The sequence below is a fragment of the Dendrobates tinctorius genome, unplaced genomic scaffold (genome assembly GCF_039654945.1).
Source record: "Dendrobates tinctorius isolate UK_male_01 unplaced genomic scaffold, ASM3965494v1 ptg000060l, whole genome shotgun sequence".
In the NCBI taxonomy this organism is placed as follows: Eukaryota; Metazoa; Chordata; class Amphibia; order Anura; family Dendrobatidae; genus Dendrobates; species Dendrobates tinctorius.
In genome coordinates this window covers 47,724,365-47,868,543 of record NW_027361728.1, presented here as the reverse complement: position 1 = coordinate 47,868,543, position 144,179 = coordinate 47,724,365, and the positions used below count along the sequence as shown (strand labels likewise).

The 144,179-nt window shown below is 41.6% G+C and overlaps 1 protein-coding gene across 1 annotated transcript; it reads right to left on the bottom strand.

Annotated features, from left to right (window-relative positions):
* Nucleotides 1-47,706: 47,706 nt before the first annotated feature.
* BCHE (butyrylcholinesterase) lies at nt 47,707-130,524 on the bottom strand. The gene is made up of 4 exons (XM_073578944.1): nt 130,407-130,524; nt 125,428-126,959; nt 73,825-73,991; nt 47,707-51,998 (listed from the first exon to the last, which is right to left on the bottom strand). Exons 2-4 carry the CDS (start codon nt 126,948-126,950, stop codon nt 51,874-51,876), a joined length of 1,815 nt encoding a protein of 604 aa, XP_073435045.1. The 5' UTR covers nt 126,951-126,959; nt 130,407-130,524; the 3' UTR covers nt 47,707-51,873.
* Nucleotides 130,525-144,179: the final 13,655 nt, after the last annotated feature.

Here is a 144,179-nt window from a genome sequence, read left to right as displayed (position 1 = left end):
GGTCACAGCAGCTTAGAGGAGACAGCAGTTTAGAGGGGACATGGTGTAGAAGGCACAGTTTAGATGACATTTCTAATTCAATAAGACAATAGGCTGCAGGTAATATGCTCTGTAGTTACAGCAACAATTATATAGTCCTGTAACATAAACATATATATTTATCACTACATTTATGTCAGTTTTTAAATGGGTGACACTCAATTATTTCCTCTAGGATATTGAAAAAGATATTTAGGTAACACTTTATTGATCTCTCCCCATTTGTTGTCCTAGTTTGGTTATCCTTTTTTGGCATGTATGACTGTCATGTCCATTGTGAACAGTACAAAGTGGCCCCCTCGAGACTGCACCAGTGTCATTGATTACCAAGAATCAATTTTATGGCTTCCACAAACTGTCAAGGACAATATAATAAGGATGAGCTTTTGCACATTGGTGTTGTTTGTAAGGAAGAGCTAATTTCAAGGCCTTGTTATTAAAGGAAGTGACTGGACTGTTAGAAGGATACACTGCGGGTGGCAAAAATCAGCAGGCCACTTACAGTAAGTATGCTGATGGGCATCAGTCCATGTAGAGAGAAGAATGGGCGGCACTTACCAGTCTGTAAAATCCAGCTTTTATTGAAATGGTTAAAACATCTTCAACGGGAGAATGGGAAAAGGAGTGTGAGAGCGACGACGGCTGTTTTGCCCTATTGCACTTCTACGGGTCATAAGGTAAGAGGAAATAATGAAGGATCAAATACCTGTGTGAGGAAAATCTCCTCCCCCAACCATCTCAATCACCAACCTGATGAAATATCATAACTAGTGTTGAGCATTCCGTTACCGCAAGTATCGGGTATCGGCCGATACTTGCTGTATCGGAATTCCGATACCGACTTCCGATATTTTTTCAATATCGGAATTCGGCATCGGAATCGGAAGTTCAAAGTTGATTGACGGCCTGACGTCATCATGATGCGCGGTGTGTGCGCATCATGATGCGCCGTCATTTCGGGCCTTCCGGGGGTCTCTGCCGGCCTGCCGGGGGGCTGTGTGGACTGCCCGGGGTCGGTACCGGCCTGCCGGGGGGCTGTGCCGGCCTGCCGGTGGTCTGTGCACCCTGTGGGGCTCTGTACCGGCCTGCCGGGGGGCTGTGCCGGCCTGCCGGTGGTCTGTGCACCCTGTGGGGGTCTGTGCCGGCCTGCCGGGGGGCTGTGCTGATGTCCGGGGGTCTGTGCAAGCATCGTCCGATGGGACTACAAGTCCCATCTGGCGATGCCTGCTACCATGACAGTGATTGACACATTAGCCAATGATGGGACAGTAGTAGTCCCATCATCCGGCTAATGTGTTAAATGTTAAAAAAAAAAAAAAAATACTACATACATACTACATACATACTACATGCTACATACATACTACATATATACTACATGCATGCTACATACATACTACATGCTACATACATACTACATATATACTACATGCATGCTACATACATACTACATGCTACATACATACTACATATATACTACATACATACTACATACATGCTACATACATGCTACATACATACTGCATGCTACATACATACTACATACATACTACATACATACTACATACATACTACATGCATGCTACATACATACTACATACATACATACTACATGCATGCTACATACATACTACATGCATGCTACATGCATGCTACATACATACTACATGCTACATACATACCACATACATACTACATACATGCTACATGCTACATACATACTACATACATACTACATGCATGCTACATACATACTACATACATACTACATGCATGCTACATACATACTACATGCATGCTACATACATACTACATGCATGCTACATGCATGCTACATACATACTACATGCTACATACATACCACATACATACTACATGCTACATACATACTACATACATACTACATATATACTACATGCATGCTACATACATACTACATACATAATACATGCATGCTACATACATACTACATGCATGCTACATACATACTACATGCATGCTACATGCATGCTACATACATACTACATGCTACATACATACCACATACTACATACATGCTACATGCTACATACATACTACATACATACTACATACATACTACATGCATGCTACATACATACTACATACATACTACATGCATGCTACATACATACTACATGCATGCTACATACATACTACATGCATGCTACATGCATGCTACATACATACTACATGCTACATACATACCACATACATACTACATACATACTACATGCTACATACATACTACATATATACTACATGCATGCTACATACATACTACATGCTACATACATACCACATACATACTACATACATACTACATACATACTACATACATACTACATGCTACATACATACCACATATATACTACATACATACAATACATCCATACAATACATACATAGACATACAGTACATATAACATAGAGTAACATACTTACCAATACTTGTCACATTGTTCCCCGAAGCCATTGTCTTTTCCGGAATAAATATTAACTTAACAAACCACAAAAATACTCACCCACGATCCGAAGCAGTCCACGAGTGTGTCCCACGACGATCTTGGGTAGAGAACTGCAGCATCAGATGATGCTGCCGTTCTCTACGGGCTGCAGGAATCCAATGACGGAAGGTAGGTATCCTTCCGCACTGTATTCCTCCGCCACTTAAAAAAAAAAAAAGTCCCTAGTCTCACTTTATGCCATTGCTGCGTGGGAATTTCCCACACAGCAATGGCATAAAGTGAGACTAGGGACTTTTTTTTTTTAAGTGGCGGAGGAATACAGTGCGGAAGGATACCTACCTTCCGTCATTGGATTCCTGCAGCCCGTAGAGAACGGCAGCAACAGCTGATGCTGCAGTTCTCTACCCAAGATCGTCGTGGGACACACTCGTGGACTGCTTCGGATCGTGGGTGAGTATTTTTGTGGTTTGTTATGTTAATATTTATTCCGGAAAAGACAATGGCTTCGGGGAACAATGTGACAAGTATTGGTAAGTATGTTACTCTATGTTATATGTACTGTATGTCTATGTATGTATTGTATGAATGTATTGTATGTATGTAGTATATATGTGGTATGTATGTAGCATGTAGTATGTATGTAGTATGCATGTAGCATGCAGTATGTATGTAGCATGCATGTAGTATATATGTAGTATGTATGTAGCATGTAGCATGTATGTAGTATGTATGTGGTATGTATGTAGCATGTAGTATGTATGTAGCATGCATGTAGTATATATGTAGTATGTATGTAGCATGTAGTATGTATGTAGTATGTATGTGGTATGTATGTAGCATGTAGTATGTATGTAGCATGCATGTAGTATGTATGTAGTATGTATGTAGTATGTATGTAGTATGTATGTAGCATGCATGTAGTATGTATGTAGTATGTATGTAGTATGTATGTGGTATGTATGTAGCATGTAGTATGTATGTAGCATGTATGTAGCATGCATGTAGCATGCATGTAGTATGTATATAGTATGTATGTAGCATGCAGTATGTATGTAGCATGCATGTAGCATGCATGTAGTATGTATGTAGCATGTAGTATGTATGTAGCATGTAGTATGTATGTAGCATGTAGTATGTATGTAGCATGCATGTCGTATGTATGTAGTATTTATTTATTTTTTTTTTAACATTTAACACATTAGCCGGATGATGGGACTACTACTGTCCCATCATTTGTCTAATGTGTCAATCACTGTCATGGTAGCAGGCATCGCCCGATGGGACTTGTAGTCCCATCGGACGATGCCTGCACAGACCCCCGAAGCCTGCACAGACCACCGGCAGGCCGGCACAGCCCCCCGGAGCCTGCACAGACCACCGGCAGGCCGGCACAGCCCCCCGGCAGGCCGGCACAGCCCACCGGAGCCTGCACAGACCACCGGCAGGCCGGCACAGCCCCCCGGCAGGCCGGCACAGACCACCGGAGCCTGCACAGACCCCCTGGCAGGCCGGCACAGCCCACCGGAGCCTGCACAGACCACCGGCAGGCCGGCACAGCCCCCCGGCAGGCCGGCACAGACCACCGGAGCCTGCACAGACCCCCTGGCAGGCCAGCACAGCCCCCCGAAAGGCCCGTACAGACCCCAGAGAGGCTGTACAAGGCAAAAACAGGGTTTTTCTTATTCCGATACCGGAAGTCCCATAGACTTGAATGGGACTTCCGGTATCGGAATCGGCGATACCGATACTTTTTTTAAAGATCGGCCGATCCATTCCGATCCGATACTTTGAAGTATCGGACGGTATCGCTCAACTCTAATCATAACTTAAAATATAACAAACAAAATAGCATGTACACTTATATTAACACTTATGTGACTAAAAATAAACAAGAGCAGACGTTTAGAATTACAAAAAAATGGACATGTCAATCCTTTCATTAAAACCAGTGGATTCTAATGCTCGAGTGCGCATGATCCAACTGGCTTCTCTTCTGAGAAGGAGTCTATGTAAATCACCTCCCTGTGGAGGTAAGGCAACTTTCTCTAATCCAGTAAAGATAAGGCATTGGGGTCACCATCGTGGAATTCCCTGATATGGTTATTCAAGCGAGGTACACCTTTACCAGTGTTGATTGAATTAAAATGTTCCCTGAATTTGATATATAAGGGGCATATAGTTTTACCCATGGGCATAAGATCACATATAGGATATAATTGGTTTTACATGAGGTAAAATCAAACACAGAGTGTAAAACTGCCCCAATTTGTAAAAAGCAGTCTGCAATATGATATCTGCAAAAAGGACAGTGTCCACTTGTGTGATTCCCTTTTGGCACCCTCAATCCCAACCAATCATTACGTTGTTTATCCATCCGATTATGTACCAAAACATCTCTCAGACTATTACTGTGCCTGCATGAGATTAAAGGACCCCTTGAAACTACATCTGAAATTTCCTTGTCACGTTCTAAAATGTGCCAATACTTTCTAATAGTGGAGCGGATAAAATTGTCCATGAGACCATACTGGAAACAGAAGACGAATCCTTTTTCTTTCTTGTTCCTGCCCCCTTGGTGACTTTTAATAGGCAATTCTAGGTTTGTTCTGTAAAACGCTGCATTTAATAATGAGGTAGGGTACCCTCTATCTTTAAATCTCCTATGCAATTCAGCGGATTGTTTTGAAAAACCTTCAGTCGTACTGTTAATTCTTTTTAATCTGAGGAATTGACTATATGGCAGTGTTTGTTTAATATAGGATGGATTGAAACTGTCAAAATGCATTATAGAATTAGTGGATGTCAGGAGAAACTGCCAGGTGGGCACTCACCAGCGGTTTCAGTAGTCCTGACAGTGACAGCAAGGAGACTCTGACGGCCTGTGATATCAGTACTCACAGCGTCCGGGAGCTGGGCGAGGTGTCAGTAATACAGCAAGGCTTGGGTAAGCAGAGCACTTGGTAGTGAGTGCAATGACAGGACCTGCGATATGTGACTGCAGGTCAGAGGGGAAGGGGTGGGGCCTAGTGTGCTGCTGCTGGAGATGAGTGTGGGATGCTACACAGACCCCGGGGCAGAGGAGAGGGGAAAGGGAACCACTGGACACCAGGGAAATGACAGAGCACAAGGGGAAAGCGTGATCCAAGACAAGCTGAGGTCAGTAGAAAGAGTGAGGCAAATGGAGTACATAATTAGCAGGCCAATCAGGAATAGTCCAGGATGTAGCAGGAGTCCGAAAAATGAAGAAGCAGATACACAGTACAGAATCAGAAGGCAAAATCACAACGGGGGACAAAACCAGGTCAAAACCATGCAAGCAAGCTAGAACACAGGCACAAGGCACAGGCACACAGGGGTCGACACAATAAGCCACGGGCAAAAGTATAACCAACAAAGCATGGCCCCACAAAGAGGCTATAAAGAGCCTTAGAGAAGCCAAAAGGAGGCCATCTGGATTTAACCCTAAACATTCCAAACCGAATATAGCCAGCAGACCATGACAGTGGAAGTTGGTTTTTGGTATACTGTGGCACAAAGTACTTTATCTTTGATTTCAACAAGAACATCTAAAAATTCCAACCACATAACACCAAACAAAGAGGTGAAAGACATGTTCATGGATTGGAAAGGTTAAGATGTTCAACGAAATTATGAAATAACTCATGGGAACCATCCCACACTATGAATATGTCATCCACATACCTGATATACCATTTAATGTACTTCAGGAAATCATTATCAGTGGAGTATACATATTTCTCCTCAAAAACTACCAAAAATAAATTAGCAAAAGTTCAAGCTACCAGAGACCCTATTGCAGTCCCAACATTTTGTAAGTACCAGGTATCCATGAATTAAAAAGCATTATGCTTCAGGACAAAATGAATCCCTTCACAAACAAAATCAACAAAGGTGGAATTTTTTTCAGTGGTAACTAGGAGTTCTCTGATCACCTCTATCTACCCCCATGTCTTGTGGGATACTGGAGTACAGGCTCTCCACATCGATCGAAACTAGGGATAACCCTGTCTGCCATGAAAATTATTTTACTGCTTTGAAAAACTCATTAGTGTCCTTGATATGAGAAGAGATATCATGAAGAAGTGAAGAAGCTAGTCTATGTACTGGGACATGGGCTCAGTGAGAGACCCTATCCCATATACAATAGGACGGCAGGGAGGAGATGACGATTTGTGTACTTTTGAGATCTAATACCAATGCGTTTTCTTAGGGATCTCCGGTAGCAATTTCTCCACTTTCTTTTTTGAAATAGTTCCCAACTCCACATATTTTCTTCTCCGGTAGGCACTCGAATGTCCAGGTTTTTTGTGTCAGCAGCTTTTTTGCACATTAGTGCATTATTGTGCCCCAGGGGTGTTAGCGATGCCGATTGCTTTTTTCCTTGTTTGGACGATACTGATGGGTATGAAAAGGACAACCAACATAAGAAAAGATATGCTTCCGGCACTGAAAAAAAAGACATTATTTAAATACAACAATACAAACATCCTTTCCCTACGTTTGCTGAATGCACCAACAGGATCGGCACCCACAAGAAACATGCTAGCAAACTCGCTTGGATTACAGCTGGATACTATTCAAGTGGAGACTCCCTGTCCCTTTTCTCCGAAAACCAACATAGCATTTATGACGTCCGTCCACGGATCTGGACTACAGTAGGGACAGCACCCCGAGAAACCCCGAGACCCTTAATCCCTATACAGGGATCTGGAATTGTAGCAAGGCCCAGGGGGTGGCTGTCTAGAAACAGTGCGCCAGAGCAGGATGGTTGCCAATAGGGAAGAAGGCAGGGAGACAAAAACGTAGTCAGAAACCGGGCGAGCAGCGGAGGTACAGAAACGGCAGGCAGTGGCAGAGTCGAGAGTCCAGGCCAAGGTCATAAAACGGGAGGGCGGTAAAGGTGCAAAAACGGCAGGCAGTAGCAGAGTCGAATATCCAGGCCAAGGTCACAAACCGGGAGAATAGCAGAGGTACAAAATCGTCAGGCAGTAGAGGGGTCAGAAATCCAGGCTGAGGTCAGAGTCAAACAATAGTAAATCACACAGTAGCACATAGGGGAACCAAGAATATATCCGGCGGCTTGCAAGACCAGTCCCAAAGTATTTGAGGGATCAGGTCATCCCTCACAGGCTCCCGGACTGATGATGTCATCAGGACCGCCCCCAGGACCAGACCAGATGGCGATGCACAAACCCCTCCATGACCGAGCAAGGAGCGGAGCCTGCGTCCATCAGATGCCTGCGCAGGAGCCCCTTCTCTGTCGCCGCCATCACTCGGGGGTGAACCACGGCGCCTCCCAGTGGCCGAGGCAGGAACAGCAGGCCCCGAGTTTAATGGCGATGTGACAGTCTGGCGCCTCCTAGTGGCCGAGGCCAGGACAGCAGGCCCCGAGTCTGACGGCGATGTGACAGTATTAATGCTTCTGTTGAGATCCAGGTTTTAAAGTTAGCCAGCTTTCTAAAAAAATGCTAAACATCCTGTGCTGAAAGTTTTTGTTTTGCTGTTGAATTAGTTTATAATGAGCAGACTTTTAAATGGCATTATTGCACAAATGTGAACTAAAACTGAGTATGACTCTATATGGTTTGTAAGCCATAATTTTGTACTTCTTAGAGTTCCATGTGATATACTGTGCGTTGCAACTTTGCAGTTGAGTGTAGTCAGATTCTGTAAAGTTGAGTGACAATATAAACTCGAGGGTCTGCAGATTCACGCAGCAATTACAATACTAAATGACTGATGTAACTCTGTGATTTGTGCATAGACTGGGCAAGCTGCGGTAACAGTTCTATAGGTTGAAATGTGTAATGTAATGTAGGTGTAACCCATCTGGTTGAGACCTGTAATGAAAGTTGGGGTTCTTGACCCTGGTTTTATGACATAACTGCACTTACAGTACATTGTTTTGAGAATTCGCTTGTGCAAGCTTTCAAATATAATTGCGCTTTGAAGATATGATCTTAGACTAATGGCCAAAGACAATATTGAATTTACTAAAAATGTATTTTTTTTACAAAGAAATGGAATGGGCAGTGTAGCTGCATTTTTTTGTGACATGAAAAAAGGCTTACCCTGCACTAAAATTCCATGCTGGTAATATTGGTAGATTAATAAATATGTCATAATGTGCATTTAGCTTACTAAGACTGCTTTCCACTTCAACATAGAAAAAAATCTAACAGAATTAATACGTAATGAGATAATTTCCATATAAATTGCAATAAGGCCAATAAATATATATACTGTATATCAAATATAATAAACAATTCTATTATTGGTTTTCTTATAGCACAGATTGGAAATTTCGAAATTATAGCAAATATAATTCTGAGGATTATTTATAAGTAGAGTTGAGTGAAACGGGTCGGTCAAATTCATAAGTCGCCAATTTTCACTGAAGTCCGGTTCCATGAAACGAAACCCGAACATAGCGTGAGGTCGGCCACGAGGTCGGCGACAAGAGCGCCAAAGTCGCGTTTCAAATTATGCTTCCAGCGCCCTTTTTCAGCCAATGATGGAGGACGCACACTGTGGGCAACGCGATGACATGGGCATCGGTCACCCACCACCATCTTTGAGAAGGGCATGCAAGTGATTGGCTTGCTTTGTGTGGCGTCACAGGGACTATAAAAGGGCGTGCACGCCGACTGCCATCTTACTTCTGCCGATCTTAGCATTAGGGAGAGGTTGCAGCTGCTGATTCTGAATAAGGGAGAGCGTCAGGCAGGGAAGAAGAACAAAAAAACTGCTTCTGCTGTTAGCGATTTTCACTGTACAACACAACAGTTTGAGTGCAGTGACAGGAGAGGCTCTATTTTTGTGCATCATCTCAGTTGGTTATTAGGCTGCCTTATAAGGCTCCCTGATAGCTGCATTGCTATTTGCACACTGCTGTGCAAACTGCTTTTTTAAAAGCAAAAATACTTTTCTTCCTCTTTTCTGCACAGTTACCAAACGTTCATTTTTCCACACTTTTGTGTGCAGCAGTCCTGCTTATTATGCTGCCTGCTGCCATACTTGGACTGAGAGCATCATTATCAGCCTCCTAAAATCTCTAGGGAGCTTCCAATTCTCCCCAATACTATATACACACCTTGTGCCTGGTCATACACCTGCCTATTTCAGCCAGTTAAATTGAAGTGTAATCTATAGTGGGCCTGCGATAATAGTTCAGCCTTCTAAAATCTCTAGGGAGCTTCCAATTCTCCCCAATACTATATACAGACCTTGTGCCTGGTCATACACCTGCCTATTTCAGCCTGTTAAATTGAGGTGTAATCTACAGTACGCCTGCGATAATAGTTCAGCCTCCTAAAATCTCTAGGGAGCTTCCAATTCTCCCCAATACTATATACACACCTTGTGCCTGGTCATACACCTGCCTATTTCAGCCTGTTAAATTGAGGCGTAATCTATAGTGGGCCTGCGATAATAGTTCAGCCTCCTAAAATCTCTAAGGAGCTCCCAATTCTCCCCAATACTATATACACACCTTGTGCCTGGTCATACACTTGCCTATTTCAGCCAGTTAAATTGAAGTGTAATCTATAGTGGGCCTGCGATAATAGTTCAGCGTCCTAAAATCTCTAGGGAGCTTCCAATTCTCCCCAATACTATATAGACACCCTGTGCCTGGTCATACACCTGCCTATTTCAGCCAGTTAAATTGAGGTGTAATCTATAGTGGGCCTGATATAATAGTTCAACCTCCTAAATTCTCTAGGGAGCTTCCAATTCTCCCCAATACTATATACACCTTGTACCTTGTTTTACAGTACCATATAGCTGGTGGTATTTTGGGTACATTTTTCCAAAAATGAGGAAGTATGGTTTAAGAGGCCATGGAAGTGGACGGGGGTTGCCAGCTGGTACTGATGGTGGTAGTGATGCATCTGCTGGTAGTGGCAAAAGCACAATAGCACCTAAGGCAGGAGGTGTTGAGCCTGCATCATCGTCTGGGTCCACAAGGCCTCGAAAGCTCCCTTTTCTGGGAGTAGGTAAACCGCTTTTAAAGCCAGAGCATCAGGAACAAGTTTTGGCTTACATTGCTGACACAGCCTCCAGCTCTCTCGCCTCCTCTTCTGAAGTTTCAAAAAATAAAAGCACTGAGTCGTCAGTGGAGGCTCCTGGTCAGGAACAACACCTTTCCTTGGGTACTTCACCCCTACCAAAATGGAAGGATGCGGTGGGCCACACTACAGATTACTCCATGGAGCTCTTTTCACATACCATGCCTGGGTTATCAAGTCAAATCATGAATTATCCAGTCCAAGATGAATCTGACATGGAGTTCACTAATGCACAGTCACTGCTAGATTTTTCTTCTGGTACATTCACTCAGAGCACTACATTGTCCTCGCAGTGTACTGAGCCAGAATCTGACCCTGATGAAACTCAGGTGCCCCTTCCCGCATACTATACCACTTTACACGGTGACACAGAGGAAGGTGCACATGAAATTGAAGAGGAGGTGATGAATGATCCAGTTGTTGACCCAGATTGGCATCCATTGGGGAAAGAGGGTGCCACTGCCAATAGCTCAGAAGAGAAGGAGGAGGATCTGCAGCAGGCAACGACATCGCAACAGCTGTTATCTGGCAGGCCCGTAGCAGTCCAAAAAAGGTTTACAAAAGCCAGAAGAGTTGCAGGACAGCTTGGCCAGATGGTCAAATTAGCACAGCGTGCAAGGCCTCATAATGTCTTCCATTGTAGGAAGAGTGCAGTTTGGCACTTTTTTGAACAAAATCCTAACGATCAAGCAAAGGTTATCTATAAGAAGTGCACAATGACCTTTAGCCAAGGGAAAAATCTGATAAATTTGAATACCAGTTGCATGTTTAGACATTTAACCACCATGCACTTGCAAGCGTGGACGGACTACCAAAACTCACGTACCACATGTGCACCTGCTCCGAATGAAGGTAGTCAGCAACGCTCCATCGCTTCCCCCACTGTAAGCCCACCAGTTAGCACACCACCAGCAGCAAATTTTGAGGTGTCGTCGCAAGTAGAGCGGGTCGGTCATATTCAAAAGTCGGCGACTTTCGCTGAAGTCGGGTTTCATGAAACAAAATCTGACCATAGCGTGAGGTCGGCCACGAGGTCGGCGACCAGAGTGCCAAAGTCGCGTTTCAAAAGATACTTCCAGCGCCCTTTTTCAGCCAATGATGGAGGACGCACACTGTGGGCAACGCGATGACATAGGCATCGGTCACCACCTTCTTTGAGAAGGGCATGCAAGTGATTGGCTGGCTATGTGTGGCGTCACATGGGCTATAAAAGGGCGTGCACGCCGACTGCCATCTTACTTCAGCCAATCTTAGCATTAGGGAGAGGTTGCTGCTGCTGATTCAGAATAAGGGAAAGTGTTAGGCAGGGAAGAACCAAAAAACTGCTTCTGCTGTTAGCGATTTCCACTTACAACACAACACTTTGTGTGCAGTGACAGGGGAGGCCCTATTTTTGTGCATCAGCTCTGTTGTTATTAGGCTGCCTTTTAAGGTTCCATGATAGCCGCTTTGCTGTTTGCACAATGCTGTGCAAACTGCTTTTTTAAAAGCAAAAATACTATTCTTCCTCTTTTCTGCACAGTTAGCAAACGTTCATTTTTCCACACTTTTGTGTCTGCAACAGTCCTGCTTATCAGGCTGCCAGCGTCCATACTTGGACTGAGAGCATCATTGTCAGTGTCCTCAAATCTCTAGTGAGATAAAAATTCTCACCAATCCTATAGACACCCTCCACCTTGTCAAACACCATCCAATTTCATCATGTTACATTGAGGTGTAATCTCTACTGGGCCTGAGACAATAGTTCAGCGTCCTCAAATCTCTAGTGAGATCCAAATTCTCACCAATCCTATAGACACCCTCCATCTTGTCACACACCATCCAATTTCAGCCTGTTACATTGAGGTGTAATCTCTCCTGGGCCTGAGACAATAGTTCTGCGTCCTCAAATCTATAGTGAGATTCAAATTCTCACCAATCCTATGGACACCCTCCACCTTGTCATACACCATCCAAATTCAGCCTGTTACATTGAGGTGTAATCTCTCCTGGGCCTGAGACAATAGTTAAGCTTCCTCAAATCTATAGTGAGATTCAAATTCTCACCAATACTAGATAGACCTTCCACCTTTTCATACACCATCCAATTTCAGCCTGTTACATTGAGGTGTAATCTCTCCTGGGCCTGAGACAATAGTTCTGCGTCCTCAAATCTATAGTGAGATTCAAATTCTCACCAATCCTATAGACACCCTCCACCTTGTCATACACGATCCAATTTCAGCCTGTTCCATTGAGGTGTAATCTCTCCTGGGCCTGAGACAATAGTTCTGCGTCCTCAAATCTATAGTGAAATTCAAATTCTCACCAATCCTATGGACACCCTCCACCTTGTCATACACCATCCAAATTCAGCCTATTACATTGAGGTGTAATCTCTCCTGGGCCTGAGACAAAAGTTCTGCGTCCTCAAATCTATAGTGAGATTCAAATTCTCACCAATCCTATAGACACCCTCCACCTTGTCATGCACCATCCAATTTCAGCCTGTTACATTGAGGTGTAATCTACACTGGGCCTGAGACAATAGTTCAGCGTCCTCAAATCTATAGAGAGATTCAAATTCTCACCAATACTAGATACACCCTCCACCTTGTCATACACCATCCAATTTCAGCCTGTTACATTGAGGTGTAATCTCTCCTGGGCCTAAGACAATAGTTCTGCGTCCCCAAGTCTATAGTGAGATTCAAATTCTCACCAATACTATAGACACCCTCCACCTTGTCATACACCATCCAATTTCAGCCTGTTACATTGAGGTGTAATCTCTCCTGGGCCTAAGACAATAGTTCTGCGTCCTCAAGTCTATAGTGAGATTCAAATTCTCACCACTACTGTAGACACCCTCCCCCTTGTCATACACCATCCAATTTCAGCCTGTTACACTGAGGTGCTATCTCTCCTGGGCCTGAGACAATAGTTCAGCGTCCTGAAAACTGTAGTGAGATTCAAATTCTCACCAATAGTAGATACAACTTCTACCTCATTTTACAGTACCATATAGCTGGGGGTATTTTGGGTACATTTTCACAAAAATGAGCAAGTATGGTGGAAGACGCCATGGAAGTGGGCGGGGGTTGCCAGCTTGTCCGGATGGTGGTGGTGGTGGTGTTGCATCTGGTGGTAGTGGCAAAAGCACAATAGCACCTAAAGCAGGAGGTGTTGAGCCTGCGTCATCGTCTGGCTCCACAAGGCCTCGAAGGCTCTCTTTTCTGGGAGTAGGTAAGCCACTTTTAAAGCCGGAGCTTCAGGATCAAGTTTTGGCTTACATTGCTGACATAGCCTCCAGCTCTCTCGCCTCCTCTTCTGAAGTTTCAAAAAATAAAAGCACTGAGTAGTCTGTGGAGGCTCCTGGTCACGAACAACACCTTTCCTTGGGTCCTTCACCCCTACCAAAAGTGAAGAATGTGGCAGGCCACACTACCGATTACTCCATGGAGCTCTTTTCACATACCATGCCTGGGTTAGCTAGTCAAATCGTGAATTCCCCAGTCCAAGATGAATCTGACATGGAGTGCACTGATGCACAGCCACTGCTAGATTTTTCTTCTGGTACATTCACTCAGAGCACTACATTGTCCTCGCAGTGTACTGAGGCAGAATCAGACCCTGATGAAACTCAGGTGCCCCTTCCCGCATACTATGCCATCTTACACGGTGACACAGAGGAAGGTGCACATGAAATTGAAGAGGAGGTGATGGATGACCCAGTTGTTGACCCAGATTGGCATCCATTGGGGGAAGAGGGTGCCGCTGCCAATAGCTCAGAAGAGGAGGAGGTGTATCCGCAGCAGGCAATGACATCGCAACAGCTGTTATCTGGCAGGACCATACCAGTCCAAAAACATGTTACAAAAGCCAAAAGAGTTGCAGGACAGCTTGGCCAGACGGTCAAATTAGCACAGCTTGCAAGGTCTCAAAATGTCTTCCTTACTAGGAAGAGTGCAGTGTGGCACTTTTTTGAACAGAATCCTAATGATCAGGCAAAAGTTATCTGTAAGAAGTGTGCAAAGACCTTTAGCCGAGGGAAAAATCTGAGAAATTTGAATACCAGTTGCATGCTTAGACATTTAGCCACCATGCACTTGCAAGTGTGGACGGACTACCAAACCTCACATACCACATGTGCTACTGCTCCGAATGAAGGTAGTCAGCAACACTACATCGCTTCCCCCACTGTAAGCCCACCGGTTAGCATACCACCAGCAGCAAATGTCGAGGTGTCGTAGCAAGGGCAAAGCAGTCATGGAATCACAATGTTATTGCTACAAAAGACTGAATCTAGGCCATCAGCAACACCACCAACACCATCACCAACCCTCTCTCAGTCCGCCATGTCCACCGCTAGTTCCACCATATGCAGCTCTCAAGTCCAGCTCACCCTACCAGAGACTATGAGTAGTACAAGAAAGTACTCATCCTCTCTTCCGCGTACACTGGCTTTGAACGCCCACATTGCCAAACTAATCTCGTTAGAGATGATGCCCTACCGGTTGGTTGAAAGCAAAGCTTTCCACGAGCTCATGGCCTACGCAGTACCACGCTATGACCTACCCAGTCGGCACTTCTTTTCGCGAAAAGCCATCCCAGCCCTCCACATGCATGTGAAAGACCGCATTTTCCATGCACTCAAGCAATCAGTGAGTGGAAAGGTGCACCTCACGACAGATGCATGGTCCAGTAGGCATGGCCAGGGCCGTCACGTGTCCATCACTGCGCACTGGGTTAATGTGGTGGATGCAGGGACCACAGGGGACAGCGGCGGTGGGACAGTGCTGCCTAGCCCACGGTATAGGAAACAGTTGGCTGTAGGCTCTCGACCCTCCTCCTCCTCCAGAAGCGAAAGCTCATCCACAGAGCGCAGTTGCATGATCACTCCATCCACAGCTGCCAGTGTTGCACACGAGGTGTCCCACTATCGAACAGCTAGTGGTAAGCGTCAGCAGTCTGTGTTGAAGATGATGTGTTTGGGCGACAACAGACACACCGCGGAGGTACTGGCCGACTACTTGCAGCAACAAACTGAGTCATGGCTGGGCAGTCTACATCTTGAGGCAGGCAAGGTAGTTAGTGATAACGACCGGAATTTTGAGGCAGCCATAGCCCTTTCAAAACTCAATCAATCAATCAATCAAATTTATTATCGCCAAGTACATATTACATATATACAAGGAATTCTTTGTGGCAAAGAGGCAACATAATATATAACAACAGATACAACAAGTAACATATAACAAGACAGATACAGTATATAGTCTACACATGACGATTTAATTGTTGAATAGAGAGTGGATAGAAGCTGTTCATATGGCGGTTGGTGCTGCATTTGGGGACTCTGAAGCGACGCCCTGAAGGGAGTAGTTGGAATGAGGAGTGTCCCGGGTGAGAGGGATCGGATGAAATTTTCAATGCGTGGGATCGAATACTCTTATCATAAAGATCCTGGATTTTAGGCAGGGGGGAACCTATAATTCTCTCTGCTGTTCTGAAAGTCCTTTGTAAGCGGAGTTTGTCATGCGCTGTGGCTCCCCCATACCAGACTATCAAAGAGGAACAAATCACAGATCTGATGACAGCATTAAAGAATAAGATCAGCAGATTCTTAGACAAACCATATCTTTTCAGCTGATGCAGGAAGAACATCCTCTGTTGTGCTTTTCTTATAACAGCATCCACGTTTTCCCCCATTTAAGATCATGAGAGATGATAACACCAAGGAATTTGGTCTCTGTGACCCTAAGAACCACTTCGTCATGGATGTAGATTGGAAGTATCTCATGTTGATCTTTCCTAAAATCCACAACCATCTCAGCAGTTTTTTAGTGTTGAGTACAAAATTATTGGCTTTACACCAGTCACATATTCTTACCACCTCACTCCGATAAAAGTCTTCAGCATTTCCCTTGATGAGACCAATCAGTGTCATATCATCAGCAAATTTCAAGATTTTTACTGAGTCTGCTGAAGAGATGCAATCATTCGTATAGAGAGAAAACAGTAACGGGTACAAAACACACCCCTGAGGTGCCCCGATGTTTGTAACCAAGGTGTCCGAAGTGAATGGTCCAACTTTTACACTCTGTATCCTGGCTGTCAGGAAGTTATAAATCCACAAGCATAAGTTGAGAGGGACTCCAAGAGCTACCATTTTCTTATGAAGTAAATTCGTATCAATGGTATTGAACGCTGAGCTAAAGTCCATGAAAAGAATCCGGACATATGAGTGCAGTTCATCTGTATGATCCAAAATGTACTTCAGTGCCAGATACTCAGACACATACCTTGCCTGGCTCACACCTTGAACCTGGTGGTGCAGTGCTTCCTCAATAATTATCCGGAGTTAACACCCCTGCTCCATAAGGTGCGAAGACTGTGCTCGCACATCCGCCGGTCGTCCGTACACTCCAGTCGTATGCAAAGCTGCAGCGATTGCTCCACCTTCCCGAGCACCGCCTAATTATCGACATTTCAACAAGGTGGAACTCCACCCTGCACATGTGTCAGAGGCTATGCAAACAGAGGCAGGCTGTAATTCATTTGTGGGAGGATACACGGGCAGGTAGTTTGCAGGCAGACAAGGAGTTGTTTGGTGTGCAGTGGTCGAAGCTGAAAGACCTCTGTAAAGTCCTTCAGTGTTTTGAGGAATGCACACGGCTGGCAAGCGTAGACTACGCCATCATAAGCATGAGCATCCTACTTATGCGTCTGCTCATGCAAACTTTGACGCACATAAAGGAGCAGGCGTCTGCAGCCGAGGAGGAAGAGGAGGTGGGAAGCCTTGATGACAGTAAGCCATTGTCTGCTCAGGGAAGTCTCATGGACGAGGTGGAGGAAGAAGAGGAAGAAAAGGAGGAGGAGGATGATGGGGATGATTATTTTGGGGAGGAGGATGCTTCTCAGGGGGCAAGAAAAAATGTTGGCATGGCAAGGTCAGGTACAGGGTTTGTGCATGACTGGAGGGATGTTGATTTCCCAGAAAGTGCTCCTCCACCCAGCACTCGCAGTGCATCATTGACACCTGGAACATTGGCCCACATGTCTGATTATGCCTTGCAGATCCTAAAAACGGACCCCGCATTGCCAAACTGATGAACAATGACGACTACTGGTTGGCCAGCATCCTGGATCCACGCTATAAAGGCAAATTCCAAAACATCATGCCACAGGAGAACCTAGAGCTAATATTGGCAAACAAACAAGCAACTCTGGTAAACCGTTTGATTGAGACATTCCCAGCACATAGCGGCGGTGATGTTTTTCCAACGAGCCGTAGGGGGCAACATGGAAGAGGTGTTCGTGGTGCACACAGCTGAAATGGCGTTGGACACAGGGGTTTCATGACCATGTTGTGGACTGATTTTTCAAGTACCACTCACACGACTGGTAATACTGCATCGATCGAAAGTGACAGGAGACAGCAGTTGTCAACTATGGTAACAAACTACTTCTCCTCCCATATCAATGTTCTCCCTCATCTGTCATTCCCCTTTGACTATTGGGCCAGTAAACTTGACACCTGGCCTGAATTGGCACAATATGCCTTACAGGAGCCCGCTTGCCCTGCTGCTAGCATGTTATCTGAACGAGTCTTCAGTGCTGCTGGATCAATCCTGGCAGAAAAAAGGACCCGTCTGTCAACCCAAAATGTTGATGATCTAACCTTCATTAAAATGAACCATGCATGGGTTTCAAAGGATTTTGTCCCACCCTCCCCTGCTGACACATAGGTTGCCAGAATAATGGCTTGCTTTTGTCCTTCTCTTCCACGGACTTCTCCAATTACTCCATTTGCAGCTGCTGAATGTCCAACATCAACATATGCCATTTTTTTCACCTCCCTAGCAGGGCTGCCTCCCCCCACAGGGCCGGGGTCATCACCTGGCGAACTCACCCATGTGAGTGCCGTTGCCCTGGACAAGTGGGTGGGCACACTGTTTGGCAACGGCACTGGCACAAGGTCACTCATAGTAGAATCAAGTGTCTCTGACGGTGGGGGTGCACACTCGCCGTCAGACACACCGGCGTACTATGAGGGGCCCTGTGCCAGTACCGCTGCCCATGAATGGGCCCCCTGTTTGCTCAGGGCACCAGCACTTGCAATACTTACCTCTCCCTGCTCCACCACTGTGTAGTCTGGCCTGTTAAATACTTCACTGGGACTGCCAATACAAATTTGGTGAAATGATAGATGGTGGTTAAGATGTAGCTATGCCCTGTCCTGCTGGGCTCTATCTTCAGATGATCATTGGCTTTCATTTGTTATGGACGTTGACTCACAATGAGATGCAGTGGTGGTTTATCATCAGCTTTCACGGTTTTCCGACTCACAGACGTGTGACATTCTTGCCCACATTTTTAAATGTGTCCTCTCATGCCAATCCAATAGAATCGCCTACGGCCTGTGGCTTGAGTCTTTTGCACTCCAAAGTTACCTGACAGATCATGATAGGCAGTAAGGACAATGTCTACATCTGTACCTGTGATCACAATTTGATGGAGATGAGTAACGGTGATGGGTTCCATGGTACTGCGATACAGCAAACCTTTCTTCACAAGAACTGTTTTCGCTGTCTCAACAGACAAAGTAATTGAGGGTCAGCATCGCCTCTGAGAATTCTCCAGGGAGTTTTTACCATGATTAGTAATTCTAAAATGTCTGCTATCAGTCGACTTTCCGTCTGTACTTGTATCCATCTCGTTTCCTCTTGCGGAGAGTCTGGACTGTGTTAGTGAGACTGAAAAATATATGAAGATTGATCAATACGCCAAGAGTGTATACTGGTGTACACTTCGAATACATAACCTTTTTCTACTTTTTATATTCTTGTCTAATCCATACTGAGGCTGTGAGTGTCTTTGTCGGACTCTGGAAATATACACGCAGAGTTTTAATGTTTAAACTATGCTATATATACCTGCCATCCAGTGATACTGTACCCTTTCCTAACTTTCTACAATCACGTCGAATCCATACTGGGCCTGAGACCGTCTGAGTCTGCCTCCTGATATATAGACATAGGTTTTTCAGGTATACACTATGCTACATATATACCTGTTATCCGGTGATACTGTACCCTTTCTCAACTTTGTACAATCACGTCAAATCCATACTGGGCCTGAGACCCTCTGAGTCTGCCTCCTGATATATAGACATAGGTTTTTCAGGTGTACACTATGCTACATATAACCTGCTATCCGGTGATACTGTACCCTTTCTCAACTTTGTACAATCACTTCAAATCCATACTGGACCTGAGACCCTCTGAGTCTGCCTCCTGATATATAGACATAGGTTTTTCAGGTGTACACTATGCTACATATAACCTGCTATCCGGTGATACTGTACCCTTTCTCAACTTTGAACAATCACGTCAAATCCATACTGGGCCTGAGACCCTCTGAGTCTGCCTCCTGATATATAGACATAGGTTTTTCAGGTGTACACTATGCTACATATATACCTGTTATCCGGTGATACTGTACCCTTTCTCAACTTTGAACAATCACGTCAAATCCATACTGGGCCTGAGACCCTCTGAGTCTGCCTCCTGATACATAGACATAGGTTTTTCAGGTGTACACTATGCTACATATATACCTGTTATCCGGTGATACTGTACCCTTTCTCAACTTTGTACAATCATGTCAAATCCATACTGGGCCTGAGACCCTCTGAGTCTGCCTCCTGATATACAGTTGTGGCCAAAAGTATTGACACCCCTGCTATTCTGTCAGATAATACTCAGTTTCTTCCTGAAAATGATTGCAAACACAAATCCTTTGGTATTATTATCTTCATTTAATTTGTCTTAAATGAAAAAACACAAAAGAGAATGAAGCAAAAAGCAAAACATTGATCATTTCACACAAAACTCCAAAAATGGGCCAGACAAAAGTAATGGCACCCTCAGCCTAATACTTGGTTGCACAACCTTTAGCCAAAATAACTGCGACCAACCGCTTCCGGTAACCATCAATGAGTTTCTAACAATGCTCTGCTGGAATTTTAGACCATCCTTCTTTGCCAAACTTCTCCAGGTCCTTGATATTTGAAGGGTGCCTTCTCCAAACTGCCTTTTTAGATCTCTCCACAGGTGTTCTATGGGATTCAGGTCTTGACTCATTGCTGGCCACCTTAGAACGCTCCAGGGGTTTCTCTCAAACCATTTTCTAGTGCTTTTTGAAGTGTGCTTTGAATCATTGTCCTGCTGGAAGACCCATGACCTCTGAGGGAGACTCAGCTTTCTCACACTGGGCCCTACATTATGCTGCAAAATTTGTTGGTAGTCTTCAGACTTCATAATGCCATGCACACGGTCAAGCAGTCCAGTGCAAGAGGCAGCAAAGCAACCCCAAAACATCAGGGAACCTCCGCCATGTTTGACTGTAGGGACCGTGTTCTTTTCTTTGAATGCCTCTTTTTTCTCCTGTAAACTCTATGTTGATGCCTTTGCCCAAAAAGCTCTACTTTTGTCTCATCTGATCTGAGAACATTCTTCCAAAACGTTTAAGGCTTTTTCAGGTAAGTTTTGGCAAACTCCAGCCTGGCTTTTTTTTTCTCTCGGGGTAAGAAGTGGGGTCTTCCTGAGTCTCCTACCATACAGCCCTTTTCATTCAGACGCAGACGTATAGTACGGGTTGACACTGTTGTACCCTCGGACTGCAGGGCAGCTTGAACTTGTTTGGATGTTAGTCAAGGTTCTTTATCCAACATCCACACAATCTTGCGTTGAAATCTCTTGTCAATTTTTCTTTTCCGTCCACATCTAGGGAGGTTAGCCACAGTGCCATGGGCTTTAAACTTCTTGATGACACTGCGCACGGTAGACACAGGAACATTCAGGTCTTTGGAGATGGACTTGTAGCCTTGAGATTGCTCATGCTTCCTGACAATTTGGTTTCTCAAGTCCTCAGACAGTTCTTTGGTCTTCTTTCTTTTCTCCATGCTCAATGTGGTACACACAAGGACACAGGACAGAGGTTGAGTCAACTTTAATCCATGTCAACTGGCTGCAAGTGTGATTTAGTTATTGCCAACACCTGTTAGGTGCCACAGGTAAGTTACAGGTGCTGTTAATTACACAAATTAGAGAAGCATCACATGATTTTTCGAACAGTGCCAATACTTTTGTCCACCCTCTTTTTTATGTTTAGTGTGGAATTATATCCAGTTTAGCTTTAGGACAATTCTTTTTGTGTTTTTTCATTTAAGACAAATTATATGAAGATAATAATACCAAAGAATTTGTGTTTGCAATCATTTTCAGGAAGAAACTGAGTATTATCTGACAGAATTGCAGGGGTGTCAATACTTTTGGCCACAACTGTATACTTTAGACATAGGTTTTTCATGTGTAAACTATGCTACATATATACCTGTTATCCGGTGATACTGTACCCTTTCTCAACTGTCTACAATCTTGTCAAATCCATACTCGGCCTGAGAACGTCTGAGCCTGCCTCCTGATTAGAGATTAGTGGTGTTCGAGTTCACCTGTTTGCTAAGTTAAAATTCCAGCTGTTTTATGCGGTGTTTGAGCCGTTCGTCGAACTCGAACACTTTGCTTAAAATTCGGCTGTTCGAGGTTCTGTTCGAGAACGGTTCGTTCACCAAAAGTGTAACTTCAATTTCATATTAATAATGATTTTCAATGTTAATAGACTGTTTCATGGCATAGTAGCGCTGTGTGGTAGCAAGCGGTATAGTACACCTGTCAAGGAGCTACACCGTGTGTGTTTCTAATTATTTTTTATCGCATCTTGTCCAGAAAATCCTTTTGGGCCTTGTAGCACTGTCTGCTACTCAGCAGGGGAGCCCACCAGTGAACCTAGCTATGCCGCCTGTTTATGAAAGAACCAGTTTTTGACTGCATTTAGCCCAGTTAATACTTTGGACCTAGTAACTGTGTCTGCTACTCATCAAAGGAGCCCACCCGTGAACCAAGCTGTGCCGCCTGTTTATGTAAGAACCATTTTTTAACTCCATTTAGCCCAGTGAATACTTTGGGACTAGTACTGGTGTCTACTGCTCAGCAGAGGAGCCCACCCGTGAACCTAGCTATGCCGCCTGTTTATGTAAGCACTGTCTGCTACTCAGCAGAGTTGCCCACCCGTGAACCAAGCTATGCCGCCTGTTTATGTAAGAACTGTGTGCTACTCAGCATAGGAGCCCAGCTGTTAAGCAAGCTACAGCACCTGTGGTTTGGACACTTAATTTCTTCATTTTTTCTGGAATGCCGGTTAGGCCTAACTCTGGAATTCTGGTTGACCTGCACTTACTGGGAAATCCTCGTTCGCGGGGAAGAATTGGAATCCCTGATCCCCATCAATAACGGGGTTCAGTGGGTTATCTGCACCTGTAAGCGACACACGCTGGACCTTTCAGTGTAGCACGCATGCAGCCCCGGACATGTAAGGGCATGACAGACCTGTTATTGATCGCTCTCGCGTGCCAAAGCCTCGCGTGTCCCTCTAGTAAGCTTGACGCATACCGCAGGGGCATGCCGGAGTCTTGTTCGTTAACGGAATTAAGCTGACAAATCGCTAGCACAGCTAAAAACGGACATCCACCACCACCCACAGAATTGACAAAGCTTGCAATCTGTCAATCTTTTCTGTAGCTGGCATGGTTGAGGTTACCTGGGTGGAATCGAATTAAGCCGCAGGCTCCACTCCTGGTGGTGCCCTTCTGGACATTCCTTTTGAGGTTCAGCTTTGCAACCATACTGCCCCCGGAAACCAAACACTTTGCCTTCATGGACGCTGTTCGGAGGTTCGTGGGAATAACGCCGCCCGATCGGCAGTTGGCCTAATTTATGGTGGGAAGTCCGACGGTATATGATCGTCTTCGATTTCAGATTTTTACTGTTTTGTGGTATTTTACATTTTTAATTCAGCCTTTCTTGACTTCATAAGGGAATGACATGCCTATATCTGTGTCTCCTCCTCCTCCTTTTATTCCTCCACCTCTTTTCTATATGTAGTTGCCGTTTTCCATATGTTATTTTTGTATTCTGAGCATTTTTTCTCCTTTGGGACACCTTTTAAGGTGTTTTGTAATTGTTTTCTATGTGTTTGTATGTGTTTGTGTTTGCCTGCCATTGTTTTCAATGGTGTTCGATGTTGTTCGTCGAGCATTCGACAAACATTAGACGAACTTGCCTCATGTTCGACGAACCAAAACGAACTGGAACACTAGCGGGGTGGCTCAACACTACTCCTGAATATATAGACGTACATTTTTATTGTTTAAACTATGCTATATATACCTGGTATCTGGTGATACTGTACCCTTTCTGCCAGGAAGTCCTCCTCCACCCACCACTCTAAGTGTATCATTGACACCTGGAACATTGTCCCACATGTGTGATCCTTTCTAGCGTATCTTCTTGTTATATTGTGGTGTGATCCATCCTGAGCATATGACAGTCTTTGGGTTACTCCTGCAATTTAGTGTACATTTAAAAATTACCCCAACACTAGTATATACAGCTCTACGCTTGTGATACATTACCCATTTACTGCTTTTTATTTTCTGGTCTAATCCAAACTGACCAAGTGAGAGGTATTTTCTGACTGTGGAAATAAATACTGAGATTGGCAACAATGACCCCTACACTGTGTACAGCTGTACTCTTCAGATTCATTACCGTTTAACGGCTTTTTATATTGTGTTGTAATCCATACTGAGCCTGAGAGCGTCTGTGACTGCCTCCTGAAATATCTACGGAAATTTAGAATGTTTAAACTATACTATATATACCTGCTATCTAAGGATACTGTACACTTTTTCTACTTTTTATATTCTTGTCTAATCCATACTGAGCCTGTGAGCGTCTCTGTGTGACTGATGGTATATATAGGGAGATTGACAATCATCCTTTGACTGTATAGAGCTGTATGCTTCTGATACAGGACCATAAATCTGATGTTATTTTGGGTTCATTTTCTGCAACATTTTGAAGTATGGTGGAAGAGGCCGTGGACGTGGGCGTGGGGGGGGCAGCTGGTGCTGATGTTGATGGTGCATCTGCTGGTAGTGGCAAAAGCACAATAGCACCTAAGGCAGGAGGTGTTGAGCCTGCATCATGGTCTGGCTCCGGAATGCCTGGAAGGCTACCTTTTCTGGGAGTAGGTTAACCGCTTTTAAAGCCAGAGCATCAGGAACTGGTTTTGGCTTATGTTGCCGAAACAGACTCCAGCAAATATGCCCTCCTCTTTTAAAGTTTCCAAAAAATGCAAGCAATGAGTCGTCAAGTGCTGGCTCCTGGACAGGAAGAACCCCTTTCCTTGTGTCCTTCACCCCCACCAAAAGTGAATGATGCAGCAGACCACACTTCACATTAGTCCATGTAGCTCTTTCTCACATACCATGCCTGGGTTATCAAGTCAAATTGTGAATTCCCCAGTCCAAGATGAATCTGACATGGAGTGTGGGTGGCCAGCCAGGGCAGTGGGGTTAATCGGTACTGGGCCGGTGTCTCAGAGGGATGTGTCACATTGGTGGCGATGACCTGTTCCGTGGCCCTGGGCATCCATGCAAAGGGGTGAATAACGTTTATAGGTGAATGATACGCGATGCCACCTGTGGCTTCTGATCAGATTGACCCGCGCTGCAGTGTCTCTTCTCTGGGACAGATGTTGTGGTGCAGCTAAGATGTAGATTCCCTGCACAGGTAGGGCCGTAGTCGCAGGGCAGATGAAAGAGTTGGTAGATGGTGTGCAGTGCAGGATGTAGCAGAGCCGTGCGCCAGGCGCAGGAGAAAGGTGACAGACACAGTCTTGCAGCTCCTTTACCTGTACTTGGTAAGTGCCGTCCAGGACCCAGCGTACAGATGTAGAAGGTGTTGGTCAGCCTGGAAGCAAATTTGGAATTCTCTCTCTGCAGATAGGTAGTGTGGCCTCCGTTCTAGTGCTTATCTGAGGTACTCACAGTACTGAGTTGAATAAAGTTCCCCCTGTTGACTCTCTTTTGGAACTTTCTCGTATGGCAGGCAGCCATAGCCTTTTCCTTCTGGCTCACAAATGTCGCTACTGGGGCCTCCGAGCCTTAGTTGGGAACAGAGCATTTACAGCTGCTACTTCCTCCAGTTTCTGCTGCAGGACCGTCAGTGTCCCTACAAACTCGGAGACCGGAATCCCGACCATGCGCTCCAGCTAGGAGTGAGCCTTAACTCTGCTCATCCTCCAGCTCCCCTTCTCATGTCCACACACTTCCCCTTCCCTTCACAAACTGCCCTAACTTACCTCCTCCCGACCACAGAGAGTAGCTCCACAGCAGTCAGGTTCAGAGGTCTCCCTGCTGGCCTGGAGTGGGAACTGTGTTGTGTGTTGGTTTAACTGCTAGAGAGATCCTTCGTTGCTCCCAAGCATGACATCACACTCCCTAGGAGGAAGGTAATGCCACTGTGGTGACCGTACTCCTGGGGGCGCCACAAGTAAACTGATGCCCAGCCACTGCTAGATGATTCTGCTGGTACATTGACCCAGACCACTACATTCTCTACGCACTCTACACAGCCAGAATCTGACCCTGATGAATCTCAGGTTCCCCTTCCCGCATACTATACCACCTTACACGATGACTAAGAGAAAGGTGCAGATGAAAGTGCAGATTCCTTGAGCAGGTGGGGGGGCATACTCATGGGCGATGGCACTGGCACAGGGCCCCTCATAGTACGCAAAAGTGTCTCTGCTGGTGGCCCACCTGCCGTCAGACACACAGCCGTACTATGAGGGGCCCTGTGCCAGTGCCGTTGCCAACGAGTGGGCCCCCTGCTTGCTCAGGATAACAGCACTTGCAAAGTTGAAATACTTACCTCTCCCTGCTCCACCACCGTGATGTCTTCCGCATTTCCTGACAGTGACATTCTGGTCATAGAGCGCGGTAACATCACGTCTGTACACCCTCTGCCTAAACAGACCAAGTGCAGTGAAATGGAAGATGGGGACAATGAGGAGTTCAGACTAGTACAGGGATTCCCTAGCGAGGAGACTTATTAAATTGTTTTCAATGTTGGGACAGCTATTTTTGGGGAGCACTATACTCTGGAGAATGATATATGAGGCTCACCATACGCTGAAGCATTCCAAAGGTGGACATCAGACACTGGAGCAGCATTTACCAGGCCCGTTATGCACTGGAGAATTAGAAATGGGGCCCATTATTTATGAAGCATTATTTGGGCCCATAACATATTGGAGCTTCATCCATGGGGACCAACATATACTATGTCATTATGTCGAGCTCATCATATACTGTTTCAAACATTATATGGGACCAATGATTCTGCATGGAGAAATACACTCACTGGCCACTTTATTAGGTACACCATGCTAGTAAGGGGTTGGACCCCCTTTTGCCTTCAGAACTGCCTCAATTCTTCGTGGCAGAGATTCAACAAGGTGCTGGAAGCATTCCTCAGAGATTTTGGACCATATTGACATGATGGCATCACACAGTTGGCGCAGATTTGTCGGCTGCACATCCCTGATGCGAATCTCCCGTTCCACCACATCCCAAAGATGCTCTATTGGATTGAGATCTGGTGACTGAGGAGGCCATTTGAGTACAGTGAACTCATTGTCATGTTCAAGAAACCAATCTGAGATGATTCGAGCTTTATGACATGGCGCATTATCCTGCTGAAAGTAGCCATCAGATGTTGGGTACATTGTGGTCATAAAGGGATGGACATGGTCAGCAACAATACTCAGGTAGGCTGTGGCGTTGCAACGATGCTCAATTGGTACCAAGGGGCCCAAAGAGTGCCCAGAAAAAATTCCCCACACCATGACACCACCACCACCAGCCTGAACCGTTGATACAAGGCAGGATGGATCCATGCCTTCATGTTGTTTACGCCAAATTCTGACCCTACTATCCGAATGTCGCAGCAGAAATCGAGACTCATCAGACCAGGCAACGTTTTTCCAATCTTCTACTGTCCAATTTCGATGAGCTTGTGCAAATTGTAGCCTCAGTTTCCTGTTCTTAGCTGAGAGGAGTGGTACCCAGTGTGGTCTTCTGCTGCTGTAGCCCATCTGCCTCAAAGTTCGACGCACTGTGCGTTCAGAGATGCTCTTCTGCCTACCTTGGTTGTAACGGGTGGCAATTTGAGTCACTGTTGCCTTTCTATCAGCTCGAACCAGTCTGCCCATTCTCCTCTGACCTCTGGCATCAACATGGCATTTCCGGCCACAGAACTGCCGCTCACTGGATTTTTTTTCTTTTTCGGACCATTCTCTGTAAACCCTAGAGATGGTTGTGCGTGAAAATCCCAGTAGATCAGCAGTTTCTGAAATTCTCAGACCAGCCCTTCTGGCACCAACAATCATGCCACGTTCAAAGGCACTCAAATCACCTTTCTTCTCCATACTGATGCTCGGTTTGAACTGCAGGAGATTGTCTTGACCATGTCTACATGCCTAAATGCACTGAGTTGCCGCCATGTGATTGGCTGATTAGAAATTAAGTCTTAACACACAGTTGGACAGGTGTACCTAATAAAGTGGCCAGTGAGTGTATATGGGCCTCATTACTCTGTATAGCGTGCTATGCTGTGGCCATAATACTGTATGGAGTAATATACTGTCCATTTTTGGAGCTATTGGAGAATTTAAAATGGATATCAGTCATGAGATGTAAGAAGTGAAGTATTTTTCATTGTACTATACTGCTATTTCTCTGCCGTATCAGAGGATCATGAATTGTGGCATGTGTTAAAAGAGCCTAGTGACACTCTTTGGCCCAGGGCCCACGAAAATCTGGAGCCCGCCCTACCCCCCCACAACTTTAGCCAAATAACCCCCAGTTTTCAATGCCTAACTATTATTATAAAGTAAATTAAGGTTGACAAGCTTAAGTAATAAGAATTGATGTTTTTGGCATTAAAATGGGCACTGTAGGTGTGTTTCCTGTCCTCCACTCCCTGCCGACCTCGGTTCCCCATTGACTTGCATTTGGTTTCGTGTTTCATTCAGCCTTCGACTTTTCACGATAATCGGCCGATTTCGTTCGACCCAACTTTTGAGAAAGTCGGGTTTCATGAAACCGACTCGACCCGAAAAAAGGCAAAGTCACTCATCTCTAGTCGCAAGGCCAAAGCAGTCAGGGAATCGCAATGTTATTGCTACAAAAGACTGAATCTAGGCCATCAGCAACACCACCAACACCATCACCCACCCTCTCTCAGTCCGCCATGTCCACCGCTAGTTCCACCATATGCAGCTCTCAAGTCCAGCTCATCCTACCAGAGACACTGAGTAGGACAAGAAAGTACTCATCCTCTCATCCGCGTACACTGTGTTTCAACACCCACATTGCCAAACTAATCTTGTTAGAGATGATGCCCTACCGGTTGGTTTAAAGCAAAGCTTTTCCCGAGCTCATGGCCTACACAGTACCACGCTATGACCTAATCGGCACTTCTTTTCTCAAAAAGCCATCCCAGTCCTCCACTTGCATGTGAAAGACCGCATTGTCCATGCACTCAAGCAATCAGTGAGTGGAAAGGTGCACCTCACAACAGATGCATGGTCCAGTAGGCATGGCCAGGGCCGTTACGTGTCCATCACTGTGCACTGGGTTAATGTGGTGGATGCCTGCTCCACAGGGGACAGCGGCGGTGGGACAGTGCTGCCTAACCCACGGTATAGGAAACAGTTGGCTGTAGGCGTTCAACCATCCTCCTCCTCCATAAACGAAAGTTCATCCACAGAGCGAAGTTGCACGAGCACTCCATCCGCCGCTGCCAGTGTTGCACACGAGGTGTCCCATTATCGAACAGCTAGTGATAAATGTCAGCAGGCTGTATTGAAGATGATGTGTTTGGGCGACAACAGACACACGGCGGAGGTACTGGCCGACTACTTGCAGCGACAAACTGAGTCATGGCTGTGCAGTCTACATCTTGAGGCAGTCAAGGTGGTTAGTGATAACGGCCGGAATTTTGTGGCAGCCATAGCCCTTTCAAAACTCAGACACATACCTTGCCTGGCTCACACCTTGAACCTGGTGGTGCCTTACTTCCTCAATAATTATCCGGAATTAACACTGCTGCTCCATAAGGTGCGAAGACTGTGCTCGCACATCCACTGGCCGACCGTACACTCCAGTCGTATGCAGGAGCTGCAGCGATTGCTCCACCTTCCCAAGTACAGCCTAATTATCGACGTTGCAACAAGGAGGAACTCCACCCTGCACATGGTTCGTGAGGCTGTGTGAACAGAGGCAGGCTGTAATTCATTTGTGGAAGGATACACGGGCAGGCAGTTTGCAGGCAGACATGGAGTTGTCTGGTGTGCAGTGGTTGAAGCTGAAAGACCTCTGTAAAGTCCTTCAGTGTTTTGAGGAATGCACAAGGTTGGAAAGCGCAGATGACGCCATCATAAGCATGAGCATCCCACTTATGCGTCTGCTCATGCAAACTTTGACACACATTAGAGAGCAGGCATCTGCAGTCGAGGAGGAAGAGGAGTAGGAAAGCCTTGATGACAGTAAGCCATTGTCTGCTCAGGGAACTCTCCTGGATGAGGTGAAGGAAGAAGAGGAAGAGGAGGAGGATGATTATTTTGGGGGAGGAGGATGCTTCTCAGGGGGCAAGAGAAAATGTTGGTGTGGCAAGGTCAGGTGCAGGGTTTGTGCGTGACTGGAGGGATGTTGATTTGCCAGAAAGTGCTCCTCCACCCAGCAGTCGCAGGGCATCATTGACACCTGGAACATTGGCCCACATGTCTGATTATGCCTTGCATATCCTAAAAAGGGACCCCCGCATTGCCAAAATGATGAATGATGACGAATACTGGTTGGTCAGCATCCTGGATCCACGCTATAAAGGCAAATTCCAAAACATCATGCCACAGGAGAACCTAGAGCTAATATTGGCTAACAAACAAGCAACTCTGGTAAAACGTTTGTTTGCGGCATTCCCAGCACACAGTGGCAGTGATGGTTCTCCCACGAGCCGTAGGGGGCAACACTGAAGAGGTGTTCGTGGAGCACACAGCCAAACTGGCATTGGACATAAGGCTTTCATGACCATGTTGTGGACTGATTTTTCAAGTACCGCTCACACGACAGGTAATACTGCATCGATTGAAAGTGACAGGAGACAGCAGTTACCAACTATGGTTACAAACTACTTCTCCTCCCATATCAATGTTCTCCCTCACAGGTCATTCCCCTTTGACTATTGGGCCTCTAAACTGGACACCTGGCCTGAATTGGCACAATATGCCTTACTGGAGCTAGCTTGCCCTGCTGCTAGTGTGCTATCCGAAAAAGTGTTCAGTGCTGCTGGATCAATCCTGACAGAAAAAAGGACCCGTCTGTCGACCCAAAATGTTCATGATCTAACCTTCATTAAACTGAACCATGCATGGGTTTCAAAGGATAATGTCCCACCTTCCCTTGCTGACACGTAGGTTGCCAGAAAAATGGCTCGCTTTTGTCCTCCTTTTTCTCAGACTTCTCCAATTCCTTCATTTGTAGCTGCTGATTGTCCAACATCAACATATGCCAATTTGTCAACCTTCCTAACTGAGCTGCCTCCCCCCAGGGCCGGGGTCACCACCTGGCGCACGCACCTGTGCGAGTGCCGTTGCCCTGGACAGGTGGGTGGGCCCACTCTTGGGCGACGGCACTGGCACAGGTTCTCTAATAGTACAATCAAGTGTCTCTGATGATGGGGGTGTACACCCACCATCAGACACACCGCCGTACTATGAGGGACCCTGTGCCAGTACCGCCGCCCACGAGTGGACCCCCCCTGCTTGCTCCGGGCCCCAGCACTTGCAATACTTACCTCTCCCTGCTCCACCGCTTTGTAGTCTGGGCTGTTAAATCCTTAACTGGGACTGCCAATACAAATTTGGTGAACTGATAGATGATGGTTAAGATGTAGCTATGCCCTGCCCTGCTGGGCTCTATCTTCAGATGATCAATGGCTTCCATTTGTTATGGACGTCGACTCACAATGAGATGCAGTGGTGGTTTATCATCAGCTTTCACGGTTTTCCTACTCACAGACGTGTGACATTCTTGCCTACATTTTTAAATGTGTCCTCTCATGCCAATCCAAAGTTACCTGACAGATCATGATAGCCAGTGACGACAATGTCTACATCTCTCCCTGTGATCACAATTTGATGGAATGAGTAACGGTGATGGGATCCATGGTACTGTGATACAGCAAACCTTTCTTCACAAGAACTGTTTTCGCTGTCTCAACAGACAAAGTAATTGAGGGTCAGCATCGCCTCTGAGAATTCTCTCGGGAGTTTTTCCCGTGATTAGTAATTCCAAAATTTCTGCAATCACTCGACTTTCCGTCTGTACTTGTATTCATCTTGTTTCCTCTTGCGGAGATTCTGGACTGTATTACTGAGACTGAAATATATATGAAGATTGAAAAATACCCCAACAGTGTATACTGGTGTACGCTTCGAATACATTACCCTTTTTCTACTTTTTAGATTCTTGTCTAATCCATACTGAGGCTGTGAGTGTCTTTGTCGGACTCTGGAAATATACACGGAGATTTTTAATGTGTAAACTATGCTATATATACCTGGTATCCAGTGATACTATACCCTTTCTCAACTTTCTACAATCTTGTAGAATCAATACTGGGCCTGAGACCGTCTGAGTCTGCCTCCTGATATACAGACATAGATTTTTAATGTGTAAACTATGCTACATATATACCTGTTATCCGATGATACTGTACCCTTTCTAAACTTTCTATAATCTTGTTGAATCCATGCTGGGCCTGAGAACGTCTGAGTCTGCCTCCTGATTAGAGATGAGCGATGTTCGAGTCGACCTGTTCGCCAAGTTCAAATTCGAGCTGTTTTGGGCGGTGTTCGAGCTGTTCGTCGAACTCGAACACTTTGCTTAAAATTCGGCTGTTCGAAATTCCGTTCGAGAACGGTTCGTTCACCAAAAGCGTAACTTTATTTTCACATTAATAATGGTTTTCAATGTTAATAGACAGTTTTATGGCACAGTAGCTGTGTCTGGTAGCCAGTGGTGTAGTACACCTGTCAAGGAGCTACACCGTGTGTGTTTCTAATAATTTGTTACCGCATCTTGTCCAGAAAATCCTTTTGGGCCTTGTAGCACTGTCTGCTACTCAGCAGAGGAGCCCACCCATGAACCTAGCTATGTGGCCTGTTTATGAAAGAACCAGTTTTTGACTGCATTTAGCCCAGTTAATACTTTGGGCCTAGTAACTGTGTCTGCTACTCAGCAAAGGAGCCCACCCGTGAACCTAGCTATGCCGCCTGTTTATGAAAGAACCAATTTTTGACTGCATTTAGCCCAGTTAATACTTTGGGCCTAGTAACTGTGTCTGCTACTCAGCAGAGGAGCCCACCCGTGAACCTAGCTATGCCGCCTGTTTATGTAAGAACCATTTTTTAAATCCATTTAGCCCAGTGAATACTTTGGGCCTAGTACCTGTGTCTACTGCTCAGCAGAGGAGCCCACCCGTGAACCTAGCTATGCCGCCTGTTTATGTAAGCACTGTCTGCTACTCAGCAGAGTTGCCCACCCGTGAACCAAGCTATGCTGCCTGTTTATGTAAGAACTGCGTGCTACTCAGCAGAGGAGCCCAGCTGTTAAGCAAGCTACAGCACCTGTGGTTTGGACACTTAATTTTTTCATATTTTTTGTAAATGCCGGTTAGGCCTAATTCCGGAATTCCGATTGACCTGCACTTACAGGGAAATCCTCGTTCGCAGGGATGAATTGGAATCATAATATAAAGCAATAGGTGAAAAAATAAAGCATAACCTTTAATCTGTCAATTAAGAAACTACTAACATATATGTGCAATTAGGTTATAGCATTTATGAGTGGAATATATTTCTATTGCTGTACCTTCTAGATTTTTGTCTACCTATTTAATTGATTTTTAGGTGACAGTCTACATCCTCAATGCATCTAGGTGTGGTTTTCCTCCCTTATTTTTAGAGCCCACCCATCAGATTGGCATTTTGTATGCGTTTTATTTCACATTTGGGTGATATACTGTATGTTAGTAGTTTCTTAATTGACAGATTAAAGGTTATGTTTTATTTTTTCACCTATTGCTTTATATTATGTTTAATTATTTTGGGTGAGATTCTAAATGTCAATTTTCAACAGAAATTGTCTCGTGCTTTATTGAATCAATATATTTTGTTTAAAGAGATATGGCAGGTTTCTTTTCTGTAGGTTTGATTACTGATAATTGGCTTTCAGAGGCCAAGGAGGTTTTCTCTGAGAACACATTCACACAAAAGAAATATTTGCCTACATTTAATGTGGCCTTTAAAGAACTTCAGCAAGCATATAGGGATCAGATTACTTCTTGGTGGGAAGTCCAAAGTTTGGAAAACTACCTTAAGGCCAAAATTGTCCCACGTTGTCTAAGAATTAATCTAACAGCGGGTAATAGACACAAAAACCCAGCATTTATATATAAGTGGGAACGGGAGGCTACGGAGAGTTCCTTACGTTTTATGCAGCTTTTATTAGCTGAGGAGAAGGTGACCCTTAACCTATTGAATGAGAAATTGAAGGAGCATATTGAAATTACTAAAAAATTCTCTACTGAAACTGATTTCGGAGTTAAGGAAACCAAACTCCAGACACATATTGAACGTTTTCAGTTCCTTCTCAAAGAGAGGAAACATAAACAGTATTTACGTGACGTTCAAGACTTTAAAGACAATAAGGCATATTTAGTATTAGCTGCACGCACTCGTGCCCCTGAAAGAAAGACGGAAATTTCATCCACTGATACCGATTTTTCGGAATCGGAGGGTAGGAATCGTCCCAACAGAGGGAGAAAGAGGCAGGGGTAGAGGTCGGGGCTCACGGGGACCACTAGATAGGTCTGACAATACTCCTAGTGGACATTTTTTAGATCAAGTTTATGCCCTCAGGAACAGACCACCTCAAACCAAGAAGTAACTAACTCTATAGTTAATGAGCTGTCTCCTGCTCAGAACATCCAAATAATTAATCTATCAGAAAGAGCCATTGATGGTTTTGAAAGATCTGTGTTGAGCAAAGGTCTCTCGTTCATTCCAAATACAGATTTTGATCTTTTTAGGACAATCAAGGATCTTAATTTATTTTTAAGAAAAGTCAGGTGGAAAAAGTTCTTTCAAAAACAGGAATCTAGGACTAGTTTGGAATTGGGCATACCGGAAGACATGTTGCCTGATGTTAGACTATTGAATTCCATTGGGGAAGTTGATCCTAATACGTGGGCCTTCGTCCTTTTACAGAATTGAAATGTAAAAGCATTAGAATTCTTCCACCGACTGGTGATTTATCGGCAGTTGATGTTTTCTGTAATTTAGTGACTCAGGACCTAATTGAACTTTCACATTCTCAGTTCCACTGTAACTTTAATTGTTCAAGAGATGAAATGGAGGCCATCAAATGGCTCGAACGGGATGACAGCATTGAAATCAAACCCTCGGATAAGGGTGGCAATGTTGTCATCCTGGGAGTCGATCATTACCAACAGTTATGTGACTCGATTCTTGCTGATGGAGACACCTATGAGATTTTGTCATTTAATCCCATGAATATATATCATGAGGAATTATGACAAATATTATTAGAGGCATTATCAAATAAAATCATTAGTAAGACAGAATTTGATTTTATTTTTCCTAGTCATCCAGTTGTTGCCACATTTTATTGCCTGCCAAAGGTTCATAAGGGGCTTAGTCCTCTTAAAGGCAGGCCAATTGTATCAGTAATAGGCAGTCTTTGTCAGAATGCCGGAATCTATCTGGATTGGATTTTGTCCCCTTTTGTTTCTTCTCTTCAATCTTTTGTTAAAGATCTACCTGATCTCCGCCGGTTGGAAGGACTTACTGTTGATCCTCAGTCATATTTGGCAAGTATAGATGTTGAGGCTTTGTATTCGTCTATACCCCATGTGCATGGTCTTGAAGCTGTCAAATATTTTTTGAACATGAGAGGATGTCAGTACCATGAACATAATCAATTTGTATTAAAGCTCCTTCAATTTTGTCTAACACACAATTTTTTTACTTTTAACCGTAAGTTCTACCACCAGCTAAGGGGGACTGCCATGGGGAGTCCCTGTGCGCCGGCTTATGCAAATCTCCTCCTTGGCTGGTGGGAGGAAACGGTGGTTTTCAGGAGTGACCAGTTGGATGGTTCGTCTATGTGCCGTGCCCCTGAGATATGGACAAGGTACTTAGATGATATATTCATCATCTGGAAAAATTTAGTTGAGGAATTTAGTGAATTTGTGACTAAGCTCAATTGCAGTGATATAGGCTTATTTTTTACATCAGTAATTGAGACCTCGAGATTGCCCTTGCTTGACATTCTTATCGAGAAAAATGAAAAATGAGACTTGGTGACTTCCACATACAGGAAGCCAAAGTCCACGAACTCATTATTACATTGGGGTAGCCACCACCTGCAACATCTGAAGAGAGCCATCCCTAAGGGACAGTACCTGAGGATCCGCAGGAACTGTTCCGACACTTTGATCTTTGAAACCAAGGCCAGGGATCTGAAGGAGAGATTTCTAGATAGGGGTTATCCCTCGATTGTACTAAAAGAGGCCTATCAGAAAGCTAAGGGCTGTGAGCAGGCTGAATTATTGAACTCTATCAACAGTAGAAAAGGTTTGGAGAGTGACACTCTAAGGTTCATCACAACATATGATAATGGGGCGATCCCAGTGAGGAACATTTTTAGAAAACACTGGTCTATCCTACAGATGGACAATGATGTTTCTCCTCACTTAATTAACTATCCTCAAATCACCTAAAGGAAAGCTAGGTCCCTCAAGGATAGACTCATGCATAGTAACTTTTCCACCCCAACTACTAAAACATGGCTGGACAGTGACGTTGTGGGTTGCTATAAATGTGGCCATTGTGTCGCATGTCAACATGTTGGAGTGGGTAGGAGCTTTGTGAGTAACGTAACTGGGAAAAGTCATCCTATTAAACATTTCATGAATTGTAGTACCAAAGGCGTTATATACAAAGCGACTTGCACTTGTGGACTGGAATATGTGGGTAAAACCATTCGTGAATTTAGAAGGAGAATTGATGAGCATGTGGGTGATGTGTTACATAAGAGGGACACCTCGATTTCTAGACACATCCATAGTGTACATGATGGACAAATTGGATTTCTCAAGTTTATGGCCATTGACATGGTTTTTAAACCAAAGAGTGGGGGGCAACTGGGATCAGTTGCTTCTACAATGAGAGGCAAAGTGGATTTTTTATTTGGGTACAGTTACACCCAAAGGCCTCAATGATCAGATTAATTTCAGATGTTTTATTTGAATTTTTCTTTGGTCTCTTCACCTACAGTATTTAAGTAACTATCATGCCATAATCCCTTGTTTTGTCACCCTAGGTTAGGATTTGTGTATATATATGTAATTATTTATAACACAATTTTGTTGCTTCTTTCCCTCTTCCCCCCTCCTCCTAAAATATGTCTTTATAAATGACCCCCCTTTTTCTGACATCAGCAGTGGTGTGTAACAGTAATTAGCATTCCTATAAGTGATTTTCTATATATCATATGAAAGGAATTATGCTCCAGTTAGTAGCACCTAATCAGCGGCCCTGATCATGATGCTTTCACTTTAATGTGCTGCATATGGCGGATTATTGTTTACGGCTTGATGTTGTGGTCAATGGCATAATTGTAATATGTTATATGGGGCGGAACTATTGTTGCCGCCTGGTGTTTCATTTGGGGCTAGTGCCCCTATTGCTGCTGCACCGTATGTGTGGGGCTGATTTTACTCTGGACCAGAGGCGGGTTGTATTTGACCAATGCACACATCTGACTGATGTCACCAGAAGTGAGGATGATCGGCTTTTCCCCGCAGACCGGAAGTAGGTCATGCTAGCATGTACGTGTGCACGCTGGAGGTGGGGTTGGATTTTCCAGCCAGGGAGGCAGGCGCAAGTTGCGCCACCCCTAGGTATTCCCCGCGGAACGGAAGTCAGCCGCTTCTCCAGAGTGCACACTGCGCATTGGCGGTGTTGGAGGCGGAGTTGCGCCTCTGATGGTTTCCCTCTGGCATGCGTTCCACGTCCGGAAGTGGCGTGACTGATGGTACCTGCTTGGGATGCTGGTAACAAGTGGCCCTTGTATGGGGAAAACATATGTGACAAATGAGGTAATTAAGTGTGGCGACAGGTGTTACCAACTATGTGTGATCTCACATGAAGTGATGTTATCTATAAATATGCCCCTTTTCCTCCACCGCTTGCGGACAGCATAGGGAGTGGAAGGTTTTTGTTCCTCTCATTAATAGCACTATGGCAATTTACAAGTTAAGTCCCCTGAATATTTTACTTGGATGAAACACGTTGGGACACCCCCTTAGGGAAAGTGCAGGGCATGTGCAATTTAGGGCTAGCTGTGGACTGCCCTTAGGGATGTGACAGGGTATTGTCTTCCCCTATTTATCCTCCATTTGGACTGAACAGAGGATCCTTTGAGACTCCCAACCCATCATTTTACCTGGTGAGATTGTTCCTTTTACATTACCATCTCACTTGATTGTCTGTTTATGTGGTCCTGAGAGACCCTTTTGTCAACTTCTGCATGATGTGTATGTATATATGTGCAATTAGGTTATAGCATTTATGAGTGGAATATGTTTCTATTGCTGTACCTTCTAGATTTTTGTCTACCTATTTAATTGATTTTTAGGTGACAGTCTACATCCTGAATGCATCTAGGTGTGGTTTTCCTCCCTTATTTTTAGAGCCCACCCATCAGATTGGCATTTTGTATGCATTTTATTTCACATTTGGGTGATATATGTTAGTAGTTTCTTAATTGACAGATTTAAAGATATGTTTTATTTTTTCACCTATTGCTTTATATTATGTTTAATTATTTTGGGTGAGATTCTAATAGTCAATTTTCAACAGAAATTGTCTCATACTTTATTGAAGAATTGGAATCCCAGATCCCCATCACTAATGGGGTTCAGCGGGTTATCCGCACCTGTAAGCGACACACGCCTGGTCCTTTCAGTGTAGCGCGCATGCAGCCCCGGACATGTAAGGGCATGACAGACCTGTTATTACTCGATCTCATGTGCCAGAGCCTTGCGTATCCCTCTAGTAAGCTAGACGCGGACAGCGGGGGCATGCCGGAGTCTTGTTCGCTATCGGAATTAAGCTGACAAAACGGCCATGCACCACCACCCACAGAATCGACAAAGCTTGCAATCTGTCCATCCTTTCTGTGGCTGACATGGTTGAGGATGCCCGTGTGGAGTCCAATTAAGCCGCATGCTCCACTCCTGGTGGTGCCCTTCTAGACATTCCTTTAAGGTTCAGCTTTGCAACCAAAATTCCCCCGGGAAACCTAACACTTTGCCTTCATGGACGCTGTTCGGAGGGTCATGGGAATAATGCCGTTGGATCGGCAGTTGGCATAATTTATGGTGGGAAGTCCGACGGTATATGATTGTCTTCGATTTTAGAATTTTAGATTTTTTTTATTTTAGATTTTTATTCCATCCTTTCTTGACTTTATAAGGGCATGACATGCCTATATCTGTGTCTCCTCCTCCTTTTACTCCTCCACCTCTTTTCTATATGTAGTTGCCCTTTTCCATATGTTATTTGTGTCTTCTGAGCTTTTTGTCTGCTTTAGGACACCTTTTAAGGTGTTTTGTAATTGTTTTCTATGTGATTGTATGTGTTTGTGTTTGCCTGCCATTGTTTTCAATGGGGTACGACGGTGTTCGTTGAACGTTCGACGAAAATTCGATGAACTTGCCTCCTGTTTGACGAACTGAATCGAAATCGAACACTAGCGGGGTGGCTCAACACTACTCCTGATATATACACTGTGTGCAGAATTATTAGGCAAATGAGTATTTTGATCACATCATCCTTTTTACAACTGCCAACTATGGAAATCAGGTGATTTGCATCTCTGTAATGAGAAAGGGTGTGGTCTAATGACATCAACACCCTATATAAGGTGTGCTTAATTATTAGGCAACTTCCTTTCCTTTGGCAAAATGGGTCAGAAGAAAGATTTGATGGACTCTGAAAAGTCAAAAATTGTGAGATGTCTTGCAGAGGGATGCAGTAGTCTTGAAATTGCCAAACTTTTGATTACCGTGATTACCGAACAATCAAGCGTTTCATGGCAAATAGCCAACAGGGTCGCAAGAAGCGTGTTGATAAAAAAAAGGCACAAAATAACTGCCCACGAATTGAGGAAAATCAAGCGTCAAGCTGCCAAGGTGCCATTTGCCACCAGTTTTGCCATATTTCAGAGCTGCAACATTACTGGAGTATCAAAAAGCACAAGGTGTGCCATACTCAGGGACATGGCCAAGGTAAGGAAGGCTGAAAAAATGACCACCTTTAAACAAGAAACATAAGATAAAAAGTTAAGACTGGGCCAAGAAATATCTTAAGACTGATTTTTCTAAGGTTTTATGGACTGATGAAATAAGAGTGACTCTTGATGGGCCCGAGCCTGGATCAGTAAAGGGCAGAGAGCTCCACTCTGACTCAGATGCCAGCAAGGTGGAGGTGGGGTACTGGTATGGGCTGGTATCATCAAAGATGAACTTGTGGGACCTTTTCAGGTTGAGGATGGAGTGAAGCTCAACTACCAGACCTACTGCAAGTTTATGCAAGACAACTTCCTCGAGCACTGGTACAGGAAGAAGTCGGTATTGTTCAAGAAAAACATGATTTTCATGCAGGACAATGCTCCATCACATGCATCCAAATACTCCACAGCGTGGCTGGCCAATAAAGGTCTAAAAGAAGAAAAAATAATGACATGGCCCCCTTGTTCACCTGATCTGAACCCCATAGAGAACCTTTGGTCCCTCATAAAATGTGAGATCTACAGGGAGGGAAAACAGTGCACCTCTCGGAACAGTGTCTGGGAGGCTGTGGTGGCTGTGGCACGCAATGTTGATCGTAAACAAATCAAGCAACTGACAGAATCTATGGATGGAAGGCTTTTGAGTGTCATCGTAAAGAAAGGTGGCTATATTGGTCACTGATTTTTTGTTTGTTTTTGAATGTCAGAAATATTTATTTCTAAATTTTGTGTTGTTATATTGGTTTATCTGGTGAAAATAAACAAGTGAGATGGGTATATATTTGGTTTTTATTAAGTTGCCTAATAATTCTGCACAGTAAGTGACCTGAAAAAACAGATATCCTTCTAAGATAGCCAAATCTAAAAAAAAACCGACTCCAACTTCCAAAAATATTAAGCTTTGATATTTATGAGTCTTTTGGGTTGATTGAGAATATAGTTGTTGTTCTATAATAAAAAGAATCCTCTCAAATACAACTTGCCTAATAATTCTGCACGCAGTGTAGACGTACATTTTTAATGTTTAAACTATGCCATATATACCTGGTATCTGGTGATACTGTACCCTTTCTGCCAGGAAGTCCTCCTCCACCCACCACCCACCCCTCTAAGTGTATCATTGACACCTGGAACATTGGCCCACATATGTGATTATTTCTTGCGGATCTTCTTTTTATATTGTGGTGTGATCCATCCTGAGCGTGTTAGAGTCTGTGGGTTACTCCTGCAATTTATATGTAGATTTAATAATTACCCCAAAACTATATACAGCTCTACACTTGGGATACATTACCCATTTACTGCTTTTTATATTCTGGTCTAATCCAAACTGACCAAGTGAGAGTCTGTTTCTGACTGTGGAAATAAATACTGAGATTGACAAAGACCCCTACACTGTGTACAGCTGTACGCTTCAGATCCATTACCATTTTACGGCTTTTTATATTGTGTTGTAATCCATACTGAGCCTGAGAGTGTCTGTGTCTGCCTACTGAAATATATAGGGAGATTTAGAATGTTTAAACTATACTATATATACCTGCTATCTGATGATACTATACCCTTTTTCTACTTTTTATATTCTTGTGTAATCCATACTGAGCCTGTGAGCATCGCTGTGTGACTCATGAAATATGTAGGGAGATTGACAATTATCCTTTGACTGTATAGAGCTGTATGCTTCTGATACAGTACCATATATCTGATGCTATATTGGGTAAATTTTCTCCAAAAATTTTGAAGTATGGTGGAAGAGGCCGCAGTCGTGGGCGTGGGGGGGCCAGCTGGTACTGATGGTGGTGGTGTATCTCCTGGTAGTGGCAAAGCACAATAGCAGCTAAGGCAGGAGGTGTTGAGCCTGCGTTATGGTCTGGCTCCGGAACGCCTGGAAGGCTACCTTTTCTGGGAGTGGGTTAACCTCTTTTAAAGCCAGAGCATCAGGAACTGATTTTGGATTACATTGCCAAAACAGACTCCAGCTAATATGCCCTCCTCTTCTGAAGTTTCAAAAAATGCAAGCACTGAGTTGTCAAGTGCTGGCTCCTGGTCAGGAAGGACCCTTTTCCTTGTGTCCTTCACCCCCACCAAAAGTGAATGATGCAGCCGGCCACACCATGTCTGGGTTATCAAGTCAAATCGTGATTTCCCCAGTCCAAGATGAATCTGACATGGAGTGTGGGTGGCCAGCCAGGGCAGTGGGGTTAATTGGTATCGGGCCGGTGTCTCAGAGGGATGTGTCACAGTGGTGGTGACCCGGTCCGTGGCCCTGGGCGTCCATGCAAAGGGGTGAATAATGTTTATAGGTGAATGATACGTGATGCCACCTGTGGTTTCTGATCAGATTGACCAGTGCTGCAGTATCGCTTCTCTGGGACAGATGTTGTGGTGCAGCTAAGATGTAGAAGCCCTGCACAGGTAGGGCCATAGTCGCAGGGCAGATGAAAGAGTTTGTAGATGGTGTGCAGTGCAGGATGTAGCAGAGCCGTGCAACAGGTGCAGGAAAAGGTGACAGACAAAGTCGTGCAATTCCTTTACCTGTACTTGGTAAGTGCCGTCCAGGACCCAGAGTACAGATGGAGAAGGAGTTGGTCAGCCTGGAAGCAAATTAGGAATTCTCTCTCTGCAGATAGGTAATGTGGCCTCTATTCTAGCGCTTATCTGAGTTACTCGCAGTACTGAGTTCACTGAAGTTTCCCTGTTGACTCTCTTTTGGAACTTTCTCGTATGGCAGGTAGCCGTAGTCTTTTCCTTCTGGCTCACACAAGTTGCTGCTGGGGCCTCCGAGCCTTAGTTGGGAACAGAGCATTTGCAGCTGCTACTTCCTCTGGTTTCCGCTGCAGGACCGTCAGTGTCCCTACAAACTCTGAGACCGGAATCCGGACCATGCGTTCCAGCTAGGAGTGAGCCCTAACTCTGCTCATCCTCTAGCTGCCCTTCTCACATCCATACACTTCCCCTTCCCTTCACAGACTGCCCTAACTCCCGACCACAGAGAGCAGCTCCTCAGCAGTCAGGTTCAGAGGTCTCCCTGCTGGCCTGGAGTGGGAACTGTGTTGTGTGTTGGTTTAACTGCTAGAGAGATCCTTCATTGCTCCCAAGCATGACATCACACTCCCTAGGAGGAAGGTAATGCCACTGTGGCGACCATACTCCTGGGGGCGCCACAAGTGCACTGATGCCCAGCCACTGCTAGATGATTCTGCTGGTACATTGACCCAGACTACTACATTCCCCTCACACTCTACACAGCCAGAATCTGACCCTGATGAAACTCAGGTTCCCCTCCCGCATACTATACCACCTTACACCCTGACAGAGAGGAAGGTGCAGATGAAAGTGCAGGTTCCTTGAGCAGGTGGGGGGGCATACTCATGGGCGACGGCACTGGCACAGGGCGGGGGCGGGCCCACCCGCCATCAGACATATCGCCGTCGCCAACGAGTGGGCCCCCCCTGCTTGCTCAGGATCACAGCACTTGCAAAGTTGAAATACTTACCTCTCCCTGCTCCACCGCCGTGACGTCTTCCACATTTCCTGACAGTGACATTCTGGTCAGAGAGCGTGATGACATCACGTCTGTACGCCCTCTACCTAAACAGTACCAGTGCAGAGAGATGGAAGATGGGGATGATGAGGAGCCAAGACTAGTACAGGGATTCCCTAGCGAGGAGACTTATTTAATTGTTTCAAAGGTTGGGAGCAATTTTTGGGGAGCACTATACTCTGGAGAATGATATATGGGGCCCACCATACACTGGAGCATTCCAAAGGTGGACATCAGACACTGGAGCAGCATTTACAGGGCCCATTATACACTGGAGCATTAGAAATGGGGCCCATTATATATGGAGAATTATTTGGGCACATAAGACAGTGGAGCTTCATCCATGGGGACCAACATATACTGTAGCATTATGTGGAGCTCATCATATACTGTATTGAACATTATATGGGACCAATGATTCTGTATGGAGAAATACATTGGCCTCATTATTCTGTATAGCACACTATGCGGTGGCCATAATATTGTATGGAGTAATATACTGTCCGTTTTTGGAGCTATTGGAGAATTTAAAATGGATATCAGTCATGTGATGTAAGAAGTGACGTATTTTTCATTGTACTGTACCGCTATTTCTCTGCTGTATCAGAGGATCATGAATTGTGGCATGTGTTAAAGGAGCCCATTGACACTCTTTGGCCCGGGACCCACGAAAATCTGGAGCCAGCCCTACCCCCCCACAACTTTAGCCAAATAACCCCCAGTTTTCAATGCCTAGCTATTATTATAAAGTAAATTAAGGTTGACAAGCTTAAGCAATAAGAATTGATGTTTTTGGCATTAAATGGGCACTGTAGGTGTGTTTTCTGCCCTCCACTCACTGCCGACTTTTTTACCCCATTGACTTCCATTGGGTTTCGTGTTTTAGTCGGCCTTCGACTTTTCACGATAATCGGCAGGTTGCTTTCGACCTGACTTTTGCAAAATTTGGGTTTCATGAAACCCGACTCGACCCGAAAAAAGGCAAAGTCGCTCATCTCTATTTATAAGTTTAAATAAACAATGCAGCAAAGAAGCCGAGTCATAGTCACATTGACCTACTCTAATTGAGCATTACTAGTCCTGTTTGGTGCCATAAATGTTTTAAATAAATCACAAATGTGTGTTTACAGGTGGTAAGTGGGTGTTTTTTTTATTCTGTTTTTTCTTTTTTGCACATAGGCAATTTGTGTATGTTTTATGACAATGGTATTACATTTTCTTAAATGGGGTTAATTTTTAACCTTGACTTTTTTAAATTGAAATAAAAAATGAGTTAAGCCTAATGGGTTTTAATTAGCGATGGGCGAGCGTGCTCAGCATTGCTGGATACGCAATCGAGCATTGGAGTGCTAGATTGAGCAGTGAGCATTGACAAAAAACTCATAGTACTCGAGTGCCCGGATACCCATAAGGGAATTATCTGAGCTGCGGAGAGAGATATAGAGAGGTAGAAAAAGAAGGAGAGGGAGAGAAATTGTTTGACAATTTAAGTTGCCAAAGGGAATATGAAGACAGCATGCTGTAGGGATTGAAACACAGGTTTCAGCAATGCCTCTCTTATCAAGCTCCATACTGTTTCTTACTTGCAATCATTGTTTTATCATCAGTAGCTTATCATTGCTTTGGCTAGCTGGTCTCCTGATCCTTGGTCCCACACAACCCCTCCTGTGATAGGCACCTTACTGTTTATGGACTTTTTACATAGAGATGTTGGTGTGGGCTGGGTTAGCTTCCTCAGTTCTGCTTCATGCTAAATCTAAACGCTCTCTTTGTGTCAGAATGGCTGCATCCAGTAAACTATGTGATACAACATGCTGCCCTCAGATAAGGTAGAAATAACCTGCTGACACATTCCCTTTTTGTCAGTAGGGTCAACCTTGCTAGGCTGTTTATATGTTCATGCAGGTCATAGAAAGCTGAATAAAATGGTACTTTGACATATATGATTCAATTTCATATTCCAGAGAAAGCCACATTTTGTAAGTGAGCTGTTACTATCTATGGGCCAGATACAGACTTCTCAAAGAATCTGCCTCCAAAGCTCATTTTAAAAGAAACAGGACATTTCCAGGGTGAGACATTTGGATCACGAGAGAAGACTAACAGTCATTACATGTCACACTTGTAATGACACCTTTCATTTAAAATAAGCTTTGGAGGCAAATTCTTGAGGAGATCTACGTCCAGCCCATGGACCGTAACAGCTTATTTACATATTAAGAAAAATATTAATTACTCAGGAATATAACATAGGATCACTTATGTGAAAGTATAATTTTATTCATCTTTCTATGAATTTAAACGGCATAGTAGCGACAATTCTACTGTCATATTCCCTTTAATAAAATATTCTTGTCTTGAAAGAATCATACAAATGTGCTCCTGCTATGTACTATGTAATGACTATTTCTGACAATGCTGTAACAAGGTCCACACATTTCAGAGCTCCTAGCCAGGGGAGGAAGCAAAAAAGTATACAAACAGGACAACAAGACAGTGCAACTAATTCTTTCTGTTTGGTAAAACAGCAGAGACATTTTTTTACTTCCCCTGCCCATAGATGTGATATGATCAGACCATATTCTTGCACGGTCAGACACCGCCATTACCGAGTATATAGCAGTGACACTTTTATAAGATTATCTTAGCACAGGAACATTTTTTAATACATTCAACTGTGGAAGTTATTTTTATATCAAAATGTTTTAATTAAAATGTACTTTGTTCGTGTGACAGCTCCTTTAAGGAAAGTAACCTTTTGGCTCCCTAGTATTTTTTGAGTTCATTGCATTTGAAATGTGTTCCAAACTATACTTTACACCTTTTAGTATGTTGAACTATGCACATTAGCTGTATTTATTTAATATTTCCAGCTGTAGAAACAGTTAATTCATGTTTCTCAGTATTTTATGCAAAACAGATATCTATTGCTTAAGGCCAAGCTCTCCTTGTATACTGATCAATCAGCAGTGTATTTCTTTTCATACTTTTCATATTAATTCCCACAATTTAAATGACTGAATTTTGTGTAGATTGGTGTTTTACAAAAATGTACAATATATGTAAAATGTATATATATGTAATTATTCTGAAGGTCTTAGACTCTTCTTAGAAACAACAATATAAAACTGCATCAGAACATATTGAGCACATTTATTTTATTTCTTGCATCAAATATTAGCTCTTTAAAGGATCAGTTTTATATTACAATCTGTTGTCAATATAAGAAGAAAAATGTAAGAAATTTGTATTTGTAAGGCTAGTTTCACACTAGCTTATTTTCCACGCAGCGCTCGTCGCCGCTAAGCCACGCCCCTGCCGGCTCCCTGCCCGCCCCATCCGGTCATCGCCGCCTACTATCGCACACGGCTGCATGCGATCTGCACACCCTATCTTTAGCATAGGGTGCGCAGATCGTGCGCTGGCCATGCGCTAGTAGGATTTTAGCGTGCGCTGCGCACTTTTGAAGGTGCGCCGTGCGCACCAAAATGCAACATGCTGCATTCGGCGCACCTTCAAAAGTGAGCAGCGCACGCTAAAATCCTACAAGCGCACGGCCAGCGCACGATCTGCGCACCCTATGCTAAAGATAGGGTGCGCAGATCGCATGCAGCCGTGTGCGATAGTAGGCGGCGATGACCGGATGGGGCAGGCAGGGAGCTGGCAGAGGGCATGGCTTAGCGGCGCCGAGCGATGCATGGAAAATAAGCTAGTGTGAAACTAGCCTAAGCTAGCCAATTATGGACTCCGAAATGTGTCTTGTGATACAGAAATCCCAATGACATATTGCAACATCAGATGTATTGATTTCCTGTGATGTCAGGTTGCGACCTGGGACATCCTGCAACTTTTACATAGAGGAAAATGTTTCCTAATGAGTTGGATCTTCTGTCGCCGGCCGTGAGTTGCACTTGACATACTTGCCTTAGACTTCAGTAATAAAACAGTCATGTGATAGCAAATGGCAACGTTTCAAAGAATTGCTGCCATTCGGCATATGTCGCAGAATAACCCCAGTATTCCTGTTGGTGGAGGATTGCAAATTAGTCTTCTTGTTTGTGGAAGTTAATGTTTATTTTTAGTTGACTCTTTTTTTAAGGACTTCAATTTATCATGCTGCAAAACCAATGCAACATAATGACATAATAGCAAAACTTGTGTCTTCAAAATACTTTAGACAAATATACATAGACAGATATAGCATAAACATCTCCAGAAAATGTGCTGTTTTTCTTAAAGTTGATCACACCATGTCACAAAGCACAAAATATGGTATCTCATGCCATTACAATGTATGAGACATCTGCAGTTGGCTATTTCTCATGGTCATTATGGTCACCTGTCGCTAAAAAGATTCCATTATGGCTACTGATGGATTTAGTACCTGTAGGGCATTACCATTGCTTTATAGGGTAAGCCATTTCAGGAAATTATAGTAGGGTAGAATAGCAGAAATCCTTCTTTGAGGCATAAAACCGATTATTCCACCAGGGAATAATGTTATTCATATTACATGCATAGAAAGAGGAATATAGTCCTTTGTGGAAAAAGTAAATTAGCAAATGTACTTATGGCAATGTGTTACATTCAACCAATATTTCCTGTGAACAATCAAACACATGTAAAGCATATAGTAATATACTTTATACATCTTATTTGCAAATAAAGAGACAGAAATTAGAATAAAAATAAAGGAATTTTGATTTGCAATGCAAAAAAATAAAATTCTGACTTTTACACAAACAGAAGTTGCAATATAGAATTCTCAACATCGAAAGAACTTAAATGCTTGTCCCATTGCAACAACCTTTTACCCATTGCTTATTGATGCATATCTCTGAGATTTACTCACGTTTCTACCAGATTCAGTATTGTTTCACCGATGTCTGCTCCAGCTTCTGTTGATTGGATGCAGAGAATGCGTAACATAGACAGGTCTGCAATCAATTACTGAGCTAAGTGCTGTGCTGATGCAGCCAATGAGCTCCATAATTAACTCGAGTACTGTTGTTCTAACATCGCCACTGCAGCCAAACAACAAAGACAGGATCAGCAGGAGCGACAGAGCACTGGACCCAGGAAGAGTAAGTAAAGTTCAGTTTGTAATTTAAGGCTGGGTTCATATTGCATTATGGGTATGCGTTTAACGCATCCATTACATAGCGGCACTAACACTATGTAACGGATGCGTTAACGCACCCATTGGTCGCCATCATAGTAGCGGGTCCTAACGCATGCCAAATTCAGCTTGCATTAGCAATGATGCATTACTCTGTGACGCACCCTCAAGCGCTGTATACAGCATTCTAGGGTGTGTTAGGTCTAACGCACAGCGAACAGACGGTTTCGCTGTGCAGAGACCTGTATGGCTAACGCATGGTAACAAAATGCTACCATGCGTTAGCGCATACATTAGTGCTAGGTGCCTACAAGATGTCAAAAATGACATCTGCATTAGCGCATCCATTTAACGGATCTGTTAAACTGATGCCCCTAACGCAATGTGAACCTAGCTTTAGATGTCATTTAGCCTACTGGAAAAAAAAATTTATTGAAAGGTGATGACTCATTTAAATTACTTAAATATGGACTCACATATACATGGGAGTGGACTATGGCAAAAAAACATTAAGTAAGAACAGTATGTCCCTTTGAATACTCACAAAGATTCTAAAATACATGGTCTAGCCAAAATGAGAAATGCTCTGTTCAGTGGCTCTACCTAATAGAGCATCTCCGAGACAATGAATGATAAATCTTTTCATTTAAATCTACATTCCCTCAATAAGGAATACTAACACAGACTGTCTTAAACAGAAAACCTGTTTGAATACTGATGTATATTATTAATTCCAACAAATATGGTAGCCTATTGTTCTGAAGATATTATTGTCGTATCTCTTATGTTCTAAAATAGTAAAGAAATTCAAGGAGATATCGGGGACTTTTAAAAAAAAACAATGTGTATGAGCAATAACAGGCAGATAGTTGCTATCCACCTGCCTGTTGTGCCCAGCTCGATTCCTCCCTGGCACAGAGTAGTCAGAGGACGCTCCTGTTGATGGCTCAGTTGCCTCAGTTCTATATAGATAGGAGGTCAAGAAGGTGGGATGAACTCTGCCTCTAGCTCCAACCTCCTTCCATCTACATAGAATTGTATCCATAGCAACTTCTATCTCCTATCTCAGTAATAGGAAAGTCTGTCTTCACTGAATACAGATTTGACCTCAGAACTGAGAATTTTCATAATGACTGATTAATTTTGGCAGAGAGAGACGCAAATCTCTCTAATGAGATATTTTACAAAGTTGCTTATTTTCATGTGCACTATAGATTTATGAAATAAAAGTTAAAACGACGACTAGTCTTCAAACACATTTTTTGTTTTTCGCAATGTCCCAGATAACCCTTTTAATGCCAATATAACCGGTGTTCTAAAATATTTAAGGAGTTTATGTTAATGCCAATACCATAAGTACCACTCCAGGGCTTTTTATTTTTTACCATCAAATAGGTATTAATAATGTATAATATGTTTTCTTTGTGTACTGAAATGCTTACTAGTCATCATTTTCTGCTGTCTCAAGCTCTGCTCCAGTCCTCTTCTGTACCATATGAGCAAAGTTTTGACTAGTCAGATCGCTCCAGTGTTTGCTGGGCAGACCGGTACTCATTAAGACATTAAGAGAGGTAGTAACTGTTAGCAATGTTTACCGGCCAGCGAGAGCTGTGGTCACAAGATGGCAGAAAGGGACCGGAGCAAATGACCATTGGTAAATATTTTACTGGACAAAGGGATCATACTTTACTGATACCTAAAAAGTGGTAAAGTTATAAGAAAATGGATTCCAACTTCAAGCTGTTTAATGTGATGAAAGATTATTGGGAAATTTATTGGTGTTTACCCAAAGACAGAACTGCTCAATGATTCAGTGTCTGTATGATGGACAAAATGCATTGTCTTGTTAATTTATCTGCAGAGCGAGAGAGTAGTAAAGGGGCTGTAGGAAAATTTTCAAAAGTACTGGGTTGCCAACTGTCCAGAAACTCCAGTACAGTCTGTAAAAATTGTTCACTTTTTTTGCTCTATCCATACAAAAAAATCTAGGGTGTCTGTGATTCCTTTGATATTCAAAAAAGAACCTGGCACTCAACTTTGTAATAGTATACAAGTGATTTATTCTATCCCAGACAATTGCGCAATATAGTACGTCAAAACGTTTCGGTCAGTTTACAAGACCTTCGTCAGTTGCATACTAGTGATTGTAGTTGGACGAATAAGAGAGGCAAAGAGCTCAGTATTTCAGGGTGAAAAACCCCTAAGTGGTAAGGCTAAAAGCTTCAGTCTGGGTAGCAGCACTGATGGGTGCAACCAGAGTTTCAGAGCTGCAGACACGGCATCCACCGTTGGTTGAGACGGAATAAATCACTTGTATACTATTACAAAGTTGAGTGCCAGGTTCTTTTTTGAATATTGTCACGGTTTGGGAACCTACGTCGGCACGACTCCTCAGCTGTGCACACGTTTTCCTTTAAATACATGATTCCTTTGAAGCTCAAGAAACTTCTACAGAGTATTTTCACTATAAATAACATCATTTTACAGTTTACAGTGAATTTCTTCACACCTGAATTATGGGCTGTAGACATGCATCACTTATAATAATAATTTATGATGGATTTTCAATGTGTCTGTAGAAATGACTGCCTGTCCGTGACTTTTTGATATGCTTTCTAAAAAAACTGAAAAGCCAAGTTGGCAAGCTTGCACAAGGCTCTGCCCACATTGCTGTGATCTCTGTGCAATTGAAAAAAGGCAATCAAATATTTTCAATCCTTAACAAAAACAATTCTATGTATGACTCTCCATATGTATGCTCCATAATTCTATTTCTTTGGCACTGCCAACAAGATTTTGTTGCCATGTCCACTAATACACCGAAACATTTTAAAATCAAATAAGTTCAATTGATGTTGAATGCACTGTATTGAAACATGATGCCCAGTTATTTTCCTAAATGGTTAAAACAATTTGTTGTTGGCTTAAGGAAATGTTTCAAGAAATATTTATTACGTACGTAGGTTCTATAGATCTATATTTGGGATCCCAGCATGTGCACAAAAGTTTGCGTATGATGACAAACAGTTTAAAAATCTTCATATAATGCACATACAGTAATACCAAGCACATTTTTCATATCTCCCAGAGCGATGGGTACGTTTTGCTGTTTCATTTGCATAATACCAAATTTTAAATGACTACCCACATGTTTGTACCTACTAATCCTAATATGGTGATTTGTAAAAGGGTAAAAACATTAATTAGAGACCAGTGCAGCTTTCCTTCTTAGTGCTGTAATCATTAAATTGATTTTTCCAGTCCATCATGTAATTGTTCCAGCGATGGAATTCAGCTTTCCACTGTCGTTCTACTTCATCAATATTTCCTGGGAAAAAAAAAAGATTGCAAGGGGTGTATTAATATAAATTTGAATCTATGTGTTTACATTAATTGAAATAGAATGAGTGCTAGTGACGTGGAAATACCTGGAAATACAAAGCACGAAATGATCTTCCGAATAGAAACAAGTAATGCAGAAATTATGAAGTTCATTTATTTACTATTGTATTTTGTATTTTTACTTTTGATTGTAGATCATATTTTTGTTTATTATTTTATTTTATATTTGTATTTATTATTTCATTTTTAGAATCATAATCAAGTATAAGGTAGCATTCCAAATCAAAATGAAGAAAGTGGGGTTAATTAGCTGCATCAATTCAGCTCTTCTCAATGAGGCTTCAGGTTCCTTAGCTTGAGAAAGGTCCCTTTGAGCTGAGCTGAAATGTAAGGCCGGAGTCACACTGGCGAGGAATACGGGAGAGTGAGAGGCGCTAAAAGCACGCATTAGACACGGACAAATGATTCTCTATGGGGTCACTCGCACCAGGCGTATATTTCTCCTCCGTATCCTACGCTCCGTGCCACTCGCAGCATGCTGCGATTGTCAGCGTACTACGCCCGTAGTACGCCAATGCAAGTCTATGGGTGCGCAAAAAATACGCATTACACACGGAACACACGTGTGACCTGCGAGCAATACGCAGGTCTTTTGGCTGGTGAACAGGAAATGGGCCAATCCATCATCAGGAAGCCTAGACATGCAAATGAGCTCAAAAACCGCTCCAGACATCCAGGAAGTCAGCCTCCACGGAGTACAGCAGCAGCATGGCGTCCACATATATTAATGTAGAGATGCTCATTGTGCTGGTGCAGGAGCGTCCAGAAATATGGGACCCACGTGACGCAAACTATGCGAACCGCACAAGAAAGGAGGCATCATGGAGGCGCATCTGTCGCCAGATGTACCATGACTTTGGTGACAGACCACGTGATGAGCAGCATAAAATTCGTAAGTGCAACCATAAAAATATAATTAACCTTAGCGCGCGCTATAAAATGAATCTACAATCAGCACCCCCCTTCCTGTGCATGTACTTTTATTAGCCTCATGAGGCCGTTACATTAGGATGTGACACGTGGCTTCACACAGCCATAATTAGGGGTTAGGCCACAAGTTCCTCATCCTCCTAGCCACTAAAATTAGTTTCAGGGGAGCTAATGAGACCCTGGGTATCGGCCCAATTACATATGCCACCATGGGTAGAACCTGATTGACTACTGTTTGAAAATGTGACCTCTCAAATATGTGATTTTGACAATCTTTCCTGTCACATTGCAGTGGAAGATGTGATGAAACGGTGGAGAAGCATCCGGGACCAGTACCGCCGGGAACGCCAGCAGCGGTCCAGGAGTGGGGATGCTAGCCATGTAAAGCGCAAATATATATACTATGACCGGCTGAACTTCCTCGCCCCAATTCTGGCTCTGAGACCGTAAGTACATACCTCACACCACATGACACAAAAACATTACACAAATACTTTACAGGGACAAAAATATTGATGTATTTTTGCCTCTGTTCTATTTCATAACAGAACTCAATCCAACCTTACGGATCGAGGAACGGCCTCAGAGGCAGAGCCCATTATAGATCCTGTAGGGGATGAGGTGGCTGGCCCATCTTCTCCCCCTACAAGAAGGATGGCTGAAGAGGAGGCATCACCAGAACACACAATGGCTGCCCTACACAACACACCACCAGGACGGTCTGCTGCTGCAACCTCACCCATCCTGGAAGAGCCGGGCAACTTGAGCAGCAGCCCAACTGCCCAGATCAGGCCCTCCCCACAGGCTGCTCTAGCCTCACGGCGAATAAGAAGAAGGCGCCAGGTCACCATTCAAGAGAGCAGGACCAATGTGGACACTGGGGTGCTGAATTACTTGTCCAGAGTCACTACAGATGATGGTGAGGAGGCCTATGCACGTAGCCTCACCCTTTATCTCCGTGCCCTTACCCGTGAGGTCAGGCTCCGTATTAGGGGATGTATTCAGATCCTGCTTGATGCAAGCACCCCCCCAATACCCCATATGAGGTGTTTGAATTTCTGGAGAGGTGGCAGCTCTCACCAAGAAATTTAATGCGCATGAGACCATCCACACAGATGCTTGCTCAAGCAGGGTCTGAACAGCCCCTAATACGTGGGCCAACACCTCAAGCCCTTCCTCCCCCTACCCATCCTTCTATTCCGCAGCCCCAAATGTCTTCCTCAAGCCAACCCCACCAATATGGCCACTTGTACCCACCCAGTGTTGGAGGCTGGTCCCAACCTGGTTGGGGACGATCTGGCTATCTTGGTGGGTATGAGCCACGGGCCTACCAGAGCCAACAAGAAGCCCCTCACCATCATCATTACTCTGGCCAGTATCACCAACAGGCCCAGGAGGCTGGACAACAACAGCATCATGGGCAACAGTATGGCCCCACACAGGGCGATGTTGCCCACAATGTCCAGCAGCACCCACAGGCTGTTCCTCCCCTTTCCCCTTCCCCTACATATGAGGATTTATGAATCAAAAATTTGGAGATGTCCAGTGACATGTAACTGGTGCTTCTAATCTAGACAAAAAAACAGGTGTTCTCCTTCACCAACATTTAGAACATAATTTAACACTCACATTTTTAAACAATGTTTTCCAAACATATGAAACAATCCATCATGACAGGCAACGCTACCTCATGCCTTTCACACAGATATTACATGTGTGTATAAAAGAGAATATTTAAATGCGCTATACTGTGACATGAAAGGATGAAAATACACTAATCACTTGCAAATGCATAGGAAAGGCGTGCTTGCCTTTAGTTAAGTAGTCAACTTTGTTATTAGCAATCTCTAGTAAAACAATTTGAGGCGACCAGCATTCAGAATATCACGCTCTCTCTATGTCTTAACAAGTGAGCTTTGTATTTTCATCCTTTCCAGTATAGCATGCTTAAATATTCTCTGTTCTACAGACAGGTAATATCTGTGTGAAAGATGTGAGGTAGCCTTGCCTGTCATGGTGGAATCATTCTATGATTCGAAAACATTATGAGGAAATGTGAGTGTTATCTTATTGACTTTATTTAGGTGATGGAGCTCACCCTTTGTTGCCTAATCAAGGTTAATGTAGGCATGCAGCAATGTTGTTATTGCATAATGTTTGTTGCAGTTTTTTTCTGTAATGTTAATGTTACACCAAGTTAAAGAAGGCACAAAGGGTCATTTTGGCCATTGCCAAATTTGTGTTATGGCAAAATTATGTTTGCCTTTAAGCAAAACAAAAAAAAAAGGCAAAACTAAAAATTTGTCTACTCTAGTTAACGTCTCTGTGTGATTTTTCACAATCCCTCACAACATACTAACAGACACCAACCAATGCAAAGAAACAGTCATAGAATCATAAAAAGGCTTGAGTAATATATATTTAGACACACTTTTAAAGAAACAAGTTATAACATAGACACAGCATTCTCTTGCCAAGAAGTTGCCCCCTCAGGTGAGATAAAGTAATTTGTGAATATATCACGCACTTTGAGGCCAGAGAGCGGTCTACGTTGAGGGATGATAGGTGGTCTCACCCTGCGCACATTGTCCGGCCTTCGCACAACACCATCATCAGAGGAGGAACAATCATGTATCCTGGTGAAGTTATGCAGAACAACACAGGCTTTGACAACTTCATTCACATTTTGCTCACTCAACTGAATGGCAGACTGGAGTACCCGCCATTTGGCACAAAGAATCCCAAAGGAACACTCCACCAGTCGCCTAGCACGTGATAGGCGCAAGTTAAAAATTCTGCGCCTGTGGTCAAGGTTGCGCCGGGGATATGGCCTCATGACATTACGTGATAACTGAAAGGCCTCATCTTCCACAAGGACATAAGGGACTGATTGTTCGGGGGAGCCTGGTAGCTCGCGTGGTGGTGGTAGATCCAACTGGTTGGTGCGTAGCCGCTGACCCATTATGGAAGTATTGAAGACTCTAGAGTCTCCCGTCCTTCCATAGGCCCCAATGTCAACAATTATAAACTTGTATTGAGGGTCTACCAGAGCCAACAATACAACAGAAAAGTATTGCTTATAATTGAAGAATTGGGAGCCTGAGTTCGGCGGCTTACGCACCCTGATATGTTTGCCATCCAGGGCCCCAATACAATTTGGAAACTGGCAGTCCTCCTCAAAGTCCCTTGAAATCCTTAACCAGTCTTCCATCCTGGGCTCGGGTAGGACCACCTGATGGAGTCTTGTCCAGAATTCTGCACATGTAGACCTCACTATGCCTGAAATGGTTGACTTTCCAATGAGAAACTCATGGTGGAGGGCGGCATAAGACAGGCCAGTGGACAGGAAGCTGTAGAAGAACAGAAATAGTACAGGTTAGAATGGCTAAAGTAAAAAAAAATCAGTTACATGCCGACCAAACTTGTTAGGAAATGAGAGAGAACAACACACACATATTTGGTGGCACAATGACTAAGTGATATGCAGGACATATTAGATGTAACATTCTGCTGTGTCAGGTGAAACATATTTTGAGTAAGATGAGGGTATTAAACTTTGTCCAAGAAGGCCAAAAAACATAAATTAACACACACATTATGAACGTAGAGAATGTGGTTGTGTAGTACATACCGTATTGTGAGTAGAAGTCGCTCCTCTGCAGATATGGCTTTGCGCATCCTAGTGTCCTGAAAGGTGATCCCAGGGCGCACTGTCTCCAAGAGGCGATCAAATGTGGAAATGCTCATTCGACAGTACTGGTAAAATTTCTCCGGATGCTCCCGCAGAGACGAATAGAGGCGGTGAAAATGACCTCTTGTGAGTCTTTGCCTCAAAAGTGGATGTACCCACATGCGTCTCCTCCTCCGCGGATCCACTATCACAGGATATGGTTGGCCAAAGCGCCGTGACAAAAGCCAGGTAAAGAGAACCTGCTCAGTTGTATTGAATGTCAGACCCTCTGCCATGCTGCACAAAGAACACCAACACCCCTCGTGAAAGCAAGGTGACAAATGTACAGAATGTAGGCAGCCACCTGTTTCTGAGTGTCTAAATAGGGTGCAGGCTAATGATTTAAATTGTTTGCAGGCCTCAAAACCGTTAAATGTCCATTTTGCAAGGCTGCGAGAAAATCTCGCCATACGGATTGCATACGGATTACATACGGATACACACATGCGCAAAATACGCGACCTCACCTTGCTTACAGATGACCTACGGACCACTATTTAGTGGTCATTGATCCGTATTACGCATGTAAAATACGGAGCGTATTTTGCACAGGTTAGTGTGACTCCAGCCTTACATGTGGGTTACTTAAGTATCATGATTTAAAGTCCTGCCTCATAATTGATTTTCTTTTTAGCATATATACATTTGTATGTGCAACAAGGTAACTTAGCCAAATGTGTAAAGTTTACCTAAAATTCACAACAACTTAGCTGAAATATGGTTTTAACCCTTACTTGACCAGACCATTTTCCATTTTTTGCATTTTCATTCTATCCTTATTCTTAGAAGAACAATATATATATTTTTTTATTTATGTGTTGACATAAACATATGATGCCTTGTTTTTTGAGGGGTGAAAAATTGTTATCTTGAAAATCACCATTCATTTTACCACATAATGTACTGAAAAATGGGAAAAATAATCTAAGTGGTGTGACTTGCAGTTCCTCACTGATTTTTTGGGGATTTTATTTTCATAAAGTTCATTGTGCAGTAAAATTGACATAGTAAAATGATTCAGTATGATTATGACAATAGCAATTTTATAAAGTTGTTTGAATATCACAGAGGCAATGTGTATATATATGTTTATATTAAAAATATTATAAAGCTTTTTTAGTACACTGTCCTCATGTTTTTATTGCTACCAACTTGGAGTAAATACAATATTTTAATTATTTTTTATTGCATGTTTTGCTGAATGAGTGCCAACTGAATTAGGGTAACTGGTGTTATTTTTTTCTTTTTGATATATGACTTACAGTTTCAATCGTTTTCTATTTTGATAGGACTGGCATAACAATATCAAAAATGTTCATTTTTTAATTTATTTTTCATCTAGAAAAAGGGGGATGATTTAACTGGACTGTCCCATGGACAAAGGACAGTTTAATAGATGTTGGAAAAAAAATAAGCTCCACAATTGGATGCGTTAAAAAATTGTTCATATGCTAAGATAATCTTATAAACGTACCCCTGCTGTGTACTGTGCAATTGTTTCCTCTGGCCATGCAGGGGCATAGTCTGATCATACCACAGCTCCTGGGCAAAGGAGGACGCAAAAGAGTATACAGACATTACAGCACGGAATCGCAGCTGCCTCTTTCTATGAGGGAAAGCATTTTATTGCCTGTCATCACATGATTCTGCTATGTCTCCAGCAGTCTAATCTCATCAAAAATCAAATCATTAGCACATGACCTCAGTGGCAGCTGACTCTCCTGCCTCACTGACTTGATTTATGAGTAGCTTAGGGGACAGGAGACATGGCAGGAACACTCATGAAAAAAACGTCAGGGTAATGTTATACCTCACACAAATCAGCAACTGTAAGTCACTGCTATGTCATCTGTTTAATCACTTATTTTTCCTCCTTTGGCCAGGCGATCTCCCTGCATTGTCAGGCACAGCCATTACACAGTACACAGCAGGGGCACATTTATAAGATTATCTAAGCACAGGAGCATTTTCTTAACACATCCAATTGTGGAACTTATTATTCCAAGATCTATTGAATAAGGTGTACTTTGGCAGTGGGACAAGCCTTTTAAACTTGTACATTATTTTTTTGCTTTAAGACAATTTGATAACTGGATCACTTACACGATGTACTGCAATACTGTGTTGTTTTGATATATAGTGTAATTGACATTCTGTGGCTGGGATTCATTGAAGGACCAAGTTAGTAGCGATGCTTTCACCAGGTCCTTGGCAACCAACGTAACCCATCAGAACCCATTGATTGCTTAATGGGGGAGTGAATTGGTGAGCACAAGTCTAGCTAGTCCATTTGAATTCCACTGTCATCAATTGATGGCAGCTTCTAAATAGATAAATAGCAACAATCAGAGAAAGCCCAGCCCCTGAGACCATTTCATACACCCACAGTGTTTCCCACTTTGCAGCTCAAACAACTTCCGCTCTTCTGGGAGGAATTTCTGCAAGATGTGTGCCTGTGAAAATTTTTGCTCATTTAACCAGGAGAACATTTGTGAAGTCAGGAAATGATGATGAAAGAGAGAGTCTAGATTGCAGTCTCCATTCTACTCCTTTCCAATGGTGTTCAATGAGGTTGAAGTTTTGGTCTTTGTTTGTGCCAGTCATGTTCTTCTACATCAACCCCTCCTATCTATGTCTTCATGGACCTTGCTTTGTGCATGGGATCACATTCACACTGAAACTAAAAAGGCTTTCCCTAAATTCTTCTCATGAAGATGAAAGCATACATTTGTCCAAAATGTCTTTGTATGTTGAGGTATTAAAATTTCCCTTCATTGGAATCAAGGAACCACATGTAAGGGTAAACCTCAAACCCTACAAAATCCCTGAATCACGCCGGGAGATAATCTCCAAGGAGGTGAAGAGAATGCTGGACCTCGGGGTGATAGAGGAATCAAGAAGAGGTTGGCCAAGTCGCATCGTCCTCATACCGAAGCCCTATGGTGAATGGTGGTTTTGTAATGACTACCACAAGCTCAATGAGGTGTCCCGTTTTGATGCGTACCTGATGACCTGTGTGGATGAACTCATTGAGCGACTGGGACCCGCAAGGTACATCACAACTTTCAACCTGATGAAGGGACACTGGCAGATCCTCATGTCCCAGAGCTCCAAGGAGAAGATTGCTTTCTCAACGCTGGATAGTTGTTTTCAGTAAACCAGGATGCACTTCAAACTGCAGGGTGCCCCCAGCTACCTTCCAGAGGGTTATGGATCGAATCTTAGCTCTACATTAGTAATATTATGTAGCCTACTTGAATGACTCCTGACTGGAGTTCACACCTGCCCTAGGTACATGCGATCCTCAATGCACTGAGGAAAACGGGATTTACCATAAATCCAAAGAAGTGTGCCATAGGGAAGGAGGAGGCCAGGTACTTAGGCTACATAGTCGGGAGAGGCGAGATCAAGCACCAGCTGAATAAGATAGAGGCAATTCAGAAGTGGCTGCAACCGCTATACAAAAACAAGTGAGGGTGTTTCTTGGGATTATGGAGTTTTACCAGTGTTTTATCCCCAACTTTGCCATAATTGCCACACCTTTAACCGATCTCCTTCTTTGCACCAAGTCGATGATGGTAAAAAGGACTCCTGACACAAAGATAGCATTTCAAGAACTCAAGCAGGATCTGTGTGAGCACCCGATTCTGATTGCACCAGACTTTAGCAAAGAATTTGTGTTCAAGACCAATGCTTCAGAGGTTGGGTTAGTGCTGTCACAGGAAATAACTGATGAAGAGTATCCCATCCTATACCTGAGCCAGAAACTCTGCTAGCGAGAAGAAATACACCATAGTTGAGAAAGAGTGCTTGGCTATACAGTGGGTATGGAAAGTATTCAGATCCTTTTAAATTTTTCACACTTTGCTTCATTGCAGCCATTTGGTAAATTCAAAAGAGTTCATTTTTTTCTCATTAATGTACACTCTGCAACCCATCTTAACAGAAAAAAACAGAAATGTAGAAATTTTTGCAAATTTATTCAAAAAGAAAAACTGAAATATCACATGGTCATAAGTATTCAGACCCTTTGCTCAGATACTCATATTTAAGTCACATGCTATCCATTTCCTTGTGATTCTCCTTGAGATGGTTCTACTCCTTCATTGGAGTCCAGCTGTGTTTAATTAAACTGATAGGACTTGATTTGTAAAGGCAAACATCTGTCTATATAAGACCTCACAGATCACAGTGCTGGCAGACCAAATGAGAATCTTGAGGTCAAAGGAACTGGCCAAGGAGCTCAGAGACAGAATTGTGGCAAGGCATAGATCTGGCCAAGGTTGCAAAAGAATTTCTGCAGTACTCAACATTCCTAAGAGCACAGTGGCCTCCATAATCCTTAATCGGATGAAATTTGGGAGCACCAGAAGTCTTCCTAGACCTGGCCGTCCAACCAAACTGACAATTGTGGGAGAACAGCCTTGATGAGAGAGGTAAAAAAAGAACCCCAAGATCACTGTGTTTGAGATCCACAGATGCAGTAGGAAGATCGGAGAAAGCACCAAAGTCAACTATCACTGCAGCCCTCCACCAGTCAGGCCTTTATGGCAGCGTGGCGTGACAGAAGTCTCTGCTCAGTGCCAGACATATGAAAGCCTGCATAGAGTTTGCTAATAAACACATGAAGGACTCCCAGACTATGAGATGAAGATAGAACTTTTTAGTGATAATTCTAAGAGGTTTGTGTGGGGAAAACCAGGCACTGCTCATCACCTGCTCAATACAATCCCAACAGTGAAACATGGTGGTAGCAGCTTCATACTATGGGGGTGTTTTTCAGCTCCAGGGACAGGATGACTGGTTGCAATTGAAGGAAACATGAATGTGCTCAAGTACAGAGATATCCTGGATGAAAACCTCTTCCAGAATGCTATGACCATGTGATATTTCAGTTTCTGTTTTTTTAACAAGTTTACAAACATTTCTACATTTCTGGTTTTTTTTTAGTCAAGATGGGGTACAGAGTGTAAATTAATGAGAAAAAAAAGAACTTTTTTGAATTTACCAAATGGCTGCAATGAAACAAAGAGTGAAAAATTTAAAGGGATCTGAATACTTGCTGTACCCACTGTAAAGTGGGCCGTAGACATTCTGAAGTACTACATGCTAGCTCGCAGGCTCAAGTTAGAGTCAGATCTGTGATGGTTGATAGAGAAGAAGGGTAAGAATGCCAGGGTGACTAGGTGGTTCTTAGCCCTACAGGACTTCATTTTCCACGTACAGCATAGGCCAGGGAGGTTATATGATAATGCGGATGCTCTCTACCAAATTCCCTCTTTGATATCTGAAGGTGCCAAAACCCCTTGCTTTGGGCAGGGGGGAATATATGAAAAAGTCATTGGCCTAATGTATGAAGGGAGATATGTGTCACTGCACATACTACAGTTAGTGATGAAAACCTAGAGTGTTTTTGCTTCCAGCACACCAAATGCTGAGAGGGTTTGGGCTAGTTTCAGTGAAACACCATAGAGCGGGTGGGAATGGGTCCACCGTATCTCCACCTGCAGAGTCCTGATAGGACCTGTGTGATGTCAAGGTCTTGTGATCATTACATGGGGTGTTAAATACCTTGCCATGAGAGTCAGTGTGTGGTGTGTCTTGGTAGAGGAAGTACTCCCACGTAGCTCCAAGAAGGAGCTGAGGACAGTGTGTGGTGTCTTCAGGTTGAAACCTGCAAAGAATGGACTCTGTTGAATTTTGCTTTGTTTTTCCGTTAAGCCAGGAAAGGTTTTGCTTTAATCCTGCCTTGGTCTATGCGGACTTTACTAAACCAGCAGGTTTTCTACTATCAAAGTGTTCCTGTGTTACCTGAGGAAGCCGCTAAGTGTGTCAACTACTCACTATATATATATATAATATACAGTGGGGAAAAACGGTTTTGCAAGTCTTTCCACCTACAGAGAGTGGAGGGGTCAGTAATTTTTATCGCAGTTACACTTCGACTGTGAGAGACAGAATCAAAAAATAAAAACAGGAAAATCACATAGTGTGATTTTTATATAATTACATTGCATTTTATTGCATGAAATAAGCATCTGATCACCTACCAACCAGCAAAAATTCTGGCTACAATAAACTTGCTAAATTTTCTTTAATAAGCCTTCCTACTCTACACTCATTACATGTATTAACTGCACCTGTTTGAACTTGTTACCTGTATAAAATACACCTGTCCAAACACTCAATCAATCACACTACAACCTCTCCAGAATGGTCAAGACCAAAGAGCTGTTTAAGGACCAAATTATAGACCTAGTCATGGGGTAAGGATGTTTCTGAGGAAGGTCAGAACTTCACAGGAGGACCTGGTCAATGACCTGAACAGAGCTGGAATCACAGTCTCAAACAATACCATTAGAAACACACTACACTGTCATGTATTAAAATCATGTAGGGCAAGCAAGGTCCCCATGTTTATGCCAGCACATGTCCAGTCCCATTTTAAGTTAATAAATAATAATAATCTTTATTTTTATATAGCGCTAACATATTCCGCAGCCCTTTACAGTTTGCACAGAGTACCCGGAAGAAACCCACGCAAACACAGGGAGAACATACAAACTCCTTGCAGATGTCCTTGGTGGGATTCGAACACAGGACTCCAGCGCTGCAGTGCTCTCTACTGAGCCACCGTGCTGCCCAATGACATTCACCAATGACCATCTGGATGATCCAGAGAAGACATGGGAGAAGGTCATGTGGTCAGATGAGACCAAAAGAGAACATTTTGGTTTCAACTCCATTCTTCGTATTTGGAGGAAGAAGTATGAATACAATCCTAAGAACACTGTCCCAACCATGAAGCATGGTAGGGGAAACATACTTTGGGAGTGCTTTTCTGCAAAAGGGACTGGACGACTGCACCGTATTGAAGGGAGGATTTGGTCATGTTTAACACAATTTTGGCCAACATCCTCCTTCCCTCAGTAAGAGCACTGAAGATAGGTCGTGGCTGGTCTTCCAGCATAACAATGACCCAAAACACACAGCCAGGGCAACTCAGGAGTGGCTCTGTAAGAATCATTTCAAGGTCCTGGAGTGACATAGCCAGTTCCAGACCTGAACCAATAGAAAATCCTTGGAGGGAGCTGAAACTCAATGTTGCTCAGTGACAGCCATGAAACCTGAAAAATCTGCAGAAGATCTGTATGGAGAAATGAGCCAAAATCCCTGCTGCAGTGGTCAAGAACTACAGGAATGGCTCACCTCTGTAGTTACAAACAAAGGTTTCTGTAGCAAATATTAAATTTTATTTTTCTATTGTATTAAATACGTACTTCATGGAATAAAATGCAAATTATTTATGTAAAAATCATACAATGTGATTTTCTGGATATTTTTTACATTCTGTCTCTCACAGTTGAAGTGTATCGGCAATAAAAATTACAGACCTCTCCATTCTTTGTAAGTGGGAAAACATGCAAAATTCGGCAAAGTATGAAATACTTATTTTTCCCGATATATATATATATACATATATATATTTATATATACACACTGCTCAAAAAATAAAGGAAACACTTAAACAACAGAATATAACTCCAAGTAAATCAAACTTCTGTGAAATCAAACTGTCCACTTAAGAAGCAACACTGATTGACACTCAATTTCACATGCTGTTGTGCAAATGGAAAAGACAGCAGATGGAAATTATTGGCAATTATCAAGACACCCTCAATAAAGGAGTGGTTCTGCAGGTGGGGACCACAGACCACATCTCAGTACCAATGCTTTCTGGCTGATGTTTTGGTCACTTTTGAATGCTGGTTGCGCTTTCACACTCATGGTAGCATGAGAAGGACTGTACAACCCACACAAGTTGCTCAGGTAGTGCAGCTCATCAAGGATGTCACATCAATGCGAGCTCTGGCAAGAAGGTTTGCTGTGTTTGTCATCGTAGTGTCCAGAGGCTGGAGACGCTACCAGGAGACATGCCAGCACACCAGGAGATGTGGAGGGGGCCATAGTAGGGCAACAACCCAGCAGCAGGACCGCTACCTCAGCCTTTGTGGAAGAAGGAACAGGAGGAGCACTGCTAGGGCCCTGCAAAATGACCTCCAGCAGGCCACAAATGTGCCTGTGTCTGCACAATTGGTTAGAAACCAACTCCATGAGGATGGTCTGAGTGCCCGACGTCCACAGATGGGGGTTGTGCTCACAGTGCAACACCATGTGGCCCTCCAAAGAAATGCCACCCCACACCATTACTGACTCATTGCCAAACCGGTCATGCTGAAGGATGTTGCAGGCAGCAGATCGCTCTCCACTGCATCTCCAGACTCTGTCACATCTGTCACATGTGCTCAGTGTGAACCTGCTTTCATCTGTGAAGAGCACAGGGCACCAATGGCGAATTTGCCAATCCTGGTGTTCTGTGGCAAATGTCAAGCATCATGCACGGTGTTAGGCTGTGAGCACAACCCCCATCTGTGGATGTTGGGCACTCAGAACATCCTCATGGTGTCGGTTTCTAACTGTTTGTGCAGACATATGCACATTTGTGGCCTGCTGGAGGTCATTTTGGTCATACATACATATACATAACTTAATTAAAAATTGCCTTGAGCTTGACAACATGCTAACTGAGAATATACAAAGATTTTGCAGATATAATGCCAAAATACTGTTGACACAAGAGTAAATAATCAAAAAGGAGTCACACAAGGTTAGTATAAGAAGTAGAAAAAATGCATACCGTATATATTGGTGTATAAGCTGAGTTTTTCAGCACTTTTTTGGGCTGAAAACGCCCCCTCGGCTTATACACGATTCAATTGTCCCAGAGGTCCAGCGGGGGAGGAAGAACGGCAGAGCAGCGGGTCATACGAGGCAGGAGCCAGCAGCTGCAGCTGTAACTGTGCCCATTGCTAAAGAGAAATGAATATTCATTTATCTTATAGCACGCAGAGTGACATCCACAGCAGCCGGCTTCCAGAAAACATCTAACTCACCTTCCAGCACGCCATTGCTGCATCTCGTTGGTTCCAGCGCCAGCAGCATTTCCAGGCAAGCGATCATATGGACCCACTCATTAAGGTAATGAATATGCATGCCTCTCCACACCTTAATGGAGGCGACATGATCGCTCAGCAGTAAGAGCTGCTGGTGCCGGAACAAGATGCATCAGGGCGCGCAGGAAGATGAGTAGGATGTTTGTTTTTTTTAATGGGAAACATGTATACAAGGATATGGGAGCCATGCATACAAGGACAGGGATGGGGGAGCCATGCATACCAGGACAGGGATGAGGGGACAATGCGTACCTGGCTTATACTCGAGTCAATAAGCTTACCCAGTTTTTTGTGGCAAAATTAGCTGCCTCGGCTTACACTCAGGTCGGGTTATACTTGGGCATATACGGTAAATCAAATGGTAAATGGGAAAGATAAACCTGTGAAGTCAGACTAAAAGTAGGATAAGGAATGAACCCCACACATATCACTACCTACCTATGGCTTCCTCAAGGGTAAAGGTGAAGTGAGTGTTAAACCAAACCCCTTAAATACAGATACTGATAATGAACTTATTAGAACAAATAATTAAAAGCATATCTCTCCTTTTTTCACTTCTAATAAAGTTTTCTTGTTGTGATCCCATAATGTTTGCATGCTTTTTCTTTATCAGGCTTTAGAATAATTTTTCTGGCATGATTAATTGGGTGAGTAGAAACCATCATGTCTCGCCAAAATCCTGCTGCAGGTCTGTCCACTTTGGACATAAAAATTACAAAATTTGCAGCTTTTTGCACAAATTTGAATTACACAAAAAAATCCCACTGTAATGAATTGGAGTCAGTGAAACATATTTCTTATGCTATGCCACCTATTGTTCTTTAATTTCCAATATATATATATATTTGAAAAAAGAAGAAGAAAAAGAGTTTTACCAAAATTGTTAGGTGACGGGTAAGAATGAATATTGTACAATTTATTTAATAACAACTTTATCCAGAATGTAGCAATGGACATTATAAACATTTTTATATAAGAGTAAAAAGGGCAATGTTCATTTTTTTCAGTGTTCTCTTGAGATATTATAGACTTTACTCTTTTTATTGAAGAGTGAAGCCACAACTGTACATCCTTTTTTATGCGTATTGAAAAAAATACTGCAGGTTGAACAACATACATACAAAACTGAAAACTTTCCAGTTTACAGGTGTTTCTATGAAATCCCACTGAGCAACTTCTGAATCAAAATCTATGCTCTTTCCTTTTCTCTGTAGACTTCGAAGAGAACAGAACTCTTCTACCTAGGGAGGTTTACATGCCTAAAGCAAAAGCAGCTAACACTCTAAAACATCAATGTTCTGTGAATTATTTTAAGGCTTGGATATACACATGTTGATTTTAAGTGCATAAACCAAGCTTGTGTTATAATAATGGAATCATAGATGAGGTAAGAGGAGACACCTGTCCACACATCTGAGGATGTAGTCATGATTGTCTTTTAGCTCCCACATTTTTTTGTTGCAAAAAGTGATTTCCCTAAGAAATAGAGCAGAATGATAACATATGAAATAACCATACTACTGTGTGCACAAGTGCACGTCCGCTGTATTGTGGAGGTCAGTGTTGGATTACCTTATCTTTGGTTCAAATATGACTGCAAAACTTAAATACAAAAGACTGAAAGACGTGTCTTGCAGATATCCAGGTGTAGGATATTTTTGTCTAGTTGTGTAAATGCTCAGTGGCTAGGGAAAACACATTGTTGCTGTAAAGGTGCAGTCAGACAATTAGATGGGGATCAGAACACAGTGCATGCGGATCTCCTGACCCAAGTGTGAAACCTTTATGCATTTCTATGCAGCTGTCATGCTTGGGTCATGCTTGGGTCCGACAGGAAAGCCACCGACCAGTCCATGTACTCTCTTCTGATCTCATTCTGATTTATACGGCCGTCTGACTGCAAAAACGGTCTTAATAATATTCATGATAGTAATAATAATAATTATTATTATTATACATCTGCAAATCTGCAGAGACTAAGTTTTGGTAAGTAACATGGATTTTACAGGGAAATTCAATCTGCAGTGATAAAATAAAAATCAGAACTCAACTTACCATTCACCGACCCTGCTGTCTCTACAGCCCACTATACAGTTTTCTGCATCTTTTCTACTCCCATTATTCAATCACATGTATTCTATTCCTTGCCTGTTTGACTCAGTGCAGTGGATTTATTCACCTGTGATATGACAGCACTGACTAGGCCTTGGGCAAATGTCATAATGTTGAGATTTCATAACATGATCCACAACAACAGCACGGAAAGTTAGGATGTCAGAGGCCTAGATGGCAATGAAAGCCATGGCATGGATTTAAGTCGCACAAAAATATGTGCACAACTGGGAAAGGGAAAGGGGAAAAGAAAAGTGGAGCAGCAGACAGTAGGCTGCAGGGGTGGTGGGATAGGCGAGTAGTGAGGTAGGTAGAAAGCCTCTGCAGTTTTGCAAAATGAAAACCTCAGCTGGCTGCCATTTTGCTGAATTTGCTTTGTTCGAAATGCAAAAAAATACATATTCTGCAGACTACAAATTTTTGTAAACTTCAACAAGAATTTAGTCTCAGTAGAATACACTTTCTCATCTCCAATTATTAAATATTTATTTTAATTCTAGGACTAAGCATTATTCTTATTGGTGAATTTTACTTAGTGGAATAACAACAGTATTGGTTTATATAACTTCCATTTACTCCAGTTGGAATTTACTGCTTAGGGTAGAGAGATAAACATTTAAAAGGGGTGGTCCAAAAATAATACTCACTTTTTAATCCTAACTGTGTATTGTATGCCATAATAAAAGCTCTTTTTAATATACTTTAATTAAAAAGTCCCTATAATTCCCTCAGTATACTATATAACTGCTTTATAACTGCTACAATATATAACTGCTCAAAAGATATTTCATAGGTTGTGTTGCTGCATTTAATGTGGATTCTGGCACTGAGTTTGCATCTATCCCAGCACATGACAGCTGATTTTATTAGCTGTCACGTTCCTCTAATAGTTGCAGGTGGAATCTCGAACCACCCTCAGCTGTTAACATGTTAAATGCAGCTGTCAATCACTGTCAAAGGCCTTTAACATGAGTGCATCGGAAATGAGGCATAAACCCCGCCCATCGGCACCTTTTTCACATGGTCATGGGGAGTCGATGGGGTGGCATGACACTGGGGGTTTGGCCGGCTTTATTAGATGATGATGATTTCTGCTCCACATAGCAGGGCTGAAGCCTTGTTATCTGTAGCACGAGCCATTGGAAGATCGCAGATTCAAGTCTCCTAAAGGGACTATTGAAGCAAGCAAAAAGTAGAAAAAAAACATGTTTTAAAAATATTAAAACATTTTTAAAAATATTAAAGTTCAAATCACCCCCCTTATCCCCATTTAAGCTAAAAAATAATTTTAAAAAATATACCTATGTGGTATCGCTGTATTCAGAAACGTCCGATCTACCAAAATATAAAAACACTTTATCTGATCAACAAACTGCATAACAAGAAAAAAAGATCAAAATGACAAAATTAAGTTATTTTGTTTGCTGCAACATTTCAATAAAATGCAATAGTGGGAGATCAAAACATTGTATCTATGCCAAAATGATGTCAATCAAAATGTCAGCTGGACGAGCAAAAAATAAACCCAGCCCCAGATCACGAAAATTAGAAACACTGCAGATCTCGGAGAATGGTGACAATTTTTGTTCTTGCAAACTTTTGATTTTGTTTCAGCACTTAAATAAAAAAGAACCTAAATATATTTTGCATATGTGAACTTGTAAGGATTTGGAGAACCATAACGGCAGGTCAGTTTTAGCATTTTGTGAACATGGTAAATAAAAAAACCCAAAACAATTGAGGAATAGCACTTTTTTGCAATTTCACCACACTTGGAATTTTTTTACTGTTTTCCAGTATAATATGGTAAAATCAATGATGTTGTTCAAAAGTGCAACTTGTCCCGCCTAAAACAAGTCCTCACATGGCCATATTGATGGGAAAATTTAAAAAATATGGCTCTGAGAAAAAGGGGAGCAAAGATGTAAAAAATGGAAAAGGGGTAAAAGGGTTAAAAACTATGTTGATACTGATATCACTAAAGTTAAATCTTTTCTAAACAGCCACATATACAGATGTTAACAGATTGTAGGCAATTTTTATTACGAGAGAAATTCTACATTTTCTTTGATTCATAAATGGTCATATAAAGTATATATATTGTGACAAGGCCTTCACATTGGCATAACCCTAATTAATAGATCAATAAATCTGGTTCAGCACTCCATAACAAGTTGGAGCCTGTGTGAAGAATGTCATTGCCTATCCAAAATGTGGTGATGTTAATGTGGCTTTTGATGTCATATTTTCTCACAGATATAATTATTTTTTAATATGAAAAATATAGTGATACTCAATTACCAAGGCAATTCCTCACCATCCTGGGTCTTGATTACCTGTCTATCAGGAACAATAGAATCATTTTAGAGTTGGTTAAAGCAGGGGACAGAATTGATAAAGCCAGAAGCAGCAGCCATGTCAAAAATATCTACAGTGGGTGTAATAATCTATATCTATAACAGTTCTTAATACATCTGTTGCACCAAAAATGTTAAAAGTCCTCCAATAGGTAGCTGTCAAACAGATTCTACTGACTGCTATTTCTCCCGAGTCCCCTTTACAAAGAAGTACTTGGCTTGACTGAGTGTTGGGGCAGGTGTGGATGACCATATTTTTCCCATTAGAGAAAATTTGTCGAATTATTCTAATTCCACTCTGATTAGACTTTGATCAGAGTTTTATCCCAGAGTGATCCAATTTTCTTAGAGTTGAAGAAAAAAGTTTCTCCACCTTTTTTATAATGTCAATATATGAAAATCAGACCACACTCGGATATCATCTGAGTGAGGTCAGATTTTTTCCACTGACACATAGAGTTGAATTGGGCAAATGCCATCCAGTTCTCTAGGGTAAATCATGGAAGGTGTGATTTTTTTTCCCTCAGATTGTCTAAAGCCCCCTTCTCACATAGCGAGATCGCTAGCGAGATCGCTGAAGCGTCACCATTTTTGTGACGCAACAGCGATCTCGCTTCTTATGATACGCAGCAGCAACTGGCCCCCCGCTGGATATCGCTGATCGTGCTGGAATGTCCTGGGCCATTTTTCGTCCTCGGCATCCCACTGGCCAGCGTGCATCGCTGTGCTTGACGCCGACAAGCGACCTCGTTGGCGACACAGAACTCAGGGATGTAGGCGGGAATCGTTTGAAAAGCTGCTGTGTGACAAGGTACCAAGAACCAGCGAGGTCGTTACAAGGCTCGCCGGATCATTGCTGCATCGCTGAAGAAATCTGCCCGTTTGGCAGCTTACTAGACACCATTTAGTGCCGCACCAGCGATCCATTCCAGGTCGTATCTTTGTCAGGATCGCTGGTGCGTCGCCAGGTGAAACGGGACTCTAAGTCTGGGGAGAAAATCAGACATTTGAACAGCCTCATAGAATATCATGAGGATGAGTGCTATGTCCCTAAATGACAAATAGCATTCTTCCTAGTGAGATGGTCATCTGAAGGACAAGTTACTATATTCTCTATTAGTGAACACCTTTTAGACATCTCTGGCAACAGTTTTTCTCCCTGAGAACAAAAGCAGTATTCATCTAAAGTTAGACTTTCTCCTTAAATTCTTCTTTTCCCTGCTGCCATCTGTTGGGCCAGACTCAAGAAGCTCCATATATTAGAGAGTTAGCTCATGTCGCCACTATTCGGATGTTAGGCTAGAGTGTATAGTAAGAAATTAAAACATGGAAAAGAGCTTAAAAATAAAGTGTCAATTTACAAAAAATGAAGCAAGCTAAAATTTCCTGTATAGATCTGTTATAGTAAAAATTATTGTTCTTTCAAAAGCAAATGTTCTTATAAATTCTAAATATCTTTTTATTACAAAATGTCTTATACGCTAACATTGCTATTATTGCTTTATTGGCCATTGCAATAGATTTGCATACTAAGGCACAGAAAAGTATGGTCCCAATTCAGCAAATCATCCCCTGCATGGAACCATGGGTTATTGGCTCATCTACTTGTTGCCAGCTGCCAGCAAAGTGAAAAAGTTCTTTATCAGTGAACAGAAGAGTGAACAGTAAGACTCCAAGAAACGTACATACAGTAAAACAAAACTACAGCTATGAAAGCAGTCACGGTAATTCTGCTGCCAAATGAATGGTGAAGATTGTCTGTTCCTTCCATCTATATTAGTCTGTCTTTTAATTGCAGAAGAAAACTTTTCAATTTCAGTTCACCTAGAAATTACATTTACTGCTTTGAATTTCTACTATTCTGGGGTTTTATCCTGTTTAGAATCTCAGTAAAGCTTAATGTAATAAAACAGCCCTTGATAATAAAACTTGTGACAATAGAAACATAAACATCATTAAACATATGTCTTCATACATAATTGATCTGGTTAATTACTTCATAGAAATTTAATCCAATGTTAGCCTCATTCCATAGAGAAATTCACATCGTGAAAGGCAGTAGAAGGACTTGCAGTGTGATATATTATTGCCACCTGTTTACTTTCTTAGTGATAAGGTCACACAAATCAAATCATAAGTCATGCATCTTATTAACACTGACCTCATCAATCCATGTGAAATGACTACCTCAGACAGAAATGAGACTGTCGCTAATAAAGTAAGATTAGTGTGTTCTGTTCCACCTCTAATTAAAATAAATTGTCCTTGCACCGGGTTTGATATAAAGAAAAAATAAGTATTATCAAGAATAGTAAGTTAAATCTGACGTGTCCACATATAAGTTAAAATAAATCAACACAACCAATAAAACATTTCTGCATTTTAGATTAAATTATACTGTATTTTTAAATAATAATAATAATAATAATAATAAATAATGAGCATATTCTAATCTAACTCAACTATCCCTCAGCTATTTGAATGTTTATATTTTTTAATGCAAAGTAAACTTTTGCTAGACACCTTTGAAGGTGGCTTTTCTACTAGGTGGAACCTAAACCTATCATCAGAAAAGTCATATACATGTGTGTCCCATTCTATAAGGTAGAACCTTAACCTATCAGCAGAAAAGTCATATACATGTGTGTCCCATTCTATAAGGCAGAACCTTAACCTATCAGCAGAAAAGTCATATAGGTGTGGGTCCCTTTCTATCTTGTTTTAATTTTTTTTATACGCACCTCTCCCACGTCCACACCTTAACATATCTCTTAACATGTCCTTGGTTCTTCTGGTGCGGGTCTTTGGTTTTTCTACTGCTGAGGCCCATATAGCTATGTGAGACTCATATGGTCAATTGTGTGGTGACTTCAATGACATGCATTGTCCGCCACACATTTAAATCAAAGCTAATCTGTCAGCGGAATCTAGTGAATCTGACTAAAACGAATTCCTAAGATTCATTCATCTATTTAACCACTTTTCAGTGTACAAAGGACCATAAATGGCAACTACTATGATGAAAAAACCCTATAAGTTATATGGAATAAATAGTGACCATTACCTCTCTAGAGCCTTAACTAAATTCATCTTCTTTTAAAAAAAATCATTTTTTTTAATACAGAAGACCCATTGTGATTATTATCACTAAATATTTTTGGATCTTTATTAGAATCATAGAATCATAGAATAGAATCATAGAATCGTAGAGTTGGAAGGGACCTCCTGGGCCATCTAGTCCAACCCCCTGCTCAAAGCAGGATTCGCTATATCATCCCAGTCAGATGTCTGTCCAGCCTCTGTTTGAAGACTTCCATTGAAGGAGAACTCACCACTTCTCGTGGCAGCTTGTTCCACTCATTGATCACTCTAACTGTCAAAAAGTTTTTTCTAATATCTAATCTGTGTCTCCTCCCATTCAGTTTCATCCCATTGCTTCTAGTCTTTACTTGTGCAAATATAGAATCATAGAATTCTATTAGAATTCTGTTAGCAAACATCACAAAAGTTGGAATCATGGGATCTCCTAATTGTAAATAAGATGTCATTGTTGTATTAAACTGTACATGAAGTTTAAGAAGTTGTCTTTAACTTTTATTTTATATTTACCTGTTATCTGAAGAATTAGGGGATAGAATTTGTTCCAGAATCTGCACTGCTTGGCACGCATTTTCCGATCTGTCTTTAAGTCTTCTGTGTCTAACATAAGGTAATGTTGTTCATCGAGTGTGAAAGCTGGCCATCTGTTTTCCTGAGACTGAGCCCCATTTGGATTGCTGTTTGAGAGATATTTGAACATAACGACTGTTATTGCATACTTTGTTCATATTTTGTATTATGCTCTTTATATCAGCAGCCCTTTTGTTGCTCATCCATATTCAAAACACACAACAAATGCTTGTAATATAGCTCTGAATTAAAAGCTCTGAATGCTGCACTGTCTTGTTGGATTTATCAGTACTTTGTGCAGACTGTGCTATGTTCTGTACCTTATTTATCAAGCTTAGAAATAAAGATCAACAACATTGAGTTACTTGACTAAGAAATGTTCACATTTCTGAATAAAAAATGAATGAAAATATAAAAGACAGAAAAGCAACACAAATCAATCGCATACTAAGTTTTCTACAATACCTTTAAAAATATATGAGACTTTGAGCTACAAGTCTTAGAGACATCAACTTGTATAAAACCTTTTACTATTCAAGTCAACTCTGTCAATGTTATCTCAGGCTAACAGATGCTTGGTAACATCCACTAATAGCTGCCAATACATGGCGGATAGGAACTACATTGGTTGGTAGGATTTCCTTCACTCAATCAAAGATTCAGTTTATCACTTTATTCTTGTATCTAAATATCTTTGGTAAAGACGAAGAACTTAATGACATCTATCCCAGCACCCATAACTCAGGGCATAAGCCCCACCAACCATCACCTATTACAACCCTGATAGTGGCTGGCTCCTGCCGCCTGAAAAAATACATATTGTGTAGAGATGAAACAAACAAAACACAATAAAGCACTGAATAAACATTGTAGATCATGTTGTCACACAGTAGTGAAGAGAGGTTACCATCCGTTTACCTTTAGTCATATATGTTCAGGGCACTTTAACATTACTAAAGCTATATTCATGTTACAGAGCTTAGCATCACTTTGACACAATCCTAAGAGTCCTCAAATTGTTGCATTTGTCTTCTAAGGACAATTGGAGTAGTTTTGATATGCCATGAATTGAATTTTTGGAAAAGTTCAGGGCAGCTCACTCATCTCTAATATTCTGTTATAATATATGAGGTAATAGACTCTTCATATAACACTGTGTTATCAAGGATTTGTCCCTCGGACTATTTTGAGTTTTCCTGATAGATTATTTCATGCTGATTTCAGAAATGACTTCAGATTTTTCCTATCACGTAAGGTTTTTGAGAAATGATGCGAAACATTCTAATATTCAGTTATAATTATAAAAACTCATATATGAACTTTTTCTGAAACAGTATATTCTGAATTTTCCATTGAAATAGCAAAAATCACTGATCTACACATATGCAAGCACTTATTATGCAAACTCACAGTGAATCATTCGGCTGACCGTGTACGGCGCATACATCATCTCCTGGGCAGGGGAGGAATCAAAAGACAATACTGACATACTTAGAGCATGGCTGAATGAATCATTACCTTAAATGCCATTCGCTGTCCCAATGATATGGAGAGAGCAGAGAGATCATGTATGAGATTGCTACTTCTGCCTTGCAAATGTAAAGTATATTCAGCAAAGAACAAGTAATCAATACAATATTCTAATCTTCCTTCAGCCACAAGACCAGTGCCACACGATGAAAGTCTTCGTGTTCCAAATCCGCCCAAAGTATGGACAATAGAGGATGAGGAAGATGAAGTAACAATGTCTGTGGAAAATTAAACTGCTGCAGACCCAGACTTTAAGCCTTCTACATCTAATTCACATCTTTTTAATCAAGCTGATCTGAGTGACTTGGTCATAGATTTGAAATTGTCAAAGAGGAAGGCAGAAATTTTGGGATCAAGGCTACAAGAACGGAATCTCTTATTACCAGGAACAAGAGTTTCTGTTTTTCACAGTTGTCAAGAAGACCTTAATCAATTTTTCAACCATGTCGACAGTTTATCCTTTGACAATGACATCTTGGGGTTGTTTGGTGCTCTTGAATGCGAACATGACCTGAAGGAATGGCGACTGCTCATTGACTCATCAGTTTTAAGTCTGAACGCTGTTGTACTACACAACGGAAATATCTATCCTTCTATACCTATTGGACATGCCGTACACATGAAAGAAACATATGAGAATATGGAGTTACTGTTGGCCCACATTAATTATAGAAATTATAACTGGAACATATGTGGTGATCTAAAAGTTGTTGCACTTCTTCTTGGACTGCAGCTTGGATATACCAAGTATTGTTTTATTTGTGAATGGGGCATTTGTGCATGATAAATGCACTATTTCAGAAAGGCCTGGCCACTAAGTGAAAACCTGGTTGCTGGACAGAAGAATGTTAGACATAATCCTCTTGTTGATCCAGCAAAGATATTTCTCCCTCCTTTGCATATTAATCTTGAGCTTATGAAGAATTTTGTCAAAGCAATGAACAAAGAATCGGAAGCCTTTTATTTCTTGCAACAGAAATTTCCAAGAATAATTGATGCAAAGTTTAAAGAAGGTATTTTTATTGTCCCACAGATCAGAGATATATTGAATGACAGTAGCATTGATGGTCTTTTGCAAGGTGATGAACAAGTGGCATGGAGAGGCTTTAAAGATGTGACCTTCAACTTCCTTGGCAGCAGCAGGGCACCGAACTTTGAACAACTTGTGAATAACATGCTCACAACATATCATTTGATGAAATGCAATATGTCACTAAAAATGCATTTTCTACATTCTGGCTTGGACTTTTTTCCAGCCAATCTTGGTGCCATTAGCAATGAACACAGTGAAAGATTTCACCAAGACATTGCACTGATGGAGAAAAGATACCAGGGAAAGTGGAGTAAGTTAATGCTGGTTGACTATTGCTGTAATCTTATTTGAGAAGCATCTGACACGGATTATAAATGAAAGTCATCTGTAAAACACTTTTGAACAATTGCTTTTGCTACTGACATTGATGCACATGTATGTAGTGACTCGGACGTCACAATATAGACTATAAACTGTTGTTTCACCTTATGTGATACAGACTTTTAAAGCACATATTGGTGTTCAGCATATCAAATCTATAGGATACAATAACATTTTCTCAGGGGACAGGAACTTCCCTGAAATTTGTTGTGCAGTGTAATTAATACATTTAAAGACTTATAACAGTAAAACATTTAGAGGGCTTCTTATGTCATATGCAAAAATTATTCTGGTGGATCGTAGGCAAGGTTATATTTGAGATCCAGTAGTCAACATTCAGGCAAACATTTTCCTACACTTATTTTTAGCAAGTCTTGATAATAAAATGTTTATTAGAGATCCAGTGAAAAAAAATTGAAAGCATTTGAATTTTACAAAAGTCTGCATTTGCCAAAATGGGGATTTTTTTTGCAAATTTGCTTCCGTGCTGAGATAGACAAATGGCTGCCATTTTCTTGGACTGCAAAGGGCCATCAAAAAATAAAAAAAAAATAAAAATAAATAAATACTTTTTCTCACCTTACCAAACATTTCTCTGGCCCCATCGGTTCTCACTGTCATCTATTTGGTCCAAGTAGTGTCTTCTAACTTTGGCTCTGTTGAGGCCCAGGAACATATTACCCATGTGTGCCCGAAGTCATGGCACATATCATGATGTTATGATGTTGTGACTAGAGTTGAGTGAAACGGGTCGGTCAAATTCATAAGTCGCCAATTTTCGCTGAAGTCGGGTTCCATGAAACGAAACCCAAACATAGCGTGAGGTCGGCCACGAGGTCGGCGACCAGAGCGCCAAAGTCGCGTTTCAAATGATGCTTCCATCACCCTTTTTCAGCCAATGATGGAGGATGCACACTGTGGGCAACGCGATGACATAGGCATCGGTCACCACCATCTTTGAGAAGGGCATGCAAGTGATTGGCTGGCTTTGTGTGGCATCACAGGGGCTATAAAAGGGTGTGAACGCTGACTGCCATCTTACTTATGCCGATCTTAGCATAGGGAGAGCTGCTGATGAAGATGATTCTGTAGGGAGAGCGTTAGGCAGGGAAGAAGAACCAAAAAACTGCTTCTGCTGTTAGCAATTTCCACTTACAACACAACACTTTGTGTGCAGTGACAGGGGAGGCTCTATTTTTGTGCATCAGCTCTGTTGGTTATTAGGCTGCCTTATAAGGCTCCCTGATAGCTGCATTGCTGTTTGCACACTGCTGTGCAAACTGCTTTTTTAAAAGCAAAAATACTTTTCATCCTTTTTTTTATGCACAGTTACCAAGGGTTCATTTTTGCACCCTTTTGTGTGTGCACTGTGCAGCAGTCCTGCTTATTAGGCTGCCTGGGTCCATACTTGGACTGAGAGCATCATTGTCAGTGTCCTCAAATCTCTAGTGAGATCCAAAATCTCACCAATCCTATAGACACGCTCAACCTTGGCATACACCATCCAATTTCAGCCTGTTACATTGAGGTGTAATCTTTACTGGGCCAGAGACAATAGTTCTGCGTCCTCAAATCTATAGTGAGATTCAAATTCTCACCAATCCTATAGACCCGCTCCACCTTGTCATTCACCATCCAATTTCAGCCTTTTACATTGAGGTGTAATCTCTACTGGGCCTGAGACAATAGTTCTGCGTCCTCAAATCTATAGTGAGACTCAAAATCTCACCAATCCTATAGACACCCTACACCTTGTCATGTACCATCCAATTTCAGCCTGTTACATTGAGGTGTAATCTCTACTGGGCCAGAGACAATAGTTCTGCGTCCTCCAATCTATAGTGAGATTCAAAATCTCACCAATCCTATAGACACCCTCCACCTTGTCTTCACCATCCAATTTCAGCCTGTTACATTGAGGTGTAATCTCTACTGGGCCGGAGACAATAGTTCAGCGTCCTCAAATCTATAGTGAGATTCAAATTCTCACCAATAGTAGATACACCTTCTACCTTGTTTTACAGTTCCATATAACTGGTGGTATTTTGGGTACATTTTCACAAAAATGAGCAAGTACGGTGGAAGACGCCATGGAAGTGGGTGGGGGTTGCCAGCTGGTCCCGATGGTGGTGGTGGTGGTGTTGCATCTGTTGGTAGTGGTAAAAGCACAATAGCACCTAAGGCAGGAGGTGTTGAGCCTGCGTCATCATCTGGCTCCACAAGGCCTCGAAGACTCTCTTTTCTGGGAGTATGTAAACCACTTTTAAAGCCAGAGCTTCAGCAACAAGTTTTGGCTTACATTGCTGACACAGCCTCCAGCTCTCTCGCCTCCTCTTCTGAAGTTTCAAAAAATAAAAGCACTGAGTCGTCATTGGAGGCTCCTGGTCAGGAACAACACCTTTCCTTGTGTCCTTCACCCCAACCAAAAATGAAGGATGTGGCAGGCCACACTACCGATTATTCCATGGAGCTCTTTTCACATACCATGCCTGGGTTATCAAGTCAAATCGTGAATTCCCCAGTCCAAGATGAATCTGACATGGAGTGCACTGATGCACAGCCACTGCTAGATTTTTCTGCTGGTACATTCACTCAGAGCACTACATTGTCCTCGCAGTGTACTGAGGCAGAATCAGACCCTGATGAAACTCAGGTGCCCCTTCCCGCATTCTATACCACCTTATACGGTGACACAGAGGAAGGTGCAGATGAAATTGAAGAGGAGGTGATGGATGACCCAGTTGTTGACACAGATTGACATCCATTGGGGAAAGAGGGTGCCACTGCCAATAGTTCAGAAGAGGAGGAGGAGGATCCGCAGCAGGCAGCGACATCATAACAGCTGTTATCTGGCAGGACCGTAGCATTCCAAAAACATGTTACAAAAACCAAAAGAGTTGCAGGACAGCTTGGCCAGATGGTCAAATTGCACAGCGTGCAAGGTCTCAAAATGTCTTCCATAGTAGGAAGAGTGCAGTGTGGCATTTTTTTGAACAAAATCCTAATGATCAGGCAAAAGTTATCTGTAAGAAGTGCGCAAAGACCTTTAGCCGAGGGAAAAATCTGAGAAATTTGAATACCATTTGCATGCTTAGACATTTAACCCCCATGCACTTGCAATCGTGGATGGACTACCAAACCTCACATACCATATGTGCACATGCTCCGAATGAAGGTAGTCAGCAATGCTACATCGTTTCCCCCCACTGTAAGCCCACCAGTTAGCACACCACCAGCAGCAAATGTCAAGGTGTCATCGCAAGGGCAAAGCACTCATGGAATCACAATGTTATTGCTTTGAAAGACTGAATCTAGGTCATCAGCAACACCACCAACACCATCACCAGCCCTCTCTCAGTCCACCATGTCCACCGCTAGTTCCACCATATGCAGCTCTCAAGTCCAGCTCACCCTACCAGAGACTCAGAGTAGGACAAGAAAGTATTCATCTTCTCATCTGCGTACACTGGCTTTGAACTCCCACATTGCCAAACTAATCTCGCTAGAGATTATGCCCTACCGGTTGGTTGAAAGCAAAGCTTTCCGCGAGCTCATGGCCTACGCAGTATCACGCTATGACCTACCCAGTCGACACTTCTTTTCGCAAAAAGCCGTCCCAGCCCTCCACGTGCATGTGAAAGACCGCATTGTATATGCACTCAAGCAATCAGTGAGTGGAATGGTGAACCTCACAACAGATGCATGGTCCAGTAGGCATGGCCAGGGCCGTTACGTGTCCATCACTGTGCACTGGGTTAATGTGGTGGATGCAGGGTCCACAGGGGACAGCGGTGGTGGGACAGTGCTGCCTAACCCATGGTATTGGAAACAGTTGGCTGTAGGCGTTCGACCCTCCTCCTCCTCCTCCAGAAGCGAAAGCTCGTCCACAGAGGGCAGTCGCACGAGCACTCCATCCGCAGCTGCCAGTGCTGCACACGAGGTGTCCCACTATTGAACAGCAGGCTGTGTTGAAGATGATGTGCTTGGGAGCCAACAGACACACCACGGAGGTAATGGCCAACTACTCGCAGCAACAAACTGAGTCAAGGCTGGGCAGTCTACATCTTGAGGCAGGCAAGGTAGTTAGTGATAACGGCCGGAAATTTGTGGCAGCCATAGCCCTTTCAAAACTCAGACACATACCTTGCCTGGCTCACACCTTGAACCTGGTGGTGCAGTGCTTCCTCAATAATTATCCGGAGTTAACACCCCTGTTCCATAAGGTGTGAAGACTGTGCTCGCGCATCCACCGGTCGCCCGCACACTCCAGTCGTATGCAGAAGCTGCAGCGATTGTTCCACCTTCCCAAGCACCGCCTAATTATCGACGTTGCAACAAGGTGGAACTCCACCCTGCACATGGTTCAGAGGCTGTGCGAACAGAGGCAGGCTGTAATTCATTTGTGGGAGGATACACGGCAAGGCAGTTTGCAGGCAGACATGGAGTTGTCTGGTGTGCAGTGGTCGAAGCTGAAAGACTTCTGTAAAGTCCTTCAGTGTTTTGAGGAATGCACATGGCTGGTAAGCGCAGATGACGCCATCATAAGCATAAGCATCCCACTTATGTGTCTGCTCATGCATACTTTGATGCACAATAAGCAGCAGGAGTCTGAAGCCGAGGAGGAGGAGGAGGGAAGCTTTGATGACAGTCAGCCATTGTCTGCTCAGGGAAGTCTCGTGGACGAGGTGGAGGAAGAGGAGGAAGAGGAGGAGGAGGATGGTGATGGGGATGATTATTTTGGGGAGGAGGATGCTTCTCAGGGGGCAAGAAAAAATGTTGGTGTGGCAAGGTCAGGTACAGGGTTTGTGCGTGACTGGAAGGATGTGGATTTGCCAGAAAGTGCTCCTCCACCCAGCGCTCGCAGTGCATCATTGACACCTGGAACATTGGCCCACATGTCTAATTATGCCTTGCAGATCCTAAAAAGGGACCCCCGCATTGCCAAAATGATGAACGATGATGACTACTGGTTGGCCAGCATCCTAGATCCATGCTATAAAGGCAAATTCCAAAACATCATGCGAAAGGAGAACCTAGAGCTAATATTGTCTAACAAACAAGCAACTCTGGTAAACCGTTTGAGGCATTCCCAGCATACAGCAGCGGCAGTGATGTTTTTCCAACATGCCGTAGGGGGCAACATGAAAGAGGTGTCCGTGGTGCACACAGCCAAAGTGGTGTTGGACACAGGGGTTTCATGACCATGTTGTGGACTGATTTTTCAAGTACCTCTCACACGACTGGTAATACTGCATCGATTGAAAGTGACAGGAGACAGCAGTTGTCAACTATGGTAACAAACTACTTCTCCCATATTGATGTTCTCCCTCACCGTTCATTCCCCTTTGACTATTGGGCCAGTAAACTTGACACCTGGCCTGAATTGGCACAATATGCCTTGCAGGAGCTCGCTTGCCCTGCTGCTAGTGTGTTATCTGAACGAGTCTTCAGAGCTGCTAGATCAATCCTGACAGAAAAAAGGACCTGTCTGTTGACCCAAAATGTTGATGATCTAACCTTCATTAAAATGAACCATGCACGGGTTTCTAAGGATTTTGTCCCACCCTCCCTTGCTGACACATAGGTTGCCAGGGCCCATTATACTCTGGAGCATTAGAAATGGGGCCCATTATATATAGAGCATTATTTGGGCCCATAACACAGTGAAGCTTCATCCATGGGAACCAACATATACTGTAGCATTATGTGGAGCTCATCATATACTGTTTCAAACATTATATGGGACCAATGATTCTGTATGGAGAAATATACTGTATGGGCCTCATTACTCTGTATAGCGCACTATGCGGTGCCCATAATACTGTATGGAGTAATATACTGTCCGTTTTTGGAGCTATTGGAGAATTTAAAATGGATATCAGTCATGAGATGTAAGAAGCGAAGTATTTTTCATTGTACTATACCACTATTTCTCTGCCGTATCAGAGGATCATGAATTGTGGCATGTGTTAAAGGAGCCCATTGACTCTCTTTGGCCCTGGGCCCATGAAAGTCTGGAGCCAGCCCTACCCCCCACAACTTTAACCAAATAACCCCCAGTTTATTATGCCTAACTATTATTATAAGGTAAATTAAGGTTGACAAGCTTATGTAATAAAAATTGATGTTTTCGGCATTAAAATGGGCACTGTAGGTGTGTTTCCTGTCCTCCACTTACTGCCGACTTTTCTTCCCCATTGACTTGCATTGGGTTTCGTGTTTCAGTCAGCCTTCGACTTTTCACGATAATCGACCGATTTCGTTTGACCCGACTTTTGAGAATGTTGGGTTTCATGAAACCCGACTCGACCTGAAAAAAGGCAAAGTCGCTCATCTCTAGTTGTGACCTTTCCTGCATTTATACAGAACTTTCCTTGAAAATGTAATAAAAATGTCAACTTGTCCTGCTAAGAACAAGACCTCACATGACTTTGTGGGCCAAAATCTGGAAAAAAAATATAGCTCTTAAAATATGGTGATGCAAAAAAATAGTTTTTGTAATAAAAAGCGTCTTTTAATGTGTGACAGCAGCCAAGCATAAAAATCCGATACAAATAAAAAATAAAAAATAAATCTTTATTTTTATATAGCGCTAACATATTCCGCAGCGCTTTACAGTTTGCACACATCATCATCACTGTCCCCGATGGGGCTCACAATCTAAATTCCCTATCAGTATGTCTTTGGAATGTGGGAGGAAACCGGAGTACCCGGAGGAAACCCACGCAAACACGGGGAGAACATACAAACTCCTTGCAGATGTTGTCCTTGGTGGGATTCGAACCCAGGACCCCAGCTAACCACTGAGCCACCGTGCCGCCCTACAAATCTGGTATTCCAGTAATCGCACCGACCCAAAGAATAAAGTCACCTAATCACTTATACCGTATGAGGAACCACTCAATAAATAAATAAAACCAATTCTTCACCCGCTGTTGATTTTTTCATTCTGCCTCTCAAAGATCGCAGTAAGGCTCAGCGCACATTTATCCTGCACTCTACGCTAAGTTCTTACACCGTAAATTTCTGAAACATGTGATTCAGATGGAAGCCCCAAGTGGAATATTCCCTAAAATGAGGCTGATGGGGGCACTGTTGACCCGTCTAGTATGTGTTCCAATGGAGTTCGTCTTTTTAGGCGAGTATAAAAGCGCTGTTGACCACAGTTTTGCGCACTTCTGAAAAGAAGGACATTGCCGAACAGTGGCCCGATGGAAACCAAAGTAACTCTGGTGCCTCATTATAGTGAAAGGATCCCTCAGGGGTTTCATCTAAATCATGTCACTCAGAGATTTAGATGGAAACCCCAAAGTAAGTGCTCAGCGTAGAGCACTGGATAAATGTGATCCCAAATTGTTAGGGTTTGCGGATCGCACCAGATGTAAATTATGAGAAGTTGCGTTCGCAACCAGGGGTCCACCGTGTGGTGATGGAGAAACAGCAGCTAGAGAATAATGGCAAAGTGTAGACGTGAGTAAGAACCGTAAACACACAGAGTTAAACGTCACTCAGTGTGAACAGAGTGCAAAGCACCTGACTCCGTTACTCCACAGAGCGGTACGAAAACAGAGGGCACTCTAAGCTATGCCCTGTTAGACATCACAGGAGCATAGTGGAAATGATGCTAGTGGGGTCCCTATAACTCAACCCCCACTACACTGGTGATTGAACCTGCTCTGACACATGGTAGCTTTTGAGCCCATGCCTGAGGACGCTCAGTACAGACGCTAAGTTCAAGTGGGAGTTCCCACCTTACACTGCCTGTCTAGAAACACACTTGTAGTGCTATCAGTGGCACACGTGCATATAGGGTGGTAACTGACCCACCAACACACACACAGCAAATATACTTGATCTTAGCACACCAACGGGTGCGCCAAAGATCCTTTCATAGACAGTGCCAATCAGACAGGACCTTGCTAGCGGACCAATTCAGAGCTGGCACAAGACCTCAACAGCTGACGGCCGATCACCAATGAGAGGTCACCACCTCACAAACATGTTCAGTTGAGCGAATCCTGGACTTAGCCTCAGGAACAACTGTTCGCCGCTGTCTATTGCAATTTACCATAGCTGGACCTGGAGAGGCAGCGGTAACAAAGCGCATAGCCCGAGTCTGAGCAAGACCCTGAGACTGACGTCTTTGCTGATCAGCATCTACTGCAATCAAAACTCAATGGGAGACCGCAGGAAAAGATAAGGCTTGGGATCCATCCTGTGCAGAGGGAGAATCCCAGCGCCTAACACAAATGTTATTCAAAATGTTCTCAAAAAAAGCTTCAACTCAATCCATAAAAAAGCTAATCCCCACTCAGGTCTGTTATCTGTTAATGGAAATATAGGAGCTTTCATGTTACTGGTAGTGCAAAGGCTATGTAAAAACTAATTGGCTCCTCACCCTGCAAAAGAAATTCAGCAAATTCTCCTCTCCCAAATCCAATTGCCCCTTCCCTTCTGAGCCCAACAGTGTACCAAAACCACATATAGCATCCACATGTTTAGCATTTCTGAAGTAAAGAGAGCCAACCTAACTTACTGGTGTATGTCTCCAGAAGCACGGGCTGGGCATAACGAAATTGCTGACTGCAACATACTGGAAACTACAGCTTACTGATCACTACAACGGCAGTTAGCAATTTTCATTCGGCAACATTCATTGCTGTTTGTTTCTGGAGAATACCCATGGAGTCAAAATTGGCACTACACCTGTAGATAAATTCCCAAAAGAGTATAATTTCCAAAATGGGGTCACTTGACGGGGGGATTCTGCTCTTCTAGCAATTAAAGGCTCTATATACTGTATGCATTTTGCAAACTGTTCTAGAAAAAACAGCGCTTCAGGAGACAAATAGTGCACCGTTCTTCCCAAGTCTTTACGTACGGCTAAGTAGTACTGAACAACCACATACAGGATATTGCCATGTTCAGTAGAAATTGTGTGGCAAATTATGTTGCCATTTTTACCACTTCTTGTGTAAAAATTGTAAAATCTGAGGCTCAAGCTAAATGTTGGTGGTAAAAATGTAGTTACATGTATTGGCACACTCATGAAAAAATGGACCTCAGTTTGTTGTAAAAATATGTCATGTTTTCCCTTAGAAAAAACAAAAACTTGGTGCTAAAACAAACATTTTAGTGGTAAAAATGTAATTTATCTTATCTTCTCTGCTCAATGGTATAAAATTTTGTGAGGCACATGGGGTGGCAATATTATCACTGCACCTCTAGATTAATTCATTGGGAGTGTAATGTATAATATGAGTTTACATATAGGGGGTTTCTGTTGTTCTGGCACCTCAGGGACTCTGCCAATGTGACATGGCATCCTCAAACCATTCAAGCAAAAGCTGAACTATAATATGACACCTCTTCCCTTTGAGCTTTGCACTGTGCCTCAAAAGTAGTATTTCCCACATATGAGGTATTGGGGTACTCAGGAGAATTTACACAACAAATTGCATGGTGCAATTTGTCCTGTTACTCTTATTAAAATGCAAAATTTGGGGACAAAATAACATTTTTGTGGGGAAAATCAGATTTTTTTTATTTTCACTGCTCAACGTTTTACACATCTTTAAAGTACATGGGGAGTCAAGGTGCTCACCACACATCTAACTACAATCCTTGAGGGGTCTAGCTTCCAAAATGGGGTCACTTGTGGGAGGTTTCTACTGCTTAGGTACACAGGGGCACTTCAAATGGGACGTCCGCCAACGATTACAGGATATTTTACATTCAAAAAGTCAAATGAAACTCCTTCCCTTATGAGCCCTGCCGTGCACCCAAACAGTAGTTTTCTCCCTCATATGGGGTATCAGCGTACTCAGGTGAAACTGCACTACAAATCCTATGGTGAAATTTCTCCTGTTACCCTTAAAAAATGCAAACTTTGGCACTAAAATAAAATGTTTGTAGGGAAAATGTGAATTTATTATTTTTACAGCTCAACGTTATAAACTTCTGTGAAGCACCTGGGGGTTTAAGGTGCTCACCATACATCTAAATGAATTCCTTGAGGGGTCTAGATTCCAAAATGAGGTCATTTGGGAGTCTACTGTTTAGGCACATCAGCAGCTCTCCAAATGGTACATGACGTCCGCTAATGATTCCAGGAAATTTTGCATTCAAAAAGTCAAATGATTCTCCTTCCCTTCTGAGCCCTGCCGTGCACCCAAACAGTAGTTTTCTCCTTCATATGGGGTATCAGCATACTCATGAGAAGTTGCACTAGAAACTGTATGGTGTCATTTCTCTTGTTACCCTTATTTTAATGCAAAATTTAGTGCTAAAATAACATTTTTGTGGGGAAAGAGTTATTACCTCATAAAGTGGCAAAGGTCAGAATTGTAAAAATTGACCTTGACTTTAGCATGCAAACCACCTTTGGGGATAAAGGTGTTAAAAAAATTCCACAAAAATATTATTTTATCCCCAAATTTTCTATTTTACAATGGTAACAAGAGAACATGGGTCCACTTAAGGAATTCATTTTGGGATGAAATAACCTTTTCGGACTAAAAGGTGCTTCACAAAAGTTTATAACTTTGAGATGAATGAAAAATTATGTTACTTCTACAAAAATGGAATAAAGTAGATTTTAAGGCATTTTCTCCTCAGTATACTAATACCCCATTTGTAGTCAGAAGCTAGTACTTGGGCCCATGGCTTATCTAAAGAGGGAAAGTGTGCTTCTTAACTCTTGGATAGCAATTTTGACTTGACTAGATTCTAGATGCCATGTCACATTTGCAGAGCCTCCAATGTGAAAAGACAGCAGAAACCCCCAACAGGCATCGCTAAGTGTGGCAGTACCTTAAGAGAAATGTATTTCTTGTTTAATGTAAAGTGACTCTCTGGTCCATCACTTGAAGATTTTTAGAGCCCTATTGTCTTAGTTAAAAGGGCTGTCTGTATTACCTTTAATTTATCATATATGCTGGGTCCTTGATTTTGTGGCACTTACCTATGTGAGAATTAAAAAATTCTTCTGCTTGTATAAGTTTTGTCTGCTTTTCAGTAATGTTTTTATCTTGTCTGCAATTCACATTAACTATTTTTTTTAACCCAACAGGAGGTGCGTAGTGTGTGTAAAGGTCTTTTTTATAACAAAATATATGTTGCCATGATTAAAATTGTCAAAACATGTTGGATTTTAATACTAATGATTACTGTTTTACTTTACTTATATTCCTAAAATAAACACAAGCTTTTTGTAGTCTGGGATCTGAGTGCAGAATTTCATCTCTTATAGAAATTCCATGTTCATGGAGTTGTGAAATTGAGCCAAGGGGGAAAATTTACAATGAAAGCATTGAGGTGGCATGACATGACCTTTAAACTTTTGTAGGACACAGACTCATTACACAATGGACACAAATGTGGCCCAATGGACCCCTTTAACTATATTGGAGTCTGTAGTCTTTCAAGCTAGATTTTTTTTTCTGTTAAAATGATATAACGTGTGACTGAGCTTTCTGCTGGTGGCAGAGCGTACACTAGAGATTTTAAGAAGATAGTTGAGAAAGCCAATTTAGACAATTTCCTGTCAACTGTTGGCATAATCAAATAAATATCAAAAACATTTTGAAAAATGTATCAGGTCAGTTGCAGTCATTTCTAATATTTGACAAAATGTTTGCGCCATATTATAAACAATAACTTTATCAATAAAAGCCTTGCCCATGTTCAAGATTCAGCATTCATATTTTTTTTTTGTCTTAACTATAGAGATGAGTAAATCTTTTGAAATTGGAATTTACCAGCTATGCTGAACTTTTTCCCAAAGTGTGATATGCGGCAACTAAATTTGCTGTAAATGTCAAAACTGCAAAGTCTATTATTACGGAAAAAGCCCATATAGAATACTCACCCATGTTACTCTTCAGGTTTGGCAGCCTAATAAAGCTTGTTGAAAGGCTGTGGCACAGCCAATAAACAAGTTTAAAGTCTGTAGGCACTTCCGGCCCCATCACAGTTTCTTGCACCACTGCTCTCCAAAAATGTCCTGGATCCATGGTGATAGACACTGTGAAAGCATAGAGTATTTAATAGTAAGGGTATATACAAAGATGGTGAAGGTGCAAATTATTATATTTAGAGAGGTAATTTTAGGTGCTGAACCACTCCTTTACGGTGCTGTTACTACAGCATCTCACAGAACAATGAATTTACAGTCAGAAAGACTATATAAGTACAGCACCCCCATGTCATATGAATGCTTAGACCTTAATTCTCAGATTGAGATTATTACTGCCATTTTCAAAGTGCTTTTACACTGCTTTAATGCACTACACTTAGATTTGTGGCTTGTTCTTTCTCTATTTTGAATGAGTTGTGCACTCTGACCTACTATACCTTTGATATAGAAAAGTTAATATTTTCTTCCATATTCTATATTTTTTAGCATTAACTAATCTCAAAGTCTCACATTATGCCTAATATTATTTTTAAGGCTACATATTTCGTATAATATTTTCCTATACAATGCTTTGAGAAGCTATGTGTTATGAGTAGAGATGGGTACACTCGAACGTAAAAGTAGAATAAAGTGGATTAAAGTTTGGGTCGTGTTCCAGAACCCAAACATCCATTGGTCCCCTCATCACTAGTTATGAGTTGTACGCTGGGAAAGACATATTAGCTTATAAATCTCATAACATATTTGTGAGAAGGGGCAGCTTATGGGAATTTCCACTGGAAACTAAATTTGTCTGTGAGTGGTATTCAAAACCTGCTCACGATGTAATAAAAACAATTGTTTTCCTCATAACTGGTGTGCATTTATTTTCTCCAAGTGCTTGGGATTGAGAGGGCTGAGTCCCACAATTTACCATTACTGGTCATCCAGTAACCTTCTTTAAGTCAGAACAAACAGCTGCAACACCTGCATTGTATTATTCAAAAATGGTGCTGCTTAGCTGGCCCCCATATTTTATAGTCCCTGTGATTGACTGTGATGGACCAAGTGATATGATAGATCCAAGGCATTATGGGGAAGCTAGCATAACTGCTTATATCATGATTCTGTTTTCTGGCTGCTATAGCCTACAGCATTGTGTGAAATGGCACATTGCATTTTTTGTGTGACCTCACGAAGCACAGCGCACATTGATAAAATTGGTGTGGACCTGCAAATTTTAAGGAATTAGACTCAAAGTTGACCTGTAGTGGATTGTTCCACTCATCTTTAATTGTGATAATTCCTTAGTTAACAGTTTTTACCTACAGTACCTTGACTAAAACAATATAACAGAAGATAATTAAAGTGCTGTCAGTGCTAAAATATAAAAAAACACTGTTTAAAATTATGTAAATTATGTAGTCTTATCCCTTCATAAATATAATCATTTTATTTATTAGATAACATGTTAAATAATTAGTTTCCAAAATAAACCAAGCAAAATAAAGCACATAAGATATTCATGCTCTAGGAAAGGTGTTAATATTTTATCAGTAAAAGCTAATGTGTTTACATTAGAGTTTGTAACTCACCATCAGACCCTTTGAATGTCAAGCGCTACAGAACTGAAAATTGTCATTACAAGAGAACTAGAGCTTTGGTGGAATTAGGCAAGGTCGTTAGTATGGTTTAATTGAGATTATTAAAGGAGTCTGTCATTTTTTCAGTTGAAGGACTTTATTTTGGCTGTGTCTTTATTTAGCATATAACTACAGGATTAGAAATGGATATGTGTCTTATTGATGCCTCTCCATTACTTGAGCTTGATGTCACCTGACAATGCAAAGGTGACCTCAACCCCCCCAACTATGACCCCACTTGCCACCACTGCAGGGCAAGTGGGAAGAGCGAGGCTAAGTGCCAGAATCTTCTTATAGATACAGTTTTTCTGGGGCGACTGAGAGTTGATGTTTTTAGCCTGGGAGGCAGTATCCATGGCCCCTTCTTTGGCTATTAATAACAGTCCACAGCTGTCTGCATAGCCTTTGCTGGTTGTTAATTATAGGGAGACCCAACCTCATTTTTTAGGGTCCCTCATTTTAATAGCCAGTGAAAGCTTAGTATACAGCTGTAAGTTGACATTAATAGCCTGGGAAGCTCCATGGGTATTACCCCTTCCCAGGCTGTAAACATCTGTCCCCAGCTTTGCCTCTCCTGGTTACTAAATTTACTCTGGATCCCAAGCCATTTTTCCTAGAAAAATTATCTTTTATTAATTAAATACATGTACAGTAAGGTGCACACACACTGTACTAATTGTATTTGCCACTGACATCTATATATCTACCTATTCTATGTGTATTTACTGTATATAATCCATCTCTTCTATCCTGTCAGCTCCTGCTCAATTTTCTGTGCCAGAGGGAGAAAGCCGACGGCCAGGGGCCAATATTTGTAGCCTGGGAAGGAGGCAATACCCATAGACTCTTCCCAGGCTATGAATATCAGCCCGCAGCTGTCTACATAGCCTTTACTGACTATTAAAATAGGGTGACCCCCAAAAAATGACATGGGGTCCCCCTATATTTTATAGCCAGAAAGGCCATACAGACAGCTGTGGGCTGATATTCATAGCCTAGGAAGGGGCCATGGATATTGACCCCCCGGCTTCAAATACCAGCTCTCAGCCGCCCCAGAAATGGTGCATCACTAAGATGCGACAATTCCGGCACTTAGCCCCTCTCTTCCCTCTGCTGTGTAGCGGTGGCATATGAGGTAATAAGGGGTTAATGTCATCTTGCTATTGGAAGGTGACATTAAGCTTAGTTAATAATGGAGAGGTGTCAATAAGATGCCTATCCATTATTAATCCTGTAATAGAAAAGAATTTTAACCCCTTCATGACCCAGCCTATTTTGACCTTAATGACCTGGCCATTTTTTGCAATTCTGACCAGTGTCCCTTTATGAGGTAATAACTCTGGAACGCTTCAACGCATCCTAGCGATTCTGAGATTGTTTTTTCGTGACATATTGGGCTTCATGTTAGTTGTAAATTTAGGTCGATAATTTTTGCATTTATTTGTGAAAAAATCAGAAATTTGGTGAAAATTTTGAAAATTTTGCAATTTTCAAATTTTGAATTTTTATTCTGTTAAACTAGAGAGTTATGTGACACAAAATAGTTACTAAATAACATTTCCCACATGTCTACTTTACATCAGCACAATTTTGGAAGCAAAATATTTTTTTGTTAGGAAGTTATAAGGGTTAAAAGTTGACCAGTGATTTCTCATTTTTACAACAAAATTTGCAAAACCATTTTTTTTAGGGACCACCTCACATTTGAAGTCACTTTGAGGGGTCTATATGGCAGAAAATACCCAAAAGTGACACCATTCTAAAAACTGAACCCCTCAAGCTACTCAAAACCACATTCAAGAAGATTATTAACCCTTCAGGTGTTTCACAGCAGCTAAAGCAATGTGGAAGGAAAAAATGGACATTTTAATTTTTCCAACACAAATTTTCTTTCAGCATCAATTTTTTCATTTTAACATGGGCAACAGGATAAAATGGATCCTAAAATTTGTTGGGCAATTTCCCCTGAGTACACCGATACCTCATATGTGGTCATAAACCACTGTTTGGGCGCACGGCAGGGCTCAGAAGGGAAGGAGCGCCATTTGACTTTTTGAATGGAAAATATGCTGGAATATTTAGCGCTTGCCATGTCGTGTTTGGAGAGCCCCTGTGCGCCTAAACACTGGAGCTCCCCCACAAGTGACCCCATTTTGGAAACTAGACCCCCCAAGGAACTTATCTAGATGCATAGTGATCACTTTGAACCCCCAGGTGCTTCTCAAATTGATCCATAAAAAAAAAAGTACTTTTTTTTACAAAAATTATCTTTTAGCCTCAGTTTTTTCATTTTCACATGGGCAACAGGATAAAATGGATCCTAAAATTTGTTGGGCAATTTCTCCTGAGTACACCGATACCTTATATGTGGTCATAAACCACTGTTTGGGTGCACGGCAGGGCCCGGAAGGGAAGGAGCGCCATTTGACTTTTTGAATGGAAAATTAGCTCCAATCGTTATCGGACACCATGTCGCGTTTGGAGAGCCCCTGTGTGCCTAAACATTGGAGCTCCCCCACAAGTGATACCATTTTGGAAACTAGACCCCTTAAGGAACTTATCTAGATGTGTAGTGAGCACTGTGAACCCCCAAGTGCTTCACAAAAGTTTATAACATAGAGCAGTGAAAATAAAAAATCATTTTATTTCCTCAAAAATGATTTTTCAGCACGCTATTTTTTATTTTCACAAGGGTAACAGGAGAAATTGGACCACAAAAGTTGTTGTCCAGATTGTCCTGAGTACGCTGGTACCCCATATGTGGGGGGGGGCACTGTTTGGGTGCTTGGCAGGGCGCAGAAGGGAATGAGCGCCATTCGACTTTTTGAAATGAAAATTAGCTCCAATCGTTAGCGGACACCATGTCGTGTTTGGAGAGCCCCAGTGTGCCTAAACTTTGGAGCTCCCCCACAAATGACCCCATTTTGGAAACTAGACCCCCTAAGGAACTTATCTAGATGCATAGTGAGCACTTTGAACCCCCAGGTGATTCACAGAAGTTTATAATGCAGAGCAGTGAAAATAAAAAATCTTTTTTTTCCTAAAAAAAATTTTTTTAGTTGGCAATTTTTTTTATTTTCACAAGGGTACTAGGATAAATTGGACCCCAAAAGTTGTTGTCAAGTTTATCCTGAGTACGCTGGTACCCCATATGTGGGGGGACCACTGTTTGGGCACACGTTGGGGCTCAGCAGGGAAGTAGTGACATTTTGAAATGCTGACTTTGATGGAATGGTCTGCGGGCGTCATGTTACATTTGCTGAGCCCCTGTGTGCCTAAACAGTAGAAACCCCCCACAAGTGACCCCATTTTGGAAACTAGACCCCCCCAAGGAACTTATCTAGATGTGTGGTGAGCACCTTGAACCCCCAAGTGCTTCACAGAAGTTTATAACGCAGAGCCATGAAAATAAAAAATCATTTTTTTCCCTCAAAAAAAATGATTTTTAGCACGCAATTTTTTTTTCACAAGGGTAACAGGATAAATTGGACCCCAAAAGTTGTTGTCCAGTTTGTCCTGAGTACACTGATACCCCATATGTGGGGGATGACCACTGTATGGGCACACGTCAGGGCTCGAAAGGGAAGTAGTGACGTTTTGGTATGCAGACTTTGATGGAATGGTCTGCGGGTATCATGTTACATTTGCAGAGCCCTTGATGTACCTAAACTGTGGAAACCCCCCACAAGTGACCCCATTTTAGAAACTAGACCCCATAAGGAACTTGTCTGGATGTGTGGTGAGCACCTTGAACCCCGAAGTGCTTCACAGAAGATTGTAACGCAGAGCCATGAAAATAAAAAATCTTTTTTTTCCTCAAAAAATGAATTTTTAGCTCACAATTTTTTATTTTCACAAGGGTAACAGGAGAAATTGGACCCCAAAAGTTGTTGTCCAGTTTGTCCTGAGTACGCTGATACCCCATATGTGGGGAGGGACCACTGTTTCGGCACACGTCGGGGATTGGAAGGGAAGTAGTGACGTTTTGAAATACCGACTTGATCGAATGGTCTGCGGGCATCATGTTACGTTTGCAGAGCCTCTGATGTGCCTAAACAGTGGAAACCCCCCACAAGTGACCCCATTTTGGAAACTAGACCACCCAAGGAATTTATCTAGATGTGTGGTGAGCAGCACTTTGAACCCCCAAGTGCTTCACAGAAGTTTATAACGCAGAACCGTGAAAATAAAAAATCTTTTTTTTCCTCAAAAAACGATTTTTTTAGCCTGCAATTTTTTTCTTCACAAGGGTAGCAGGATAAATTGGACCCCAAAAGTTGTTGTCCAGTTTGTCCTGAGTACGCTGGTACCCAAAATTTGTGGAGGGACCATTGTTTGGGCACACGTCAGGGCTCGGAATGGAAGTAGTGACGTTTTGAAATGCAGACTTTGATGGAATAGTCTGCGGTCGTCATTACGTTTGCAGAGCCCCTGATGTGCCTAAACAGTGGAAACCCCCACAAGTGACCCCATTTTGGAAACTAGACCTTCCAAGGAACTTATGTAGATGTATGGTGAGCACTTTCAACCCCCATGTGCTTCACAGAAGTTTATAATGCAGAGACGTGAAAATGAAAAAAACATTTTTTTTCCACAAAAATAATTTTTTAGCCCCCAATTTTTTTATTTTCCCAAGGGTAACAGGAGAAATTAGTCCCCAAAAGTTGTTGTGCAATTTTTCTTGAGTACGCTGATACCCCATATGTGGGGGTAAACCACTGTTTGGGCACACGTCGGGGCTTGGAAGGGAGGGATCACCGTTTGACTTTTTGAACGCAAAATTGGCTGGAATCAATGGTTGCACCATGTCGCGTTTGGAGACCCCCTGATGTGCCTAAACAGTGGAAACCCCTCAATTCTAACTCCAACCCTAACCCCAACACATCCCTAACCACAGTCCTAACCCCAACACATCCCTGACCCCAATCCCAACCCTATCCATAACCCTAACCCCAACAAACCCCTAACCCCAACACTAACCATAACACTAACCACAAGTCTAACCCTAATTCTAACCCTAACCCTAATTCCAACCTTAACCCTAATTCTAACCCTAATTCCAACCTAACCCTAATTCCAACCCTAATTCCAACCCTAACCCTCTTTCCAACCCTAACCCTCTTTCCAACCCTAACTCTAACCCTCTTTCCAACCCTAACCCTCTTTCCAACCCTAACCCTCTTTCCAACCCTAACCCTAACCCTAACCCTCTTTCTAACCCTAACCCTAACCCTAATGGAAAAAAAAAATAAAAATATTTTCTTTATTTTATTGGTTATGCCTACTTATGGGGGTGATAAGCGGGGTGTTCATTTACTTTTTATTTCATTTTGATCACTGTGAGAGTGATCAAAATGAAATAATGGAATCTGCAGCCGGCAGATTCGGGCGGGCGCACTGCGCATGCGCCCGCCATTTTCTAAGATGGCGGCGCCCATGAACCGGACCCGCCGGACACCGGGAGCGACGGGGGGACTTAGAAGGTGCCGGGGGAGGTGAGAGTGGGTGAGGGGGGGACCGGAAGCTGGCGGGGAGCGGAGGGAATGGGAGGGGGCAGATGATGACAGCGGCGGCAGATCGCCGCTGTCATTCAGTTGCGGGGGGGCGATCGCCAGTGGGGGGGTCGAATCGGTGTCTCCAGCCATGTCCGATGCTACAGCAGCATCGGCCATGGCTGGATTGTAATATTTCATCAATTTTCATTGATGAAATATTACTATCGCTCTGATTGGCTGTTTCACTTTTAACAGCCAATCAGAGCGATCGTAGCCACGTGGGGGCGAAGGCACGCCCCCTGTGGTGAATTAAAAAGCCCCCTGTATCTGCGAGTCAGGTGACCTTTCATTGACCGCGGTCACCGGACCCGCAGGGGGGCTTTGAATTCATGGCACAGGGTATGCGTCATAGGTCGGATTGGCACCGACTTTCATGACGCATACGCTGTGTCACAGGTTGGGAACCGGTTAATGAAATAAATCACAACACGGTTTTTCATAATTTTTATTGTAAGCTCAGATCCTAAAAAAGCCAACGATCACCTGCAAAAAATTAAAAAAAACAAACCAACCTATACTTACCTTTCCGACACATTCCCTCTTTAAATACGAGTGTCCCACGACGATCTCCCCTATAGAGCAGTCACATCAGCAGATGTGACCATTCCACAGGGCCTCCAATGACACACCCTCCCGCAGTGTATCATTGGAGTTCACTTTACGGCAGCAATGCTGCGTGAGAAAATTCCCACGCTGTAGTGCTGATGTAAGTCACAGGTGAATTTCTGTGACCTCCCGGCGGATTGATACAGCGTGGAGGGTTATCTCCGTCACAGTATTGCTGGAGCCCCAGGAGAGCGGTCGCATCAGCTGATGTGGCAGCTCTCCACGGGATATCGATGTGGGATCCGTGTTATTAATGGATTATGGAAGAAAGGTGAGTATAGGTTGGATTATTATTTTAATATTAGTTGCAGGAGACAAAGGCTTCTGGGAATTAGGTGTGTGCAGTGAGTATGTACTCTATGTTACGTGTTGTATGTTATGCGTATGTACTGTATGTTATATGTTGCATGTTTTGTATGTCTTTTTTTCTACATTCACCACATTAGCCAGAAGATTGGAATACTACTTTACCATCATCTGCTAATGCTGTCACTGTAGTGGGCACAGCCGGATGGGACAAGTAGTCCCATCTGACGATGCCAACACAGCCCACACAGCCGGCACAGGCCCCGCAAACCCTGGCACAGGTCCCGCACAGCCCCGCACAGGCCGGCACAGCCCTGCACAGGCCCCGCACAGTCTGGCACAAGCCCAGCACAGGCTCCGCACAGCCCGGCACAGGTCCTGCACAGGCCGGCACAGGTCCCGCACAGCCCGACACAGGCCCTGCAATCCCCGGCAGAGGCCAGCACAGCCCCGTACAGGCCCAGCAGAGCCCAGCACAGGCTGGCACAGGCCACAAAGGCCCCGCACATACACAGCCCCACAGACCCCCACACACATTCTCCGTGTGCACATAGTCTCCGCCCACACACATTCTCTGCCCATTACTCGCATTTCCCATAGACTTATATTGGAATCACTACTCGTTATGAATAACCGAGCACAACGAGTCCAAGTATTTCTCTACTCGCTCATCCCTAATTCATATATATATATATGTGTCACTGACATCTACAGTATGTATACTGTGTGTATATATATATATATATATATATGTATATATATATATATTCTATCTATTCTATTCTAACCTGGCATGCTATGATTTTACTAAACGTGGCACATGTAGACGGCTTTTATTATGTCTTTTGCCGAATGTTACCAACTTTTTCCGATTTTAAGAAAAATGCTCGTTACAAATCACGAATCCGAATGTGCCATATTTGTGCCGCATCTATGTTTAGCAATCATTTTTCAAACATATTTGCTCATCTCTATCCCCCACACTATCCAGTCTCTATAATGTGTCCCCTCACAAGTTTTTCCCTCCATACTATCCCCTCACATATTTTGCCTCTACCCACAGGCCCCAAATACATTTTTATTCCATACTGTCTTATCACACATTTCCCTTTTCCTCCCCATATTTGTTTCCTCAGACATTCACCCAGTTCCCCATACTGTCTCCTCACATTTACTCCCTTCCCATACCATCTCCTCTCATGTACACCTGCCTTTAATCATTCTGTTACTTATTCCCCTCATCCTGTCATCTCCTTTCACACTTAACCATTGTCCACCACACTGTTATCGTGCACACATTTACCCACTCCCCAAATACTGTCTGCTCAAACATTTACTCACTCACCCTCATATTGTCATCTCCTCTTACATTTACCCTTTTCCCTGATACTGTTAGCCTTCTTACACATTTACCTACTCCCACATTCGTCTCATTACACAATTTTTCCCCTCCTTATATTTTTTCCTCACACAGTAACCCTCTCTTCTCATATTATCTCTTCACAAATATGCATACCTTTCCTCATACTGTTACCTAATTCCCCATTACTGTTGTCTCCTCATACAATTTCCTGCTCCCTTTATACTGTCATATGCTGACACATTTACCCACTCCCCATACCGTTGACTACTCACACTTTTATACCCTCCCCATGCTGTTATCTGCTCACACATTTAGCTCTTCCCTCATACTGTAATTTACCCACTCTACCCCTTTATGTAATTTCCTCACACATCTAGCCAGTACCCACATACTATCTTCTGCTCACAGATTTATCCACTCCTCCCATACTGTTGTCTCCTCACACATTTACCCCTTGCCACCATACTGTCATCTTCTCACGCACATATCCCCTCCCCCATATTGATGTCTCCTCACAAATTTAACTCTTCACCTCATACTGTCACTTCTCACACATTTTCTCACTCCCACCAAAAATGCTCCCCAAAACAATAGAAAAACAATAACATATTGGCAAAAAAAGTCAACCAATTGCTCAGTAAATTGCCAAATAGACATTTCAGGACAAGATATTTCAACATGCTGTGAAGCTATGTCCCCTGGAATACACTCGGTCAGAGGTGTATCCAATGAGGGAGCAGGTGGGGCGTGTTCCTCAGGCAGAGGCAGCAAGGGGGCACATTCGGGCTGCCTCCGGACTGGAAGTCAGCCGTCCTATGAGCCGGCTGTCAAGTATGGGGAGTCGGGAGGATGTGTGAGGAGGCAGTATGCAGAGTGAGAGGGTAAATGTATGAGGAGAGAGGGGGAAATGTATGAGAAAATTATTTAGGGGAATAGTGCAAGGAGACAGTATGAGGGCAGAAAATTGTGAGTGGGAAAAGAATAAAGACTGAGTAGTGTGGGGGGTAGCATGGGGAGACAGTGTAAGGGCACAGCCAGGAAGGGATAGTAAGCCAAAGAGGGGGAACATGATGATCTGGCATATTATAAAGACTGGGCCCTATAGAAAGGGGCACAGTGTGAGAGTATAGTGTAAACAAGGGGCCAAGTATGAAAAGGAGTGGGCAGTTTGGAGAGCATGCATCATAAGATGGAAAGTGTGGGGCCATATTTTGTGCAGGGAATAGAGCGAGGAGCAGTTAGTTATTCAGGGTCTCAGTGTAGGGCAGATATTTTTATTAAGGAGTATTAAAATTCACACTCAACTAAGTGTGCAAATCACATTTGTGCTGGGGGGCACCAAACTGAATTCTTGTCCTGGGTGCCAGAAAACCTAGATATACCTCTTCTCTTAGGGTTCCAATGCAATTAAAAGATGTTGTGTGCATATACCCTTATTGCTGTGAGGAAAAAAGGCATCTGTCAGATAAGCAAGGATTAGAAGCCCACAGTGGACAAAGCGTTGCCACATTAGAGGGAAGTTGTGGACTAATTTCTGTGTACTACACCAGAGATGGTAGGAAACTGATGCCTGTGTTTGAGGTACTGGTACTGTGTGATTAATTTTGAAAGTGTGAAAATTGCAGATGAGCTGCTTTAAGACATGCCTATCAAGAAAATGAACCGAAATGTAGAATATTAGAAATAAAAGAATTAAAAACAAATGGTAAGTGAAAATTTAATAAAATCCAATATTGTTTTTGTTTAATTTGGATGCATAGCACAAATGTCAATATATTTGATTTGGTGATAATTTTGAGAATGTAGTATATGTCAATTATTTATACTGGTATTATTAATATTAATTTTAGTATTATTATTATCATCATCATCATTTAATGTGTTATATTATTATATGAGTACTAAAGGACACATTTTACCATATGTTCTTGGTGACAGATCATTGTTGGATTAAAATGGATCATGTTGTTACATATTAATCGTTCTCAGGAGGACTTACATTTTGTATTACAAGGTAAAATCTAATAAAAAATTCTGTTAATTTTCATCAGCAATGAATAAGTAATAAATGAAATAAAAATTTAAATAAAGCAATATAGTAATCAGATTTACCTGTCATCTATAATTTGTATATAAATATGCATGAGGTAATAGGAAAATATTACATGTGACAGCCCCGTTCTAAATCTATGCTAACAAATGGATGTGTCTATTTGCTAGCTTTCTGAAAGTCTATACGGGGAAACTTAGAAGAGGAAGTTTTCCTTTATATTCATTTTCCATCTTGAATTTTACAAATGAGGCCAAGGAATTCAAAGTTGGCAAAATTCCATAGGGATCAATTACACTAGCTTGGAAAAGGAGCCAAACCATCGTCAACATACCATATCCATAGTACAGGGCACCACGTGGAATATTCCAAAACAGTATCATATTGCATTACAGGTAAAGCAATCCACTGTAAATTACCGTAAGATATATATCTGCTCATAAATCAAGACAGTGGGGAGACTAAAGCAAGGATGTAAGCATGATAGAGATGGATTTTTACTGTTCATGCATCACAAATGTCCATATTATTTTGGATTCCTTCCATAAATGGCATTTTATAAATATCTAGTTAAGATGTGCATTACATGGTTTTGTAAGCTGGTTAGTTATGCACTTCAAGACAGAAGACAGAAGACTTTCAGAGATTCTTAAAAATGTTAATTTTTGCTTATGGTTATAATATTGTATATTGTTTGTTTAAGTCTCTTTTCTTTATTTATCTTGTGGTCTTAACTGACGTTTTTGTGCTGTTCATCGAAACATAGCACACATGATTCAGAAACTTTACATAAAGTAAAAAAATCCTGTTTTTAATTCTTTTTGCTACTTTTTAGAGTGAAAAATTGCATGATTTTCCAAACATCTCAAATTTGGAGTTTATATAAAATCGCTCCAGGAGGAATGGAGGACATGTGTGACAACCTTTGTGAATATGTGTAAACAAAATCCAAAGAAAACTAGAAACTAAAAACAAAAAATGAAGCGAGCACATATAAAATAGATTTAAAAATAGATGCAAATAAAAAATTAAATTGATTGCAATCAAAAAAGGTGCAGAAAAATCAGCAAAAAAGCCAAATGCAGTGGGGAGAAAATTAACTTTATTTTCCCTGCCAGCATTCGGCTTCAGTCATGGAAACGAGTGCGGTGCCGGTTCGGTCACCGCTCTGAGCATGCTGTTACACCCGATCCCCGACCTGGCGCTGCGCCCAGGTCTGCCGCTGTTACACCTGGCCCCCGTCCTGACGCTGCGTCCAGGCCTGCCGCTGCTCTCCATTTTGGGCACTCCCCTCGAGCCTCTCATGCTGCTGCTCAGCATTCTGTCCTCCCTCCTGCCTCCTTCTCCTGGCGCCCTTGAGAAGATCTGTAACTAAGGCTATTAGGGCACGCCCGCCGGCTATCTTGCCTTATTAAAGGGGCAGCGTGCAATATTCAAAAAATGCAATCAACCAATGGCAGCGCACTGGCTGATATTTCTGGCCTCTCCTCCATAGGGAGAGCGCCGGAGCAACGAGTATCTATCATTGCTACATCCAGTTCTCATGCTAACCTGTATGCACTGCATCTGCAGTCTCTGTGCATTATCTAATGCTCTCTGTTTCCACAGCATATCAGTATCCTGTGCTACCTGGTTATATCAGCAACCATCTGGGCCTAAGCCATCCCGTTCCGCCTACAGCCATCCGAGTCCAAGGACTGTGTGAAGGTCACTGGAACCGACTCCTTACCAACTAACCGGATCCAGGATCCAGCGCATTACGGACTCTGCTGTAACTTTTGTTATCCCTTTTGGTCCCGCTATGACAGCTGCCACGTGTTCGGGATCTAACTGGAGGTAGCACCTGTGTCCTCCGGGTATTCCATTCTGGCCCTGCCTGAGGGGCTTTACTACGGGTGCCCGGGGCTCACTAGTCACGCCCCCTTCGGAGCCCCCTGGACCGTGGTCCTGAGGTTCCACTTAAAAAATAAAAACGAATGTGAACTTCACCATCTCTGCCTCCACTTCCATTCGTTACACATATAGATTGGCCGCTGTCACTGTGCTCCCTGCCCTGACAGACACTTGCTCTGCATTGAGACCAGCTGTCAGTCATGGTCAGGGGCACAATTACAGCGGCCGCTGTGTATTCTCAGAACAATGACTGAACGAGCGCTGCCCTCTACCCCTTAACTGAAACTGAATGCTGTTAGGGAGAATACAGTTCATTTTCTCCCCACTGTAAATGGCTCTGTGCAGGTGAGGGACAGTAAAAAATCCATGTTAACCTGCAAATTAACCACATATCTGCAGGTTAACAGCCATATTTCTGGTAACAGAATCCCTTTAACATGGCATAAAAATGTACCAATAAAAATTGCTCACCACCCAGGCATAGAACGGGTTCAATAGATAGTCCTGGTACATGCTCCGTCAGCCTTGTATATGCTCCCCCTTCCAGCTATATGCTCCCCCAGCCTGGTACATGCTCCCCCAGCCTGATACATGCTACCCCAGAATAGAATATACTCCCCTCAGCTGAGCTTAATGCCCTCATCCTGATTTATGCTCTCCTGTTTTGGTTTACCACCCTATTGTATGCTCCCCCATCCTGGTCTACCATCCTTTTATATGCTTCCCCATCCTGTTATATGCTTCTTCATCTTATTATATGTTCCCTCATCCTGGTATTTGCTCTCCCATCCTATTATATGCTCCCCCATCCCGGGGGATTCTTCCCATCTTATTATATGCTCCCTCATCCTGGAATATTCTAACTCATCTTATTACATGCTTCCTCATCCTGGTATATGGTCCACCAATCTGGTATATACCCCCCAACCTGGTCTCTTAGCCTATTATTTGCTCCCCAATCCTGGTCCCACATCCTAGTCCCAGTTTACCCAAACAAGAGACTGTATAACAAATATCTGTATGATATGTATGAAAAGCTTTATTATCAGCATTGTGTTGTCTGTGTTAGATTAAATATCAATATGCACTATTGTCGAAAGGAATGGAAAAAGGTAGTTGCTCATTCATTCATGTTATATTGACATACAGGAGTAATTACTAGAGATTGGCGAACCCAAACACAAAAGTTTGGCATCCATACCGAACAACTACTGTTCGAGCATGGACACTGAACACGGACTTCACCAGGAAGTCCATGTTACTGTTTGGGTTCTGTCCCCCAAACACTGGGTGTTTTTCATGTAGTCATGTGCATGACAGTGTGGCAAACACTGCTTCTGATCAGCTGTAAAATCATCACCATTGGTCAGACAGCCACAGTTCACATGCTGTCAAATGACAGCATGAGCCCGCAGCTGTGATCGGAGGCATAAAGTTTACCTCAGGTCACTATTGTCAGCTGATGGGGCTACTACTCCAATCAGCCGATGCTTGCTGCAGGTTAATAACAGCAAAAGCAAATGGCGGTTGTTGGGAGAATTCATCAGCCAGTGCCCACTGTAAATAAATAACTTAAAAAAATGGCTGTTCAAATGCAAATTAGATTGCTGCGCTCAATAGCAAGTTCCAGCCTTGTTGCTGAAATGAAACTGGTCTGTCTTTGTCCTGGAAGTAAGTCAAAACAAATGAATGCCACACTAGCTAACAGCTTACAGCATTGTTACTGAGGGTGAGTGAACACTCTCCAAAACTGCTAGTGGAGGCACTTACATTCACTAACTGGGGGATGTGTGATGTGGTCCTGTGTGTGATGATCAGATGTCGGGGGAGTTTTCTGCACAATGTCCAGTGATGTCTGATGCTGGGAGCATCCTCCCGTTGAAAAGAAACCCCCGTGGAGACATTGAAAGGCACAGTGGTTGGCCTCGGCCAACGGCGCCACTGTGAGGTAGCATGGTGAGCGGGGGTCGTGGCTAAGCGGTGACGTCACCTGTCCGTGAATGATGGACGTGTGCAAGGACCAATCCTGACGCGTTTCGAGGGAAATGTCCCTCTTTCTCAAGTTGTCTCCTGCACTACCATTGTCTATCTACAGTATATCTATGCACGTCTCACAATCCGCTCAATATGAATACCGTTCTCAGTCCTCCCTTAAAAAGTGTATGAACCTAATGTATAAATGAAAAACCTTTTCTCCCTCCACATATAATGTGCCTGATAAAATCATAGTGTGCTAACATTTTTATTAAAAGTATTCTCTATTGAAAAATATTTTAAAAATTTTTAAAAATTTCCTTATATAAAAAAAATTCCTTCTTACGCTAGTTTCACACTAGCGTTACCAGGCGCAGCGCATGGCCACCACTAAGCTCCGCCCCCAGCCGTGCCCCCTCAAGTCAGCTCCTCCTCTGGGCACATGACACTGCATGCGATCAGCGTACCCTATATTTAGCTTTGGGTATGCTGGCCGTGCACTGGTATGGTTTTGCCGGCGCATGCACCCTTTTTGCACTACACTGATGTGCGCCAAACACACCCTGAGAAGAAAAGTAGAGAAAGCTACTGATCAAAAAAGCACAGGGATCACCATAATATATGAAAATATTGTAAATTTTATTGGACAAACAAAAACAACTCCAATTAGTGTGAAAAACATTTAAAAGTCATATACAATGACAGGACAAAAGCACATAAAGGGCTCATAATAGAGCCGACAAGACAAACCTCATGTAGGAAAAAAAAAGGGATGACTTCACAATTCAAACCCTATCGAATGGCAAAGAGCAGACAATAATGGTGTTTATCAGAAAAATACACTGAGAAGATGTAAATCAGGATAGTATTAATATCACCACCTTATTGTATATAATAGCTGCAATATAATCCATTTGCTCTGAAACATGAACAGGTCATGATAGATACAAGCGGATGGACAAAACACCTATCAAGGGTATTTAAATATAGTGACGCCTACAAAGCACACTAAACATATGTAAATATCTTGAAAAGCCCATGAAAATTACCTATAACACAGATAAAACCACATGTTCAATTGAGCTACAGCCAAAAAATCACACAAGACAGTGCAAAAGATATCAAGGACAGGCAAGAGAAGATCCAAGATAAATAAGGATCAGACCCTGTATCGCTCACAGACAAATTCAAAAATGCTCAAGAAAGTTTTTAAATAGTGAAAATAAGAATCCTGCCTGCACTGTCCAAATAAGGTACGCTTACATGGGGGAGCTTGTGGAGTGCCTGACGCGTGTCGCCACCGCAAGGTGGCTTCGTCAGGGGCTGAAGAATGTGTCCAATAAAGGTCCTATAAATATATGCCACAATAAGTAAAATAAATTGCAGCTGCGGTAAATTACCTGATCCACCACATTGGAAAGAGGAACCAGGTCGCGCCGTCAGACGGGATGCAGGAAGCATGGTCCGTGACATACAAATACTTCCGGGTAGCTACAAGCCAATTCATAAGAGATACGCAAGGAGGCCAGATCACCACTACGCAGACGCGAGGGGAGTGGTTGTCACAGATCGCTACCTCGCATGAGCAAACAGTCAGGAGGAGAATGGATGTCATAGTTACCAGAGACGCCAGTACTTAGAGTGATCCGGATCAAATAATCATTGCCGCGCATATACTAGAGTCAAAAGGAGAATATAAGCAAAAATGCCTATTGTCTCCCAAACAAAGGGAAATGTTAATATTATAGATAAACCTGCGTCAACAATATAAAGGGAATGCAAACTTAGGTATCATAGAAAGATATTTTATGCGCATATGCCGAAATTGCAAGTAAACTGAAGATATAATATCTTGAATACTACGCACACCAAAATACAGGTGAAAGAGTACACTAAAACATTTACAGCTGTACAAAAAAGCCCCTTATCCATATAAAAATGCAGGAACAATAGTTGCTATGAGAACAAGAGACACTGCCATTTGAAATATTATCATGCAGGTAGTCACCAGTGCGCATGCGCTGGACTCTAAAAGAGGCCAGGTAGACAAATAAATTATTATCCCTTCAGAAATGAAAGGCTGCACTGAACACATCGGCACAAAAAGAATGTAATAAATATAACGCATCACAGAGAGATGGAAGAGTGTAGTGCGCTAATTCATAGGAGCTAGATGAAATAAGTCCCAATTTATGCGCAAGCGCTGAAAAGATGTTTGCCTTTTATAGATTGAACCAGTAATAGAGCTCAAGTGATCACCAATGCGCATGCGCTAAAAAAATAATTTATACGCAAATACAAAACTTACATGCAGAGAAAGTGGGGTATCTTCAATGTCACATAGATAGACAGATGTAATATACCAATTCATTTGTGTCATGATCCAGGACGGGATTTCGCTTTGACCCGTCCTGGTTAAACTATGGGTTAATTGTGCTGCCTCTCTCTGGCAGCAGGAGGCTATTTAGTGCTCACTGGACCTGGGTCCGGTGTCAGTTATACTCCTGCCCTCGGCTGAGTTAAGTGACCTCTTGTATACGTGTGCCTTGTGCCTGATATCTTGTTTGCTTGTTCGGTTTTGATTCGGTTCTGTCCCTGTTACGAGTTCTGCCTGTCCCTCTTGTACTGCGCTACCTCTCGTGTATGACTCTCTGCTTGTGACCCGACTTCTCTCTGCTTGTCCCCTTGGTACCACGTCGCCCTCTTGTGTATGACCTTTGGCTTTGTCTGACTACCCGTCTGTTTGTCCCTCCTGTACCTCGTTTGCCCGTACTGCTGTGACCTCGGTTTTGCCTGACTCTGAGTTGTTGTATGGTGTCCTGTCCTATCTGAATACAGGACGCTAAGCCCCGCCCCCTTGCAGTCACATGACCATAGGTCCCGTGCAGATTATTCAGTTTCAGTGTCCGCAGGTCCTATGCCTCTTTACCTTCCAGCGCTGACTGGACCCTGACACTATTAGCCTGAAGCACGCATGGTCTCCTCTGCTGCCCTGCTCCACAGGTATCTTTTAGCACTGCTTCTGTTCTCAGGACACGCGGACTGGCTCTATGAGCAAGTGCAGTGCGGTGTCTCTGACAATTTGCAGCTAAATAAGAAACTGAATATGACAGCCCCTTACCAAAATATGAGTGCACGGATGTTAGATGCCGTAAAGGCTAGTGACACTGCCATTTTAAGAATTTCTGATACATGTGATCACCGGTGCAGATGCGCTAGATTGAAAACAATGTAGTATAATAGTAGATTAGGGCTAGAAGAAGTAAGCCCCCATTTAAGCACAGACGTGAAGAACGTACTAGCAATTACGGCTTAAACCACTAGTGATCAGAGTATTAGTGCTCGGGTAATCATCAAGTTGAATACACTGGAATCCAAAAGGATAGTATATGCGGATATGCCCAATATCACCTCATAATTACTGGGGCAGTGGCCTAATCTGCCTAAAGAAACATCCTCAATAAAATAAAGGCAAATATAAACATTATTTGGTACGTGTATAATGAAAACAAATAAAAATAAAATAAATTCTATTAAATATTGCACATACACTAAAGGCATCTTTATAGTGAACCAAACTTAATGAATATATAACTAGAAAAAGGTACAAGGGGACTATTTGCCACAATTTGCAATGACGTTAATGTAGAGGATAACCATTCTCACATCAAATATTGACCACTGCACACAAGCAAATGCACCGTTAGCAAAGTCAATATATGGGCTACAGTGACACAGTGTAGTCAAAAAAGTCTCTAATAGTCACATAGTCATCTTCATCAGCTAGTATTTTAGCAAAAAGTATATATATTGAGACTTGTCATGAAAATGTTTTATTTAGGTCTGAGTTTAAAATGAAACAGAGATCACCTGTAACAGAATAATCATAGAGACAAAAAAGGGCAGAAGACATGTATAAGATGGTAGAAACTCCACAAGCTCCAAACCCATATACTGAAGAGTGACCACTGGACACAAAGTCTATATAATGAGAATATATCCACATTGGATGGAGATATGCCAAAGAATCTCAGTATATGTTGTTATGAATCTAACGAGTGAAAAGTGACTGCCAGTACCAATTGTAAAATCAAGAAGATACAAGAAAAAAGGGGGGTCCAAGTACACATAGAGTCACCCTAGGAAATTGTTTGGCAGTAACAATTAAAATTTTCTTCATAACAATGTATAAGGACATGAAGACATGGATCAAGAAAAAACCTAGCCCTAGTCCCATAGCGGTGTCTGCCAATTATGGGATCAAGGAACTCCACAAGCTCAACCCCATAACCTCAATGAGAAAAGCAGGTGCACAAGTAAGTATCAGAAGATGGTATACATCTAATTCTGCTATCCAGAACAACCCCCACTAACTACGGTGGGACCACAATACTAAGGATGGAAAACGAAAAAATATATAATAAATATCCTATGAGATGACAGATTAGACCTTCATACAGAAAAAAAAATAAACGATGATGTAACGAATTCTTCAACACAGGTCCATAACATGATGGAGAGTAGTCCAATTGAAGGAAATCCACAAGAGAGCCTGGTCCAAAGGCCGCTAGATGGTCAGATAAATCCAGATTAAAGTGAAGGGATCTCAAATATAGTGTGAAGACGATAGAATCCAGAAAAATTAGATCATGGAGTGTTGTATCAGGAATTTATGAAAAAAAGGAAGAAAGAGAACTTAGAAGGCAGGCTGATTCAAATTTGTTTGTAGTACACAGTAAAAAGTAAGTCTTCATTTAATCCTAGAGGTGAACGACTTCGAAGGTGAAAAATCCACCTAGATTCACGCTTCAATAATTCCAATGAAACGTTACCCCCTCTAATATCAGTCTGTACAGCCTCCAGACCCATAACCCTAATACCGGTGCTACAGCCATGATGTTCTCGCAAAAAGTGTATAGCAACTGAAGTAAGGGGTTTACCTTTATCACGATCCGTTTTGGCTGTATTGATATTAGAGAGGTGTTGTTGGATCCTCTTTCTAAGTTCTTGCGTAGTTTGTCCCACGTAGATATTTGGACATTGGCAGAACAGAGCATAGACCAAGTTTTTAGATCTGCAATTAAAAAAGGCCTTAGAAAGAACAGAAAAGGTTAAAGAGGGTAGATTGACCCCATCACTACCCACGGTCAAGTGACAGATATTGCATCTGCCACAGGCAAAAGTCCCCAAAAGGCATGTCCCCTGTTTAGACTAGAGACAGGTCTTTTAAAATGACTATGACACAAGGAATCTTTATTTGACTGTGCTTTTCTGGCTATCAGGGTAGGTTGTGGTGCTATATGGGGTGCAAATTTCGGCTCATTAGCCAACATACCCCAATACTTGGTCAAAATGCCACGTAAATCATGCCAATGGTTGTTGTATGTTGTAACCAGTCCCAATGGTCTCCTGGAGTTGGAGGGCCGTGGCATAACAAATCAACACGATTAGAATCCCTCGCTGATTGGAAGGCATTGGATATTACCTTATGCGGGTATCCCCTGTCTTTAAAACATCTTATCAAATCCTTAGCCTGTGTTAAGAAGTCTTGTTGGCTGGAGCAGTTTCTTTTCAATCGATAGAACTGTCCCTTAGGAATCCCATTTCTCAAGTGTTTCGGATGGAAGCTTGAGTAATGTAAGATACTCTTGGTGGAAGTTGGTTTACGATAAAGGGTGGTCTTTATGGATGACCCTTCAATGGCCAGTTTCAGATCTAAAAATTCAACGACAGAACCTGCAAAATTGGCAGTAAGATGTATATTTAGAGCATTGTCATTGAGTCCATCCACAAAATTTTTACAATCCTCTAAAGGCCTCGTCCACAATAGGAGAACGTCATCGATATAATGCCACCATTTGAACACATGGTCTTTAAATTCAGATGACGGATAAATGCAAGTTGACTCCCACCACCCAAGAAAGAGGTTGGCATAGGATGGGGCACAACGTGCACCCATCGCTGTGCCTGAGACCTGCCTATCAAATGTCTGATCAAACACAAAATAGTTCTTATCCAACACAAAGTGCAGTAAATCCACTAAAAATGAATCATGTTGGCGATCACCAGTAGTCCGATGTTCCAAGAAAAAAGTAACCGCCTGTATACCCAAATCGTGCCAGATATTAGTGTATAAAGATTCGACATCCAAAGAAACTAAAAAGGTGTCAAGCGGAATAATCAGGTCATTTAACAGAACCAAAAGATGTGAAGCGTCCTTGACATAAGAATTAAGGGTAGTGACCATAGGCTGGAGAAAAAAGTCAACATAAATACAGAGTTTCTCGAAAATCCCACCAATACGCGACACGATAGGCCGACCAGGCGGATCCGTTGTGGATTTATGCACCTTAGATAACATATAAAAGGTGGGAACTTTCGGGTGGTGGGTAATCAAAAAGTCTCTTTCTTTTTTACTCAAAACATTATGGATCTGAGCCATATTTAGAAGTTTCTCAAGATTAGAATTAAATACCGTGGTAGGATCATACGGAAGTTTCTGATAAAACTGAGGATTACTGAGTTGTCTTTTGGCTTCCTTGAGATATTGCTCTAAGGGCCAGATGACAATATTGCCCCCTTTATCAGCTTCTCTTATCATAAGATCTTTATTATCACTGAGCTCCCTTATGGCCCTCCTTTCAGATTTACTTAAATTATTCAAACAATCAGGTTTCACAGTAAGAGATTGTATATCTCTACATACCGCATCAAAGAAAATTTGGACCACAGGAAATAACGAAAGCTTAGGTGTTGCTTGAGAGGGTAGCCGTCCCGTAAAGCGATTTCTTCTAGGGGGGTTCTCATTTTCATCCAAAAGAGAGAGAAGATCTCTGAAGATTTGTCTGTCCTCCATCGGCAGGGTATCAACAATTGTAGGTTGATGATACAATAGTTTGAAGGTAAGCTGTCTACAAAATATATACAAATCCTTAACAAACACAAATTTGTCTAGGATGTTCATAGGGCAAAAAAACAATCCACACTGAAGTAAGGAATGCTGAGTTTGTGACAAACTATAATTGGATAAATTAATGATAGACAACTTACCCTCATATTGTAGAGCCATGTCTGAGGGGTGTGATGTAGTTACCCCCGGGGGGCTAACGCCTCTGATTTTGTCTGGTGTCCCTTCGATGTTTGGGAGACCAATGATGATATCTCCTGGTCCTCCTTGTGGCTTCTCCTGCCACGTCTACCCCTCCTGTGGCGTCTTCTAGGTCGCTCTATTCCGATGATAAAAAAATCGCTGGACTGGGATTCATTAGCTGTCGGTTTGTCCTTACTGGTACCATTGTCAGGGGTATGACGTCTCTTATTGCCCCTATGGACGCATTTATAAGATTTCCCATTCTTGAAGTCCATCTGATCACGCTTAAATTTATGTTTTTTTCCCCCAATAATTTCTTTTTCATAGAGATCAATGGTATTTTTGAGGCGACTTAGAAAAGGTTCAACCAGAGTTTTCATGTCTGTAACTTATTTTCACAGATCTTAATTTTATCCTTAATATCTGATAGAAGTGAACGATCATGTTCAATAAGTAAATTCATTATAATGTAGAGCATTTAAAGAGGCCATCCTCCCAATTCTTTTGGAAGGAACAGTCTACCTCCCAAGCCGGAAAAATCTGAACCCACAATCCTCTAGGGACAAGACCAAATCTCTTGTACTCCTCAAGACTTTTGATGTTCCACCATGTCTTAGTAAGGGTTTTGTGTAAGTTAACAAGATCTCTAGACACACCCTCAAAATCTGCATGTTTGCCAACATCACTGGAGGAAAAAGAGGCCACAGAAACATCATCAAAAATCCCCTGTGCCTGACTAGTCCAGGCTGCTTCCCTCGCTGCTAGGTCTATAATAAGATCCAAAAATATAGCTGATTGTGTGCCAACACTCCCAAAAGAAGAACGATGGCTAATAAACCACCAAACACAAACAATATAATAACAGAAGCTAGGAGGGCACCACTAAATAAGAAATAGTGATACTCCTGCGATCAGTAAAGACATACATAGAAGAAAAGTAGAGAAAACTGCTGATCAAAAAAACGCAGGGATCCCCATGATATATGAAAATATTGTAAATTTTATTGGACACACAAAAACAACTCCAATTAGTGTTAAAAACATTTAAAAGTCATATACAATGACAGGACAAAAGCACATAAAGGGCTCATAATAGAGCCAACAAGACAAACCTCATGTAGGAAAAAAAAAAAAAGGGATGACTTCACAATTCAAACCCTATCGAATGGCAAAGGGCAGACAATAATGGTGTTTATCAGAAAAATACACTGAGAAGATGTAAATCAGGATAGTGTTAATATCACCACCTTATTGTATATAATACCTGCAATATAATCCATTTGCTCTGAAACATGAACAGGTCACGACAGATGCAAGCGGATGGACAAAACACCTATCAAAGGTATTTAAATATAGTGACGCCTCTGTTGTATTTTTGTGCGCTCGGCGCAGCGCAAAAAGGGCGCATGCACTGGCAAAACCATACCAGTGCACGGCCAGTGTACCCAACGCTAAATATAGGGTACGCTGATCACATGCAGCATCATGCGGCCATAGGAGGAGCTGATCAGCGTGGCCGGGGCGGAGCTTAGCGGCTGCCCTGCGCTGCACTTGGTAATGCTAGTGTGAAACTAGCCTTATAGACACCTCTCCATTACTAATTTGTGGGCTTGATGTCACTGGACAATACAAAGGTGGCATCAACCCCACAAATACGAAACCCACTTGTCACTGCTCAGGGCAAGTGAGAAGAGCGCCAGAATTGGCACATCTAATCGATGCTCATCTTTTAGGCCGCTGCAGGCTGCTATTTTTTGCCTGGGGGCCAATATCCATTGCCCCTTACAAGCCTGGGAATACCAGCCCCTAGCTGTCTGCATTAGCTTACAGGTTGTCAAAAATGGGGGGACCCCACACTATGTTTTTTTTATTTATTTAAATAACAAAAAAAAAATCAGAATTGGGACCCTTCTATTCTTGATAATCATCCTTGCTGAAGCTGACAACCGAGGGTTGATGTGAGTTTTCCCTGGCTGGTTATCAAGAATACAGGGGAACCCACACAGTTTTTTTAAATTATTTATTTACAGCGCCGGCTGATGAGTACTCCCATCAGCCGATGCCTGCACTTGCTGTTATCAGCGGCAGTACGCATTGGCTGATGAGAGCACTAGTCCCATCAGCCAAAAGCAGTGATCGTAGGTAAACCTTTATACCTCTGATCACAGCTGCGGGCTCATGCTGTCATTTGCAACTGTTTCAAGGTAAGTTACCTTGAGGAAGACACACTAGGTGTGTCCATGCTTCCTTTTCAGCCTGCTCCTTACACATGGGTTTGAACTCATTCATTGGTATTGTTCAACACAATAAAAAAAAATATATATATATATATGTATATATATATATATATATATATATATAACAATGAACTGGGTAGATTGTTAAATGAATAAGATGTCTGTACATAATGATTCAGGTATATTGTGCCAGGTATTGCTCATATAAGAGTTGCTTGCCCATACTTGCACAGGGGCCCACTGGAAGATTCTCCTGCTCACCTGTGGACCAGTCCAAGCCTGAGCATATGTTTATAATAATTTAGTGCTTTTATTTTTTGCACTGGAGTTTTCTTTGATATATTACTTTTGTTTATCAGTGTATTTTACTAGTAATAAAGATATACTTTATTGTCATAGTGGATCTTATTTCTCTTTATGTTGATTTTGTGCTCAGCATTGACAAGATGTAAAAATCACTTCATTTTGGCATGGGTTTCTACAGGGACTCCACAAGAAACAATTATTTTGAATTGACTACCATATCAATTTTTTATACATTGTTACCATATGGCTGCTAGGTTTATGGCTATTGCACATTTCATTTTGGATCAACTTAACTAGTCCAATTGTCTGGATGCATATTAAGTGTTTTTAAAAAAAATTCTGTTTTTTGCTCTCTATTACAAATTGTTAATATTTAGTGATCCCTTAGTTTGTGGATATATTATGTTCTGTTTGTACATGATTTAATGGATATGCATTTAGGTGATCCCGTTTAAGTATTGATTTTTAATGATGCCCGCTTATACTTGCATATTCTTGATTCTGTTGGACCTGGCACTCACAATATCAAAGGTTCTCTGGCTAGCACAGCAGAGGTTCCTAGCAGATCCAAATCAGCTGTGCCAGTCTATTATGCCACTGTAGTGGCCTTTTTACTCTGTACCTGGGGCTCCTATGGATGCTTTGTTAACAGTGGAAGAAAATAAGCCACAAAAAAATGTATATAAATTCATAAAAGATATTTTATGATTCCCTGGGGGACAAATTATGAAAATAAATACATATATGTCTATATCTATATAAAATGGAGAAAATAAATATTTGATACAATGCCAACTTTGCAAGTTTTCCCATCTACAAACAATGGAGAAATCTGTAATTTTTATCATATGTAAACTTCAATTGTGAGAGACTGAGTCTAAAAATAAAAAAACAGAAAATCATATTATACGATATTGAAATAATTAAATTGCATTTTATTGCATGAATAAGTATTTGATCACCTACAAACCAGTATGAATTCTGGCTCACACAGACCTGTTAGTTTTTCTATAAGAAGCCCTCCTTTTCTACACTTATGAGCTGTTTTAAATGCACGTATTTGAACTCCTTACTGGTATAAAAGACACGTGTCCACACAATCAATCACACCTCAACCTCTCTGGGGCTCATATGTGAAATCTCATCTAATGGGGTAAGAATGATTCTGAGAAATGTCAGGAATTAGCCCAGAACTACATGGGAGGACCTGGTCCATGGCCTACAGAGAGCTGGGACCACAGTCTCAAACATTCCTGTTAGTAACACATTGGGCCGTCAATTATTAAAATCCTGCAGAGCACGCAAGCTCCCCCTACTCACACCATTACCTGTCCTGTCCGATTTGAATTTCACCAATGACCATCTGCATGATCCAGAAGCCTGGGAGAAGGTCATAAGGTTAAAATAAGACAAAACTGGAAATTTTTGCTAAACCTGAACCCAATAGAAAATCTTTGGAGGGAGCTGAAACTCAATATTGCCCAGAGACAGCCCCAAAACCAGAAGTTCTGGAAAAGATGTTTGGAGGAGTGAGCCAAAATCCCTACTGCAGTGTGTGTAAACTTGATGAATAAGTACAGGAAATGTCTGACCTCTGTAATTGCAAACCAATGCTTCTGTAAGAAAAATAACTTCTATTTTCTTTTGCCTCAAATACTTATTTAATGCAATAAAATGCTAATTCATTATTTCAAATTCTTGCAATGTGATTTTCTGTTTTTTTATTAATATTCTGCCTCTCACAGTTGAAGTATACCTAAGATAAAAAAAATATGGACCCCTTCATTCTTTGTAGGTCGGAAAACTTGCAAAATTGGCAGTATAGCAAATACTTATTTTCCGCTCTGTACATTGTCATTGACTTACTGAAATTATTTACTGGACGGATTTCATTTCTAAATAATTACACTATATGTTCTGTTTCTTTGGATCTCCTTTTAATTTGCAACAATGTTATTTATTATCCTTAACAAAAGGACTGATCATTTTGAAAATACTGTTCACTTGTGTATTATTATTACATAATTCATATTCATTTCACTTTAGTTATCAGTCTTTGCAGTTTTATTAGAAATGCACAAAAGCATCTCTGTCTTTCATTAGCAGCCATGATCGTATTTTGTTACTATGCGACTAAGGGAGGAAAAGTCAACTCAAGATACTTTATAGCACTGCAAAAGTTTCCAGCCTACTGTCATCATGCTGGATTCTATCAGTTTTCATTTAGTTGATTCGTGTCTTGGCAACATATGATAAGAGAAAACATAGCTTTTCTTTTTCAGTGAGAAGAGTGTGAGTTACTTTGTGGTTTGTCGGACATAAACCCTTTTGGGTCGTAGCCATGCTTCTTTTTTGAACTTCGTTAATTTCAGAAAGACGCTTTGTTCCACTCCTTATTAAGCAAGATTGATGCTGCAGTCAGCTGAGATAATATATAAATAGATCACTAACAGCATAAAAATATGAATATATTTTTCTTTTGAAAGCTGTTATGCTGTGAAATGTCATTTAAAAATAGGAAAGCATTTTTTTCATAAAAGTTGACATGTGAAACTTTTCTTCCAATAAAATATTTATTGAAAGTTTTCTATATTTGATTATGTTTCCATTTTCCATTTAATCTATTGAAATTAGAATCTTTCCTTTTAATGTGGCATTGTGGTAATATTGCATTATATTATTATTATTATTATTATTATGAAATTGATGACAAGAATTTTATGCATTTAAATAAATATTTCCATTAATTTTATATGAAATATTTTTATATACTGTATGTACTGAAATGTTTTTCAGAAGTATTTTATTAGGAACAATATATCTCCAATGTTTAATGTACAGCTGTAGCAAATGATAAATTAATCCTGTAACGGCCTTATCTGTCATGTAGCACGTCCGCGTGTGAGGAGCTTACCCCAGATATACAAATGGCAGAGTAAATCCTGCTTTCAGGTTCACCTTAACTATAATAACCTTTGAGATGCCAATACTATAGCAACTGGGAAAACATGGTGAGAGGTCACAGTGAAGACAGTGGTCCTATCGCTACCCTCTTGGTGCTCTTATGGGCTTCATAGATTATCATCATTTTTCACTTTTGGAGGAAATTGAAAAGTATAGCAGTATACAGTAAATTACAAGAAAATAAGTATTCACAGGTTCACACCTTTTAAGGCAACAATACATGTGTACAAGTGGATTATATATATATATATATATATATATATATATATATTTATTTAAAAAATAAAAAAGCATCACAGTTTAAGTCACTTTCCTTTTTCCAATCCCCAAAAAAATAAAAATGCTTATTTGTTATCACTGCAAGTAATAAAATAAAATGGAAACTGTATCAACCAATGCTGTAAACACCACTAAGAAAAACAATATACACACGAGGATTGCTGTTTTTCTGATACTTCACTTCCCAAAACAAATGTTAACAGAAGAGCACAAAACGTTATATGTACCAGGAGATGGCACCCGTTAAAACTACGGCTTACATTAACAAAAAGAAGCTCTTATACAGCAATTTTATCTTCATAAAAACAAACTAAAAAAGTTATTTGGTCTCAGAAAATGACGACGAAAACTCTATAATTCCTTATAAAAAATGTTTTAGATTTTAGATCTTACTTTCATTGTACTCTCGGGTATGGAAAGATCCTAAAGCATAATAAGGGACATTAAATTTGTAGAGAATAACTTCAGTGCTAATAACATTTCCCAGTAAAATTGTCATGAATGGGCAAATTCAAATTTTGTCTCACCCGCTCATCTCTATATTATTTTTGCGCACATATGGACAATATACTTTCTACGACTTTGTTCATATCAAATCTCTGACATAGATTTTACACCGGGAAAAGCATCTACAGTACATGCTAAGTATGTCCATTGGATTTTATTAGCCAGACAAATGTTAAAAAAAATTGAGAAAGAGATATATCTGGACTACAGTCATAGCAAAAAAGAGAGGATTGCTACTAATATATTACCTAAAAAAATATGAAATCGCAACCTCCAATAAATAAAATAAGACATTTTATTAAAAACATAAAATATAAAATATTGTAACAAGAAAATCTAGTGTACATGTATATGTATATGTATATATATATATATATATATAAATAATAGCTGGCAGTAAGTGAGATCTCTCTGCACTGCCTAACTACTACCAGTCTCATAGCAGGTGCTTTATTCATTACCTTCATTTTGACTTATTAATAAAACCTGCTCTATTACTGTTAATAACAGGCATTTGTGCAATCATGAATTTTGTCTTTTATGGCTATTAATACATTAGCACTTTACACTACTGGCAATCTCCTTCTGGACTTTTATTTTTCTCCATCTTCTATTAATGGCTATTAATATTGCCTGGTGCAAAACTTAGTATATATTGCAGCAAATTGTGCTTACTAAGTTTCCCTATCCTACACCCTTCCCCCTTTCCCTTTCACTCTCCCTTTCCCTTCCCCTTCTTTCTGCCATTTGATCTTTTAGGAGATTAATATTTTGCCCGGCTTTCTTTAGTAGTGGTGATTGCATTATAATTACATCTTCTTTATTGTGCATGATATTATTTATTTGCTGCCTTCCCCCATTTTGGAGGTCCCCATTGTCCTATCTATTTTAAATATTTGTTCTTACATTGGTATTTAATAAAGATTCTTTTTACCAAGTATATCAACACTTTATCACTTCTTACATATCTGGCACCCACCATAATAGATTATGTTGATCATAAATGTATAAATAGGTAGTAAAAGGCAAACACTAGCAATAGTAAAATGTGAAGGAAATCAAGATGCAAATATATCAACTAATCTCAAGGTATGAGAGCAATAAGCATCCGTGCACAATCCTAGATATAAAGGATCGCACAAAAGTTAATCACCATATATGGTATGGTATATGTCAAACACATGTGCATTAAGCACCCCCCATATACATGAAACATAACTGCAATAGTGTTAAATAGCCAGAAATTCCATACCCTTACTAATGGTGTATGTGTCTTGTGTAGGCTTCAACTCCATTTATACTAGAGGTTCTTGTAGCAATTTTTGCAATTTTTATTGATTTTTAATAAAAATTTTATTTCTTTATTTGGAAGTTGTGATTTTATAATTTTGTATGTAATATAAGGCTAAAAAGAGGTCTTTTAGCCCTTCTTCAGACTTTAAATGTGGGAAAAAAAAGCCATGGAATATCCTGGAAGATTACAATATTCCATATAATGGTATCTAGCATAGAAAAATGTATGGGAAGTGTTATACCTTCTTTTCCATTATGTCTCTGTGGGTGATTAATGCAACTTTACAATTTACAGTGGAGGCTTTCCTGTAATGAATGTCTCTGGAGCTTTTGCAGGGTATACATCAAACAAATGACATAAATTTGATGTGTTCTTATTGTTGAAGGTCTCTAATCAAGTATATAAAAACAGACAGGAATAATTTTTCCATATTTTAGTGTCCATATTAATTGTGCAATACTTAGACCTTTTCTTTAGTCCTTTGGATGCATGTAATCTGTAGATGAACAGGATTTATAGCTGATTGGTTCTATGAGGGTCTATGTTCTGTTTAGCAGAACCATAAGATGTCCAGGTATTGAAGCCACAATTAATTCTCTATAAAGTTTCAATTTTATGACCATCTCAAATTGGCCTATTAAGAAATAGCTGCACAGTAATATACAGTACTATAATTTGCTATTTAAGTTTTTCTAAAAATGTTTCATAATCATGAAAGATTATATTACACTATCCAAAGGGAGAAACCTACAATCTATTGGGAGAAAATTAACAGTTAATTGGATTGAGATGATGTCTTTACTAGTAAACTGTTATTCCGAAACGCAAGCTGTCAAGTCAATTCAAGCCTCTCTTTCTGGAATGTAAGTAGAAGGATCTGAGCTAATCTCAGCTGCTACGTCAGGAATGTATTTATAGCATTAACTATAAAACCAATATCCAATATTTAATGAATGGTTGGCATTAACCTCTTAAATCTTTTTACTCACGTATAGTGTTGAGCTTTCCGATACCGCAAGTATCGGGTATGGGCCGATATTTGCCGTATCGGAATTCCGATACCGAGTACCGATACTTTTTTCGTATCGGATACCGGAATCAGAAGTCCAAAATGCAATGAGCCACTTTTGTGGCTCTGATTGGCTGCCGAAATGACGTCATCATGATGCGCTGTCTGTGCGCATCATGATGCGCCATCAGTTCGGGCCTTCGGGTGGGCTGTGCCGACTGTCCGGGGGTCTGTACCGGCCTGCCGGTGGTCTGTGCAGGCTCCGGTGGTCTGTGCCGTCTGTAGTATTTCCCACGCAGCAATGGCATAAAGTGAGACTAGGGACTTTTTTTTACAGTGGTGGAGGAATACAGTGCGGAAGGATACCTACCTTCCGTCATTGTATTCCTGGAGCTGGTAGAGAACGGTAGCATCAGCTGATGCTGCTGTTCTCCACGCAAGATGGACGTGGGACCCTCGTGGACTTCTGCGGATCGGGGTAAGTATATTGGTGTTTTTTTATTTTGATATTTATTCCTCAGGCGACAATGGCTTCGGGGATCAAAGTGACAAGTGACGGTGAGTATGTACTCTATGTTATATGTACTGTATGTCTATATGTATGTATTGTATGTAGTATATCTGTATGTTGCATGCATGTAGTATATATGCAGTATATATGTAGTATGCATATTGCATGCATGTGGTATATATGTAGTATGTATGTTGCATGCATGTAGTGTATGTATGTAGTATGTATGTAGCATGTATGTAGTATGTATGTAGCATGTATGTTGCATGCATGTAGTGTATGTATGTAGTATGTATGTAGCATGTATGTAGTATGTATGTAGTATGCATGTAGTATATATGTAGTATGTATGTTACATGTAGTATATATAGTATATATGTAGTATGCATGTTGCATGCATGTAGTATATATGTTGTATGTATGTTGCATGCATGTAGTATATATGTATTATGTATGTAGTATGTATGTAGCATGTATGTAGTATGCATGTAGTATATATGTAGTATGTATGTTACATGTAGTATATATAGTATATATATATAGTATGCATGTTGCATGCATGTAGTATATATGTTGTATGTATGTTGCATGCATGTAGTATATATGTATTATGTATGTAGTATGTATGTAGCATGTATGTAGTATGTAGCATGCATGTAGTATGTAGCATGTATGTAGTATGTATGTTACATGTAGTATACAGTATATGTAGTATGCATGTTGTATGTATGTATGTAGTATGTATGTTGCATGTAGTATATATGTAGTATGCATGTTGTATGTATGTAGCATGTATGTAGCATGTAATTTTTTTTTTTTACATTCAACACATTAGCCGGATGATGGGACTACTACTGTCCCATCATTGGCTAATGTGTCAATCACTGTCATGGTAGCAGGCATCGCCCGATGGGACTTGTAGTCCCATCGGACGATGCCTGCACAGACTATCGGAGCCTGCACAGACCACCGGCAGGCCGGCACAGCCCCCCGGCAGGCCGGCACAGCCCCCCGGAGCCTGCACAGACCACCGGCAGGCCGGCACAGCCCCCCGGCAGGCCGGCACAGACCACCGGAGCCTGCACAGACCACCGGCAGGCCGGCACAGCCCCCCGGCAGGCCGGCACAGACCACCGGAGCCTGCACTGACCCCCCGGCAGGCCGGCACAGCCCCCCGAAAGGCCCGTACAGACCCCAGAGAGGCTGTACAAGGCAAAAATAGGGTTTTTCTTATTCCGATACCGGAAGTCCCATAGACTTGAATGGGACTTCCGGTATCGGAATCGGCGATACCTGATATTTTTTTTAGATCGGCCGATACCATCCGATCCGATACTTTTAAGTATCGGACGGTATCGCTCAACACTACTCACGTATTTGTGGATAGATAACATTAATACTTACTGTTTGGTTTGGCGGAAGGCACCAAATAAAATATAGTAATAAAGCATGTTCGCCACCCAGGGTCCACCGTGCAGAGATGTAAAACTGCAGCTAATGTGAACAATGGCAGAGCGGAGCTGCGAGCGAGCACAGTAAACACACCGAGTTAGACGTCACTTGGTGTGATCAGCGTGCAAAGTACCTGACTCTGCTACTCCACAGAGCAGTGCAACAACTGAAAGCACTCTAAGCCATGCATGCCCTGATAGATGTCCCTGGAGCATAGTGGTAATGGTAATGACGCTAGTTGGGGTCCCTATAGCTATCCCCCAGGTAGTCTAAGCTGGTGGTTGAACCTGCTCAGACACAGTGTCCGTTAGCATGCGCGCCTGAGGATGTCTGGTGCAGATGCTAAGTTCAAGCAGGAGTTCCCACCCTACACTGTCTGTCTAGAAAAACACTCGCAGTGCTATAAGCGGCAGACGTGCACCCAGGGTGGTAACTTATCCACCAACACACCAAACACATATGATCTTAGTGCGCCGACGCGTGCTCCAGAGGACCTTTTATACATTCTTTTTCAAGTCCAGTCAGACAGTACCTTGATCGCGGACCAATCCAGAACTGTCACCTCACCCGAGCAGCGGACGAACAATTACCAATGAGAGGTCGCCTCACGTCACAAGCATGCTCAATGGAGTGATTTCTGGACTTAGTCCTTGGAGCTTCTATTCACTGCTACCTATTGCTAGTTACTATAGCTTTGGCTGGAGAGCCAGCAGTGACCAAATGAACAGCACGAGTCTGAGCAAGACAATGGGACTGATGTCTTTGCTGAGCAGCACCCACTGCGGCTAAATGGGAGACTGCAGAGGGCAACACAGCTTGGGATCTATCCAGTGCAGTGGAAAATCCTGGTGCTTAACACTTGCACACATACTATATATTATTAATTCTTGGATTATATTTAGTAAAGCTGACCATTTTTTGAAGCACAATTCAGTATTTTAGAACTAGTAAATAGAGATAAGCATATCTTTTGAAATTCATATTCACCTGCTTTGACAAATTTAAAAAAAAATAGATTGCGGTCAATAATTTTTTTTTAATCTCAATACTAGAAAGTTTGTAATTGCTCATAAAATATACTTGGATGAAACAAGATAGAATGTGAGCAGACCCTGCTGTCCTGAAGAGCTTAAACACTGCAGATGTAAGAGAGAGGGTAAACCTTATTGATCATAAGAGCTACCACACTATAGAAGAAAGCAAGAACCCCACTGACCATACAATCTTACTCTCAATAAGAAAGAGAAAACCCTACTGATCATAAGAGCTTACACTCTGCTGGAGAGGGAAAGAAATGTCTCTGGTAATCACAAGAGTTTACACATTATAATTAGATAGATAGAGAATAGATATATATAAGATATATAGCTAGATAGATATAAGGACAGACATAGATAGATAGATAGATAGATAGATAGATAGATAGATAGATAGATACAGTAGGGAAAAACAGTATTTAGTTAGCCACCAATCGTGCAAGTTCTCCCACTTAAAAAGATAAGAGAGACCTGTAATTGACATCAAAGGTAGACCACAAGCATGAGAGTGAAATTGAAAGAAACAAATCCAGAAAATCACCTTGTCTGATTTGACAAGATTTATTTTGCAAATTATGCAAATATGGTGGAAAATAAGTATTTGGTCACCTAAAAACACGTAAGATTTCTGGCTCTCACAGACCGGTAACTTCTTCTTTAAGAGGCTCCTCTGTCCTCCACTCATCACATCTAGTAAAGGCACCTGTTTGAACTTGTTATCAGTATAAAAGACACTTGTCCACAACCTCAGTCACACTCCAAACTCCACAATAGTAAAGACCAAAGAGCTTTTGAAGGACACCAGAAACAAAATTGTAGCTCTGCATCAGGCTGGGAAGACTGAACCTGCAATAGGCAAGCTGCTTGGTGTGATGAAATCAACTGTGGGAGCAATTATAAGAAAATGGAAGACATACAAGACCACTGATAATCTCCCTCAATCTGGGGCTTCATGCAAGATCTCACCCCGTGGTGTCAAAATGATCACAACAATGGTGAGAAAAAATCCCAGAACCATACCGGGGTACCTAGTGAAAGACCTGCATAGAGCTGGGACCACCATAACAAAGGCTACCATCAGTAACAAACTATGCCGCCAGGGACTGCTGTGCCAGAAGTGTCCCCCTGCTAAAGCCAGTACATGTCCGAGCCTGTCTGAAGTTTGCTAGAAAGCATTTGGACTAACCAGAAACATATTGGGAGAATGCCATAAGGTCTGATGAAACCAAAGTAGAACTGTATGGTAGAAACAAAACTCATCAAGTTTGTAGGAGACAGAATGCTGAGTTGCATTCAAAGAATACCATATCTACTGTGAAGCATGGGGGTGGCAGCATCATGCTTTGGGGCTGTTTCTCTGCAAATGTACCAGGACAATTGATCCGTTTACATGAAAGAATGAATGGAGCCATGCATCATGAGATTTTGAGTGCAAACCTCCTTCCATCAGCAAGGGCATTGAAGATGAAACATGGATGAGTCTTTCAGCATGATAATGATCCCAAGCACACCTCCAGGGCAACGAAGGAGTTGCTTCATAAAATGCATATGAAGGTCCTGGAGTGGCATAGCCAGTCTCCAGATCTCAACTCCATAGAAAACATTTGGAGAGATTTGAAAGTCCATGTTGCCCAGCAACAGGCCCAAAACACCACTGCTCTAGCTGAGATCTGCATGGAGGAATGGGCCAACATACCATCAACAGTGTGCCAACCTTGTGAAGACTTACAGAAAACATTTGACCTCTGTCATTTGCAACAAAGGATAGATAACAAAATATTGAGAAGAACTTTTGTTATTGACCAAATACTTATTTTCCACCATAATTTGCAAAATAAATCCTGCCACACCAGACAAAGTGATTTCCTAGATTTGTTTTCTCATTTTCACTCTCATAGTTGTGGTCTACCTATCATGCCAATTACTGGCCTCTCTCATCTTTTTAAGTGGGAGAACTTGCACAATTGGCGGCTGACAAAATACTTTTTTTCCCCACTATAGATAGATCTGACATATGAATAAGATGTACAATACATTTTACCATTTTACTGCACAGCATTGTGTGTTAATACACATTTGATGAAAACAAGATAGAACAGTTTCTAAACATCAAAAATACTTATACTGCATAAATATACAACATAACCATACTCATACATTATATACAAAAAACCTAGATCTTATAGGCTGAATATAATGTGATGGAAACAGCATGCATGTGTTGTTTTTTTCCAATTTAGAATAGCTGAAACTTTCACCGTTATTAAGCATGTAAGTCAGAGTTAACATGTTACAAATGCTGGCATGTTTTTTAAGTGATTTTTCAGAATCACTGCATTTTTGCCATGATTTTTGAAAATCTGCTGAAATCATAATGCGGTTTGCAAAGTATCAAGCATTAGAGATAAACTAAACGAAATCTGTAAAAAATTGCCTATTGAGACCATGCTTTACTGCTAAGTACGTTGCAAACTTCCACAGAATACTAAGAAAAAAATAAGAGTAATAATTCTATTCCTGTTGTTAATAGACTCTTTTAGACTCTTCAAATTCAGTTAACAAATTATTACAGCAGGATTAAATTATTTTAACTTATTTTAGCTTTGTTTTGGGAAGATCAAACTTACCCAGTTTTTGCAAAATTGGCCCAAAATCTCATTACATTTCTACTCAGTGTTTCTTCCTCTTTTGTATAATTGAGCCTCCTGTACATTGGAACTCCAAAAGCAAATTCAATTTCATAGCCATGTACAACACCCATCCAGCCTGGCCATGCTAGCTTTGATGACCTATGGTTGAAGAAGTATAAAAAGGCTTTGTTTCCAAGTTCTGAATTTCTCTTTGTGAATTCCAGCAGAGGACATATAAAATTGTAATCTCCAACAATATCATCCATTGCATCACGATTAAGAACTGGATTCTGTTCATCTTCCCAGTTTGTGTAGTGAAATATTATAGAGTCAACGGCAAGCTCAGTGACTTTGGGAAATGCTAGTTTTACACTTTCTTGAAACTGAGTCCGATTTATAAAACTGTCATGATCTTTGCTAAACCCTGGCAACTGATAAACTAAGAAATATGACCCCTCATCTTTATTAACTCCCGTTAGTATCTGTGTATTTTTTTTAAGTTGGCCAAGTTGCAGAAGATTTTTTGGTAAATCAATGAGAAAATCTCCATCAACTGTAGGAACAAAATTAATTTCAATTAATGATCTACGTGATAGAATAGAAAGTGATTTTTCAATGACTTCCTGTGGATGTTTACTCCGAATACAACCAATTATTTCTGTCTCATTTCTGAAAGAACAACTCAACATATTTGCCATTGTCAGAGCTCGATTATGAGCTTCTGTGCTCTCTATAGCAGCCCAAGGAGCATTTGCCGTTCCGCTTTGCATAATGGCCCTTGTAAAATATGGATGACTTTTAGGAGAAAGTACATGATAACTGACCGATGCTCCTCCTGCACTTTCTCCAAAAATAGTTATACTTTTGGGATTACCACCAAATGCTGCAATATTATCATGAACCCACTGTAATGCCAACCTCTGATCAAACAGTCCAGCATTTCCTGGTGCTTCAGAGTTACCTGGAAAAGCCAAAAAGCCCAAAACCCCTACTCTGTAATTCAGTGATACAACAATAACACGTTCATTCCGAGCTAAAAACTTGCCATCATATATATCTAAGGAAGATGTTCCAGTCTCGAAACCACCACCATATATCCAAACCATAACACTTGCATTTCTTGGCTTTGGGCTTGGTATCCATATATTAAGATAAAGACAGTCTTCGCTTAGTTGCGTATTTGGATTCCACATTTCAGCTCCAGAAAATCCAGGAAATGTTAGATCAACATACTGATAGCAGGAATTGCCATATGTTGAAGCATTCCACACTTCAGACCAAGGTTTGGTTGGTTGAGGTTTTTTAAATCTCAAAGCTCCAATGGGTGGTTCTGCATAAGGTATCCCAAGAAATGCTGTAATTGTCTTAGAAAACACTGATATTTGTAGTCCTTTTACTTTTCCAGATTTGGTTAGAACTATATCATCATCATCATCACTGCCAATAGTTGAGGAAAACACACAAATAACTGTGAAGCAGATTGCAGAGATGTTCTTTCTTTGTGTCGGCTTGTACCACATAACTGATAACTGAAATGGATACAATAATTTGTTATATTAAATGTTTGTAACAAGAAAGCAAAAACAGTAGAAATATAAAAAATACTTGTCATTTAACCAGTTATCATAGCGGAAGAAACTGCAGCAGTAAGAAAGATCTAAATAAACTACCTATAAAACCAAGCAAGGAAGTTTTGTTGGATTTGTAGAATGCTGATTGCTAACACCCCTGTCATAATGACCAGTTTTAGCTTTAAAGTGAACCTCTCAGCTGATTATGCAAATTGTCTCTTCAGAGAGGAAGAGGACTAGAACTCTGGTGCCATCTATGCTTAGCATGTCATTCTCCGCAAGGAGAAATGATACTTCTTGGATACCTCTCAGCTGAAACATGCTGCTCAATCTGTGGGCAGCATGTATCAGCCATTGGCTGTATTACCTCAGCCATATATGTTTGACTCTGAAATGCTGTGCCATCCCAGAGAAAAACATACTTTAAAAGCCTCAGCAGACCAAGACTGTGTTATATTGTAGACTAATTGAACAGGCAGGTCCCCGGTGGCTTCTACACAACTGCTGCCCTGGAGAGAAAGGTCTCTGCTCATATAGAAACATAGGCAGACCTGTCAATCTAGGGCAGTGGCCATCCACTGGGCGACCAGCCTATCCTTCTAGTCTATAGCAGTAATGACCCATTATGAATGGTCTATCCAAAAAACTTGATATCAACATACTAGAAACCTCTTTAAACCCCATTTATGTTACTTCACAGCAGTGTATTGTCTTGGGCTGCTGAAAATATGGGAAGTCGATGCGTAATAAATAATCTTTGATAGATCGTTCAAAGCGCATCTGAACTGTGTTACCACTGCACATCTGTCTGCCTGTCTTAACAAATAACTAATCATTTGGCGCTGCCAGTTAATTAGTGTAATTGGACCCTCAGTGGCTATGCCTCAGATAAACTAGGTGACATGAGGATACGTCTATACTTTGTTCAAATTAAAACAGTCTTGGGTGAAATGGGTGCAGCACCACTAAGGGTATGTGCACACGTTGCAGATTTGCCTGCAGAATTTTCTGCATGGAATCTGTATCTCTTGGCAGAATGTACTGTAAATCACTTGCTGATCTGCAGTGATTCTGCGTGGAAAATCCGCTGTGGATCCGCAGCAAATCTGCAACGTGTGCACATAACCTAAAGATAGCAGTGTCACACCTGCAACAAACTATAACTTAGATTACCAATGTTTGATTGCAGAAGAGATCACTTTTTCCCATAAAAATTGTTCCTTTCGAACCGTAAAATAATCAAGCTTGAGATTACCGTAACTATTCTTGTAATTAATTATTGGACGCTCTTTTGCATAATTTCATATTAAACAATATTTAGACTTCTGTAGTTCTTTCACATGGCTATAGAACGTCTTTAGGTTTGGGGGAATTTATGATCCACTTTAATAACATTATTTTTCTAGTGTCATAAAAAAATGAAGTGCAAGTGCACAAAAAGATAAATGACAATAAAATTATAGTTTATCTTTTTCATTTATGCACACCTAAAAAATTATATGTATGTGCACATGGTAAGTATTTGCTGCAGACATTTCTGGCATTGACAGAAAAAAATGCAGCATAAAATACGTGTTTTACAGCATTTGTAATGTGCTTTTTACGTTTTTTTTGCACCCTTTTTTCCAATATAATCGATTGTGTGAAAAACACTGCAAAAACGCTGAAATAATTGACATGTTGCAGAATTCACTACAAATCTGCAAGGAAATAATAAGAAACTGATTAACTTTTGCTGGTTCTAGGAAATGCTTCAGCTTTTATTACAAAACTGAGCAGAAAATAACAAAACCACAGCAGACGCTTAATGTGTGCACCTTCTCTAATACTGTATCATAAATCGCTGGAGACTTTACTCATAATACTGCAATGTTACATTGCTATGACCATGTTGTGGGATAGCATTGTACTAATAGAGTGAAATCATTATCTGCCATTATTTGTTAGCATATAATCTCTTGCATTGTCTTGAAGCTTCGATCCCAGTGTGCTCCACTGCCCTCATGTGCCCTTTACATATTAATAACTTTATTTACGCTAATATTACATGCACTAATCCTATTGCTTGGGCTATTTTAGTTCAAGTATATATTTTTTTACATGATAATAGACTAGGAATTAGTGCAGCTTAACAACTGACTGAAGGAGATAGAATGGCAATATAGTAGTTTTTATAAAAATATATCACAAAGCCGTATTGATGTTCAATTGTTATATTGTAGCTGCCATAACAATATATCTATTCACGGCGTATGCTAATTAGGATGTACTGTTCTGTTGTGTCTGTGAATGCAGAGAGCTTCTGGAATTTGATTATTAGAATTTCTTGTAACTTCTATGAGGTTTTCCACTTAAATAAACACATAGCGCAGGGTTACCCAGTTATTGTTCTATTATTTTTGGCACATGTATTTTCCTTTTGGCAAGCTTAACAATAGAGCAAAGAAAACATAAATAAAGCCAAGTATGGTAACATGCTTAAAACTTTAACAACGGCAAAGTCGGAAACAAAGTTCCCTCTTAGGTAAAACTTTGAAAACTTTGTTCAACAAAGTTTTTAAAGCAGTAAGTAACATCATAGTAAATTTATTTGAAATGGTTGATAATAACTTGTATATGTTTTAGAAGCTTTTTTATTTATTTAGTTTATTATTTATTTTATCTTATTAATAGACAGACATCTATAATCTATCTATCTATCTATCTATCTATCTATCTATCTATCTGTCTTCTATCTATATATCTACGTTTTATAAAGTATAAGATAATCTTTCATCCCAATTTAAAAATTAAGTTTAGCAGATATCCAGAAGAGATATATAATTGTAAGGTGTCTAGGTGAATTTCTACAGGATTAAAAAAGCTCTTTTTTATATATGTTTGTACCAGCATAAAGTACAGGTCTACAACGAGTGAAGGTGTGCAGCTTTCATGCGTAATTGTCACTTTTGGTTTCAGAGCAGCTGGAGAGCCGCAGGTTCCTGATCATAAGTGTAAAATCATAATATAAAAATAAATTACCATATTTATTAATCATTTTAATTCATATTATGCTTATAATATTTCAAAATAACTCGTTTTGAGTAACATACAAAATGCATAATTTTTACTATACCACTAAAACCTGTGCAGTTTTGTGTAGCAGCTCCAAAAAAAAAGAGATATTACATAAATCTAGGTCACCCATCAACTCAAGCACAAATTGATAATGGAGTGATTAGTAAAATAAAACAATGCATTTTATTTAATCTCCTTGTCAGCAGATGATGCATGATTACTAGAGTCTTTTCTGTTTAATATATACTAAAACTGCATTAATTGTTCCTAAATTTTTTCCCATCATCCAGGTTTAAATGAACATAGATTAGAATACTTTTCGACATCTAGAAATAGAGCGACACTTACCTTTTCAATGTTTCAAAGTTTAAGCTCGAAGCAGTGAAGTGATCTTAAGTAGTTCAATGCCTAGAAGTGCATCTGCTGCCTCAGTTCTGTAAATTGGATAGTACAGACATTAATAGAAACTGTGTCTGAATTAAAGCTCGCGAGACTTGGCAGTAGCAACATGATCTGCAAGCAACACAACTTTACCATCTGACATCTGCTCTATGCATAAGTCGTGTTGTCTATACAGAGTGCTAAAAAAATACGCAATTCTGTCACATGATTGATAAAAGCCAGTTTTCTAATGCAATGAGAGAGCAATATAGTAACACGCTAATTTAACATGTTCTACAGTAATTATACACATTTTATTATATAAAGCTGCAATTACTGAATTATGACATGCATATTAATAGAAATTGTACAGATCCCACTTGCTGAGACTGAATGTAATTATACAAATATTGGCATGAAACCACAGCTCTCTTGTGGATTTTATTTTATGGATTGCCATCAGCCGCTTCAGGGCTTTTTCCCTGCAATATGGTGCCTGAAGGCTGTTGAAGACTCTACTGTCACATGTCCTCAGTGAATATCATCATCTCTTGTCTTTAAGGTATAGCTTTTCATGCACACATAAGACTAGAAGACAAGAAGATGGTAAGCGAAAGAAAAAAAAATCTAAGTAAAAATAAAATGTCTAAGGTCATATCTGCAAATGGGCCCCAAGTGGTATATCCTCTGATCAAAAACTTTATCCAACTGACTTTTTGAAAAACAGATTGCTAGATTATGCAATGCTCAAAAAAATAAAGGGAACACTTAAACAACAGAATATAACTCCACGTAAATCAAACTTCTGTGAAATCAAACTGCTCATTTAGGAATCAACACTGTTTGACAATCAATTTCACATGCTGTTGTGCAATTGGAATAGACAACAGATGGAAATTATTGGCAATTATCAAGACACCCTCAATAAAGGAGTGGTTCTGCAGGTGGGGACCACAGACCACATCTCAGTACCAATGCTTTCTGGCTTATGTTTTGGTCACTTTTGAATGTTGGTTGTGCTTTCACACTCGTGGTAGCATGAGATAGATTCTACAACCCACACAAGTGGCTCAGGTAGTGCAGCTCATCCAGGATGGCACATCAATGCGAGCTGTGGCAAGAAGGCTTACTATGTCTGTCAGCATGTCCAGAGGATGGAGGCGCTACCAGGAGACAGGCCAGTACACAAGGAGATGTGGTGGGGGCCGTAGGAGGGCAACAACCCAGCAGCAGGACCGCTACCTCAGCCTTTGTGCAAGGAGGAACAGGAGGAGCACTGCTAGAGCCCTGCAAATTGACCCTCAGCAGGCCATAAATGTGCATGTGTCTGCACAAATGGTTAGAAACTGACTTCATGAGGATGGTCTGAGTGCCCGACATCCACAGATGGGGGTTGTGCTCACAACCCAACACCGTGCGGCCCTCCAAAGAAATGCCACCCCACACCATTACTGACCCACTGCCAAACCGGTCATGCTGAAAGATATTGCAGGCAGCAGATCACTCTCCACAACATCTCCAGACTCTGTCACATTTGTCGCATGTGCTCAGTGTGAACCTGCTTTCATCTGTGAAGAGCACAGGGTGCCAGTGGTGAATTTGCCAATCCTGGTGTTCTGTGGCAAATGCCAAGCATCCAGCATGGTGTTGGGCTGTGAGCACAACCCCCATCTGTGGACATCGGGCACTCATACCTTCCTCATGGAGTCAGTTTCTAACCGTTTGTGCAGACACATGCACATTTGTGGCCTGCTGGAGGTCATTTTGCAGGGCTCTGGCAGTGCTCCTCCTGTTCCTCCTTCCACAAAGGTGGAGGTAGCGGTCCTGCTGCTGGATTGTTTCCCTCCTACCTCCCCCTCCACGTCTTCTGGTTTACTGGCCAGTCACCTGGTATTGCCTCCAGCCTCTGGACACTACGTTGACAGACACAGCAAACTTTCTTGCCACAGCTCGCATTGATGTGCCATCCTGGAAAAGTTGCACTACTTGAGCCACTTGTGAGGGTTGTAAAGTCCGTCTCATTCTACCACGAGTGTGAAAGCACACCCACCATTCAAAAGTGACCAAAATATCAGCCAGAAAGCATTGGTACTGAGAAGTGGTCTGTAGTCCCCACCTGCAGAACCACTCCTTTATTGAGGGCGTCTTGATAATTGCCAATAATTTCCATCTGTTGTCTATTCCATTTGCCCAACAGTATGTGTAATTGATTGTCAATCAGTGTTGCTTCCTAAGTGAACAGTTTGATTTCACAGAAGTTTGATTTACTTGGAGTTACTGTATATTCTGTTGTTTAAGTGTTCCTTTTATTTTTTTGAGCAGCGTATATTAGGTTAAGTCCTTTGTAAATTTTTTATGAACATTTTTGTTTTCATGTGAAAAGCTGAGAGTGCTTAGAAAGGAAGATACTTTGCAACTGTGTTCGGGTCAACAAGGAATTTATTCAGCCAGTGAAATCCCATGCTATTTTTTTTTGCAGAAATTTCTGTAGCTGAAAATTGATTTAATCCTTCTGAATGGCTGTTGAAGAAAAATTGAACTGCAGTAACACAATTTGCAGCAGATATGCAAACTATGAGCTGCATAAAAGTGTAAAAATAAATCAATTTTGGAACAAATTAAGCCAGGCATGTCACACGAAGCAAGGATCATCAAACTATGTCTTGACTACTTTGGACACATCATATGAAGAGAGCAATCACGTAAATGGACAGTATGGTCAGACGAATAGACGGAACAAGTCAAAGAGGAAGACCAGCAACCTGATAGCGTAGCTTGATACTATCAAGATCATATCAGAGAGGACCTATTTAAGTTTGCAAAAGATCGATCTTCCAACATATTGGAAATCCATAATTTTGCCTTGGCTTTAGATTGTGCCAAAGGCCACTAACATTTTAAAAAAGATGCAACGTATGAACATATCCTAAGAGAGAAAATTTTTCCAAGTATAGATAGTGATTATGTGAGGTGTATAGATGTATAATATTGCACTGATGGAGGCAACCATAAGTACAGTTCCTAATTTGACCAGGAATTTTTCTGATCCTAAGGTTGTCGCCTGGTCTAATCATGGCCTAATGTACACTGTAGTGCTTGACAAAGGGGTAATGTTTTATGCCCTCAAATTAATAAGATGAAATAATGTGAATTTCCAGTCTGCAATATTTTAGTAAATACTGTTAATATTCAATAAATGAGAGTTTAGAGGAATTGTACATGGTGTTATAGTGGATGTACTATTTAGTGAATGAAGACACTTTTGTGGAGTTTCCTGCACAGGAAATCTCTCAGGATAAAAAGTCAGTGCAAAAAGTATCTATTTAACTGGATCCTCGCCAAGGTTTTCCAGTAGTCCTACCATAAGGAATGTGTCAGCGGTCGTGTTCTGCTTTATGTGAAATGTAATGCTGAAGGATAAAAGGTATTTATTTTTTAATTCCAAATATTTTATTAGGAGTTTGATGTAATGCAAAGAAAAACATAGTGTGCAGCAATTTTACATCTAATTGCATTGTAATTTCATCAATCAACTATTAGTGATACCTTTCATTTATCACTATATCAGTAATAGAAGATTCTGCAGTCTAAATTATTTGTCGCTCTTTCATAAGGCAAAACATCTATTTTAATCTCCCATGTGTAAAAAGAAGAGAATGAGAAAAAAATGATATAACCAGAAAGACAGAAAAAGAAGAAAAATACATTAACAGTGAGGCTACGTGCTATTTTGGAAGAGCTTGTTAAAGAAAAGAGAAATAGACTGTTGGTTCAGGTTTGCCAAATTTTGTAAGAACATACAGTACAGTGTTGTGGAGCGTACAGTTAATTTTTTAAAGACACGACTGATACTTTGCAACATAAAGCACTTTATCAAAAAGGAACAAATTCCTCATCCATACTGCTATAGTAGCAGATTGGGACCATCAGACGACCTCGAGGGTTACATTTAATAGATGTCATACAATAAACCATTTTTACTCCAGGTTTTTTCATTTTTCATAGGGTTAGCAGCTGAAATTACTAGCTAGATATATTTCATATACACCTTTAATTTCATGAAATCTTCAAAGATCATCATAGCAATCGGCACTAAATTTAACACATAGGTACAGAAGTAAAACCTTGTCCAAAACTTTTCTAATTTGCCTTTAAGATGCAGAACTGCAGTTTCCTAGATGCAATGTCAGCCACTCTTGCAAATTTTGCACTCCATTTTTTGCAAAACCTAACCTCTTTACATTCCTCGACAGCCTCAGACTGTCAGACAGCTGTCAGGGCATGTTGGAAGTTGTGCATCCCAGTATTAGAACTAGGCTATAAAAGGTATAACCTACTTAACCTATGCTGATGACAATATACATATATAATAATAATAATAATCTCTTTATTTATATAGCACCAACATATTCCGCAGCGCTTTACAGTTTAACATTTTCAAAACACAAGTCATAAGTAACAACTTTAACAATACAATAATTAAAGCAAAATAAGACAACCCTGCTCGTGAGAGCTTACAATCTACAATGAGGTGGGGGAGATACAAAGTACTGGTGTGTATTTACAATGTTGTATATACAATAATGGTCCAGCCATCTTGAGGGAGTGAGGGATGGATGGAGATAGTGAATGGGCTGCACACGCACACTTACACATAGAATGATTTTGATTAGTCAACATGATAGGCCGCTCTGAACAAATGTGTTTTGAGGGAGCGCCTAAAACTATGCAAATTGTGAATAGTCATAATTTCTTGGGGTAGAGCATTCCAGAGGATTGGCTCAACGTGGGAGAAGTCTTGAAGTCAGGAGTCGGAGGTACGGATTAGTGCAGCGGTTAGTCGTACAGTATATATATAAATATATAATGTATATATATACAGGGTCGGACTGGCCCGGCAGGGTACCGGGGAAATCCCCAGTTGGCCTTTGATTGTGGGAAGGAGAGGAGGAGAAAAAGAAGAGAAAAAAATTCTGTGGTTTTTAGGGACACGGGCCTTTTTAGAGCGCAGGCCGCATATGTGCAGGGGTGCGCAGCGTTCATTACTTGAATCACTGAGCCGCACATCCCGATCGATACTGGCAAGTGTGCACTCGTCATCACTAGTGTATAATGTTAGTATCATGTGCTACATGCGACGGGTGCACACATTCACCACCAGCCTCTGCTATGTTGGCGGTCATTTTGCTATGAGTGCGCCGGACCTGCAGAGGAGGAGGATGCCACCGGGAGCGCACGTAGGTAAGAGCAATGTTTTTTTCTTTTCTAAAAAAGCCAGGATGGATGCACATAGGGGGAAGGATGAATGCACATATGGGTGGGTGCAGGATGGATGCACATATGGAAGAGGGGCACAGGATGGATACACATACAGGGGCCCAGGATGAATGCACATACGGGGGCAGGATGGATGCATATATGAGGGGCCAGGATGGGTGCACATACGGGGGTCATGAAAGAAAACATATGGGGGTAGGATGGATGAACATACGGGGGGCCAGAATGGATGCACATATGGGGTTCCAGGATGGATGCACATGGGGGGCCAGGATGGATGCATATATATGGGGCCAGGATGGATGCACATATGGGGTCAGAATGGATGTACATAGGGGGGCCAGGATGGATGGATATATATATGGGGCCAGGATAGATGCACATACGCGAGGCCAGGATGCATACACATATGGGGAAGGATGGATACCCATATGGGGGGCCAGGATGGATGCACATATGGGGGGCAGGATGGATACACATATGGGAGGCCAGGATGGATGCACATACGGGGGGCCAGGATGGATGCACATATGGGGGGCAGGATGGATGCACATATGGGGGCCAGGAAGGATGCACATACAGGGGGGTAGGATCCAGGATGGATGCACATACGGGGGGCCAGGATGGCTGCATATATGGGGTGGAGGATTGATACACATATGGGGGTAGGATGGATACAAATACAGGGACAGGATAGATAAACATACAGGGGTCAGGATGGATACACATATGGGAGGCCAGGGGCAGAACAAGAGGCCTGGCTGGATACACATGGAGGGCCATTATGGATACATGTGGGGGACAGGTTGGATACACATGGGAGGCCAGGAGAGATACACATGGGGGCCAGGATGGATACATGTGGGGGGCCAGGATGGATATATGGGGTGGCAGGACGAGGCACCAGGATGGATATATGGGGGGCCAGGATGCATATATGTGGTGACTAGGATGGATATATGGGGGGCCAGGATGGATATACGGAGAGGGGCAGGATGGATATATATATGAGTGGGCCAGAATGCATATATGGGGGCCAGGATGGATATATGGGGGAGGGGCAGGACAAGGGACCAGGATGGATATAAATGGGGAGCCAGAATACATATATATGGTACAGCCACATTGCATATATATGGAGGGCCAAGATGGATTTATAGGGGAGCGGGCAGGACAAGGGATCATGATGCATATATATGGAGGGCAGGATGATATATGGGGAGGGGCCAGGATGGATATATATGGGAGGCCATGTTGCATATATGTGGGGCCGGGATGGATATATGGGGGAGGATAAGAGATCAGGAAGCATATATATATATATATATATATATATATATATATATGGCAGGATGAATATATGGGGAAGCCAGGACAAGTGGTTTAAAATTCTGTGAGGCACATGTGGTGTCAATATGATCACTGCACCCCCAGATGAATTCATTGGGGGTTTAGTTTGTATAATGAGTTCAAATATGTGTTGGGTTTCTGTTGTTCTGGCACCTCAGGGGCTTGTGAATGTGACATGGCACCCTAAAAACCATTCCAGCAAAATCTGAACTCCAATATGGCACATTTAAAAAATTACTTGAGCTGTCTAGTTTCCAAAATTGGGTCACTTTTTGGGGGATTCCACTGTTTAGGCACTGTTTAGAAGCAACAGGTGCTCTGCAATTGGGACATGGCATTCGCTAATGATTCCAGCACATTTTGTATTCAAAAAGTCAAATGATGCTCCTTCCCTTCTGAGGCCAGCTGTGCACCCAAACAGTAGTTTTCTCCCTCATATGGGGTATCAGTGTATGCAGTAGAAATTGCACAAGAAATTGTATGGTGCAATTTCTCTAGTTACATTTATGAAAATGTAAAATATGGGTTAAAATACATTTTTGTGGGAAACATGATTTTTTTATTTTTACGCCTCAATGTTAAAATTTTCTGCAAAGCACTTGGGTGTTCAAGGTGCTCACCATATATCTAATTACATTTCTTGAGGGGTCAAAAAGCAAAAAACACAAATATCCTGAACTAAAAGTAAAAAATATACTGCAAATAATGCATTATTATTTGCAGTATATTTTTTACTTTTAGTTCAGGATATTTGTGTTTTTTGCTTTTTGTTTTCTCTGGTTAATGGTCATGTGTTAATATGCACTTACATTGTGCATACACATTAACTTACTTTTCTCAGTTCAGATTTGTTTTTTATTCATTTCATTGTGCATTCAGTGCATATATGGGTGTGACCGCGCTCTTTCTGAGCTGGGAAAGCCATCCAGTCTGGCCTAAGCTGTTACAAGTGGTTCAGCCGCTCGACCCTTATTCACATTCACACCACTTGGCAAGTGAAAAGGTTTTAAATACTAGAGTAAGGACTGTCCCACAAGGGTTGCCGTGACGTGGCGGGATGGCTTGTACATTATTTTGATCAAAATTATGTTTACTAAATACCCTTATTATTATTATTACCTTTATGCATTATTTGCAGTATATTTTTTACATTTAGTTCAGGATATTTGTGTTTTTTGCTTTTTGTTTTCTCTGGTTAATGGTCATGTGTTAATATGCACTTACATTGTGCATACACATTAACTTACTTTTCTCAGTTCAGATTTGTTTTTTATTCATTTCATTGTGCATTCAGTGCATATATGGGTGTGACCGCCCTCTTTCTGAGCTGGGAAAGCCATCCAGTCTGGCCTAAGCTGTTACAAGTGGTTCAGCCGCTCGACCCTTATTCACATTCACGCCACTTGGCAAGTGAAAAGGTTTTAAATACTAGAGTAGGGACTGTCCCACAAGGGTTGCCGTGACGTGGCGGGATGGCTTGTTCATTATTTTGATCAAAATTATGTTTACTAAATACCCTTATTATTATTATAATTACCTTTATGCATTATTTGCAGTATATTTTTTACTTTTAGTTCAGGATATTTGTGTTTTTTGCTTTTTGTTTTCTCTGGTTAATGGTCATGTGTTAATATGCACTTACATTGTGCATACACATTAACTTACTTTTCTCAGTTCAGATTTGTTTTTTATTCATTTCATTGTGCATTCAGTGCATATATGGGTGTGACCGCCCTCTTTCTGAGCTGGGAAAGCCATCCAGTCTGGCCTAAGCTGTTACAAGTGGTTCAGCCGCTCGACCCTTATTCACATTCACGCCACTTGGCAAGTGAAAAGGTTTTAAATACTAGAGTAGGGACTGTCCCACAAGGGTTGCCGTGACGTGGCGGGATGGCTTGTTCATTATTTTGATCAAAATTATGTTTACTAAATACCCTTATTATTATTATTATTACCTTTATGCATTATTTGCAGTATATTTTTTACTTTTAGTTCAGGATATTTGTGTTTTTTGCTTTTTGTTTTCTCTGGTTAATGGTCATGTGTTAATATGCACTTACATTGTGCATACACATTAACTTACTTTTCTCAGTTCAGATTTGTTTTTTATTAATTTCTTGAGGGGTCTAGTTTCCAAAATGGGGTTACTTGTAGGGGGTTTCCACTGTTTAGGCACATCAGGGCTTTCCAAAAATGACATGGTGTTTGTTAATGATTCTAGCAAAATTTGCATTCAAAAAGTCAAGTTGCGCTCCTTACCTTCCAAGCTCTGCTGTGTGCCGAAACAGTGGTTTTCCCCCAAATATGGGGTATCAGCATGGTCAGGAGAAATTACCTAACAAAATTGGGTCCAATTTTTTTCTGTTACGCTTGCAAGAATTAAAAAATTGGGGTTTAAAGTACATTTTTTTCTGAAAAAAGCTAAATGTTCAGTTTTTCACTTTCCAAAAATTTCTGTGAAGCACCTGAAGGGTTAATAAACTTCTTGAATGTGGTTTTGAGCACCTTGAGGGGTTCACTTTTTGGTATTTTGGTATTTTTGTATTTTTTTGTATGTAATGTGGTCAAGAAAAAAAATGGCTTTGTAAATTTAGTTGGAAAAATGAGAAATCACTGGTCAACTTTTAATCCTTATAACGTCCTAACAAAAAAAGGTTTCAAAATTTAAAATTGTGCTGATTTAAAGTAGACATGTGGAAAATGTTATTTATTAACGATTTTGTGTGACATATTTTTCTGGTTTAAGTGCATACATAAGAACTCCATGTTTTTTTGCCAAATCTCCATTGTTTTCGCAACTAAACGCAAGTCATATTGAAGAAATTTTATGACTGTCATGAAGTAAAATATATCATAACAAACATTCTCAAAATCTGTCAGATCCGTTGAAGTGTTCCAAAGTTATTTACTCACAAAGTAAGACTGGTCAGAATTGTAAAAATTGTTATGTTCATTCATTTGCAAACCATCTTGGTTGGTCAAAGAGGTAAAAAGTGGATAATATAAAAACCTCTTATGTTATTTTTCTTATTTTATACCATTTTAAAAAATATTCATGTTTTTATTAAAACATTAACACTTTATATGTTATCAGTTGTTGAAAAAATAATGATAGGTCATTCCCTTTAAGACGCCTTGGCACAGCCAAAGAATTAACTAAGCCTAAAGAGAGAAAGGAAAAAGCTAAACTGGCCCCGAGTAGACCCCCAAAGGAATAGATAGCCCCTGAACATATATTGCCGGTGAGACAAGATGAGGCACAAACACAGGCAGAAAATGGAGTAAGCAAATGATGGGGCCCAAACTGTCTAGATAGAATAGGACAGGAAAGGATACTGTCTGCAATCACGCAAAAACCCTAAGAAAAATTCCTACACATTTGATATGCAAAAATACTGAGGCCACACGACCTCTCCCCCACTAAATCAGAACTCTGGTGTAACTGGATGCAAACAAAAGATACTGATGTAACAGGGGATTGGAAATACTGCAAGACTGACATAAGCTGTGGCAAAAGAAATATAGTCCAGCACAGGTCCCAGCAGGGAACCAGGCTGGACTCACACCAGCAAGGCAGAAATCAGAGAAAAGCAAAAAAATGGAGCAAATGCAAAAAGATTCAGGCAGACAAATAACTTATCTGAAAGGTGCAGGATGAAGCAGAAGGCAAGCAGACTTCCAAAATGCTCAGGAAGAAAAGCAAATTACCGGTAAGAGCTGAGGGAAGGTTGCTCACTTAAATCACTCCAGTCTGTAACACCTGACCTCCAATCATCCTGCTCAGGTGATTGACTTCTGTCAGCCAGACCAGCTCCATTACCAGCAGCAATCACCAGAGGGAGCCCAAACTCAGAAGCCAGGTCAAATGTGTTCACAACAGTGAAGACTTTGATGCATGTGATGGATCATTTCCCTGCATAAAAATCATAGTTTTCTTGAAAAATGCAGACTTATTCTAGTCTGTGCCTGTAACACATCCAGCTATGAGCCCATTCACCTGGTGGTCTATCAAGAGTCACTTTTATCTCATCAGTCCTATTTTTAAATCTGTCTTCAAATATTTCTTGGCTCAATCACAATAAGTTGAAACTGTTGTGAATTGAAGGAAGTAACTGCACACCAAAAAGCATGTGGAGATGCTTAATTAGAATTTTTTATGAACATTTAATATCAATAGTTCACATTGAAGTTGATATACAAATATGTAAAATTTCAGACACAGCACTATTCATCTGATGTGGAAGTAATAGTCATTGCAACTAGGTTAGATCCAGGGAACAGGGTGGGCTTCCTATAAACAAAGGTTGATCATGACAAATCTTTTACCCAACATCAATTTGAAACAACAAAACTGGTCTCCTATTAAGTCTCCTCTTAGCCTTCTTTTTTGCAAGCTAAAACATTCCCAGATCCTTTAACCATTCCTTGCAGGACATAATTTGCAGTCGCTGACATCCTGGTAACTCTCCTCTGAACTTGCTCCAGTTTTTCAATGTCTTCTTTAAAATGTCGAGACCAGAACTGGACACATTAATTAAGATGAAGGCTGACCAAGAAGAAGTAGAAGGATATTATTACATCATGTGATCTAGACTGTATGCTTCTCTTCATACGTAATAGAACTATGTTTGCCTTTTTTTGCTGCTGCATCACACTGTTGACTCATGTGCAGTCGGTGATCTATTAGTATACCCAAGTCTTCTTTACATGTGCTGTTGCTTAGTTATATTCCTTCCATTCTGTAGATGTAACGTTTGTTTCTTGCCCAGATGTAGAAACTTGCATTTCTCCCTGTTAAGATACATTCTATTAATCGCAGCCCATTGCTCAAGCTTATTTAGATCCTTCTGAATCCTTTCTCTGTCTTCTCTAGTGTTAGCTATCCCTCCTAGCATTGCATCGTCTGCAAATTTGTTTGGTTTACCTTCAGTTTTGTTATCTAGATCATTTATAAATAATAATGATAATTTATGATAACTGATTTATAAAACTCGTGATAATTGATTTATAAAATTTCTGGCAAAATAAGCTCTGATGCTTTTGCTGAATTTTATGAGCGGGTGTTGCCACCCCGCATCTCACCGGAGTGCCTCCCTTTTTTGCTTAGCAGTTTTAATCAAGCATGAAAAAAACAAGCATCAGAAAATGTTTGATCAAGTTAGCAGTTTGCAAAAATGTCGTGACTGTCCAAAGTTTTTAAACCAAGAAGACGTAAAAGCTTTCATGAATTTTCTCCTATAACTTGTGCAAGAATGGAGATGTAGTAGGGTTGGGGAAGTCATCCTGAACCCCTAAGCATGTCCCAGTGTAAAATATATTTAATGTATGTTTAATGCTACTATGTATATTTATATATAACGTTGCTTCGTAATGTCGTTAAGATGAGTATTGTATGCCGTCCTAAAATGTGTATACTATATGTGTTGTATATAGGGAGAGTGTAATATTAGTAACTGGCACTAGATGGTGATATATAAGTGGACATAGTATAATACAAGAGTTCAGTAGTGTAGATAGTTAATGTAGGAGGGGTCACATAGGTTAGAGGAAGGGATCTTCCTGGATTTAGGGCAGAAGGCCTGAGCACCCATAGGGCTCAGATGGGCTTAAATGCCCATGTAAGTAATAGGAACCCCAAAACATTGAAGTACATGCCCAGCTATCCAGGGTTCAGGGGAAAAGATTGTATGGCAGCAGCTCCCACAGACAAAGCAGCAACACAAAGGAAGGAAACAGAGAAATAAAGTGAGGTCACAGCAGAAGTGTGCAGAAAGGCTGAATGGGGAGGACTCTGAGGGGCTGTCTTAGATGTGCCATCCTGTACAATCATTAAGAGACTCAGGGAAGAGAGAAAGGAAAGACTAAAGGAAGTGCTGCGTGATCTGAGAGCTGCCGTGTCAGAAATGGATGTGCTGTGTCCTGAAGCAATGAAAGTTGTTCAGTTAAGAATGGCGCTGGATTGTATGTTTATTCAACCGAAACCTGTGACTACAGGACATCAGCGAGATGGAGGGGACTCTACCAGCACCATGAGTACAGATCGTGCCCTGCAGAATAAGAGGCAACCTATTTATGTAGAAGAAGGCCAGGGCATACAAAGCCAGTTAAGCTCAGCCATGATTACTGCCTTAGCTGACTCCTACAGAGACAAATTTAAAAAACCTGAAAGGTACCCCTGTAGGGAAGGTGACCTGATGGACGGACAGACTAGTCAGAGTGAAGAAGGAAAGGTTTGCACAGTGTAGGTAGGTGTCAGTTATTACATTGGGGAAACAGCTAGGAAAGTGTAGTGGACGTGCAGTACCTTGGGTTGACCATTAGATGGCAGGGAGGAGTGTGAGCAAAGGACTTGACATCAGCTTAGGGCTTTAGAAACCGTTGGTCATGGGGGGCGGGGTTACAGTGACAGGGGATCGGGAGAGCTATAAATACTGAGGCAGGGTTCCAGAAGGTTCCAGTCCCCAGGGGGAGCTCCAGTGACAGGAGGACTGCGACAGTCTGTGCGCTGTGAGGAGAATCTAAACCAGGGGGACTGAGGAGAGAGAACATCAGGGGGGTGATCCTGACAGGAAGAACCGCAGAAGGGACGAGGCACTGGGTGTGAGACACCGTATTTGACACGACGACTGATCAGTGGAAGCGCTGTTGGTTTACAGGCCTAAGGCGGCCACAGTTACGGACCTGTCAGGAGCGTCGACAAATGAAGAGAGGACGGTGTACGCATACACGTCCCCAGTATAGAGTATGGTGTGTGAGAAGCGGCCCTGGAAACGGAGGGTCGTGAGGTAAAGAAAGTGCGGTGTGCTCTGAGGCTGTCAGATGGACGGCGAATGAAATAAACTTGGACCTGTTGCACCCAGAAGCTGGCTCCATCTTGTCTCTGTTTTATCTCTGCGCGGTAAGAAGAGAGACAACCCCCACAGCTCGGTCCACCAACCCTACATTTGGCATAGTCGTCAGGATCGCCGCCGCTAATACATCATCTTTTGCGGCAGGCCTGCCTTAAAGAATGGAGAAGGACTTGGATTGTGCGGCTTGGATTATAAATACCTGTGGATTACAACTGGCTTACCTGTGGATTACAAATTGGGAGCGCTGTGGTGACTCAGTGGT

Coding starts and splice junctions, on each gene's coding strand:
- BCHE (XM_073578944.1), bottom strand. CDS start 126,950: ATGTGGTACAAGCCGACACAAAGAAAGAACATCTCTGCAATCTGCTTC. Junction 73,992..125,427: donor GCCAATTTTGCAAAAACTGG/GTAAGTTTGATC, acceptor TCTCTCAAACAG/CAATCCAAATGGGGCTCAGT. Junction 51,999..73,824: donor CCTAATTCTTCAGATAACAG/GTAAATATAAAA, acceptor TTTTTTTCCCAG/GAAATATTGATGAAGTAGAA.